Source organism: Oreochromis aureus, linkage group 12 (genome assembly GCF_013358895.1).
Source record: "Oreochromis aureus strain Israel breed Guangdong linkage group 12, ZZ_aureus, whole genome shotgun sequence".
NCBI classification, from domain to species: Eukaryota; Metazoa; Chordata; class Actinopteri; order Cichliformes; family Cichlidae; genus Oreochromis; species Oreochromis aureus.
Genome location: NC_052953.1, coordinates 29312255 through 29455912, shown reverse-complemented (window position 1 = coordinate 29455912; position 143658 = coordinate 29312255). Strand labels below are relative to the sequence as shown.

The 143658-nt window shown below is 39.7% G+C and overlaps 1 protein-coding gene across 1 annotated transcript; it reads left to right on the top strand.

The window, feature by feature from the left end:
• The first annotated feature begins 29721 nt into the window (after nucleotides 1–29721).
• galnt9 (polypeptide N-acetylgalactosaminyltransferase 9) lies at nucleotides 29722–128759 on the top strand. Its single transcript, XM_031743673.2, has 11 exons — nucleotides 29722–30804; nucleotides 43458–43638; nucleotides 56948–57114; nucleotides 69507–69681; nucleotides 79396–79593; nucleotides 89288–89405; nucleotides 114662–114847; nucleotides 116261–116398; nucleotides 120126–120221; nucleotides 127497–127664; nucleotides 127785–128759. The coding sequence occupies exons 1-11, from the start codon at nucleotides 30564–30566 to the stop codon at nucleotides 127929–127931; spliced, it is 1815 nt and encodes a 604-aa protein (XP_031599533.1). The 5' UTR covers nucleotides 29722–30563; the 3' UTR covers nucleotides 127932–128759.
• Nucleotides 128760–143658: the final 14899 nt, after the last annotated feature.

Here is a 143658-nt window from a genome sequence, read left to right as displayed (position 1 = left end):
AAGTACATACAAACCTAATTGAATGCAGAGATTAATAAATCTTCTTTTATGTAATTATCTTGATCAGCAAAACTAAAGAGCCTACACTGTGCTACTCTGCGTTCAGTTCCAAATAGCGGTGTGAAGTTTTTCTAAAATACTAAAATACAGCCGGTAATCGAATCCTTAGATTACAATACTGTTGCATATTAATCTCCAGCCACAGTGTTTTATATGACAAACAACGTGACAGATGAGCAGTTCTGCAAAACAAATATTTCGATCCTTCATATTTTATGGGATCACTTAACAGGTAACAAAGCTGTTTGCTAAAATACATTATAAGATTTACCTACAACTTTTAGGAAGACCCACTGGCTGGAATGTCAGCATCATTTCCCATTTGTTTGCAGAGCAGTGGCCTGGTGGCAAAACATCAGCTCTCACATTGCCAGACTGCTGTGAAGAGTCCATTGTGTTTGTCACCAACTGTCTACACCTGTCAGATATGCTGTCTTTCATTTTCAGGTCCCAGCATGAAGTCTGTGGGTGCATGCGCACTTATGTGCATTAATATGAGAGCATGCTGGTATGTGTTTCAAAGCCTATAAACATGAACAATACATTTTCTACATACTATGTCCTCACATGTGCACAGACAGGTTTCCCCCACAGCAGTGACACATCAATCGGAGATACTATCTTAGAGAATTGTGCCTTGGGTTTAGGCTCCTTTGTCCCTGTGACTTAGCAACCTGTGAGACGAACGTTCACACTCCCACTCTCATCTCTGACTCTGCTGCTAACATTTCCTGACTATTAGGGCCCGCGGGGAATAATCTGTAAAATAGGTGTCATTTTCTATAATGAAAATTTCAATCACAAGAAGTCACAGTAGGAGTATGAAGAATAGAGAGAGGATGTAAAACTTTATTGATATTTGAATTCAATTAAAAAACATCAGCTAGAATTAGTGTTATTATTGATATTTAAAGAGGCTGAGAGCTAAGGCCCCGAAGCCCCTTAGAATTAATCCATTAAAAAACAGTGACCAAGACGGACATCACTGTTCTGTTTAATCAAATTTTATGTTTATGGCTGGAGACCAGCCACAAGTTTAGTACGTCAAAGGTGGAGAGGAAAAGAATCCATAAGGATTTATGGTCAGTGGAGGCAAATTTTTTCAGACACAAGACATGAAGAACTGTACCTCTGTTTTATCATCTGAGAAGAGCTCCTCTTCACCAAAGAAGCAAAAATGTGAACGAAAACATCAATGTTATCCTCTTCCTCCTCACCTCTAGCCTCATCTCCTGAACCAAAGTCAGGGCTCTAACACACTAAACACACATAAGCATGGTTATTTAGTTATTTATTGTCAGCAGGTTAGACATGCAACCATCCCATCGCTAGAGAATTGACAACAAAACAAAAGCTAAACAAACAACAACAACAGCTGGTTATAAGCTATCATTATATCTGTTATACCTCTGATGAACAGTTTGATTCTCACATTGTATGACAGCTTATTTAGTTAGGTCGACTTCAAAGAAAGTCTCACCAACGCTGGCTAACAGACAGAAAAGTAAATAGACATGAACACATATTAACAGCTGCAGTAAACAAAGGACTAACAGCTTACACTCACTACAGATGATCAGTGGCCAGAGTTTGTCCTACAGCAGCCACCGTAGACAGGATAATACAAGTGAACTGGGAACCAGAACTTTTACAGAGGTTTTACGTACTTTACCTTTAAGGTTTTTGGCAAACTTTGTGGCAGTGACTAGGTAACAAAAAAGTCTTAATGAACATATTTAGCATATTAAAAAAAATAATAACTGTGCTCAAGTTAATGTTTGAGCTAGAGAATCAGGAGCCACTGAAAAACTGTACATACACAAGAAGTTACAGGAAAGAAACCTTGGACTAACAGACAATTTATCCATTTACCAAAAAATTAATTAAATAAATAAATAAATTTTACAAAAAAAAAAAATCAAAACTCTGCAAACAGTGAAAGCCACAAACTGATATATGAAAAAACACATCAACAGCATATCTGCTCGATTTTAAAAGTAAATCCAACGAATGGGCAGAAGGTAAACTAACAATTATTACCTCTCACAAGACACATCTCCATTCCCTAATAGTTTCTTTACACATAATATTCAGCCGATTACGTTTGGCAAGAGGTAACAAATGACACATGAAGTGACAGGATCATAAAAAGTTCTTTTTCACCCATCTACACAAAAAATATGGATTCTTTTAAGCTTGACTTGTTTTGTTTGCCATTCACAGCCAGCTCAAAAGAATTCGATCTGAAGTTGTGCTAAAAAAAGAAAATCATAAGGCTGATATCGACAGAAGAGTGGCTGAGCTTATGTAATACAAATAATATGTGATGTCCCTTCCTGTAAATCCTCTGTCTTGTGGTCAAAGCTCAATTTGTCATCAATAAACATGCCCAGGTATTTGTATCTGTCGAGCTGCTCAACAGCTTGGCTCTTGATAACATCAGCATCTGAAATCGATCAACACGCCCGGGGGCGAAGCTACAAAAAAAATGAATTCTTGCACCACTAAACAAGTTTTCAGGCTGTCCATTTGTCCCCTGGGAGTACATCTGTAACAGCAGAGTCTGTGGTCGATCATATGCTGGGGTATAGTGCAGGAATACAAAACAACAAAAAACAACCGAATTCAATTTTCGACTACATCCTTAAAATACAAATGCACAGTGCAAATCATACAGGAATAAAAGATTTAGGACATAAAACAAAGAATACTGAATCAGGTCAAATAAATCTGACCGATTAAACTATCAGCCAGACTTTTTTTTCTGTTGGTTTTGTAAATAAAAAGTGCAAGATTCAAAAAGTGTACTGGAAACTTGAAGAAGGGTAGGGGTATTATAGAAGAAGTTTAGCAGGAAAAGTATTAAGACAGCTGCCCAAAGCCTCACACTCCCTCTGCTGGTCTCCTTCTACCCATAGTTCACCCTGGTGCCAGGTGTTCCCCAGGTGACGCACAGGCCACATTCCATCTATCTTGCTTTAAATGGGTTTAACATGTTGAGCCAAAGCACACAGCCAATAGCAGCAAAATATGGCACGTCTCTTGAATATTAAAAACTCACAGGGGGATGCTCTTTAAGAGTTGAGTACTGAGGGTGACAAATGATTGGAATCAGAATGGATCAGTGAAGGTTTGTTTTAGTTCTTTTCCTCTCTCACCCTCAATGCAAAAGAAGGCTGAGCTCAGGTTGAAGGGGGAAGCGCCTGACATATCTTTAAAAGCAGCGTGCTGTGCTCAGCTACTGCCTGCTGTGCACTGGCTTTGATAGCAGCCTGAGAAAAGTTGTATAAATGATGATGCTCATCATGCGGTAGTAGCAGGAGTTCGACATTCTGCACTGCAGCTCCAGTTCCCAGTAACTCGGTGAAGGTAAAAAATACCATACATTTTTAAGGATCTCCTCGTTGGATATTCCCTACGCGTTGCAGAAACAGATTCTAATATTTGAGTGAAGGCATTACTAACATTTTAAAAAGCTACATGTCATTCTGCAGCAATGAAAAAACAAAGACAAATGTTTTGCTCCTTTGAATTTTGATGTGTTTTTTATGAGCTTGGTAAAAACACATTGGCGTTTGTGAACAATGTTTTATTAAAGCCCCTTTTTTCATTTTGCCCATGAAATGAATGAATGAAGACTTGAGTGTTTAGTTTTTCCCGAGTTCACAACTGGTGATGCAGTTAAAATTGTTTTAAACCTGTGACAAAATAAATTTTATTAATTTAGCCCATGAATACAATTAGGTGTAAAAACACCCAAAACTGTGTCTATATTATCAACACCAATCCACCATGTGCTGTACTACATATAATAAAGATCATTTGTGAGGTGCAAGCTCATTCCTAAATGTATTTGTAGTTTTATTTTCGTGTTTTATTTACTATTTTCCATGTAATTAAAAATGGCTCTACAGTAAAATGGAGTTATTAAACAGTTACAGTTTGACATATTGTGAGTTACACTAGTACAGCGGTCCCCAACCTGTTTTGTGCCACAGACCGGTTTATGACCCACAATATTTTCACGGACCGGCCTTTAAGGTGTCGCTGATAAATACAACAAAATAAAACCAGTACCGGTACCAAAAGAAGATTTATTCATAACACATGGGAAAAGACCCAGGGGGAAACAGAGTTAACGATAAAAATGATAAAAAAATTACGATAAAAACCCTGAAAGCCATAAATTTCACACCTGAGCCTCAACTGTCGCGGCCCGGTACCAAATGGCACCAAACGATTCATGGACCTCTACCGGTCCGTGGCCCAGGGGTTGGGGACCGAAGCACTAGTAGACTTACTACATACATTGAGACACACATTTCTACAACAATAAGATAATTTCTTCAAACCAGGGCCATGTAGAAAGCATCGCAGTAGTGGCTGCAACACTTAGACAACACTTTAAAACTATGTGGTAAAATATTTTGTAGCTATCACTTACAGGACACATTTGAATGGATATAATTTCCTATAGACTGATACTGATGGTGTCATTTTCACCCATCTGTCAGAGATGCTGGTAACACTTTGCTATGCTGAGTGGACACCTGCCATCCACAGCTGAATGTTCACTCTGGAGCTTAAAATCTTTATCTCTGCCTTTCCTTGTAATATTTAGAACCTTGGAGCTATTAGTTTACTACTTCTCACCCAGCTAAACCCATAAAGCAAACCAATCAAAAGCCAAGCGCAACACGGAGGCTTAGAGAAATCTATTGGCTTTACTGGGCTATTGATCTTGCCCTCCAGAGCCAGGGCCTGTGTGTAGCTCAGAGCCTTTACAAGTAAGATAAAGAGATATCTATACCAGTAAAAAATGACAAAGATTTGAAAGAGGGCTGTTTACCTCTTTATTAGGGGTAAATTACTTGATTATTATTATCACATGTGGGGCCATGCAGCTTGGTGTCGGCCTGAAGCCAGTTTTTTTTCCATTTCATTTCTAATGGGAAAATGAAATAAAATGTAACACTTTCACAGGTCATGGATGAGGCAGTCTCAGAAAATCAGCTGGCCCTTTGCATGACACGGATGGTCGATGTTTCTGTGTGATAACAGCAAATTGGACATGTGGGAAGCGTGTAGTGTTCTTATTCACTAGGGCCTCTGTAGCAAATACCCATTTGCACAATATTGTTGGGTGAAGAAAATGGCTGAGCACTCAAGTTAAACTCATTAGCAAGCCCAGCGGGGGCTTTTTTTCCCCCACCAACTACCAAGAAATCCGAGGCTGCTTTCATTATGCAATCTCCCATAATGCTTCCAGTCTCTATTTGGTTGGATAAAGAGCATTTAAGATTTGGAGAGCAGAGACTGAAATGACACTAGCTTCAAGCAACATGCTTTAAGATATTAGTACATATTCTTAAACTGTGCTTCTTGATGACAGATCAGTCTAGATGGAAACATGTAAAGTCAAGCTTGATAGTTGGGAGTTGAATGGATTAAGCCTCCACTAGCCCTCCATCTTCCAAATGTGGTTTTTTAAAAATCATTTATTTTTTGCTATAGACCATCTAACAATTACACATTATAAATTAACTTATAGAATTAGCTTATTAAGGCAAGTATGGTGTGAAGTGACTTGTTAGAGCTGTTGTTTTTTCTTCTGATCATAACGATGATACATGAGCTGCAGCAGAGCTGGTCCTCTGTGTCGTGCTGGTGACTGCAGGTGTATGCCTGGATCAAAGTGTAAATGGATCTTGGAGTCAGTTTGACAAATCCTGGCAGGCAGCGCCCACGCATTCCACACACATCCCTGTAAGAACAATGCGGGTGAGAGAAAAGGCAGAAAAGCACGCCTTTGTAGGCCGTGATGCTCAGGGGATCGATCAAGGTCAACACCGCCTGCATCTGGTTTTGGAAGTACTTGTGTTCACTGATCAATATTTATCTGTTTATGATTCCTTGAGAAAGAGCCTTTCATCCTAGTGGTGTCTGTGGCCATAGAAAAAAAATCACATTACATGTAAGATGGCTCCTAAATATTTTTTCGGTGCTCATTATATATCATGAAGAGGTTTCATTTAGATTGCTCTTTGGTCTAAATGCCAAACTGAAAAAGGTCAGCCTCTGTCATAATGGTTACACTTGGCACTTGCATATTAACACTCAAACAGTATCAACGAGGCTAAAAACAGGTTACAACTGCATTTAAAATACTGAAAACTGTTATTTAAGTGGCTGTAATCAGAAGAGTCACAGTTAAGTCTAGAAAGTCAGGCACAGTGAGTGTGCATATTTTCACCATTATCACCCTAAAGCTTATTTTATGACATAATGTCTAATGTACTACATAAGCCGATTCTCAGCATATTCTCATTGTCTGCAAAGCCACTCTTACGTTTTTAGTTTTTGCTTATTTCATAAACATGGATGTCCAGTTTGGTGTCCTCAAAGTTCTACCTTATCTCTTGGCATTTTGCTTCTTGTATGGGTTTCTGTCCAATAGTAATTGGAAACAGTGTCAGCACTAGGTTTACCGCTTGTATTTTTTGTAGGCAGAGGGGCACACTTGTTATTTTTATGTATGTTTTTTGCTGCACCATACGACAGTGACATAAACCAGAACTCTCCACATGTTTGCAGCCTGGTTATGTTGAAACTTGGAATGCCATGTAACCGTCTGGAACTTGATCACAAGATAAAAATGTAATTGTAACCACCTAACCTTTGACTAAGTCAAGAAACGAGAACCTGTAGTTGTCCACATGAGCTAAACTCAAGGAGGAATGGAGAGAGTAGACATGAAGTGTAGAGGGAAGCACTGAATGACTCATGCAATGCTATTGCTTCAGTAAATACAATCCATAAAGTGCCTTGGCTATGTTCGAGGGAGAATGCTGGATGAAGCGACAGATAAAGTACTAGTTGTTTGTTAATGCAGAGAAAAAGTAATTCAGATGTTCCTGTTAAAGTACAGTCAGTGAAGTTTTAAAGGACCCGCATGGGAAGTGATAAAAGCTATGTCCTTATCTGAACCTGACATCACACAGGAAAAGTGTTTGGAAGCTCTTAAAAGTGCTTTTGGACTGGTAGAGTCAGGAGATAACTTAAATCTTAAGGAGGCTTGAATGTTGCTTATCAAAAAACATGAGGTTGGGGTTAGGGTTAGAGTTATAAATAAAGCATGTGTCAAGGAGCTACTTAAAGGTGCAGGAAATGCAAAGCCACAAACTTCCTTGAGCTACTGCATGAAATTCGCTTAGAACAGGAATGTGAAACTTTCTAAGCTAAATTGAACCTGTCAGTATGCACTGTTCATGTTAAACTCAAGGGGAAGTAAACTCTCTGAGATATACACTTTGAATGTCAAAATCAAAGAAGTAAAATCAATGTTTGCAGGATTTACTTAACAACCTCATTGAAATTCTGAGATCAAGATTGACAAATTAATAAAATGAACTGAAGAAGCTTCTCAGACGAGAAGTGAAACGTCTTCAAAAAACTTCCAACGCCCAATCGCTTTTCTTTCCAAACTCCTTAGAAAACAAGAAAGAACGCCTATCTGGATGAACAAGAGCCCCTTGGGACCAGAATGGATGAATCATGCACTAAACCTTTAAGAAAATAAAACACTGCCTCCCTAATGCTCCAGTTCTGGCTTTCACAGACCCTAAAAAGCCATATGTCTTGGATGTGGCATAAGTGGCCTTGGCGCTGTTTTATATCAGGAACACCCGGAAGGTTTGAGGCATATAGCATTTTCCAACCAGAAACTCAGCGCCTGTGAAAGAAGCTATCCCATTCATCAATCGGAATTCTTGTCCCTCAAAGAGGGCAGTTGTTGAAAAAATTCCATGATTATTGATTTTGGAAGCTTTTCACTGTACGTACTGACACCAATCCTCTAACATCAGCGCTCACTGTAGTGCTACAGAGCGTTACTGGCTCTCAGATCTTTTCAAAAACCTTTCAAAACAGTTTAATATAGTTCATTATTTTCTGAAACCCATTTCAGTGTGGTGTTCTATTATTCTTTTTATTACATAGGCACTAGGTTTAGAGTATATTAGTGATTTAGCATTACATTAGCATTTAAGTATGTGTTACTTTTGCTACTTTTGATACCCAAATTTGATAGTTTTAAGTATGGACACTCATCTAAAGTAAATAAGACATAAAACAGCAATGAACGAATAAATTATTCTCTCATTTATGTATTCACTATTCATATTTATGTGTTTACTCAATACAGTCAGTTTAATATATTTAAATAATAATGTAGGGTCCTTGCCTGTTATATAGGTGCAAATGGGCTACAGATACATGGATGTTACTTGTCAGGGTAAAGAGGGAATGCAAGAGTGCCAACGTATTATTTCACTGTTAAAAAAGAGGGGGTGGGGGGGCTATTGCTGTGGTTGTGCCTGCAGCTTCATGACATAAGTGCTAGATGAAGCTTAGCCGCTACAGCGAATGACTTATTTGACTTTGATTTATTTTATACATTGAATAGTTTATTCCCAAAGGTCATATTCTGTATGTTTTTGGCATTATTTACTTTATACAGTCAGCGGATTAACTGGTCATGGTAGAGGAGGCATAACAGGTTTCAAGAGAATGTTATGTTAATCTCCTTTAACTTTGATGTTGTGACAGTCTGTGCTGTGACATCAAGGTTTGTGGTGTTTAAAAGGGTCTGTGTGAAATTCAGTTGGATGAGATATGTTACGATGATTGATATGGAGAGCTGATGAAATGGATTCATTGTGGCAACTGAAGATAATGAGCTTTACTCAATCAGCTTGAGAGGGTATCCAACTGCCATTTCAATTGAGATCTTGTTGACTGTTCGGGGCCTTTTGGGGACAGACTAGCAGTGCTGCTGTCCAGCTGTGGGCTGTAGACTGTTTAGGAAGGACAGACACTTTTTCTTTTTTTACTTTGCATTGAATTTTTGTGCAGAATTAAAAGAACAGAACAAAGTAAGAACAAACAAACATAAAACAAAATGGGTTTTTCAGAACCTGTTTTGTGTGCAGTGTTAGTTAACCTGGAATGTGTACAAAATTTGATCATTTTATATTAAACTTATATTAAATGATTTACTCAAACCAATATAAGTAAATTTAAAGCACAAATTGGAACACATGAATTTATATAAGTTTACATCACTGCTCATCATGATCCTTCCATATGAGACTGTGGTTTGTTTGACATTAGGGTGTCAGGTTTTCATCTGGTTCCTACCGTAAAACATTTACCGCACATTACTACCATGGTACTCTCAGTTTAATTAAAAATAATCTGTCTCACATCCAAATATTTACATATGGATGCTTGAACCCCATGAACATTTGAGTTTTCTGGATACATCTCAGCATAATTCTTTAACATGAAGTGATTTATGTTGCAAAAACTGGTATTTTAACCCAAATCCAGAGGTGGCAAAAGTACAGACATTCTGGACTTAAGTAGAAGTATAGATACTAGTGTTAAACGCTCCTAAAATACTCCAGTAAAAGTTGAAGTACAGATTCAGAGTCTTTGCTCAAGTAAAAGTGAAAAAGTATAGATTCTGAAATGTATTCAAAGTAAGAAAGTAAAAAGTAGATATTTGAAGGATGTTTCTACCAGCTATTTTTGTGCAAAGCTAACTGAACCGTGTGCTATATTAATGCAAATTTCCCATTAGAATCAAATAATATCAGTAGATGGTAATAGAAACTTTATTTCAGTCTAAATTTTAATTCTAAAAAATGTATTCAGCTTGAATCAGTAATGTAGTGCTAGGATGCCTGGGTGGTTGACCCAGAGGTTTTAGTTTATTATATTATTTATCATTTCTAGTCTTTGGTTTCTTTGTCTGTGTTCTGTCTTATGGTTTACGTCTCTGTTCCCTCTGTTGCAGTGCCTGTGTGTGAGTCTGTGTCTTTAGTTCAGTCTGTGTTATGTTTCCTGTTTTATTTTGAAGGTCCATGTCTTATGTGAATGTATCTGGTTTTGCTTCCCCTGTTTCGTCAGGCCTGATTTGCCCCAGCTGTGTTTCCCTCCTGTTACTCATTCCCCGATTCCTCCGTGTCGCGATCTACCGTTTACTATGCTGTGTTCTGTCTGCTTGCCTGAGTTTATTTGGAGTCTCAGTTTTGTTACCTTTTTTGAGTTCACCTTTTGCCTCCGAGCGTCTGCACTTTGGGTCCACCATTCCTGCCTGCACACAGCCCTCTCATGACATGTAGAACATGAGCAGAGAAAAAGAAGGAACTTTAAAAAAAGCTCTATTTTCTGTTGTCTACATTGTAGATGGTGACCTGCTGCTCTTTGTGCAGTTATACACCTGAATTCAACCAGATGTAACAGACGTTTCATAAATTGTCCTGGCTGATTTCCATTCTTTACACTGACAGTATGCTGTTTATGCTAACTTTTTTCTTCACACCCCTCACAGTACAGCAAACTAACCTGTTTATCCTGAAGTTACCTGCAGAGTGTTTTCATGCAACCTTTAAATAACACAGTCCACTTCAGTTTTGCATCATGTTTCACAATATAAAAAAACACAATGTCACATGTACACAACCAATATCTAATTTAAAACGTGAGGACTTAGATGTAAACTTTAAATTTCCAGTTTATCAAACAACTTTAAATCTAACCAAACCTCTCATCTTCCTCTGCTGTCCCATCTTTCTCATCTTTCTCCATCTCTGAGTGAAGTTAGCTCTCTTCCTTTTCTCTCCCTGTACAGCAGCTGGACCTTTAGCTAGCAAGACACTGTACGACAAACTGCACACAAACAGTTTGTGTGTTTGCAGATGTTTGTTGAGCTCATAGAAACTTAATGCTCGCTAATCTTTTGTAGTGCTAGCTACAGTACTGCAACTCATGAACACCTGTTGTGCCAGGAAAAAAAAAAGCAAACAACCCACTTCAACCCCTGACAAGAGCACATGATCGTGACCCTTCATCTCTTTTTATGCGTCATTCCCTGGTGATTAATGAATGAACAGGATTGCCTTTCATGTGTTACTGTTTAGGCTCAAATTGGTTTGATGTTTGAAGGTTGACGGGAAATAAAAATATCTCTCTTAAATGAGCCAATTCTTAAAATGTAAGGAGTAGAAAGTACAGATATTTGTTTAAAAATCTAGGGAGTAAAAGTAGAAAGTTGTCAGAAAAAAAACCTACTCAAGTGCAGGTACCTGTAAATTTTATTTAAGTAGGGGAGACCGGGGATAGTTGTAACATTTTTGACATTTCTGTCTGTAAATTGGAGCTCTTTTAAGGTAGTGGATTCAAAATGTAATGCAAAGTATTTACATGTCTCTGCTATTAAATAGTGCAGCTATTTTCTCTGCAGCACAATTACCCATTGCATGGTATGGTCTCAAACACAAAGAGTGAATTGTTACAATTAACCCCATAGTCTGGGTTAGTTGTAACATATCCTGGGGTGAAATGTAACACAATGAAATAAGGGTACTGACAAAACATTAACATGTAATCTTTGTTTATTCAACACATGAATGCACTTAGAGCCATTTATGTAGCTATGTGTGTGTGACAGAATGCAGAACTCTAGCTTTTGAACATATTCCAACCCCCCAAAAAAGACAAATTGTGGAATTTTCTGCAACTGAATATTTCATTCATTTTGGTTGGTCTTCCTTGAGTTTGGCCTCATTGGCTCAGTGGGCATTATAACCTACAACTCTTACACCAACTTTTGAACATATGAAGCTGAAAAAATGTAGTTGTGCACCAGCATCGCAATTCCATTACTTTTTTATCATGGCTTACCTTTGTGTGGTTTGCAAAGTGCTTCAGAAAGATGAGGAAATCTGTTTCTTGCACCCATCCTGATTTATTTCCACTACCAATACTTCCTACTGGTCCACCTCTGACACAGTGGTCTGCATAATGTATGTGTGGGAACACAAACAGTGGTTGTGTTGCCAATGGCATTAACCGCATATACAAAGGCGACCAGTGAACCTCTCTCTGCTGATGTCGTTGCCCCAACTTGTTTAATATAAGTTAAAGTAATAGTGTGGTAAGTTGTAACATCTGCATTATTGTTACAACTAACCCAGACTGTTGCTGTTACAACTGACCCAGACTCCTATAGCCATGAACTAGCTAAGATTACAGCCAACGGCTAAAACATTAGCACTAAAGACCTACACAGAATATATCCCCATAGACATACAAATAACATCATTTAAGTTTGATGAGTTTAACTGCAAAGCAGATAATGCTATTAGAAATTGAAATAAAGTAGAAAAACTTACTTTTTGGCATACAAATTACTTTTTTTCGTGTTAAATTGTCTGTGTTTGACAAAATGTGCTGATTTTTCACATGTGATAGAAGAACTGAATTGGGCATGCACAGGATGAGTCACATCATTTGAAACTTAGCCCTGATTGGAGAAATTGGAAGTGTTACAACTGACCCACGTTACAACTATCCCCGGTCTCCCCTACAGAAAGAAAGTATTTGTACTTGGTTACTTCCCAATATTTTTCTTAACCTACCCATGCGGCAAGTGATGGTAAAACAGAAACCTCCAATAAGTATGCAAACCGTTTAGCTCGTTTTAGCTTAAAAATGACTGATATTTAAAAATACATTATAATATGTGCTGTGACAAGTTTCATGCAGTACAGCTACTTTAAGAGGAGTTCAGCAATCAGGTAAGGTTGCTGATTTCTGTCGGCTGCGTCTTATGGCAGGGATCAATGCGCTTCATGTCTTCTAAGGTCTGCAATGTGACGGGAATTTGGAAATAAAAATGTTAACACATCATTTTTTTCCATTAAAAAGGGATTTAAAAGCAGTTTATTCAGCAACATTTTGTTAGTAGTACTTATCCTGATTTGATACACAGCAGAGCTTCGGGGGGATTTGTTTTGGTTTTGCATTCTAAATGTTACAGTCCCAAATTACATTCATGAAAATCGAAATTTTAAACATGCTCCGCTTCATCTCGTTTTAAGTTTAACAAATGGTTAAATGAAATCTATTTATGGCCTCGTGGCAATGTTATTTTAAGCCATTTCATTTAAATAATGTGCAGTTAATACCAACATTTAGGGCACTCGCTTTGGTGTAAAACTCAGTCAGCAGCGATGGTGTGGGTGCACAGGATTAGCAACAAATACAATGCCTATCAAAATGTCCCTGCACCACAGTGTTCTGACACTTTTCTTATAGAAAAGACAGTGCAGAACAGATCTGTCACAAAAGCTGCTCCAAAAAAGAAACTGATGTCCTTGTGTGGGTGGTGCAGTGCCACTCCAAGCCAATACTGTATACAGCGGAACGCTTTAAAATAGCTAGGAGGAGGCAATACATCCGGTTACTTTATTCTGATCCACTGTCTAGTGCAAGAAAGGGTTTAAATATTATTAGCCGATGACCTAGCTAGCTGCAGACCTCAAGCACAGCTTTGCAGGAACAAAAGGAACACCCACCATCCCTGACATTTCAATCCCAACGAAAGCACACACTGCCATTTATCTGTATCTAGTTAGCATGAAAAATGTGGTTGACCTCACACATTTTTTCTGCTTGAGAGGCTTATATTAAATTGTTCATACTGCCTCAGTTGGCAGGAACACAGAAATAGCACAGAACGCAACTGCACCTCACACGTTTGACCTGGACTGTGCAGAAAGTGTCAAACAGCTCAAACCCTGGGGATTCTTCAGACATCCACTGAATTATTTCTGATAGTTTTGCTGTTGCACTTTTTTGTCTGTGTGTGTCACGTGACCTCGGTGTCAAGAGGCGGTGAGAGAGGAACATTTCAGAAGTAAGGAAATATGTGTTTATGTGAATCTCAACAGGAATCGACACAGTAATGAATGGCTTGGAATGTGTTACTATGAGCTAATGTCAATAAAGGTGCAAATACTCATTTTGTGTCTCTTTTGTTGTTTTATTTGTCTTTGTGGTCAGTTTGCATCTGCTACTTAGTATCCCAGAGATACAATAAGACACCATTGATGTATCTTTTGTGAGCTACTATATGATAATTTTTTCAGATATTGAACCTCTGTTTGCAGTTTCTCACAATCATTGCTGTCTCTATTCATTTTGCCTCTATCATATTAACAGTTATTCAGTTACTCATGTCCATACACAGAGAGAAATTCTGATGATTCATCAGCTTCTTTTATTTGTGGGGGACAATGGTGGCGAATCAGTCCTGGCTACCTTTCTTGTACCACCTCTACTTACTTGTGATGTTCTTTTTTTCTGTGAGGTGTTTTTGCAAGAGAAAATATAGTTATTTACAAATAGTGGTTATCTCTCCATGATATGTAAATCTCTTGCCAGAATGCTAAATATCAAAATATATCAAGCCTTAACTCTAGAGAAACATTTTAAGGTAATTTAATTCTAACTAAGCCTTTCATGCTGAGATAAATGGCACATTTGTAAAGGGAAAACTATCACAGATTAAGCTGCCTGTCTTTTATGTTTGAAAGCTGTTTTTTTCCTCCTTTTTCTTACTTCCTCTGCTTTTTAAGTATTTTCTTTCTTCATAGTGGTAACAGGAGACAATACCCTCTAAACATCCTGTGCTCTTCCACAAAGAGGTAGTGGTGCTTTTTTGCAGTTATCTGTTGTGTGGGGAGCGATGTACATGAAAGGACCCAAATGCAGCCCACAGAAGGCAGGCTGCAAAACAAAAGACACATTTTAATTCAAAGCTTGTAGGGGCCCCAAAGTCCAAGTGACAATAACAAGATGCACAAAAAAGGTAGAAAGAAAAAGTACAATAAAAAAACAATTAATGAAAATAAAGTAAATGCGCTTGGTAAACCCAAGGGTAATTAGGATGCATGCAAACAGTCAAAAACACAAGGTCGAGAAGTGCCTGCACCATGCCACATTAAGGACAACGATCTATTCAAAATAAAATAAACTTAAAAAAACAGAATCACATTGTCCTTTCCTCAGACTTCCTCTCACTCGCCAGGATTATGTCAAGCAGTCTCATTAAAAAGTCCACTGCCTTCTCTCCTAGACATTGTCAAATCTCCGCTGCTAGGTCATCTGGATCATCTGCCTTTCCACTCTCCATAACTGCTCCTTACTAACCTCTATACTTCCTGATTTGCTAACTTTCATCCATCTGTTCTCCTCTCTCTCATTTTCTCAATTCATGAGCCCCTCAAAGCACTCCTTCCATTGTCTCAGCAGTACGGCAGGCTCTCTTCAATCTTCAGTACATTTCCATCTCTCTCCTTAATCACTCTAATCTGCCGGACATCCCTTTCAGCTCGATCTCTCTGTTTAGCCAATCAATACAAGTCCATATGTCCTTCTTAAGTGTCCACCCTCACATGCAGCTCACTATAGACCTTTCATTTGCCTCATTCTTTTCTGTACACCTGGCCTACACCTGGTATTTTTTTCTTCCAGACTATCCCACGTTTTCTTTGGTAACGTCTTCCTTTAAATACTTCTGTGTACCTCCTGCGCCTGCCTCAACCCCTCCCTAAACTCTGTGCAACATTCTTCCTTCTTCAACTTCACCATTGAATCCTTGGCTCTACTACAAGCCCCGTGAAGTCTGCTGCAGCAATCACCACTTTCTCCCTTCTAGAGACAATATTTACCACCTTACTCCAGAATTCATCTTTCTCCTCTATGTGACACATAAAACTTGTAGAGCAACGTACAACATTACCCCTTCAACTTCCAGCTTCAAACTTATGATCCTGTCTGGCACTTCCATCATCTCCATCCACCTTCTTTTAAGATTAGACTTATTCCATTTCTCATCTACACCATTGTGGAGCAGTTTGAATCATTTCCAGTGCTCCTGGCCTTGCTTCCCTTCCCCCTGATCTCTTTCATACACAACATATCTGCCTTCCTTCTCTTTGTCATATCAGCTCTCTCTCTCCTTTTACCAGTCATTTAAATTTAAGATGCCCGTACTCTCACCTCCACACTCGCTGCTTCCGAGCTGCTGACTGATCCCCAATGGAAATCGGCAGTCTTTAGCAGATACTGAGTTCCCAAGAATGGGACAAAGGATGAACAATGTGGACCATCACTGGCATGGAGGCATCCACAATTTCTTAGTATGTGTACAGTGTAATAAAACCAGGAAAGAGGATGCAAGTTTCAAAAATATGAGCCCCACTGCTGATGAATCTTCATGTCATGTTTTAGAAAAGCAACACAGTGGCTCACGTTGCTTTATTATGGTTGAGCAAATAAATGTGTTTTTCATGTTCTGCTGTAGGGAACCATCGTTATTATCAGCTCACTATGAAGAAGCATTGACAGGATAACAAATAACGGAAATAAAATGAGTGGAAAGCTATTGATATGACTGGATGATTTTAGCCAAATGGTAAATTAACTCTTATGTCTGTGACAAAATAACTGTTATATCATCCTCTTTGTTAAAGCTTGGTTTAGCCGCTCAAGCTTTGAGTGTCAAAAACAGGCAGTGAGTATGATGGAAAAAAAGCTTATTTGGAGAGATGTTTAGTGAGGACAGTCAAAGCCAATCTGATCTGATCCTCACCCTAGAGGGTAGTTTGAACTTTACTCACTGATCTGCACTTCAGGCAGATGACTTAGCTTGGATTAAAAAAGGTCACTCGATGTGCTGTATTATTATTTTGCAAGCCAAATCAGTACAAACTATGGATTGAAATAAACAGAATTCAGGTCACTCTCTTCAATGTCCATCAAGTCAGTGCAGTCTTCCACATAAATTCTTCCTTAGAGGGCTCATGGACACGTACCTAAACACGCTCTACCAATCAGTGCTGGCCAGCTCTCTGTTTTTTGCAGATGAATGCAGGGGTGTAAACATCAAGGGCAAGGATGCAGACAGGATTAGCAAACTGGTGAAAAAGACAAGGCTCTGTTGGAGAGCTGAGCCAGTACACCCTGAAGGATGTGAACTGAACTGAACTCACTCCTAGACAACGTGGGGTACACACTTGAGCACCAGGCTCTGCTTTAAATCCACAGATTTTCTTTTTTCATTTCTTACGTTTGTGACATTTCAAGTATGTGTGAATTGCATATCTTATCTTTTTTTCACTTCACTGAATTGCTGACACATTCCAAAAATGCCAAAAACAGTGCAGTTACATGGAGATGTAACCATCTAATCTGGTTTGCTGAATTGTGCCAAACATTTCAAGCAGCAGCTTATTCAGTTTTCTTTGTTAGGATGGGTAAGTATGCATCCCTTTGAAAGGTGTTGATGAAAGAACGACAGTGAAACAGCCCCAGAATTAAAGGTTTCTTCCACATGTTGAAGATGTAGCGTGCCTGCAGTGCTGTAACTGGCTATGTCACTAGTTAATGTTATATATTTACATGAATATACAAGCAGTTGTTGTATGGTAATGGTCACACACAGGGTCACTGCAGCTCCACTGATGAATCACTTTGCACATGACAATACAATTTATTGAAATACGTGCAAACACACATGAAAATACAGCATATAAGGCAAAAACAGAGGTCGTTTATTCTTCAACACAGCCTGAACTCTCCTAGGAAAGCTTTCCTGCCATTTTTAAGCGGTCTTCAGGAATAGTTGTCCAGGCTTCTTGAATCTGACTAAAGTTCTCTGTGTTCATATTTCCATCAATTCTGATGAGATCCCCAGCATCAGTGACTGAAATAAGTCCCAAACCAGCCTCAAGCATTTTTTTTTTAGAAATGTCTGTAGACATGCACTATTGTATCTCTCTCCTAACCTCCTCCTTACATAAGGATGACAATTTGAAATAGAAAATTCAAATTTGGATTCATCACTGCCACTGATTTTCAGTCCAGTTCTTGTCCAATCTGGCAAACCTTAGCCTTTTCTCCCCATTTCATTTCCATTGAGGACATTTCTGAACAGGCTTCAGCAAACAGTAGCTGGATCAATTAGTCTTTGTTGGATTTTTCCTATTTTTCAAGAGAATAACTTTCAGGTGCTATTACTTCAGAGACTCTAGATCTGCTACAGACAGACTTTAGAGTAGTGCTTTAATTACAAGTATAAAGAAATGAGAGGTGGCTTAAGACTGTTGCACGGTACTGAAAATAAATAACTTAGTAAGTTAGATCCAATTCCATTGTTACTTATTTAAAAATAATTAATTATAGTATTTCTCAATAATTAAAGATGTGGTTTTTAATGTTTTCAGTCACATTGCTTTGATGTTTTTCCAACCATTATCTTTAAATAAAAAATACCAGCACAGCTAAATGCGACCTCTTGTGTTATCAGCAAATACAAACTTTACATTTTCCTTTTGCTTCTGCTAAATTTATAGCAAGATTTCATTCAACAGAATTATTGGAAAAGTCAGATTTCTCTCATTCACTGTGAGTCATGAAAGACATGGGAACTTCGCAGGGCAGTAAAGAAAATTACATGCTGTCTTTTTCTAGCATTCTTTTACCTTTTTTTAATGATTGTTTGAGTCAGTCTGCTGAAGTGTCCACTCTCCCACGGACTGCTTAGAGTACAGGATATTGAGGCTACTGACGTTTTCTTTTCTTTCTTTGCATTAAAATTCCAGTCTTACCTGCTGTGGATGACGCAACAGCCCAGCATGCCCTGCAGAATCCACTGTGCATGTATTTAAATCTTTCATTACAAAGTTTCCGTCTGTTTTATAATCACGATTGAAATGAAACAAAATAAACCATTACCAGATTACTTACCCTACACCGTATTTGGAGGATGCCTGAAAACAAGACAACCTTTGTCAAATGAGGGGAATGTGCAACAATAACATTTACTCCTGGAGAAAGCAGGGAATAATTACTCGTGTGTGGCTTGAAATAGAACAGTTGAACAGCGCGCAGATTAGAGTGCATCCTCCAGTGCCCATTAATCAAATGCTTTGGAATTAACTTTCAATTGACTTTCTTATCCTTCCGCATAAAATAGATGCCATGGCTGAAAAATGGAGTGAGCAAGCAATCTTTAATTTGAAGACAAAGTTTGTCACGCCAGTCAAAAAAAGGAAAAAGAAATGAAACGATGGAAGAGCTTCAATTTTCATTTGTGTTTCAAAGTAATAAAAGAGGCCCAGAAGTGCTTTTATTTCAATGAGGATTCTCCATAACAATGGAGAGCATAATAATGGGAGATGATTGGTGATCTTTGTAATTTTTGAACATCCATTGTACTCCTTTGTTTCCCCCTTTTAGTCAAGTCAAGTCAAGAAAAAACTTCTATGTGCTGTATAGATCAATCTTAAACTCTTATGTTTTCCCGGTAAAAGGAAGTAAAACCTGCCACTAAAATGCTTTAATGAATGTCGACAGTTGTGTTAATGGGATTGTTGTCACTAATCAACAGCAAAGTGTTCATGTAATGAATCTGTAAGTGGTTTTGGCAGATTTTTTTTTCACATCTGTAAAATGCTACATTTTTCTGCTTTTTTGCCATCATGTTATCCTTGCTGCTAAATGCCCATAGATGAATTTAAAGCAACAGTTGGACATTTTGGGAAAGGTATTTTTTTCTTGCTGAGAGTTAAATAAGAGGATTTATATCAGTCTCATTTATGTATAGGGACTGAGACAGAGTTATCAGTACAGTGTATGGCTACAGCCTGCAGCTTAATAGCTTAGCTTAGCATAAAGCTTTGTGTTAGAATAAAAGAAAAAATGCCTACCTTCTGACTAGCTCAGACTTGACAGTTAGGCACATAACCCCCTGCAATACTGGCCTGGTCACACTATAAAATGGACCAGCTAAATTTATCCAGTAAATCCTTCAGCAAAGAGCAACTTCTTCTCAGCTGTATAACAGCAACCTTTGAAAGGTCAGCAGGGATTGATTAATTAACAGCCTTTTATTGTGCAAGCACACTAAAGTTTCCACACCACTATGTCTTCAAAGTCAGACTGGATAATGACATTTGGCAACCAGTTATAGTCAGCCCAGACTGTGTGTACAACCCTCTTTGGACATTTGGTTGGACAAGATTTCAAATTAACTGAATAATGAATCAAAGACTGAGAGTAAGCATATGTCCAGCTACCATACCCCCAGTGGCCTGGTAGAAACAGAGACACAGAACCCCTAAATATACAGGGACATAGTCTACATTTGTTAAAGAACGACGGCTCCAAGAAAACACAGTGGCACGGTTTTTTATGTAAGCAGGATGGCTAACGTTAAGTCAGAAACAAGAAACAAGAATTCAAATCTAAACTTAGTTATAAGCATAAATTTATTTCAAATGAGAGAAAATGTGACATACTCATTCACCTGCAGAGTGGTGAGGTGATGATGTCATTGCCTCTAGGAGACAGATTTTTTTTCTGTTACTCAGATGTTGCAGAGTCGTGGTTTGTCTGCGTGTGATGACTCACAGGTGTCCATGGTCTGTGTAGTTTTCCAGTCTTATGTTCAGTTATACACAGTTTTAAAGGATATTTTGTTTGTCTGAAATATACACAATCATATTTTAATATATAAAAAACATGTGTCTGAAAGCTAACGAAGGATTTGAAGGAGCGTGTTTGCCACTATGTGGATCTAAAATACGTTGTCTGAGGAATCTGAACACTTGTATAATGGGCACAATACAGTATCAGAGTGAACAAGACTCTCTCTCATATGACATTTAAATATCGTCAGATGAAGCATAGAATTGTTTTTTTTTTTAAATATGGGTCACTTTTGAGAATAAGTACTGCAGGAGTAAGGTGATCTTTGAGGTAATATTTTTAGTAGCAGGGAATTTGTCTCTATATTCTGGGATTTCTTGGAGAGTGTTTCATTTCAATAAATTTACACTGTAAATCTGTGTCTGTACTGCAGTATCTTTGTAATGTGTAATGAGTTGTATCTGATGAATACACTAAGCTTGTATAAACTGGTTTCTGCTCGGGGGTTTGAGATCAAATTGTAGCTACAAGTGCTGTAAGACGCCTAAAAAGTAGGCAAAAGTTTGCCACAGCTGGGCAAAGGAGCAGTAGATCAATGTAATGTAGGTAGACCATAAAACTCAGCATATATGGGAATCCTGTTATTCAACCTCTTTTGAAAGCACAGTCAATATACACAGAAATTTCCTTCTTAAAGTCATTAGTAGGCTTTGACTTTAAAACCTACTGCAGAGACACTAATTATGCTGGAATTGCATTGCTAAAACTCCATAATGTCAATCAAGGGAGCAGCAAATAACTGTCTTTTTCTTTTCTTTTCTTTTCTTTTCTTTTCTTTTCTTTTCTTTTCTAATGAGCAAAACCAACCATGATACCATATAATACATACCAATTCAGTAATGGTTCTTTCTTCTTCTTTTTCCTTCTATTATGAGTAAATGGGTGTTACAAGGAGACAGAAGTCACCACGCTGAAACCATCATTCCAGGTGCTTGTTCCTATTTTGTTGTTGTTATTTATTTATTGCAAAATTTGTATACTCAGCATGTCACCAGGGAAGCACTGTTACGTTTTTCTTAATAAATTAATTTTTATATTTGGTCTGGTACATGTTATCAATACAATAAGTATTGATAACTTGTGATTTGAGCCTTACAGCAGTGCCAGTGCTCAAATCATGGTAACGTTGCAACAATGTTACAATTAAAGGCTTGCTGCTCACTGAAGCAGCAAGCCTTTAATTATAAATTAGAAAAGCACAATATGACAGCCAAGTCAAGACAATATTTTTCTATGCTTCTGAAAAAAGAACACTTAAGTAGACAAGCTGTGTTGTTTGATTAAATGAGTTTTCTTTTACTGATTGAAGAGCCACGAAACATAGCAGTCCTCTACACTTGGAGTCAAAGAAAGGGCACATAGCTTGACAACAGTGTTAAATAATCTCCACTTGAGTAAACAATTCTTAGCTTCAAATGGCAAATAATTAGTACAACAAAAAGGCGCGGCTTGGTTTTACAAAAATGCTGTGCAGGTTTAGAATTTGTTGTTTTTTAAATTTGTAGTATGCAACATGAGAAGGACGAGCTCTAATCTCTCTTTATCCAGGCTGGATGATGCCTGCTTGATGGATCACCATCCTGCTTCACTAGCTCACTGTTGGCCATCATGGATCACTATCTGGATGCACTTTCATTATGGATACTGTCATGGACCACTATCTTGTTATGCTGCAAAAACATCAATGACAAATCAAAGCCACAAGCACATGAAATTAGCTTGAGTGTGTGCTGGGATTTTGTAGTGAGCATGATATTTACCTGGTACGGTGCCAAGAACACTGAACGAATGGTTCTTAGAAAATTAGGCGCGCTGAATTCTCTTTCGCAGCCGCATGATCTGCATCTTCAACTAGTGGACTTCATTTCACCCTCGCCTCCGTTTAACATTACATCCCGATCGGCCTCTGGTGGGAAAGCTGTCTTAAAGGCATCCGTGCATGCACATCCTAACCCCCAACCTCTATTTCTCTCTATCTTTTTTCTCTCGTTCCACCCTCTAATCAGCCATCAGGGATTGTGTGTGTCAGTGTGTGAGCATGTGTACAGGGATTGTGAATGAAGAGCAGTGCAAAAAGGAGCGATGACCCACAGTCCTCTGCACTCGCTTCGACCTCAACCGCTGCAGTCCCCTGTGGCTTTCCCTGCCTCCACGCACACACACACCTCAGCCGCTGCACGGCTTAACATTCATTCACCACCACCACCCCTCCCCTCTTCTCCTCTCTCCACCACCCGCCTGCCCTCTTCACCGGAAGAGCCACATAATTTTTCTCTCTGGGAGACATACTGCTCGCGTTCGCCTCTATCTTTAATTACAATCAAGCAAAAGAGAGCTTTAACAGGAGGGACCAGGCATGCTGCTATGATGTTGTCTGCTGCTGGCCCCTCTGCTTTTTTTCCCAGGCAAATGGCAGAGCGCTTACATGTCAACACCACCCTGCTGAACACCCAGCATCATATTCCGTGACAGCGAGGAGATGTAAAGCATGGTGTCTTTGTGCGAAGCAGATTGTAAAAATTTGGATGCAAATCTGTTTTTTTTTTTTTGTTTTTGTTTTTTTTAAATTTTGTTGTTGTTTTCTGGGGTTGTGATGTTAGTTAAAGGCCAGCATGTTGTTCTCCTATAAACCTAAATTCCAGTTTGGCCATCCGCATGTTTTGATCCCTGCTGCCAGTGAAGACTTTGTTCCTTTGGAGGAAACCCAAGCGGTGGGGATTTGTATGTGTGCAAGGAGAGTGTGGGCATCACTTAGCTTGTACTGTAGGTTATGAAGCATGTCTTCACATAATGCATTCACGCAACACAAAGTTGCATTACAGGAAGATTGCAGGAGAACTATCGAAGCTAAAATATATTTAACTTAAATAGATTTGTGTTTGCTGGACCATACGTGCAGGAACTGGTTTGCACCAGATGCATTTAGGCTTGTTTGTGCGCACGTGTTTGTGACTGATTAGCGGCTAGATCTGTGATTGCTGCTGTGAGCCTGTGATTAGAGTGTTGGCTGAGATGTTGGCTGCTGATTCATTGGCCACAAATGAACAAGAAGCCGGACCGAATCAGCGATTGCAGTCTGCCACCTTCTAGGAGACGGTTTTCTGTCTAACTCTAAGCTCAGTGTAGCCCTGCTCTGTAAATAAAGCATCCGAAATGAAAGCTGATACAATGTCTTTTCTCATCCGTAGCTATTATGTCACTCACTTTGTGAAGAATGGATTCTAATATCCTGCTATTAGACTGTGATACAAGCTATTCTTCTGTGTATTTTTGTTTAGTTATTGGATAGAACAACAAAACTAACGAAAGTCTGTAGAGTAAAGCTGGAAAATATGCTGTTGTTGTTTCAAATATGAGCCTGATCCACATAAATGTTCTTTCACAAGACGATTGATTTGATGCACTTGTCACTCTGTATGCTAAATATATAGCCATCCAAAAGTATTGTATTTTTATCTATCTGTCCACAGCTGTGGTGAAAAGCTTGCATAAACTCATCATGGGCATGGATGTCATGGTAATTTTCAGCTTTTAATGATTTCTTTGAACTGTTTGTTTCCAGAGCGAAATGATTGTACAGTATATATCTTCAATGACTTTAAAAAACAAGAATTGGGGGCACGAGGTTGAATTTATTTTGGATTGTCACTCATCCACACAGGGTCAAAGGTATACATACACCCCCACTAATATTTCATTAAATGTTCCTTAGCAAGTTGCTCCTCAACCAGATGCTTTTGGTAGCCATCAAAAAGGTTTGACTTCTGGCTGAACGTTCGACCGCTCTTCTTGGCAGAATTAATGGGGTTCATTTAAATTGGTTGGTTCACTGTTTTTATACATAGTCTAACAATTTTCAGTAGGGTTGAAGTCAGGGCCAGAACCTCAACCTTAATTCTAAGCAAGAGTCTATCATTTATCTGTCTCTCAGTCTATCCATCTATTTATGTGAATTAGTACATCTGTGTGTGTTTGCACAGAGGAGGCTGATTTGTATTCATTCATTTAGTCGAGTAGAGCAAGTCTATTTTTCTCCGTTTTCACTTTTTGAACTAAGTTAAACTAAACTTCAGCATGAATAAGGACATGATATTATTCTACAAAAGTATTAAACTAAAAACTCGAGGTCCATAAAGCAAATTTATAATTTCATGTTTTAATTCACGATTTTGTCTTTTGGGCAACACGGTGGTTAGCACTGTTGCCTCACAGCTAGAAGGTCCAGGGTTCGATTCCACCACCTGGCTGGGTGTTTCTGTGTGGAGTTTGCATGGGTTCTCTTTGGGTACTCTGACTTCCTCCCACAGTCCAAAGACATGCAGTTATTAGGGTTAGGTTAATTGGTAACTCCAAATTGTCCATAGGTGTGGATGGTTGTCTGTCTCTATGTGTTAGTCCAGTGACAGTTTGCCTCTTGCCCTATGACAGCGGGGATAGGCTACAGCCCCCTGTGGCCCTGAACTTTAGTGTGGTTCTGAATCCTAAATTGCATTTATGTATTGTATTGCTGTGTTCCTTTGCTTACTATGAAACTTTTGTTTGGCTTTTTTGATCTACTTGAAAACACTCAACGTCATTATGAATAAGTTCTAGCCTTGAATGACTTTAAAAAAAATTATCCCTCTGAAGTCATCAAAAGATGGATCTTGTGTGTTTGTCTGTGTCTCTATGTATATGGATCAAATTTCTCATTTCTGCAATGTTTTGTAAATCCATCAACAGTCATTTTTCTCACTAAGAAATTCTCCTGTCCACCGTCTCGCCCAAAAAACTGAAAACATAAACTGGAGGAATGCTCGCAGGCCGTGGAATATCAATCAGTCTCCAAATAAGTCGGAGGTGTCAGCAGAGTAATGGATTTTGTTTGAGAACGAGTCCATAGCTGCTGCACACAGGGATTTAAAACAATAATCTTTCCGGCATAATGACTGGGTAATATGGATAGCCCATTTATCTTTGATTAGTTTTTTTGATGTAGGGATAAATTCCCATGACTCCCTGTTTCATTATTCTTTCTAATTACCTGCACCGATTCGCCCATCAAGCATCGGTACACTGGCGCAATGTAATTGCTTCTGCCATAAATCAAGAAACATTTGGGGGCGTCTCCAGAGTATCTGCTCCATTAATACAAAAACATTGAGAAGCCAGGCTTATGCTCATATTGATAAATCTAATCAGTATTTTTGACATTTTGATATTTGATATGCACAATCTCCAGCTGAGCGTCTTAGCAGTCCTTACACTGATAATTGCTGCTTCTGTTTTACTCAAAAGCATGCATACAGAGGTGACATCTGCTTCTTTCTTTATGTTATTCACAGGGTCAAGATTTGCCGCGTCTCCACTTGGAAAAAAAAGGCACTTTGCATTTGCAATTGGGATGCCGCTGAATGATGCATTATGGTACAGCCATAGCTGGCTGCCAAGGTAAAGGAGCACATTGTGTCTTAATAAGGCCCCAGGCTCTGATAAACATTCGGCTGACAGCCCCCAGTGTTGCCTCATCTCTGTTGTACAAAAAAACATGTAAAAACTTGCCTCAAGCTGAACATCACATATTCCAGTCCGCAGGGTTATCATTCTAATTTAGTTAAGGCATTAGGCAAATCAACAGCTCCCGTAGCACCACAGTAGGGAGAGGTTGCTGGAGGTGGAATGTGAATGAGCTAAGTTAAGGCAGACAGAACTGGGGCTTAGCTGTTAGCCTCGGGGTCAAAGTGATAATGTATGAACTTAGCTCCAGCAGGCCAGGAGACAGCACTACATTAGTGACCAGTGAGTGTCTCAGAGTGGGCGCTTTACTCTGAAAGTGACACGGCAAGTTTGCATGCCAGCCAGTCGGGGACAAATGTGGATTACTTGCCGTGCCATAAAATTACTCATGTTCCTCATGTATCAGATTTGCCACTTGTTACTTTTAATGCCTTTGCACAGTGGTCACGCTGACCTTTATTTGAAATGTTTGTGCCTTTGCCAAAACAGTATGCATATTAACCACCGCGAATAGGAAAGGAAAACAGATTTTCTTTTCTCTTAGGAAAACACATTTGCATTTTTAGGGAGAAAGTTTTGAATTAAATTAGCCTTAATAGTTTACTTTTAAAATGCTGCATATTTTATTTTGTGCTCAGCGCTTGCTAATTCTGACTAGCAATTTTGAGCTTGTATTACACTGAATACAAACTACTTTACTTCTAAAGAAATCCGAAAAAGGTTTCTTGTTCATTGGATTCTGTCAAGAATCCATTTTGCATACTGTTAGAATGGCAGCAACACAGAATTGGCATGTTGTTAGCTTGAATCCGCATCTGACATAAACACATTAGCACCCTGAAAACTGACAAGAAGTAACTGTGATGTTTGCCTCTGCCGTGGACATGTGTGATGTGTTGACTTCCAGCTGTCCTTGCTTTGTAGCATCTTGTCTGAACACATTCTCTTTGCCTGGCCTTGTGAACCAAACACAGAAGAGCAGCTTCAACTGACAAGAATGCCTAATGTACTAAAGTCACTGGAGTGTAGCAAACTAAATGGCCCCCAACAAAGCACTTACTGCCTTGTGTTTTACAGTAGTTGCTATCTTCTTTTCAGCAAAAATATATCTAGGCTTAACCTTGCCTGCGTTCACCACGAGATTTCTATAGTGCAGTGTGTTTTCCTTTTCTTTTTAAAGCTGCTCTGGTTAGTGTTTTTGTATAACCAGCAGATCAAGTGGTTATGCTGAAAGTGAAAGGTGTGAGTCATGATGATAGACACACAGGAAATTATTGCTCTTTAAACTGTTTTAGCATCATTCTTTTCATTACTTAGGTGGCCTTGGTTTTCTCCTACCCGATTTCCAGATGCATGAGGTAACTTTATTTTTTTTAGGAAGACAGCCCAAAATAGTGCACAGCAGGTTCACAAACAAAGTTGCAATTGAAAATGTAGCTGCTGAAATGCCGGGTATTTTCTAAGACCACAATAGACCTGAAAGGACCATAAACATGGTCACCTACAGTGGCTAGATCACCAATACTTATATCTCAACGTGGTACTGCTTGCTGATTAGGTTGTGGCAATTATGATTCAAGCAAAAACAAAAACAAACCCCAAACCACTTTCAAGTTAATACTCTTGTCTTGTTTGTTACCGTTTCCTTACACTTTATCCAGCACCTTTGCTTGTTGTAGCAAATGTCCACTGTGGGCAAAGGTCACTAGTTTTGAAAGGTAGACAAGTAAACTAGTTAGCTAGCATATATTTAAACTGAACATAAAATGTTCTGATGATGTTTTCAGTGCATTGTCATAAATGTCTTATAATAATACAGAAATATTTAATTCCCTTTAAGTAATGAAAAAATATTCTTTAAATTAAATTTCTTAAGTAATTATAGAAGCACGAGTGAAAGGTTTCTTTAAAAGCATGTGTTTATATTACCAGCAGACTGAAAGTATATTGATAAGCAGATTAAGTAGCACGTTTGAAATTGTGTTCATGTGATCTGCATTCACGGGGCTCATGAGGTGGTAACTATCATATAAAAACAGAAACTAAAGCAGTAGATATTTATGGCTTTCTTAACAGCACTACTAGACTCACACTCTTTTGTCTAGCTCATGCTCTCCCTCTGAATATGTTCGAGTGGCTTATGCAGAGACACTGAGTGGGATGACTGTGGTGTAGTTTGCAGTGACCCAGGTTAATATGGTTAAAACACTTGAGTGCCAGTGTCTGCAGTTACAGAGGCATGCAGGGTGCTGAATGCTGAAAACAAGTCTTCAGAGAGTCTTATAGGGGAGCGCGGGGAGCTGATATACAGTACTGTAGCTGCTGTATAAGCAGCTGTGCTTAGGCCTGCACGGTGCCTGAGGTGTCTGTAACAATGATTTCCCCACAGACTCTTTCTGCAAACTATGAATCAAAGCAGCACCTTGTGTGCACCTTATTATACATTCTATACAATGAAAATCCTTTTAAATGTCCTTGTTATGCAGACCTGGGAGCTGTAAGGCAATAGGAAGTATGCATTACCATCATCATCATCATCAGTATCATGACCACACAGGGAACAGTATGAGCCCTGCCTAAGCTTTGTTATTCTACCCTCTTAAAAGAAAAACTATTTTGGATTGCAGGAGCTTTGTGGAACAAATTAACCTCTCAAGGAAGTTTGTGCCTAGACTTATATGACAAGGTCTCGTTCTTTGAAAACACTAAAAATAAAAGCCCTCAAATCTGCTCTCAGAAAATCAGAACCGATTCCCTCTTGAAGACACGCACCATCAAGAAATGTGTATAAGTATAAAATAACTTACAAGCTCACGTTCATACCAAATGTCTTCCGACAAAGAAATGTGCAGACTATAGAGGCTTTACCTACCCTGGCACTATCTCGGTGTAGTGAAGCAGCAAACAAACTGAAGAGCACAGATCTGAGATCCTCTGGTGGGTGTGAAGTGGAATCAAAGTACTTCGGGCAGCCACTACCGTGTCTGGGTTTGCCTAATCAAGTAAAAGTACACAGAGAGCCCGAAGCTCTTTGTACGTGATTTACTGGAGCCATAATTCATTTGGAATTGGAGATGAGGAGCTGGCAATGGCAGGTTACAGTATGGAGTAGGAGTAATTTGAACTGAGTAATGATTAGAATCTGGATGGCTCTATAAAACAGATGTCCTTCAATATCTGTGGGTTTAATGTGGAGTTTCAGTCACCAGTGTGTGGTTTTGCTTGATTTTCTTTTCTTTATCTGGTTGGCAAAACCTCAAATTCTCTCCTGAGAGTGGATTTGTATTATAATAAACAAATGTTACATGCCTTTCTAATTCAAACATATACACATTTATTCTGTTTAGCTTGGCGTTAAAACTGTAGTCAAGCATGGGATTTGTGAAATGATCCCTATAGCCTACTTCTGAAGCAGAGCGTGTATGTATAGGAGTGCATGCATGCAACCTGAAACATTTGTGCGAATTGGTTAACCTATAGGCTCGGCCTTGTGAATAACATAGAGAAACCATTTAACACATCTTCACACAGATTTCCACAGCTCACCTGTACAGGGGGTGGGGTGGGGTGGGGTGGTGTAGATTGCTCTACCAAGTGGAAGTACACGCTGCTTCCTATTTATTTTATTCCGACACAACACTGCTTGTGAATATTCATGATTGTGTGCCTCTAAACGTCAGGACGCAGCGGTGGCTCTTCCTCCCTGACAGAGCGGGGAGGCTGAGAGAGGAGCGACAGCATGCCAGAGCCCGTATGCATCGCTCCCATCGACACCGAGCGTCGTTTGACTGCATTTGAGGGCAAATCTGCTCTCAACTCATCCCACGGTGCAGCGCCAAAGGAGGCAGCGATGGTCTGACGGGACACAAACACAGAAAGAGACTCGAAGGCAGAGAGAGAGAGAGAGAGAGAGAGAGAGAAGAAAAGAGAGAGGGGAGAAAGAGAAACGCCGCTTTGTTTTTGAAACGCGCACATACATACACACGCATATATATATATATATATATTTATTTATTTATTTGTTGGACATTGGATTCATATTTGCAGAGCGGGACGGATCGGGTGACCACAACGCCTTTGAGGAAGGAGATGCCACAGAGGAGCGGTGAGAGCTGTGCGACGCTTCAAAACCAGGGCTTTTCTTGCGCGATGGACGAGACATATTGATGCTAAGGAACTGGCGACTTACCACGTTGCGGACGAGAGATGTTTTGCAACTGCCGGGGGCTGCTCGGGAGGATGAATGCCTCCCCTGGCGTCATTTCTCGCTTGTAATATGTAGGTGAAGCGAGTGCAGCTGTTTGTCGGCTAGTGAAGCTCATAAAGCATCGCTCAGTGGTTGGAGCCGAGCTCCGGGGACGCTACTAACATTTCCCACCTTGTAAGTTCTATGTGACCGTTGCGGTGTCCCACTACGGAGCCTCCCGAGCTGTCCGTGGTGCTGAACGGATCAGCCAGCCCTTCGGGTCTCCACGAGTTGACCTTCTCCCCAGCGAGCACAGAAATCACCCCGCCGCAAGACACACTGTAAGGTGACAAAGGAGGCCACCACTCATGAGCTTTTGCCGGGCTTGACTGAGTCAGCCAGACAATATTCTCCTTTCATGGCTGTGGCACGCAAAATCAAAACTTTGCTGACCGTCAACATCTTAGTGTTTGTGGGGATTATACTGTTCTCGGTGTACTGCAGGATCCAGGACCGATCCGAGGAGCTCATCCAGATAGGGCGTATTTCTGACCAGAGGCTGCGAGCCAGGAATGGCAAAGTTTCCAACTTGGTGGACAGGCAGTCAATTCTCCAGAGGCTGGAGAGGCTGGAGGATGTGGTCTACAACCAGTTAAACGGTAGGAAACTGCTTGAAGTTCTTAGTTGTTAAATCCGTGATCTATGAAAGCAAACATTTTATATTTAGCACACAGGGAGTCCTTGTCAGCCAATTTATCGGGTAATAAGATGCGCTCAGGTGAGTTTGACCTGGACCGTGACTCATGCATTTTGTTTATTTATTTATTTATTTATTGTCAGTCTAGCATAATTTCTTTATTAAAAGCGCTTCGCTGTCACATAAATTAATGGCTATAGTATCAGACTTGCGCATTAAAAGGCTAATTATGCATTGTATACTTTTTGCATGTGCTTAAGCACAATTTATATCCGTGTTAATGTACTTCCCTGTGCTGTCACTGACCTCTTGTAAACTTCACATGAATTTCTAATAATTATCGAGGTCGGTGCAGAATCGCACTTGGAGAAAGTCTGTACGCCAGCAGCATTCCTGCCATTTCACTGGAAGCATCGCTGGTGAAATATGTCAGATTTAACTGGCAGTCTGCGTTTTGAAGGAGAGTCTAATGTTCTACCTCTAACACAATGACAGACTTTTACAGGATTTCATTACACGGGCATTAGTCTGTGGGTCAGATCTGGTCTCTTGACCACAGCAGAAATCTTTTTAAATCAGGTTATGTCTTACTCTGCCTTACTGTTTTATTTAATACATCTACGTGTTTTAAGCAGGAGAAGGTCGTGGTGAGTGAGTGGGCTTCAGAAGATTCTTGAAATGAATGAGGCATGACTACATCAGCCTCAGCCTCTATGTTTATGTGTACTTCATATATACATGCACACTTTCTACCAGTACTTTTTATTCTTATGAGCATCATTTTTCTTAAGGGAATTTCTGCAATTTTGATTCAAATGTTAAGTAGGAGAAGTCAATGGGCTTTTTGGTCAAAGGTTAAGCAACCACACGTCTAACCTATTTAAACGAGTTTAGCTAAAATATCCAGTGTCTTTCGCATTCCTGTAAGTGACTCTGCACCAAAAATATCTTTGAGTACTAAATAATTTTTTGGCAGTTTTTTTTTTTTTTTTTTTGCAATGAAAGAAACAGATTTGTTGAATTAAATGCTTTCTTCCCCAGAGTGCTCACTCACATAATAAGGGATAAGTGGGATCACAACTAATATGTTCTCGCATCCTGTGATTACCACAGGAGTGCTTTTCTACCTTGCGTCATGAACCGTACCAGATGCAGCTGACTTGATGATGACTCAGGGACGGCTAAACTTCAGCCTTTTGAAGAGCGCATCCAGTTTGGAACTCTGTATTCACAGTTATTTGGGCAACCTTTTCTCTCACTAGTACAGGAGGGATCTGTTTTTGATCCAGTGATGCCTCATCTACAAAGGCTCTTGTTTTCAAGCCAAATAATGAGAAGGCTGCATGGTAGACTGTTACACTGAGTTACTGATTTGTTTCTTGACACAATAGCTAAGGCTTAATGATAGAGGGCAGAGATTTCATCATAACCTTTTAATAGTTCAGCCTCCCGAAAGCCGTTTAACCCAGAAACTTTACAATAAAGACATGAACAATTTGAAGAAAGTAAGCATGTCTCTTTTGCCACTGAAGTTGCATTATTTTATCTTAACTCTATGGAGAAAGATTAAGAAGACAAAGTAGGGCAATCCATTGGACTGTTTCCTTTAAGACCCTCACCAATGAATATTATTTTTTTAACAGTGTTTAGTGATTTGGAACAGGTTTTATCCTATATTATCAACATGTGATTAACTGCGTGATAATTACCTGTGTGTACTGATTTTATTTAAGCTAAGTGTGAGTATTGCTGTCATTGGCGGTCCTGCTTCTTTCTCTCTGCTCCACATTCTGTTTTGCTTCTGTGTGCAACTTGAACAGCAAAACAGGGACACAGTTTTGTTTTAGTAAATTTTAATAGGTAGAACCTAGCCATTGCTTCAGGCACTTTGAATTTTCAGACGCACTCATATGATTTAGTTTGTCCTCTCTTAACACCATGCTGTGTTCAGGAACATCCTGATGTACAAGTGAAGCAATGTGCATAAGTGTGTTGTCCTCTCCCTTCCCCACTCCTGCTTAACATGCAAACATTTTAAGTGGTACAGGGCTTTCTAGTGGATGCTGTGGCAGGAGTGTGAGGTGGGAATTAATTTGCATATTCATAAAACTGTGCATACAAAATGAGGTAATGATGTGGAATTACATCAAGACCATTTCAAGGCATAAAGAGGTTATTTTCATGGAAAAAAATCTAAATATATATTTTTAATGATCAGAGATGAGTTTTCAGGTATTTCATGAATGCAGAGGGACTTGTCAGGTTAGGTGGTGAATGAGGACCCCAGATGGAGGTAGGGATCAAAATGAAAACAATCTTTTATTGGAGGCAAAACAGTAGAAAGAAATAAACTCCATGAACCAACATAGGAAGAATTAGGGGTTGCTCTAATAACTAGGAATCTGGCATAACCAGGGATGTTCTTGGTGACTGTGGTCCCAACATCATTGAGCTCCTCCCGTGTAGTTTTGTGCTAATCCAACACCTTGTAGTCTGTTCCAGCCTTGTGCAACTCCACAGTCTTGTCCCTGATGTCCTTTTACAGCTCTTTGGTTTCGGCCATGGTGGTAGAGAGGTTGGAATGAAAGAAATTTGTTCTGTGGACAAGTGTGCTTTATACATATAAGGAGCTGAGATCATGAGAATCTGTAATGGACTGATTCATTGTAATCTCTGTGCCACAGGGACACACAGCCAATCCATAGGATCCAGAATTCAGGATAGTCTGTAAGGGATCAAATACTTATTTTACCCACTGATATGATAAATATGCATTGTGTTGTTTTATGGATTTTCGGTTGATATTCGCTCTCTCTCCATTAAAATGAAACAACAATAAAAATGAGAGACTGTTAAGGTCTCTGTGAAAGTGTGCAAACTTACAAATTCAGCAGGGGATCAAATAATTATTTCCCCCAGTGGAGACAGGATGAAAGCGAGACAGTCAATACAGCGGAGTATCACTGCTACTGGGCTTGAGCACACAGTGTCTGCACAGATCTTGTTGACTGCGGGACTCAAGGTCAAACAACAGGCTTTTATACCAACACAAAATGTATTTTTCAGATTTTAAAGATGAGCTGCTGTCCCAGCTGAAAAAGTACGAGACGTACGTTGTCTTATTCCATAAGTGCGATGCATATTTGAGTCTTTGAATGCCGACTATGTCCTGTAAGGCGTGTTTCCTCTAAAGCTAGGCATGCGCTGTCAAAAGAGTCACATCAATTTCATAAAATATTCTCAGACCTGACTTGTCTTTGCTGCTGCACTGCTGAGTCCAAGTAGCTGGGGCACAATTTGCAGGTTTTTCACAAGTGTGCTGAAGAGGGGAACAAACCACAAAGTGCAGAGCTGGCACAGTTCCCTGCCTGCCAGGTATCATACAAAATATGACAGAACGAAAGCATTTTTTTGACCTTGGAGTGAGATTCTTTGATTAACAATGACACTGAGTGTCAGGCTGTTACACTGAATTTCAAATGGAGCTTCGCATGACAAGTTGCTGAATTCAACTGCAAAAGTACAGCTGTACAGTGTGACAAATGCAGATGTATTATTTGTAAATAATCTCTATGCGGTCCAAATCATAAACATCAATCCGTTTCGGTATAGTCATTTGTCTTAAGCAGAAGCAGGAGCGCACAGTGGATGGATGCTGACCGTCACAGGCCTTGCATGATTTTTCTTACACTCTTTAATGGCATTGTTGATCATATCCTCATATCCCAGGTCACTGGGCTTTTTTTCTAAACAGTGCAGAGACCACAAACTGTATTCTATGGCCACTGGGGATAACTATGGTGAGTGGAATCAACGCGCCAATAACTATTATCATGTCCAGCAGCGATATGAAGTAATCGCCCATTCCTCCTGTTGTTTATTGCCTACCTATGGCATGCCATGGCATATGCAGTACAGTCCAATTAGATTTGAAGGACATAAAAAACTCAGAGAATTCTTATTTCATGGTTGCCTGAAGAACGAGCACTAGACTCCCAACAAGAAAACAACGGTCAAGCTTTTCCAGCAGCCCATTCTGTGCAGAAATGAGTAACATGAGGGTTATCAGCAGCGTTGCTGTGCTGTGGATGCCACCAGCTTTGAGTAATCAGATGAGAGGTTTTAAGCTTGTTAACAAGCTTATGAAGTAGTGTTTTCGACTTAAGTACAACATTAGCACCGGTAAATACTTCCTTGCAGGTACTTAGCTGCTGAAGCCCTCTAAGTCTTACTGACTTAAATGCACAGTACACCCAGATATTGTTGGCCATTTAAAGATTTTCTTTTGACACTGTTAAAATGTTTTGTTTGGGGTGTTTTGGTCAATATTGAGATGGAAATCTTTTACTTTAGAGTTAGACATCCATCGTGAAGTCCTAATTTTCAGTAATTGTAGTGAGAAAAAAACTCCATGATTGCAAGATTAATTCATCCAGTGGAAAACTTGACTGTGACTTTCAAAGTTTATTTGGGAAAGAAACGTCGATTGATTGATATTCTATGTCCGTTTTGGCACAGCTGCAACAACTGCAAAAACAAACTAATTTGAATTATGTACTGTTCCCATTCACATGCTACATCATTTTGGCATTTATGAGATGTAGTGCACAGTATTGTAGGACTGTCAGCATAAGTAGTCTGAAAAAAATGTTCTGAGAAAACTGTGTCAAAAGCTAAATACAGCTCATGATTCAGAAGCTCGTAGAACCGCCTTTTGCAGCAACAACTTCAAGTAATATGTTTTGAGTTTTAAAGTATTAAGTCCACTCTTCTTTACGACATTGCTTCAGTTCATCGAGGTTTGAAGCTCTCTTAAGGTCCCACCACAGCACTTCAATCAGGTTGAGGTCTGGACTTTGACTGGGCCATTGCAGCAGCTTGATTATTTTCTTTTTCAGCCGTTCTGCTGTAGATTTCCTGCTGTGCTTGGGATCACTGTTTACACTAGAATCATTAGAATACTTGGTTATACACGGGAACTCATGGTCGACTCAATCACTGTAAGGTGTCCAGGTTCTGTGACTGCAAAAAAGCCTGAGATCTTATAAAGTTCTAAAAAGATATAGTAAATCTGATCTCATTTGCAGTTGAAGATGTCAACAGTTTTAAAAAATGTCTCTTCCTTTGCTTTTTGAAGGCAGAGGAAGACGCTGGTGAAACATTAGTTTATTTCAACAACTGAATTAATCAGTGAACTTTGGTCTATGGTGTCTTTTGAAATTTTTAATAATAAAAGTAATACATTTTATTTAAAAGCGCCTTTCAAGACACCCAAGGACACTTAACAATAGAGTAAAAACACATAATAGAACAAAGACAGAACGAAGAACAATAAAAACAAGATAAAATAAACAACCAATAAGGTCACAGTGAATATGCAGATTTGAACAGATAGATTTTTAGTTGAGATTTAAACTGGGGGAGAGAACCAATGTTTCTTATATCCGGGGGTAGAGAATTCCACAGCCTGGGAGCAGAGCAACTGAAAGCTCTGCTTCCCATGGTGCCGAGGCGGAAAGAAGTGCAGCAAGTTGAATAGAAGAAGAAGATCAAGTGAGCGGGCAGAAGAGGTAGTGCTAAACAGGTCAGAAAGGTAAGGAGGAGGAAGGTTATAAAGGGCCTTGAAAGTGAAAAGAAGAAGCTTGAATAGTATTCGGAATTTCACAGGGAGCCAGTGAAGTTCCTGAAGGATAGGGATGATGTGCTAGTAGGAGGGGGTTCTGGTAATAATGCAGGCAGCGGAGTTTTGAACCAGTTGAAGCTTGTGAAGGGAGTTTTGTGGAGACCATGTAAGAGAGAATTACAATAGTCAATGTAGGAAGTAATGTGGCTATGAACTAGAATGGAGGCAGACTGGATGGAAAGAGAATGGACGTAACTGGTTAATATTGCGTAGGTGGAAATAGGCAGAACAGGTGAGATCACTGATGTTAGGATTTTTATGGGATAGTGAGTTGTCAAGGATGACACCAAGGCTCTTATTCAGAGGTAAAGGGAAAACCGTGGAGTTCTCAATAGTGAGAGGACTACATAAACAAAACAAAGACAGTGCAACACCAGACAGAACAGAACAGACACAAGACGGTGCAGACACAACAGTGCAATAGAAATGTGCAAAAGACTGAGTGCTGTGCAAAAAGTAACTTGGTGTATGAAGGTGTTCATGTATGTGTGTATGAGATTGTTCAGATAAGTGCTTGGTAGTGACGTGTATGAATGTATGCTTGTGTTTGTCAGTCCAGTGGGAGAAGAAGGTGGGAGGGAGGAATCCGACCTGCAGGAGAGATATAATTGAGTATCATCAGGAAAACAATGAAAGTGAAGATCAAATTTAAGGAAAATGGTACCAAGAGGAAAAATGTTTATTATGAAGGGAAGACTGAACCTTGGGGTGCACCAGAAGTTACAAGGAATAAACAAGAGTGGAAGGAGATATGATTGGAATCAGGCTAGGTGTGTGTCGGAGATGCCAAGAGAGGAAAGTCTGTTTCGAAGGATGGAGTGAGAGATAGTGTCAAAGGCTCAGATCCAAAAGGACGAGAATGTTGAGCAGACCAAAGCCAACTCTGAGTAGAAGATCATTAGTGACTTTAAGTAAAACGTTTCTGTACTGTGACATCAGCGACTTTTGGTCATATTTGGTATCAAGAAAAGCAAACAAAAGGAGCTTATATTTTGCAAAACAAACACACAGCTTCAGCTGTTACATTCAAACATACTTGTGTTTTCACATAAACCCGTACAGAGCGGTTCAGTGTGGGGAGATTTCCAGAGCTTGACAATTGCTAAGCTGCTTGGATAACTATTGTTCCCAGAGGGGTTATAGTCAGTCAGCAATTGCAAGATTAAGGTATTTAAAAATAGGCTTATACAATACATCAATAAATCATATTTGGTTATTTTCATTCTGATTGTCTTACATTTGAACTGACTTGGACTGGACACCAATGAAAGTACCTGAAAGCCATTTGATTCGCTGCCTCTCTTCTTTTATCACCTTAGAGCAGAACTGCTCTAAAAATAAACTTCTTAAAAAAACAGAGGTGTTAGAGAGCCCATGTACTGCTATTGTGTCTACTGCTTTCCTCTGACCGCCACTGCAAGCATCATTGTTTAAGCTCAGCTGTTGTCCCAAAACTTACAGGCACACTGAGGCGCTTGTCATCAGCCATGCATGTCACTTCCTGCCTTTCCCCACTGCATAGGAGCTGATGGGATGGCAGCCTCACGGGTCCAGCTGTAGCACCAGATATGCTTCTTATCTATATGCCCAATTATAGGGAAAAATCTAACGCTGTTTATAGGCCAAGCCAGCTCAAACAAAGACTTGATGAGGATGGAGAAACAGCCCTCTCGCTCCCCTCCACGCTGGCATGCGCTTGGCGCTCAAACTCAATTTTAATGATACGTATCATGGTGCGCGTATACGTTTTGCAGCGTGTAATGGCGGTGGCTGCAGGGACATCACATCTCTGCGTGATGAATCCTGATGAAATGAATTATATTATAATAATGATATGTAGATGAGGCGCTGGTTGACAACACAGTTTCAGAAACAGATAACAATCAATTCTGCTCAGCCTTGAGGAATCACGATAACAAATTCAGCGGCTCACCTGACAATCAGCAGGCAGCCACAGACAATAATGTCAATTTCAAATGGAGCGAGCATCCCTCTTATTTATACTGCTGGCTTAGAGTCATGCAGTGATTACATTACCAACATTTAATGATGATATCCAGTGACTGAAGGGCATAGGCCAGTTTGCCAGGCTGGATAACTGATCATGTAAATTTTCTTCATGATTTCTTGATGCAGAACAGCTCCTACATCCTACGGAAAGGAGCTCCTCATGACTGGGTCCCATCTCAGTGTTGTAACATTCTGACACACTTCAAAGACTTTTTGCTATTTTTCCATCGACGACCTTATTCTTGCCTCATTTCATTGCACACTTTTAACCCGACCAACGCGGCAGTAAACATTTCAATGATTTATTTTATGCTTTATATCTGGAGTACATGAGCTATCGTCAGTGCTTTTGCATGTTTAGAGATAACTTAGTGGTCTAATTGGTATCAATTTCCAAATCGGAGTTCTCATCCTCTTAAGATGCCTGGCTCCCAGATTTAAACCAGTGCTTCTCCCAGCTCTCAGTGTTTCATAGATTTGTTTTGGCCTTTGAAGACTTTAAATCTCTTTAGAATGAGTTATTTTCCTCCTCTTCAAGAGATCACTGAAATCCTCCACCTCCCCTCAGCATCAATATTTAGAACTCTGCTGCATCACTTTGGACACGCTTAAAACCACTCATGCTCTTAAATCATTTATTAAAAATGGGGTCATCTTTGAATTTGAGACTCTTTCTTGTGAAGGCCACATTGGAGTCATTCTGAAGGTTGTTAGATAATTTATAACTGTTGTGGCTCTTACTGTGTCATGTCAGATGGTTTTGGACAAACGGGTTGCGAGGAAAGAGCGCAGAGACGGGTACAAGCTGGGACACAATGAGACTGAAACCGGCGCATGTCGTCGCAGATGAGCCACATTGCGCTGATCCTTTGGATGGGAGTGAGGCCTGAGTGGGAGAAGCAGATGCTGGGCTGTAATTGCCTCAAAGTGAAGTGGTGAGAGTGCAACGGCGCTGCTTGAAGGGCTACTACCGCTTCAGAAACAGTGAATGGGAGAGAAGCTCGCGGAAAATGTGAAATTTAATTTTTTATGCTGGAATATTAGTTTTCATTCACAAGAGTTTCACATTGTGTTGTGAGCTTTTAGTCATTGTCATTTTTTCCTTTTTTTTGACCAGAATACAAGAGCCTACTAGCTGGATGCTTTTATACAAAGTACCCTGCAGGATCATGTGTACATACATTTTTAACTTGTGTAGACGCTGTGGATGGAGAGCTTTTAGTCCTCACAATGTTGGTACCGTGCTCTACCCACAGACAAACAGTCTAGGTATTTCTTTCAGATAAGCTTTCTATCTGAAAGCAGTGCATTTTTGGAAAGAAAATTTGCTGTGCAACAGAAGCATGTGGCTTTTGCCCTTGATAAATGTATGCATATTCAAGTAATTTCTTCCAAACCAATTTTACACGAAAAGACACCAAACTCTAGAAAACTTGATGAATGAATCACTGCCAATGAAAGCTATTTTACTATATGAAGTGATCTCTGGAGCAACATCAGCAGCTACATTTAAAAAGAAAATCTAAAGATCATTAAAGCTTGTTGCTGTACAGTTTACATGTCAGCAATCCAACCTTTTGCTGAAACGCTAACAGACAGACAACAGCGGATCAGACTTTAAGGTCTCATCCCATAAAGGAACCTTCAATCAGACCGAGGCAGCTGTAGACAGGTGGGAAGCAAAAAATAACGCAGTGACCAGAAAACAAAGCTGGCAGGAGTTGTCCTGCTTCCAAGACACACGCAGAGACAGAGAGGCCCTCCAGACTTGAGACTCTGGCTCTGGAGGCGATCTGTGTTATTGTGTGACACGGGCAGCTATGACAGATGGCTTGTCCGTGACGTGAACCCCACCCATACTTGTCAAAATGCCACCACATTGGCTGGTGTCGGGCATGCTAAATCCCTCTCGTGGGAGAAGTCGGTTTGCAACCATTCAGCTCCAATTACAAATCTTCAGTCGCACCCGAGGATTTGAGGCCATCCAAATATGGTGATTACTCCTCAGTTCCTGGAGGGGGTGAAGCTGAGAGCTGAGCTCTTCATCGGTATGCGCTGTTTGCTTACTGTCTGTGTGTCCATCTGTTGATATGGAGAACAGACGCAGCTCGATTATTCTGTGGAGGCCACAGTGGAAGCTTGGCTCGCATAACAATTATCTGACATTATCCCACAGTTTCATGGAATTTTAAATAGTCAAACAATAGTGAAGGCTGGCACGGACGCATGACAACATGTCCTTATAACAGTTTCTTTGTAGTTTAGACACTGCACAAAAATTATTTTTGGAGGGTGGGCGCTGTTAATGGGAGTTTTGCAATGCGGGCTTTTTAATCTTCCCATGGCAAAGATTTATATTGTATTTCTCCCGAGAAAAACACTGAATATAACAATCGCTATTTTACAAACATGGAGATTGCTTGCACCATAAAAATTGCAGTGTTTGTAAGCCTATAAATGAGGACAACAATCATGTCCTCATATTAAGATTTTTTTTCCTGTGATGCCATCAAAGCATTACTATGTGCAATTAAACGTACAGTGCAGAGTTCTCCAACCTGATGACAGATTTTCAGCAGAGCCAAAATGCTTCTAGTAATGGCTGAAGTGGAAATATAGCTGGCTCAGGGCAGCTGCTTGTGACCCAGGAGGGTTTGGATTTTCAAAAGTCAGAAACTCGGTCCCACCTCAGTATTTTACAGTACTGTGGAGGTCTGAACATGCACTTTTTCCCCCCCTCAGCCGAGATTTCACTTTTGACACCGCACCGCATTTTTCTCCATCGCTTTCTGAAAATGTCAGTGTCACAGCACCAAAGCGACGGCTCGTTAAACACAGTCATGAGTCATTTTAATAAGAGCAGAAGGGTGGTTTGAGTCCGGTGCTGAATTTAGCTGTGTTAGACCGAAGGAGCATACTGTAACACGACTGAGGCTGAGCGAGAACGGGCTCCCATTCACTGCTAAGCACGCAGCCAGGCAATCTGGCCACTCTTCGGGCTCTTTGTGAGATAAAAGGACCTGCATGGAACAAGCGCTGTTTGAATAACCACTCCACGGTCGTGGTACTGCTGCACACATGCTCCCAGAATGCTTCTATAATTAGCTGAATAGAGCCATTAGGTGTTCAGTGCAACATCTGGTGTGGCCTTGTTGAATCAAAGGTTTCTGAAAGAATCAGTCATTTTAAATCTACAAGAACAAACTAAGACTTCAAGACAGTAAAGTTGTGCATGATCATATCAGAATATTTTTTATACAAATTGATGGATTTTTTTAAGGAGAAAAAAAAACTACGAATGTGTTTCTAAAATAGCATCATTAATGCATTTTTTACATCTATGCTACCACCAGCTGTTCAGCTGATTCACAGTGAAGACCCATATATAAAATCATGCATACAATCATTTGACACATGCTTGCAAAGCCGTGAGCTACCACGTGTGTTCTCTAAGCAAATTAAAAATAGTACAATCAGAACAAATGCTTCTGTGATGTGTTCACAGCAGTCCACACACATGTCCACAATGGAGATTAACTCCAGCTTTAGACCGGATGGAATGTCAGGCTGAAGATGGAAACCGAGTGTAACGGCTTGACATCGACTCCACGGTGATCATGCCAGATTTGAATTTGTCCCAAATTGTCTTTTGCCGATATTTCAGTAGGATTGCAAGATTTTTTTTCTTCCTGTGAAGGTTTTGCTTCTGTTATTTCTCGTATCATTTCAGATAACTGGTATCAACCTCAGACAGAGTTGTTAATTAGTCTGCCATCTTTGTGATCTTAATTAAAAGGAAACCCTCTTAGAGTTCTCATGCAATATGGGGAGGAAAGGGAATGCTTCTGAAGTCTGAAAACCACAGACTAGTGCAATGGTTTGCAAGAAGCGTGAAAATCATTGATAGTTTATAATAACTGAAAAGAAATCCCGGAACTCTAAGATGTGAGGGATTTAAAGACACGAATTTGGTCAAATTAACACTATTAAAAGTCCTGCTGTTTTTAAAAAGCTAAGAAACAAGTATCTGAAAGTGACTTGCGGACTGCGTTCCTCACTGGAGTCTCAAGGAGGTCCCAACATCTTTGTTGTCATGATTTTTTTTAAAGTTGTTTATGATGTGGTGCCGATGTTTTTAAAGTGCATCCTGCATATTTATCTGGAGCATATTGTGTTTTGGATGTTGTTAAAAAGGCATCCACACAATATTTTGATCCAGTGAAAGTTATTCACAAAATTCTAAACTCTGTTGTCTCTGCAGTAGTAATTTTAGGTTTTTATTTATTTATTTTGTTGTCTGTCAAACACTGAATCGAGAGCTTTTTAACAATAAAAGGAGGAACATTTTAATCTGAATGTACAAACAAAAAGACAATGCATATCTAGCTTTATAATACGGAGCTTTGATTTGATGACATCAAAGTGATATGCATTAATAAAATGGTAACCCGTACAAAACGCATCGGTAACCCAGGTAAAACTATAATCATTATCCTTCTCAGTGTGGGTTTCAGAGAGTTTTTCCTTTCACAGTTGATTAACCACTGACAGTTTCATGCCTGCTGTTCCATATGTGACCTAAGGTTGTGCACTATAAATTCTGTCTGGTGTCTGTTGTAGAGTTGGCCCTTCTGCCACTGTGTCTCTCACTGTGTCGCTCTTCTTTGCTCTTCCCTGTGACGTCTGTTTCGGTGTGGGTGTTTTGCAGCTTCTTCATTGACAGACACTATAATGGTACCCTATAGATGAGCCCCGCTGGGTCTCAGAGCTGCCATGCACCAGTTTCTTCACACTGCTAGGCAATGTCAATCACCTGCCCCCTCTTCTCACCTGTCTATGTCTGCTCTGTGTCTGTATGTGTGTGTTGGAATTCATGGCTACATCTGTATAATTGTCTGTCGCGTGTGTTATTTTCTTGGCAGGTTTAGCGAAGCCCATGGGGCTGGTGGAAGGGCCCGGAGGCCTCGGCCAGGGGGGAGCTGCTGCCACTCTGGGAGAAGATAGCCGCGATGCCGAAAGGAAGTATGAGGAGTATGGCTACAATGCTCAGCTCAGTGATCGTATCTCCCTGGACAGGAGCATCCCAGACTACAGGCCTAAGAAGTATGTCTGCCTGTGTTTCTGCTCATTTTATGTCATGTACATTCTTCTTCCAGCTACAGCTCAACACCTGTTTTTTTCCCCCTGTGGATGGTTCTGTAGCCTTCAAAAAAGACTCGTTTTAGGTTTGGTCGGCTTTATTTTTTTATTGCATGCAATGTAAGGCAGAACTTACATTATCATTGAGTGTATTGTGCATTTTTCCTTGTCCTCTTCTTTTATTTATATATATATATATATATATATATATATATATATATATATATATATATATGTATGTATATATATATATATATACACATATATATATATATTTTTTTAAACCAGTGTTTTGGTTATCCTCTGCAACATTTACTGTGCAAAGTTGAAACAGATTGCAATACAAGTAGTGTTAGAATTGATAAACTGTATAAATATAGCCTGGGGCTAAGGATTAGTGGACTTTGCAAGAGCTTCTTGCAGGTTCAGGTGAGGTCAAAAGTGCTGGGAACAGTCATGTTTTTGTAATACTTTCTTAAAGTCAGAAAGTCACATGTGGATGTGTTCTGACTCAGCTTCTGGGTGCAGGCCTCCACTGTTTTAGATGTTTTTGAATAGACAGCTTTGTGTCAGCAGTATTTCTGTGTAGCATGTCTTTAAGCTAAGGGTTTAAAAGCTCACAGTGTGCACTACAGCCTCCAGGCTCACTCTGTCCTGAACATCAAAAATTTAAACACCTCAGAAAGAAACAGTCTTAGGCTAAGTTGTAGCATTTCCACATGTTAAATACTGACCCCTGGATCTTTACCTTATGCTGGGCTCACACTGTGCGATTTTTGGCCCATTTTGAGCCGATTTTTGAGTCGTGCGACCGTTTTGGTGATCGGCCCGAGTTTGTCCTTCATCGTGCGTCGTGCATCGTGTAGTATACGTGGGGTAACGAGAAGCGATTAACACCTCATGACCAGCTCCCGATCATCAATCGCTTGGTCAGGAGGATTTCAAATCCTCGCGACCGTTGTGAGGGTGTCACCGCAGCTTCTCACACTGCGCACGCGCAAACACAAATGTCAGCGAAAAAGACGGCGCAGCACGGCAGTGCAGCGTGTGATCTGGACACAAGCGATGGAGGCACAACTTGTAGAACTTTGGAAAGCTCACCCGAGCCTTTTCGATGTGGCCTCACAAAATTATCACGACCACAACAACCGTGAAAATAGTTGGATCTACACTGCTGCTCAATCACAGCTGCCTGATCAATGTTTTTCATAAAGTTGACGGTGGTGGTGTGCGTGTCTGTGTGAGTGAAAGACAGAGGCAGAGCGAGCGACAGAATTTCTGTTATAACCTTCATTTTATGAACGCACAGTTTGAGCACTCAGGTCGCATCAGAGCATCGGGCCGTATAGTGTGAGACCCTGCATCGTGACCTATGAACTTCTAACCCTGCGAGTCAATCGTACAGTTTGAGCAGGAGCTGAATCGCGCGACTGAAAAAATCGCACAGTGTGAGCCCGGCATTAGTCTTAGCTGACCTTAGCTGATGTTTTTCCTGTTTTGTGTCTTTTTTTCCTGCCATAAAATGGTATTGGTCTGTGCTGTGCAGGCACCCAGGTGGAGCGACCTTCAGCTTTTGAGAGCAATTTAACTGTAAATGTATATTAGCCATATAATAGCTCTGTAGATTACACAGATTTTATATGTAGTCATGCAACAGACTGGCAAACTGTCCAGGGTGTACCATACCTCTCACCCAATGAGTGCTGGGATAGGCTCAGCCCAGTTGTGACCCTGAAGCAGAAGAAAATGGATGGATGCATAGAGTCTGTGGAAGCTAGCAATGAGGTAACAGATCATTATATATTAACTAGCCAAACTTAACTAAGCCTCTATAGCATGCTGTTACATAGTTTTAGCTCATATTTTCTTTAGATCGATAGATGTAGCAGTGCTGTACATTTTTCTTTTTTTGTTTTGCTATGTGACGTTATATCATCTTTGATGTCAACTAGCTAGCTGATGTAACATCTAGCTAACTCAAACTACTAAATCGTCTTTTTTGTGCATGCCTGGACATTATGCTTTGTTGTTTCACCCGGAAAAAATGGCACATTGATCATTTCACTGGAGTCAAAAGAATTTGGACCATTTTTAACCCTCGGTAGTTTCTCTTGCTTAATATTAGGAATTGAAGGAGGTTTTGGAAAGAAACTAACTAATCACGTTAAGATAAAAAGCCAATTCCACTGCCAGCATGCATGTATAAGCTTAAAGTGAGACACAGCATGTTCCCTCAAAGTGTACTTTTATGTATTTTCAGAAATTCTTCCACAAAACACTGGACCCACTGTACTCAGTACCTGCTGTAGGCTAGTTGATGAGATGTCATGTAGGCCAAAAATGGTCTCATGCCAGTTTTCATATTAAATAGAAAACTGCTAATGTCACTCTTGTAAATTTAATGGCAACCAGCGGGAGAAATTCCTGTGGTTTATATCATTAATTTTGCACTGGCTGCACTGAATGTCCTATTAGCACATGGCATGTAGTAAACTTGCCCCAAATTTAAATGAGGAGCCTCATAATCCAGCTATTTTTGTTTCCTAATAATATATAATATAATTTTGCAAAAAGTACATTTCTACTGTATTTATGGGGCGTGACATGAAAGCACATTGCTAGACATGCCTAACATGACAGGAAGTGCATAAGATGAAAGCAACGTTTGAGCAGTTTTAATGTTAAAATGTAGATTTTATTTTCTTTGCAAAAGAAACCCAGCAGACACCCAACAATGAGCCTTAATTTTCCTTTTTTGATGTTAAATTTTATATTTAGAAAGTGAATTATAATTATGAAACAATAGGAGGTGGAGGAGATGGCTCGGGTTTTGGGGGATAATCGGGGCTGTCAGTGGCGCTGATATCACACAATGTCAAAGAACAATGGTGACAGGCAGAAACACAGAGAAGAAATTTGACAGCCCAGAGAGGGTTTTAGTGTGGATAGCTAATCATTTCATCCATGCTACTTTGTTTTAAGTTCTTTTTCACGCCCAGAAAAATTAGACAAGGGTGGAACTGGAAGGAGGAGATTGGGTTAAAAAGAGCTTATTAATTAATAAAGTTAGCTAGGACAGCCTCTGGAATAGAGAGGTTTTATTTTAGTAGAGAAATTAAAAGGGTTGGCTGGTTGTTGGAGGGCTGCAAGATTTTAAAAAAAAGTGTGTGTGTGGATGGTTTGGTTTCCAGTTTAAAATGATGCTGCCTTTATTAGTGTTAGTATTCAGATGCTTATTGGTGTTTGGATTTTGTGCTACTTCCATCACTGATCAGATGCTGCCAGCTTTTCTTCATCCGCTTTCCTCCTTCTCTACCTGTGTTTATGTGTCCATATATTAATGCATGTATTTTCACAATTCTTCACCCTCATATACCCATATCCACAAAGACATTCTCAGACTCCAAAAATAAATAAACAATGTCAAACTAGATAAAGCTTTTGTCATTATTTTTTTTTTTTAGAAACTGCATGAAAATCAATACAGTGGAAAGTGAATGTAGTTTTTTTTTTTCCTTTTCTGTTTATGTCACTGAAGTCGCACTTTGAAGAACAATAGAAACATCGAAGTGGCGCTCTGAGCATGTGAAAGAATTGTTTGGAGGAATAAAATATTGCGTGTGCAATCAACACAGCAATGCAACAGCCAGCATTGTTGTGGCACTAGTGGTTGTGGATTTCTTTGTTGCCTTCACACGTTGTCTTTCTAGTGTTTTTGTCCAGAAGTTTTCAGTTTTTTTTAAGGCTCTTAAGGCTTTGAGAAGATTTCTGCCTCAGACTACACAGCTGCACTGCTTTAGAGCAGGGACCTTGTTCTAGCCTCCTTTTAAAGTGGTGTGACACCAAAGCTAATCTAGAACTGAATGTATGACTAAGACTTCAGTTGCTGTAATGTACACTAAATCTAATGAACTCTTAAGATTTATATAAGCAGTGACCTGGAAAACATGTTTACATCAATCCGCAAATCAGAAAGTAGTACGTGCTTTTGTTCTACTTATTGTTTCTCAGCAGCGTCTGATTACAGTTAATGAAAAAATATTAACACCTAGAAACTATCCAATGTTAATATTATGATAAAAGACTTTTTGCCTCATGTTTCTACCTGGTAATTGTTATTCGTTGTTGAAGGGTGAGTTGCAGTTTAATAATGCAATAATTATGATAATGAATAATGCTGAATCTTTTTTTTCACTGCATTTGCAGCTCTTGAGCTTGTAGGATTAGAGGACAGAGCCTATGAAGCAGTAAAGTTTAGCATGCTTAGGGGGTTTTTTATGACAGAAATGACATTTTCAGCAAAACTGTCTAAACACTGACACACATATCACTTCTTTTGACTATATTAGTAACGTGACATATGGTTAGCCATACAGTGTGTCAGTCACCTGTCACAATAGAAGCATGCCTTGAATCATACCAGTGGTAGACTATATTGCTCAAATGTTAGGAAATACTGTATGGGAATAATATTCATGTATCTGTTTAATTTCTGTTTGGTTACAGACTCAAAAACAATATACATTAGGTTGATTAAAATACAGTGAAAATACAGGACTTTCATTTTTATAGATGCAGTCAATAAGTTTCAAGGGTCTCCTGTGTTAAAGTACAACACATTGTAACCTCATCCTTGTATCCTCCCTACATGGACTCTGTGGTTGTGTAACCACTTCACCTTCTTTTCGCTGACCATATTTATAATGGTTGCTTTTGTGTACTGTCTCAATGAATATAATTATGTGCTATAATAACATGATTGAATAAATGACCTGTTAGGTTGTTTTTTAAAGGGAGAACACTCTCAACTATCCATGTAGCACCCACTGGCTCTGTTCCACTTGTGAAGACGTATTGCTTCAATCACCAGTTTTCTCAAACTTGATCATGAACAAAATGTATAAATGCATGAAGGTCTCCATCTTAGTTAACTTGTAGTCTGTGTATCTTATTGAGAAACAGTTGCCGTATTATTATAATGATGATCTGCAGTTTATTGGAAGAGATAAACATAGAGGCCGCTTCCTCGAGGTCTTTCTAGTTCCAACCTCTCCTACACCCATCGTCTGATCTATTATCTCTGTGATTCTCAAATCCCCTTTCAAATTATCTATTGTTATGGAAAGTTATACATTTTTACACTCAGAATTTATTAAATTAAAATGTAAAATTAAATCCACATTGGACCACAGCTTGTACTGTAGTGTGTGCAGTGCAGCTTTGCTGACACATTTTCTCCCCCAACATAATATTGCTGAAGGAACTGCTTGCTTCTTGTCTTTTTCCCTCCCAGGTCCACTTGGTGGAATATTTTGTTTCACTCGTTCTGTCTCGATGAAACTTGCTCACAAACAAAGCACAATTCTTATACAGCAATTGAGAGGTGTTGATTAAGCCTAGGAAGCTGAACAGATTTGTTTGTCAGAGTGAGAAAGTTTGTAAGTTTGTCTGTTTCAGAGAGTTTAGTGATTGCTGCATCAGGAAAGCTCACAGAAATATATTGGAAGGTTCGGGTATAAAAACCTATTAAAGAAAGGACCACTGGCTTCCTGCTTTAGGTGGCTGCACCAGCCGTGTGCAAGAGAGTTACATATTTCTGATTTCTAATTCAGATTCAGTAATTATATCCTGCCGGCAAAAGGTGACTGCCGCAGTACCGACGTGAGGTTAAATGCAGGAACCAGGCACCTCCTGTCTAATGGGCTTTTAATTGAGCAGAAGCCATTGAGCAGAGAGGACTTTGATGACTACAGGGAAGCAAAGTCCACCACCATAACCAAAAGAATCTACACATTTCCAAGCCCTCTCTTTTTAAACCTGCCTGTCGACAGCAAAACCAATTCATAATAATACAGCAGCGTTTGTGTCTCTCCCAAAAACCTGTAATCCCCGCTCGCCACCTGCTTGTCTGTATTTCTTCTTTCTGCCCTTCTTTCTGCAAGTGACATTCTTAACTGAAATACCAAAGGACTTAAGTAGGATCTATTTTATGTGACTTTGTACCTGCCATTCGCTGTCCTTGGGAGGCTTAAGTATAACAGCTCATTGGGCTGTGGAGAACAAAGCGATAAAGGCAGACAAGCCAGAGAGATTACTGATGCCCAGAAAACAAACAAATATATATATATATATATACATATATATATATATATATATATATATATATATATATATATATATATATATATATATATATATATATATATATATATTTTATGTAACTCGTGTCACTGACAAATCGGAAAATACAATTCCAAGCATCCAATCTGCTTTTCACCCTCCGGTTATACGTGAGGATTTTTATTCACTTACTCCGAATCTCACCTCTATCTTTATTGTCACTTTGCTGATTTGATTTCTGTTTTGTCAAAATAGCTGTTAAAGCTAAAACCGTATCGAAGCGTAACGCGTGCCCTTCTTCCCTGAGGACCCCACGTCTTGCGTTTGCCTGCCTGTGGGAGGGTGATAACCAGCAAGGGAGGCTGAAGAAACAGGCTTACCTCATCTCCTAAGCGTCTGATACTGCAGAATGGGATCATAAGGTCTCCGCGGTGCAGAAGCTCCTGCTGCAAATTGATGCTCTTTCCAGTGCTACAGTTTATCGCCCGGATGGCGGCTGGGGGTCGGCGTGAGTGGAGTGTTGGTGGGGGGCAGAAAAATGACAAAGCAAACTATTATCTTTCAGGGAGGAGTGTTCGCAGATTGGAAAGTTGCTTTGGTGTTGCCTGCAATGCGCGGGTTATGGGAGGTTAATGTGAAATTACACAGCAAATAAGAGCGGCCAGCGGGGAAAAAGTCAGATGGAGTGGCTGGGGCTGCAGGCTGCTGGAGAAGGAGAAAAGGGGGAGGTGTGATAGGAATACATCTTAATCTGGCACTCTGTTTCTGTCAAAGCTTGTTCCGGGTCAAATTATGAGAGCTGGCCAGTGAGCTCAGTCCCATTACTAACAGATGAGTCGATCGCTCATCCTGTTACGGCTTTACAAGGGTTCCCCGCTACTCTAGACAGGTACAAATTTAAGGTTGAGCGATGCCCTAAATTGGATCCAGTAACTAGGGCAATGGAACTACAATATCACTTTACGATGTCGACACTGAAATCCACTCTCGCACCACGTCTCAACTAGAAGCAGCCATGCTGCCCGTGACATTTTCAAGATTACTCTGGTAATGTTCATTAAACACAATCTCTGCACTGCATATATGACTGGCAGGGGAAATATACATTACTTTGTTTTGCAAATTTGTCATGCTGTAATTGTGTCTCTGCAAAGGAGAGCTGTGGCGCAAAAGATCCCTCCTCAAACTCACTGCCAGATTTGTCATTGTATTTATAGACCTGGCAGGGAAGACTGAGAGAGGCAATAGAGAAAGCTGCGAGAGGGAACAAAGGAGTTTCTGAGGGAGAGCACAAATGCACACGGAAGGGCTGCAATGATACACTGGAGGGGTTATCAATCAAAACGCTCGTGCATTTACTCGTACGCAAAACAAGAATCTAGCTTAAAGCATAAAAATACACAGGGTGCTTCATCATAAACACTCTCTGTGGCTTGGTTGTCCTTTTATGAGCTCTGCTGTCAAATACATGTAGGCTGTGGAAATGGGTGTGGTTGATAACAGAGCGTGACGTCAAGCTTTACAAGTCAAGAGAAGCAAACATGAACAGCTAAAAGCTACAGCTGGTTATAATTCCTGTGAATAAAAAGAAATCAGTATTGAAAAACATCTCATAAAGACTACAGTTGCTTCTCAAATAGTTACTTAATAAACCCAGATTAAAAAAAAATAATCCAACATCATGCCGGCGAATTAATTTTGTTTTTTTTCTTCATTTTCACTGGCTGTTTGGTTTAGTTTTCATCACTAAAAACCACTCTGTTATGTTTAGGAAAAGTAGTTTCTAAATGCTTCTTCCCAACATTAATCCTGCACAAATTGCACTCAACAGTATCCTGTACATTTATATGTCATGCCCAGCAGCATCCACATGTGACAAGCTGGGAGTGAGTTACCCATCTTTATCCATATCTCTGTTTTTGACATAAAGCTAGTCTTAGTCTATGTTTGTCCCTTATTTCTTTCTTATTTCTACACCAATCAGCCACAATATTAGAACCTGATATTGTGTAGGTCTCTTTTGTGCAGCCAAAACAGCCGTGACACATGAGGGAATTGACTGGGACCTCATGGGGTATCCTGTTGTGTCTGTCACTGGGAAATTGGCAGTGAACAGGGCTTGTTCCAACGCATCCAGTGAAAGCATGATTGGACTGGGATCTGGGGAGTTTGGGGAGGCTGGGTCAAAACCCTTGAGGGTTGTATTCAAGGAACAGAGCTAAAACGCGGTGATGGTGCTGCTGTCCAGGAGTACCATCACTGTGGATGGTACCTGCTGAAATGTTTAGGTGGGTGTTGTGTGTGAGCAGTTAAAGGAGTTTTTACACAGCAATGCCATTTTATCTGAATATCAGTCAGGCTTTAGGAAAAATCACAGTACTATCACAGCTGCAATGAGAGTAGTAAATGATATTACTGTTGCACTTGATAAAAACCAACACTGTGCTTCCCTTTTTATTGATTTGTCAAAAGCATTTGGCACTGTTGATCATTGTATTTTAAAACTTTAACTCCTCCAGTCAGGACTCTCTGAGAGAGCAGTGGCATGGTTCTCAAACTACCTCAGTAACAGGTCTCAGTGCATAAAATCCGACAGTCTATGTTCTGAATTTGTTACAGTGCACAATGGAGTGCCACAGGGTTCTGTATTAGGCCCCCTTCTATTAATCATTTACATAAACAATCTTGATCTAAATGTGCCAGATGCAAACATGCACTTCTATGCTGATGACACAGTTATTTACAGCTGTGGTTCAACTCTTGTGAAAGCCACTGACTCCTTGCAGAAAGCCTTTTTTGCTGTCCAGCACTCATTACCTCCGCTTAAACTTGTTCTCAATGCAGACAAAACAAAGTTCGTTGTTTTCTAAATCAAGGAAATGGGCCCAAACAATCCCATCAGTAACCACTCTTGAAGGCGATAAGATAGAGTTGGTTCACATGTATAAATTTCTGGGTATCTTGATTGATGACTCACTCACTCACCTTCAAACCACATGTAGAGAATATTATAAAAAATCTAAAGTTAGAACTGAGATTTTATTTTCAAAATAAGTTGTGTCTCTCTTTTAATACAAAGAAGCGGCTTGTTGCTGCAACATTTTTGCCTGTGCTGGATTATGGAGATATTCTATATATGAATGCTTCTGCTCCATGTCTTTGAATGGTTGATACTGTGTACCATGCTTCTCTGAGGTTCATCACTAACCGTAAATCTCAGACTTACCACTGTGCGTTATACTCTCAGGTAGGATGGCCTGCTTTGGAAAGTCGGAGGAACTCTCATTTATACAGTTTTATATATAAGGCATTACTTGGGTTGCTGCCTTCTTATATATGTTCCCTGCTTGCAATGAAGCATGCTGGTCGGTATTCTCTTCGTCCGCATGGTTACTTGTTGCTTTCTGTTCCATTTGCCCGAACTGAATTTGGTAAAAGAGCTTTTGCCCATTTAGCACCGTTGGCTTGGAACAAACTGCAGAGCGACTGGAAAATGACTGAATTCATTTCATTAAGTGCTTTTAAATCGAAACTAAGAATCCTTGAGGCCAAGTCCAAAACATGCAACTGTTTCAATTAGATAAAATTTTTTATTTGAATTTTATTGAATTTTGTTCAACTTTATTGAATTTTATTGAATTTTACTTACTTTATTTTTTTAATTTAATTAACGTTAATTGTTTGTTTGTTTTTTTCATTTATTTTTGCATGTGTGTTGTTGCTGTCTTAATTGAGTAATTTCTGTAACTGTGAGACAACCGCTGCTGCCTATCTTGGCCAGGTCTCCCTTGAAAAAGAGGTTTTTAATCTCAATGGGATCTTCCTGGTTAAATAAAGGTTAAATAAAAAAAATAAAAAGGTAGGTGTCACATGAATAATGAGTTTGCCAGCTGGACATTCTAGCAAGATAGTTAACATTCATAAAACATGTCTGTTTTTTAATGCCGTGGCTTAACAGTTTATGTGTCCAGTGATAGCACATGCGATATTTTGCATGTAGACCTTAGACTTCAGTTGAAAAGGGAGTTCAAACTTGCAGTTTAAAGCTGAGAGGCATTAAAAAGTTTAATTTTGTCTAAAATTCATATTCGCTATACTAAGATGTGATACGGAGAGCATGCAACAGATATGCAAAGTAAAAATGCAAAGTGGATGAAGGTAAATAGAAGACAACCTTTCAGAAATGCTTTTCTATATTTTTATTTATTTATTTATTTTAGAGAGATATGGAAAGCATTTACTATATAACTTCACAAGTAAATAAGATGCCATCTGCTGTGCCATCCCACATATTTGCTACTTCTTCCTTTGCCAGTTCTCATTGTTAAAAGGTGAGAAATTTCTTCACTCTCGTGCACACACGCACACAAACACCTGCTCACACACAGACACTCAGTGGCTGTGCAGTGAGCACCAGGAGCCTTCCACTGGGTGGAACAAGGATGTAACTATAGCACCATGCCGGGCTCCATCTGCTATGTGGCCATCCCTCTGTGGCCTGACCCCACGGATGCTGCTGAGTCAAAGTGACATTCTGGTTCAGAGGGGTATTAGAAAACCGAGCACCAGCAGAGAGGTAGCTCACAGGAAGAGTGAACGAGCAGCAAACATACCTTTTTTTTCTTTTCTTTTCTTTTTAGAGTTTACACACCAGAGTGTTGATTTTCATATCAATGCTACAACACTTCAGTCAGGACAACTACAGCCAATAGAAAATTGTTATTTCCATTTCAGTAAGTTATATTTGGATCTAGTGGGAAGAGCAGGGCGTAACCAGCTTACAGATAAGACAGGTAAACAACTTAAATAGTGCACCCTAGATGAGGTCTGCTAATTGGATGCATCAGCTGAGCCATCGGCTAATGTGAGCTGGCACTAAGATCGGCTGATCTGGGAGATCCCAGCATTTGTGGCCTGTCGTAATATGTCTGACTACATGAGTATAGTGATAACTGAAAATATCACCACTGCCATTACTGTTTTTACGAGTAAGGATGATGTCAGCAGTGTTGGCGCCACTCCGTCTTCGTATTTAGCAAAACACTTTAAAGGCTGAGAAGGATTTACTGAAGCTAAATGGGAATCCTAGTTTTGTTTACCCTGTAGTTCATTTCTATCAATATTCAGACGCAGAACAGTACTACAAGTGTTTCCTGCTCTTGTAAATAATTCAGCCACAGCAGTTATAATAGCCACCTCATTATCCCCGCATAATGAATTAGGGACGTGAAAACATGGGGAAATAAAAGCAGATGTGAGTGAAATGTGTTTGTCAGGCATTGAATTCTGAGCCTAATTGGGGCCGTGTGGCGGGGGTGGGGGGGTGGCAATCGCAAGATGCTGACTGCGTGTATTCACACTTGCCATAGGAATCAGTTAAGTGCTTCTGTCCGGTTAACACTGTTATTTCTTACTGCAAACTCGCAGTGCGTCTTTCAGAGAATACTGTATTTTTCCAGAAATGACAGGGAAGTTTGCCAGACTTGAAAACAACTATTATTAGCCGAGGAGAGTCTCAGCATCGTGACAGAATGTGTGAACTTAGAACAAGTGACGCTAGCGCACAGATCATTTTAATAATTGGGTCAGTCTCGGTAGCGGCACGATGTAGGACTCTAATCACAGATGTACAAAAGGGGTTACTGTGGAGTCTGTGTGAGGAGGAGGCAGAAAGTTGAAAATGGATAGGGAGGCCTCCGCGGTTATGAAGGATGAAAGGAGGCTGAATGGGAGAGGGAGGAGGACACCGAACATATCAGCAGCCTTTCTACTGCAGGAACCATGAGCAGACACCCTGATTGGCCCTGTAAGCCTTTTCTGTGCAGTATAAGATCCGTCTGACTCACACAGTGATGTAATCATTTTGTGACAGATGCAACCCTGGCATTCATTTTATGTTATTTCTTTTTCTCCACCTCTGTGGCAGATGGTATTATGTTTGAATGAGCAGCAGTCTGTTTTTCTTTATCTTAATTCCAGTAGGTAGCTTTTTTTTTCTTTTTCTTTTTTCCACAATGGCACATGTTCCAAGTCAAAGCAATCAACATTGAGTTTTTCAGGGACTCTCAGAAGTACCCACTCCAGAGTAGGTCCTTTTACTTTCCCTGAAAATGGCCGTCAAAGAGTTTGTTAAATTGTCTAATAGTTGTTTCGCTCAGTATTTCTAGCATTTATATCTCAGTTTTGTGTATGTTGTTTTTTAATCTGATTTGGCCTTACATTTGAGAAGAACACAGAATAGCAATCTTTATTATTGAGTCTTTATTATTCATGTATTTGGCTTCTTCACATTCAGCACACACTCTCCCATTGCTCACAACAAAGATAAAACGCTGCCTGCTTCTACTAGGATATGTTGTCTTCATCGTACCATTAGCGCTGAAAGGAAACTATAACAACAAACTTTACCCTCCATGTTACCAAAGTCATACTTACAGTTTCTGGTAGGCTGGCTGTGCTGTGTGTTTTTCCATGTGGTCTCTTTGTTATCATTATTTTTTTGAGTTTCTTTTCTTTTGCAGATGAAAACTGGGTCATTTGTAAATTATAATATGTATTATTCTTCTGCCTCTGAAAAACAGCTGTGCATCGGAGAGAAATATAAGTGTTTGCACTATGAAAATTCCTCTTTTACAGAGCATTTTACTCACTCAAGGGAAAAACATCTTTTTTAAATCCAACCAGCAGAAGCAAACAATGAGCCCGATGTTAACACATTCAACTCACGAACATCTCTGATATGAACATTTTAGCCTTTGATATGGTTGTAAGTGATGACATTGTCTCTATGCTACTTTGTCCTTGCTTACCTGAACACCTAAATGGACCAGAGCCATTATTAATACCATGAGTTACTCCTGTGATTTCCCTGCTACAACATTTCAAAGTGTCAGCTTCAGCCTTCCTGAAGGTCACACCAAGGTCCCTGAGATGGCTCCACAATTTTCAAACTTAGCAAACTTTTCCTTGCTGTAGACTCACATTAACATACATGTATAAAACTCACAATCTATCTTGCAGCAAGCAACTGCTTCTTGGATATACTCTTTGTCTTCTCAAATATATTCATATTAATCCTTTGAAGGAAAAATGCAATTAATAAAGTCAGCGTAGGTTTAATATCGGTGAATAATTTTTGCATTTCTCTTATCAGGTGTAAGCAGCTGACGTACCCAGAGGACCTTCCTCAGATCTCAGTAGTCTTCATCTTTGTGAATGAGGCTCTGTCAGTGATCCTGCGCTCCGTCCACAGTGTGGTCAATCACACACCGGCACACCTGCTGAAGGAGATCATCTTGGTAGATGACAACAGTGACAGTGGTAAGACCTTTCACGGTTTTATTAATATAATATCTTAAATTAGTTTTAATTCTCTTAAAAAATACCAGTATAGTTGTTTTTCTGTTGAGGTCAGTCTTTTTTCTTTAACATTAACTGACAGCTTTAATTGAAATCTAGCCAGTTACTAATGTTGGATATTTGCCGTATTTCCTTATTACAACATGTTTTTCTTTTTTGTATCGGGTCCTATCTCTAAGTTTATTCTCGAACAGGGAATTAAAAAAAAAATCTTATGGTTTGCTTATTCAGTTGCGACAGCCACTTTATTTCTCTCTGGCTGTCTTCTCTCATGGAACAGCATGATGTTTTTAAATTCATGTCTGAATTGTTGGTCTGTTTATGCTACGGTATATTTTAGTATCTTCTTATGTGTTCCTGTACCACACTTTTCTGAGTTTTTTATGTCTGTTTGGGTTTGTGAGTAATGGTTGAGGTGATGGCGAACCCCTGAGGGTAAACACTTGAGCATCAGGTTTTAAAATAGCATAAAAAAAGTGGGGGGAGCAGGGATGGATTTGTCTCGTCTACACTGCCGTGTACTACTGTCTCCATGGCGATGTGGGCAAATCCTTCAGTGGTCTCCACTCCTCGGTGCCCACAGCAGCTGATGATGCTTAGCTTCATCTCCCCAAAGCTTTCCTGTTTGGAGAGCGAGTCACAATGAACTAGATTCCAGACCACGCTTGGCCCTTCTTCACTTGGCACTGAGTAGCAAGCCTGCCTCCCTCAGGCTGGCAGAAGAAAAGGACGCATAAATAACATACTAAAAGAAGGCAAACCAGGAGTCACCACTGGCACGTTTCCATTCCCCACTAAGCCTCTAACTGCCGACCATTAAAAAGGGAGGCTTTAAAAGTCAGCGAACAGAGAGAATGGACTCTGACCTCATGTCTCATTATATCGGCCTGACTGTAGTAGTAAACAAAACCTCTCCAGTGACTTCGTCAGTGGATTATTTTAAAACGAAGAACAATTGTTTTTATTTAGTAGTACGAAAGCTCGGGCTAATTGGGTTGGCATGTGTTCTGCAGTCATTTCCCTTTGAAATATACTTGGCTTCCTGTCTTTTTTATTCTTTCCTGCTTCATAGCGTTCACCTATGTCTTGTTTCCTACTAACTGCTCAGTCACACTACACTAAAGATAGGACAGCAACCTCCATGCAGCTAGAAGCGATCAGTGGTTACCCCGTGATTCAATTAAATATTTTTGCATTTAGCAAGTGATTGCAAGTAATTACGATAACCAACTGGGTGCCCAGTGGTTGCACATGCAACGCCCTCAACCTCTGAGCGACCACTAGGGGTGGATTTAAAAAATTGATTTCTCGATTCGAATTGATTTTAGTTTGAACAAAGCCTTTTCGATTCATTAAATCCTGAATCGATTTTTAAATCTAAATGTATTTTGCCAGAAATGCCAGAATCTCAGCTTCAAGCTCACAAAACTATTTTAACAACTGCCAAACAGCTCAAACAGCAATCGATTAAAGAGCAGGTAAACAGATGCCGCAAAAAGATGTAAACACAAAGCGCGACCCGACGACACGCACACGTATAAGCTGTCGGTGCTGAAAGACAGGGAGGCCTGACTGACTTGGACTGCAAATAATTGCAGTCCAATTTATAGAGGAAGAGATATTGCCAGAAAATTTCAATAAATCCAAGTCAGCTGTGCCAAGATTCTATGTGTTTCTTTGCAGTAGGGGACTCAGCTCTGCTGGCTGTAATCTGGTCATTTTCTCATGCATTTTAGGTTATCCAGCACAGATCTTTTCCTGATTTATTATAGCTAATTACTACATTATTATAAACAGCTGCAAGTAGTTGCCAACTTGACTACATTCAATTGCAAACTGATGGCCCTGGTAGCAGGCTGACTACGTTTTTGTCACCATCTTGAAGTACCAAAGTTGCTTTGAACACTGCAAATGTTGGTGAATGGTCACAGACCTGGTCAACATCTTCAAAGTAACCATTTCAAAGGCATCGATAATGCAAGTTCTGGTCATGTCACAGTCTCCACTTGCTGTTTTGTCTAGTGTGATTGTTTCTGGTCCAGCACCTGCCTGTGTTAGCTGTCTCTTCTTTAAGGTTCTCATTTAAAGACGGTAGGACACATTAATGCAGCCAGTCAGTCAGCAGCATTTGCAAAACAAATACATAATTAGGTTGCATTTCGAAGTACATGGCTACGTGTAGAACTCCTTCAAAAAATCTAATTTTGAAGCAATTACCTTAATGGGAATAAGGACAAAAGAGGAAATCAATTATGTATTTGTGAAGTAATAAAATATGAGTTTACAATGTTTTTATCCATTCATAATCATTCATTTTGACTGATAAAGCATTGCATGGATTCAACATTACATTTCCCCTCAGTCCTGGAGTTTTACTTGTATTCAACTCACTCTTTTGATTTTATCTTCACCTTTATTGTTTTTTGGCCCATTCGCACGGTTCAGCAAAAAAGTAATGAATGCTGGCTCAAACATAACGTAGCAAAACATAAAGCCGGCATCCCATTCCAAGTTGTTTCACCCCAGAATTGTGGCCACTGCAGGAATGGAAGCTTGTCAAAACTGTCACGATAAAGTTGTGTCTACGCAGGAAAACGGAGAAATTAAAACTGCTGTAAAAGAGGTGAATGTTAGTCTACAGACATCACACTACATGACTAACAGCATGTGACTGCACTGTGCTTTAATTGACCACTTGCCTCATTCATCTGTGATGAAAGGTCAGTTTCAGGTCATTATCGCATCCATCAGCTCCTCTTAGTGTATGTTTACCAACACTGATGATAATTTGTGCAGATGTGTGAGCGGTGTCTTGGGAGTTGCGGTGCTGTGACATTAGAAAATTAACATGCGGACTGGACTGTTTGACCTTTAGTGGCTGCCTCTTACTGTCCCTGCTCATTTAAGTAAAACTCAGTGAAATGAACTGAGGCACAGCCACTCCTGGAGTAATGAATCACACACAGGAAACATGTTTGCAATGCCTCGGCGACACATTTTCTTCACTGTGACATTTGTTTGATGACAGGTAGCACTGCTTCTAGTGTGCTGTACTAAATTTACCCTTCCCCATTGATGAGCTGTGGCTGTGTGTGTCAGTCAGGATGACTCCAGTTCATAGCTGTTCATAATACCAGTAGCAAGGAAAGACTCAATGAGGCCTACAGTATTAAATTCCAGCAGATACCACCATAAATTGATAACTTAATGATTCATATAATGAAAACACGATATAAACTGAAAGCCATGTTGATTACAGCTTGTAATATAAATTTCAAGTCAATATTGAATTGCTTAAAACGTTGCATACATTAAATCAGATTTAAGCTTTAGAACAGACGGCGTGCTCATTAGCAAAGAGCAAGAAATTCCTCTCACAGACAATTAATTACGGAAAGAAAATGCACATTCAATTGAATATACAATTCATTTATTCCTTCTTGTATATTTCTTTTTGTTTGAATGGAACCGAGTCCTCATTTGCAAGAAATAATTAAGGAACAAGAGTTTTCTTTGGTTAAATTTGCAGCAGGAAGCAGAAATCTAGAAAAATAGAAAGATAAACAGCCTTCCTCCTGCAGCTCTTCTTTTTCTGCTCTAAGCTCCTCCCACCAGCAAAGGATTGAAACTGCCTTATACAGGCAAATATACGAATAAGAAAAATAGTTCGCACAATGCACAACTCCAATTTCTTTATTAACTGCATCTAGTAGTATCAGAAAAAGGGGTGGGCGATATATCGAATATACGCGATGCATCGCAAGTTTTTCCACGTATGGTGGTTCAAATGGTTTTATTGTAACCGTCAAGTATAAATTGCCATGCATGTTATATTCTATTGAAACTATTGCTGCAAAAGGTAGCAAATTTCTTCCACCAGCTGAAAAGTTATCACTGTTTTAAACTCTGCATATCAACGTTTCCCCACACATCACAGAAAATGTTAAATAAACCAGCTGTGACGCCTGTGATTGTTCTTGGTCAGTCGTTTTTATAGTCACCATCTAGACTTTCTTTCTGTAATTTGAGGTCACCACATTTTTTTGTTTTATAATTCTTATATGTTACAAGCAAAAATATTATTTTGTTTCATGAATTATTGCTTGATGTCCTTTTCTGTTGCTATTTGTTTGTTAAAACCACAGATAGAGACTTATTGTGACAATACTGCCATTTGTGAAAACATCTGTGTGCAGCTGATGGTTAAAAAATGTTTCAATTCATTCTGATTTTTTGTATTCAGAGTAGAAAACAAATATGGAATGGTCAATTTGAATGAGTATAGCAGTGTAATTTTAAACACTATATGCTTCAAAATAACATTTGTTTGTGAATGTTATTTAAACACATCATGATATATATCGTGTATCGTGGCTGTATCGTGATATAGCCAAGTCGCTCTAACGTAGTTATCTTAAATAAGCACCACCAAGTTTCCAAAAGATTTTTAAGTTCTGGGAACCTAAAAAAATTAATGAAACTGTCCTAAATAATACATGGTGGTGAAGGTGTGAATGGATTTTTTTTTTTCCTGTTTAAAATAAGTCATACGCCTGACTTTAGTCTTACCCAAGTGTAAGACGTGATCTTTTGTGAGTCTTTGAGACCTCTGCGTCATCAGCTTAATTTTTGTTTTCGTGACAAAAACATGAAGAAATTGCTCAATAAATTTTTAAGCAATACATGCAAAAATGATTCCAACTAAAACTCACATATGCAAATTGATGCTTAAATATTTATTTTTTAATAGAAGGTTCAAGAAACAATTCAGTTTCAAAAAATTGAATTGTTCTTTGTTTCATGGTTCAGGTGTTACTGGGTTAACCTGGGATTGGAATCGTGCTCTCTCAGGGGAAACTCTGGCCCATCGCACCACGTCTTACTTCTTGTGTTAACCTTTTTACCCTTTTAGTCTGGGCTGATAAAACTGGCTAGGCTTTCTAAATCCAGATTTCAGAGCCTAGAGTAGCTACAGGACTCTAGTTCCCTCTAATTTCACTTCCAATATATTGAAAGATTAGCGCAGACTTTTTTCCCCTAACGACGTCAAAAAGCATTTTGCCTTCTACAACTTTTACAGCTTTCAGTCATTGCTTGCAGCAAACAAGCTCTACGGTATCTCTAGCAATTTATCTGTCAGTTATTCAGAGAAAATCAAGCAAGATGTTGAGCAATAAGAATTTTAAATGAAGCAGATGCACAGACATTAAGATCAGGTATGTTAGAGGAGGAAAAGATCAAACACCAACCAGTTTACTGTCATGCTGTTCCCAATAAATGCACGAGAGGTGGGTGACCTCAATATTGCTGACATGCCGCGGCACAAATCATTTCTGCAACTCTGAAGTGTGTGACGAAAACGTTTTCCACTTACAGTGAAGAACTGTACTGTACTCTGACGCAGCGTTTCAGCTGGAAGCTTTCGTGTCAGGATGACAAGCACATGATTCCTTTTTTAATATTTAATCCATCATCACATTACCTGTGGTGAGCCAGTTTACCCATTAGGTACCTTTACTATTCTGCTCATGATTGATGAGAGAGATCAATATCTGGCCTGTTCAGGGATCAGTGTCTGAGACAAGTCAATAAATCCAGAGTTAAAAGAATGTGGCCTGTGGTTTGTGTTGCACAAGTAAATCTCGTTCCTCTGAAGGTGATCATTTTACTTCGCCAGACAAAAACATAATTAAGAGGTGTTCTGAGGCTGGTCTTACTGGAGGAGAAAATCCTGGGGGTTAATTTTAATAGACTGCCAGTTAGACATCTCTTTGGACAGCAGGAAGGAGTGAATGTTCAGGTTTAAAAGGAATGTTCAGTAACACTTCATCATCCACCCTTAACACAGCACTCTATAATCTCCCATGACTTCCAGGGATTCATGGTGTTCCTTGCACAGTAGAGTATGTATTCATTTAAATTCGAGTATGATGGATAGTTATCCTCTGCCATGTTGCATTGCCAGTACTTTAAAATGTATTCCCAGCTCCATTACTCTCTTCCGATGGATGCATTCCAGCGTTTTATTTGCAAGGATCAGAGAGACTCCCATAACTTTTCTTCTTTCCAGCAAAGCCTAGTAATTATTACACCCTAATAGCTTTTATTGTATTGTAGCTGCAGGGTAGACTGATGATGAAGGAGCCTCACTGCACAGGTCCGAAACCTGCTATGGGTGCAATCAGAACTAAGCTGCTGAGGTGCTTTACAATGCAGCTTCTAACAGTGACTGATTTAAATGCAATAAGATGAACCCTACAAACCTTATAGTTCATAAATTATTTTACGTGATGTTATTATTAAATTCCCACAACGTTTTCATCTGTATCCATCCCTTTGTGATCCTTTAAAGAGCTGGATAAAAAGTAGATGAAAGAGAAAAAGTCAAACTTTACTAAGTCCAGCTTTTGCAGGATGCAATGCTTCTTACCATTTGGGACACATTAAAAGGGTATCAACACAGAAAGTGACTAGCAGTGGCCAGAGACCACAGAAAGTCAATGTCAGCATTCAACCTTCAACAGATGACAGGCACAGTAACTGCTGGCTACATGGAGTGGGTGTATCGCAAGTAAACCTTTCAATACACTGAAGACAGCACCTATCTAGGCAGTGGTTAGGGACCAACTACTGCAAAGTGATGCACAGCAAACACATTTCCTCTTCTGTCGATGCTCCTTAATCGTTAACTTTTCCATCCATCCATTTTGTTATCTTATTCAGAGTTCAGCTTCCATAAGGTGAGAGACAAGTACACTGTGGACAGGTCGCCAGCGTGTCGCAGTGCTGGAACAGAGAGACAGACAGCCATTTGCACTCACATTGCCAGTATAGAATCATCAATTAACCTAACCTCACTAACCTCTTTGGACTGAGGGAGGAAGCCGGAGTACCTGGAAAAAACCCACACGTGACATGCAAACTGCACCCAGAAAGGCCCTGATGTTGGGTAGAACGAGCTAACCACTACACCACCATGGTGCCCATCATTACCGATTTATAAAGGGGAAAAATAAGAGTCAAAAAATCGTTGACTTTTCTCTCAACTTTTAATTTGAGTGATTTGAAAATGTCAAACAGTAGAAGCTGATTTTGACTAAAATTAATCAACATCATCTTAACCTGTCAGGATGAATGTTCTAAACGACCACTTCATATATGTCATCAGCAGAGGAGGTACTCAAGCAGTTTACTACTGTAAATGACCCACTGCAGACACGATGACAGTTCAATGATTTCAGCATATTTGCTTTATTAAGTCGGCTGCTGTATACACACCAGCTGCAACTTTCCAGATTAGCCGCACACATCACCAACAACAACAACCACAGACAGACAGCACAGGTTTTTATGCCGGCGAGGCATGATTGCAGATGCTGTCCAGGTGTGTCTACCTCCCTTGCAGCGGCACCGCAGACCACGCCCCGCCGCAACTTCAAAAACAGAAAAGATGTCATCACAGTCACAAATATTAAAAAGTAATTATTTTACAGAAAATGCTTCAGATGACTTCTCTGTAGTAGCTGTAGTAGTGGCAAAAGTACTCATAATAGTACCAATGGTGTCAAAATAAGAGCAGGGGCAAAGCCTCAATAGTATAAACTACTAGTATTTTTATATGCCTTCAAAGTTTGTTACCATGGCACCCTTGTTAAATACATTTATAGTAATAAATGGTCATTCAAATTCTGGTTAATTGCTTACTTACCTGATGTAGTGTTCACATGGACTACAACACCATTAATCTAGCTTAGACAATTTCGCAAATTGCCTATTAGGAAAGTTGTATCTAATGCATCTGTATCTGTCTACAAAATGAAAGAATACCCGTGCTCCTTCTGAGTGTGATTTCTTTCTTCTTTTTCTTTTGTAGCTAGGACCCGTGGCAAATATGAGGGGCATCTATTAAATCTCCAAAATTGGATACTTTTGACTGGGGTCCCCTAGGACCTCAGTACACCGGTACTTTTAAAAAGCAATATGTAAAATAGAACTAGAAACGAATGATTTGAAGTCATTAGGAACTAAATGACAAAATCTTGGAAATTAAAATGATGGAAAAAAGCCTCAGGGGTCTGCAGGTACTGCAGTCAGTGGGATTACAGGTTAATTTAGTGTTAAATGCTCATGCCTTTTTTTCTGTCTCTTCGAGGGCCAGTAGGATACCAGCAAATTCACCCTCTCTCCCTGCAGCAGTCACCACTGTATGTTAAGACCTTCAGCTAGAAAAAGACTCCTGACAATCCTTCACTATGTCTCCTCAATGACACACGGGGGATTAGACTTCCATTTTTTTTTATACTTTCACCGGCTGATTTATGTTGCGAGCTGAAGTCAGAAGCTAGGTGTGGATGCTGTTCAGAGCCGATGTGCCACACGCTTCCTTATTAATCTCTCCCTCAGAAAGTGGAGCGCTCAGCAGTAACCCAGAGGAGAAGCTCAAACAGCCATCTATCCTCCGACGAAACACAGACAGCAATTTGCACAACTGGCTGTTTACCCATCAAACTTTGTTTCCAGTGATGACAGTCAGCCTCATCCGTGAGAGGAAAGCAGAGCAGAGACAATATTATAATCCAGTTGGAATAAAGACTTGCGATGAGGAATGCCTTAGGACTACAGTAACTTGTATAGAAATCGTTAAGTTGGTCTCATGTGACTAGAATAGAAATACACAACATTAACATAGTGAATGTACTTATAAATCTATACAGAATATTAAAGGAAAAGCTCATGTTTTCCAGCAGTTTCTAATTAAATGAAAAAATTACTGGAAAATTTAACATGAATTTCTAAGTATTCTTGTGTTTGATATGCTCCCCTTTTGTTTGAATGGAAGCATGCTTTTAGTATGCTTAGAATCAGTGTTCTGCTTCATTATAAATCCTTATTCACAAAGATGCAAAGCAGAGGGTTTTTACTGTTCTTATTTGGAATCTGAAGCAGATCTTTTTTGTGTTTCGTCCTCTCAGACCACTATCAGACATTTTTCTTTTGACAGAACTTTGACTTTCTGGATTCTTCCTGTATTTGGTTTGCAAATTCTGTATCAATGATCAAAGCTTGATGTATTGATCTTCTAATGGCGTACCCACTTTTGGTCTGTCTTATTACGCTTTGGATTCCACTGATCAAGTTTCTATCAGACTAAATGTTTTAGATTGCTGTGCCCTGTCTGCTTTGAAACCTTTAGTGTATCCATGGTTTGATGCTGAGAAAGCCTACAATGCTTTTAAGTAAGCAATATTCTGCTGGTATCCCGACACAGCCATTTTTATTGCAGGTCAGCAATGGCTGCAAGTTGATTTTCTTGAATAAGCCTCTAACGAGTACATCAAATCCACCATTGTCCTCTAAAAGATGCTTTAATGGAAGCAATACAACTGAAGAAAACTGAGCTTTTTTTTCAAAAGCGTTAAGTTGGGTGAAGCTTTAAACTTTATTTCAAGTTCTGAATGATTCACCTCAGTTTAGTTTTATTCATATAAATATCATTTATCAGATAACATAAAGAGACATTCACAAAATAGCTGTAGTTATAGCAGATGTTATCATAGGAAAGTGCCGAGACTCACAAACCCACAATAGAACACAGAACACACATTAAATGTTTAAACTGACAAATTTTACTATTTCATGAAAAAATAATTATTGGCTTGTTTTGAATTTGATCGCAGAAACACATCTCAAAGAGTTGGGACAGGAGCAGCAAAAGGCTGGAGAAGTAAATGCTCCTAGAGAGGAGAGTTTCTAAGGAGAAAATACAAAATAATATTCTTCAAAATAAAAATTGTAAAAATTTTGAGTATCTCATCATCCACATAATATCATCAAAAGATTACGATCATCTGGAGTAATCTCTGTGTGCAAGAGACATTATAAACAGGCATGATTTTGTTGAGGAAATCAGCGCTGGCTCAGGAACACTTCCAGAAATTCAAAAAAGCTGGTTAAAGCCCTGCATGCAAAGAAGAAGTCGTGTGTTTCTGGAAAACATGCACACATCATCTAGACCAGGGGTGCCCAATCCCAGTCCCAGTCCGCAGCTTTTAGATGCATCCCTACTCCAACACAGCTGAATCAAATAGTTGGATTACCAATTCGGCATGCCATTAAGTCTGGCAAAGGCCTGATAACGAGCCATTCATTTGATTCAGGTGTGCTGGAACAAGGACGCATCTAAAAGCTGCAGGGCAGTAGCTCTCGAGGACTGGGATTGGGCACCCCTGATCTAGACTAAAGAGCAGAGAGGCCATCCAGCTTAATATCAGCAGTCATTTCGGAAGCGTCCTTCATCGGTCATATGGAGGTGCATTAATGCCTATGCAATTGGCAGCTTGCACATCTAGAAAAGCATCTAGATGTGCTGTACGGCATTTTTTAAGAAAAGGACTTGCATATTTCAGTAAGACAATGGTGCACGACCACATACTGCTGCATAGTGCAGATTTTGCAAACACATGGCTTCGTACTAAAAGAATCTGAGTGCTGAACTTTCCCACCTGCAGTCAGATCCTTTCACCAGCTTAAAATATTCCTCGTCTAAAAGTCCAGCAGCTGGTCCCTTCAGTTCCCAGACACTTGCAGACTGTTGCTGAAAGATGAGAGCGGTAAACACAGTAAACATAGTTCAGTCGGAACTTTCGTGCTGCCATCAAATTCAAAATGAATTTATATTTTTTCTTAAAATTGTACCTTTGCTCGGTTTAAAGACTTGATCTGTTTTCTGAGTTATATTTTGAATAAAATATGTGTTGATGAAATTTGCAGTTCATTGCATTTTGGTTTTATTTCCCTTTTACACAGAGTCCCAGCAGTTTCAGAATCGGACATTATGGAGTTAGCTGTAAGAAAGCTAATGTATTTCACAGCCTTTTGAATTTATCCAAATTTCACTCCAGTACACACTGATGTGAAAATGCTTCAGTTTAACTTGGAGAGTACAGGAAACTAAAACTGACAGCTGGATATTTGACTTGGTGACAAACTGCTTGCTGCACAAGTAGACATTTAGTGTCAGGATCCCAGATGTTTCCCTCTTCTTCTTGTTGATGCCTCGGGTCGTATTTCTCGTTTGCACTTATGCTCAGTTTTTCAGCTCATACAGACTTTGTTCTGGGTACCTTAGTCCCATTTGTAGTACATCATACCACACTGGAGCTATGAAGGAGGTATATAATCATGTTTTCCTGATATTTTTGGTCTCCTAGCAGAAGTAACTGACAGGTTTACATTGTGGATTGTCATTTATGCTTAGAAATATTTACTTATATACGCTTAGTTTTATAATCGATTGCATAATGATAGGATGTCTGATCCTTAGCAGTCTGCAAAGACTCTGTGTGCATCCCAGAGCACTCTGGCATACACACACATCCTGGGGTCATTAGAGAGGTCGTACCTTCTTTTATTGTTTTATGGTATGATAAGCACATGTATGTCTGTTTTAGTATAAGCGCCTCTTGTGTAGATGAACTGCTGGACTTCCAGGCCAGCAGGTTTAGGAAGTTGTTCATGGGGTCACATCTTGACCCCACACACACACACACACATACCTATACGTACACACAGACTCTTTGTAGTAGGTACAGGTACTCTCTGTTCACATGTATATCTATGTAAGATGTCATATGTTGATGAACCTATGCATATTCATGTAACCACAATAAAAGGAGCGCTACAGGGAACCTGGCTGAGAGTCCGACAGAGGTCAAGTGAGCGGAACGACACTCGGCTCCAGTCGGGTCTCCCTCGTGCACGAGTAACACAAAGAACTTTGATGACTTGCGTCTTGCTTTTGCTGTTATAGTAGAATTGTCTCGTTCCAGCGAGGGGTTGTGCTAGACAGACCCATCATTAATCGACCAGGAGGCACCATGACCACATGTAAAGTCACTAGAGGGTGATCAGTTGTCTTTACCGGTGGTATGGGCAGGACTCTGTTAGGCTCTGTGTCTCTCTGTTTGACTGAGCTGGCAAACCTCAGTCACTGATAAGCACACATTCATGAATCACTGGATAAAGCTTCAAATTCAGAGATGATGAGGTGTGTGTTTGATGAGAGCTGGGTTGGCTAAGAAAGTAATGCTGCTGATTGCTCTTGCTGATGAGTACTTAGTAAAGAAAAGTAATGGCTTTTTTAGTGAGTAATATGGATAACTGATTGCATTTTCATGTACCTTTGTTGATCACTATTTCTCTTTAGGTGTAATCTAAAAGTTAAACACTCTAAAAGGGAAAAGAAGGGATTTTTTAAGCAAAAAATCACTGACTACAGCTACCTTGTTAATGCTTTCCTGTTGTCATGTGGGTGTCTTTTAAAGGAGGGCTCTCTCTAATCTGCTGTCTTCCAGTGGAGCTGAAATTCAACTTGGATCAGTATGTGAACAAACGCTACCCGGGCCTCGTAAAGATTGTGAGAAACAGCAAGAGGGAGGGTCTGATCCGGGCCCGTATACACGGCTGGAACGCGGCCACGGCTCCCGTCGTCGGCTTCTTTGACGCTCACGTTGAGTTCAACACCGGCTGGTAAGGTCATGTTTAACTTGAAAAGGTCTAAGCCGTTTCTCTGTCCTCTCTCACCTTTACCTTTGTGCTTTGCTTTTTATGTTTTTTAGAACAGAGGGATGTCATGTAAATTTATTATCACTCAATTATGCAGTCTGGTCTGATCTAAGCGTTCTGATAAAACACCAGGCGAGGTTCTAACCGAGACAGTGTTTTCAGGACAATGGTGCTTATTATGCAGAAGGGTTTCTAGCTGGTAATCCTTTGCCTTTTTGCATTTCCTTTTTTTAAATTGTAAGAATCACTTTTGGTTAGAGCTGGATAAAAAGACAGCCCGGCTAATATGGCTTTACCTGTCGAGCAAATACACACTTACGACAAGTGAGAGTGAGTCAAACACTGTGAAATGTGAGAGTGAGTGTAATTAAAGAGGTAGCTCAAATGTTGTGCATTTCAAAATTATTTTACTTGCGGGCTCTGGGCTCATTTTGCGATATGAAATTACTTCTGGGGGTCTCAATCCAATGTCTGCCTGCTGCTTAAGTTTAACAGCAAACAAGTAACTCAAAAAGATGTAATTGGCACCTAATTTGAGCCTGTCATGCCGTCAGTGTCGGAAGATGAAGCTTTGTTCCCTGGAAGCTGCCTGAGAGTCAAGAAAGGGACAAGGAAGAAGATGAGGAGGATGGCAGAAGACTGAGTCTACAGCATCTCTGAATGCTTTTCGATCTTTATGGCTAAATAGATGCAAGAAATGTAAACACATCCGAAAGTGCTATTCAGATTTGTGACAGTTGTCACACCAGTTCTTCTTAGTCATAAACTGGTCGAAAGAAAAACACAAAGAAATTATGCACATGTCTCTACAATCAACAGAACTGTTGATCAAACCTCCCAAAATTTGCCAAATAAGTCAAATCTTGCTTATAATTATGACATTCAGATATTTCCAGTGTATTCAAGAAACTGTAATGCTTCCAGAATTAGGACAATAAATGTAAGCAATATATAATCAAGTAAATACTCCTTCACTTCTTCTCTCCAGACGTCACTGTTCGCTTTAAAATAAGATGAAAACTGACATAATAATAGACATAACTGATGAAAACAGGACTCTAACAAGCCTGACAGTCAGTATTTAGTATGACCAGCTTATTCTTTAACACAGCCTGAACTCTTGTAGACCATCTTTCTTGTAGTTTCTTTAAGCAGGCTTCTCGAAGGATATTCAAAGTTCTTCCTTGGATGCTGGCTGCCTTCTGTTTCATTCTCTGTCAAGATGATCCAAAACTGCTTCAGTAATGTTGTGGTTCGGGCTCTGGGGAGGTCAATCCATGGCTGATAGTGTTGTGCGTTTTTCCAGTTATACATGCTTTTACTGCATTGGCACTGTGTTTGGGATCATAGTCACACTGACAAATGAAGCTGTTTCCAGTCAGATCTTTTCCAGATGGTACTGCATGATGGATCAAAATCTACATTCACGATTCAGTTTGGAAAAGTGATGTGTGTTTGTGACAGGCTGCTGTAACAAAGTGCCCAAAGTTACAATTGAATTTGTTTCTTTTTGGGGTTTTTGCTATTGTTATGGCCCATTTGTCTCACTTGCCACAGATGCTGCAGATCATCTTTGCGTTTATCCAATCGACTATGCAGCACATTGTTTCTATGTCATTCTGGTTTAAACGGCATTTTAAAACTCGTCTTTCTTTATGTGATGATTTTGATGATCATTTAAAAATCATTATTTATTTCTTGGGCTCATTTACTACTACAGTATGTGATTCTGTGTTAAGCTTTACTTATGAATTTGCTTTTAAGGATTTTTAAGGAAGTATGATGATTATTTTAGAACAAATATAAACTCCAATATTAACTTTCTATTATACTACCAGTAAATTTTCTCTGCTCACAAGTAAAACTTTTATAATAAAAGACATGGGAACTTTGTGTGCTTATTCTGTAAACTGGCATAATGTAATCAGAATGTTCTGTTTTGCTTCATTAAGATGAAATTAAAGCACTAAAGGTCAGAGTGGGCCTGACCTATAAACATCCCACCACAACATTAGTCAGCAATCAAAGGGACCTTTACCAAGAGATGACTTGATAAGCCGTGGTTATTGAAGCTTGACGGGCCATTTATAGCCCAAATGGGAACTATGTGCCCAGAAGTGGCACGGCGCAGGTGACCCGGGCAGCAAACAGCACTCACAAAGGAAGTTGCATCAATGCCTAGGTGCATTTCTGATTATAACTGACACCCCAGTGGTTCCCTCATCTGCTTCCCCATCTGTTCTTGCTCAGAAGTAGACTTGCCTGTCATTGATGCAACATACCCCACTCACCTCCGCGTAGGCTTCCTCCTCTCCATCCGTCCCTCTTCCACATGCCAAAGCCACCTCAGCATATTTTGTTCATGTTGGCCAATCTGCTGCCACCGTGCGACGTTCTCTTCTTTCTGCTCCACACACCTTCACCGATGTATCACCTCCGTCTTCCTTTGACAACCTGCAGCTGTAGTTTTGTTAGTTTTGTTTTATTTTGCAGCCCCGGTTTTTGCTTTTTGCATGAAGTGTTATTTACAGAAGTCGGTGGAAAGTAGAGCAGAATGCCTGTGATTTTTTTTTTTTTAGTAGTAGTTGCAGGATAAAGGAATATAGCAACTGAAGAGATGACAGCCAACTTCAACAAGCTTGCTCACGCCGCTTAGATTTCTTTGTGTATGAGAGAGTGTGTGCATTTATTATCTACTGTATGCCTGCAAACATCATGCACTCTCTTACTCAGATTCACTCGCGGTATCTACACTTTCTGTTTGTTCAAACGGAAGAGAAGCCGTTTATCATAATGTGATTATTCACTATGGCACATACAGTGATAAGTGAGATGGATGTTTCCTCTAGATGTTGTGGTGAATATCCCTCAATGACCTTGTACACAGTGCCTATGCATACAGAGCCAGAGACAATGCTGCCAGCTCTTAGTTGCATCGCTGTGATTCATTGGCGTGGTATTCCCTGGAGGTGCTGTACATTCGCAGCTGAAATGTATTGCTACTTCGCATAACTTATTATTGGGTTTAAGCAAACATAATTGTATCATGCTGTATCACGCACTTAGTCATTTCCCATTCCCTCACAGCATGTTGGTTTATGACTGTGGTTCTCAAACACGGGGGGCATTAAGCAGCTGCAGGGGTGGGAGTGGGGGGGTGACCAGGAGAAAAATATGAGGTGAATAAACATGATTTATGGGGATTAAAAACAAACTAGAGTTTTCTAAAATTCACATTCAAGGCTTTTTTATTACTTACTTCCACCGTGAGTGCTCACGACTGATAGAAATGATGTGGTGTCAGGTCTTTTTTTCAGCTTTGTAAAAGGAAGATTGTAAAAAAAAAAAGTTGGTGAAGCACTTGTTTTTCAGGAGTTAATAAGCAAACGTTTTGCACCACAAGAGCGATGGAGTCTGATTTCTGTGGCTTTGCGCCGCTTTAATATGAGGATATGAAATCGTTGTTGTGGTTAATGCGGTTTTGCACCGGCTTAATGCTCGCAGTCTATCTTCTCCTGTAGTTTCTAACCATCCATCCTTTGGGCAGCCGTTGTCCATTGGGTTCCAAAAAGGACCAATTTCCTTCCCCGTGCTATGTAAATAAACAGGATTGATAGCAGAAAAGGGGAACATGTTGTAATTAGAACCTACTGTATGCCATACTTCAACCAAACGGTTGCGGAGGGCAGGAAATTGATATTTATTTGGTTTTGAAGTCCCTTGCACAGTTGCAATCTCAGATTATTAACGATTAATGATTAACAGCGTAGCAGCAGCTCCCCGTAAGTGTGCGCTGGAGATAAGGTTGTCGATGCAGGGAGGTTGTAATGAAATACATGCTTCAGAAAGCAACTCTTTGATGAATGTTGAATGTTCTGCTGCACTGTGACCTGGTGAGTGTTTGTAAGAAAGAGACAAACTGGCAGAATTCAGAACGCTAAGGAATGGATTAAACAATCCTCTTGTAATTTTTAATTATGTAATATTTGCCACATGTTTATTTGATATTGGCTCCTTTGGTAATCTCACAGAACTCCTTCTGCTTATTATTATGCCATGCAGGTGCAGTGGTATTATATTAAATTCAATGGTACATAAATTCCAGAGGTCTTGAAGGCTGGGGAAATATTTTTTTAGATAAAGTAAATCATGTTTTTCCTCTCGCTCACAGCGTCTGGCAGTGGCTCAGTGTTTATATCTGTCTGGAGATGAGAAAGGAGGCTGCAGCCTTACTGAGTGCTTCACAGAGCACAGGCCAGGCAAACCTCCAAAAAGCACTGAAAAGACAGGGCTTTATGCTGCCTTTACATTTGTATCATATCAACCACGTCCTCGGCAAATGCATTTAGAAGTGGTGTGGAATCTAACATTGCGCCTTGATCCTTTTCCAGTTCATGCCTCTGCATCCCGCTATCTACTTCAAAAAAGCCTCGACCCTGTAATGAATTTAAATTCTGCATGGCTACCTTTCCCTTCTTTGAATCCTGCATCTTTTTTTATTGGAGGCAGGAGACTGGCCCAATATTAATATCTACTCTACATATGCATGTCTGAGCTGCTCTGTAAAACAGCCAGGCGAAAGGACTGTGGACGGCTGCACATTTAAAGATTAATGCGCTTAAAGATGGCTAGAGGCACTGCAGGCTTAGATTCTTTATCCTATATAACACAGCAAACACAAATTAGCACTGTCAGATCTAAATTGTACCATACTGCAATGTCAGTTTAACTGGTTTTAAAGTGTTGTGATGAAATACACATTTTTTAAAATTCCTATAATATATAAGAAAACACAGCTGGCATTTGCAATGGCAATAGTGAGAAACCTGATCGTAAAAGCACAGTTATAAAAAAAACAACAATTCAAAATAAAGATAAATATGTTTTAAGAACTTTGACAGATTTCACTCAAAGCAGATTTAAAGACCTCAGTGCTAATAGATCATTTTTTTCTGCTAGGGGTCTGTTAGGCTCATTTCTTTTTAAGTTACTGAATTTAAAAAAAAAAGCTACTCCTATAGGGCAGCTCACACGGTCTGCAGCACTGAGTTTAATGCAGAATTAAAGAAGATCTTATTTTAGGCACTTAGGACCCTGCTGCTCTTAGGGTGTAGTTAGATCCCATTATCTGATAACTCTCTGCCTGAGTATCGTTCCCTATTTGAGATCCATTAATCTGAAATTTTTTAATAAAAAATGCAGCTTTGAAAGGGGGACTGCGGGGCTTTTACGTCAATTCTGGACAAAGGTAGGACAGATAATGAGACATCCTGTGACGCTGCTGTTGTTAAATCAAGTAGATATGAATAGATTGTGTTTCCTTGATTTTTTTTAAATATCTGAAATGCATGCACAGCCTGGTGTGAAGCTCCACAAAAGTGTAGACTGCACTGAAAGACAAGTAGTCAAAGAGTTCATTAATCAAGAGGACTTCTGTTTTGAATATAAGAAATGGCATTGTGGAGCCAGCGGTGATGGATGTTGTCAGCATGTATTTGCTGTACTGGATGAGTCATTACTGGTAGAAGGGAAAATCTCATTGCTATTTGCAACTGAGCATGATTAGGACCGATGTGGATGAATAACGGTCTCAATGTAAGGAACACGAGATAGCAGATAAAGAAAGGAGGATGACACAGCCTCGTCTGTCAAAAGCAGATGTGTCCTCATTTCCACACTGTCTCTTATCTTATCACTCTCGTGTATTCCAGCAGTAAAGAAGGTGCGGGCTGGGTTAGGGTGTTGTGGGAGCTCAAGGACAGAAGGAGATGAATGGAAAAGGTTGGAATGACAGGGAGATCTGCCCAAGGTAAGGAAGTGCTCAGAGCAACACTTTTGCTGAACATGTCAAGCAAAGCACGTCACGCGTTCTGCTACTGTAAAAATGTCTTCAAAGTAAAAGCAAAGCCTTTGTTTCACTACATAGTCAAACACTGTACGGCACATCTGAGCCTTCAAAAAGATTGTTCTTACTCACGCAGGTTAAATGTGTGAGTTGGAGACTGAATCATCAGATTGAACACATAACCCTTTAAATGGCTTGGAAATATCAAATGATTTAAATGGAAAAAAAAAATCAATGCAAATTTCACTGAACATAAGAGTTATTGTTACCTGTCAGATATGTTTTATTCTTGTAATACTTTAAAGAAGAAGAGGTAGAAACATATGTACGTCATCAAAATGAAGATGTAGCTCTGCATGAATGCATTGTCTGTTATTATATGATTTGTATATGTTATGTCTACTACAGTATCTTATGCAATATTAACAAGCTTTTATCATTGTGCCTACAAGGCACCACACATAATTAGTGAAATTAGTGATTGTCATTTTTCATATAGACATTTGCCCAGCTGTGCATATATATATATATATATATATATGCAGGAGCATAAATTGTTGGCAATTTAAACATATTTGATGTTCCATTACAGTAGCTTCCCTCATATCAAGCTTTTTCAGCACATCATCTGCAGCAATTTGCCCCACTTTGACCCACATCTGCAAATCTCCATATAGGCAAAGAGACATTGCTCCGTTTCCTGAGATCAGCAGCAGACTTTCAGAGTTTGCGAGTCAATAAATATATGAAAATGACCGAGCTCTGTAAAGTGTTCTCCAGCATCATGGACCCCAACTTCTAACATCTGAATGATCCAGTGCATGACAGTCAGGTTATGGTTTATATTTTTACACAGGAGTATGGTTGCTCCTCTGTATCAGCCCATGACAGGGACCGCACGGTCATCCAAAGCCAACAAACACTGTGTGCAGTTTTGTCAGAGACAGCCTTCACAAAGAGTTTCTAACCGTAGTATGTTGCAGACAGTGGCCCTGAAGCATAACTGATATTTAGTTGAAAATGTTTTGTTTTGTTTATTTTTTGTTTTTTAAACTGTCTACTGTAGTTTAGTGTACTCAGAATTTTTTATTTAATTAATGGTACTTTTCACTTTGAACTACTGAGCACCTTATTTTTTGTGTGTTAATGAAAAATTACAGCGCAAATGACCTAGATCATCTCCCCTATGCAGTGTTATCGCTAGGAGACTGATCAGACTGAAAATAAAACTGAAAGGCGTCACACTGGAACAAAGGCTGGGGAAGCTTAAGTTTGAAATCTATAGGGTTAATTTTGTGAAGAGACAAACATTTGACTCAAACTACCATTATTTTCCCATAACCAAGTAGCCTTGGTGCCTAAGTGAGTGAAAACAAACTTGACTGACTGTGCTCCCACCGATTCAAGCCTTAAATAGAAACTTTTGACTTTCATATCTGAGACAATAAAACAACACAACCAAGCTGTGCAAAGGTGCTAGCATGTGCCTCCACCACCACCTAATGCATTCTCAAGAGATCTGATCATAATTCTTTGAAAACTGTTGTTGCAAATGTGATGGTGAGGCAAGAGGAGTAAGAAATTATGGGATATAAGGGATCACTGGGGTCTTTTCTCTAATGCTGTTGTGTATTTAATGTAATATAAAGCACTCTGAAATGACTGTCATTGTGGCATTACATTAAATACAACTGAATTAAAACACTGACACCAGTGTCATGTCTGTTGATATGAAGTTTCCTTAGGTTTATATTATCATAAAATATATTTGTATAAAATAAAATGAAGACAAAAAATAAATGAAAGAGCTTTTTTTGTCTGTACCACCATTTCTAAAGCTAAATAATACGTTATCATTTTGTTAGACTTACCCACATCCATCAGTAAAGTCACAAATTAAATGAGGGAACTCGTGTTTCTCTAACACTTAATATAATTTGGGAGTAAATACAGATAAGACTGTATGTTCCAGACCATCCATTTTCTTAAGCACTTGTCCCATTCAGCATCGCGGGGGTGTGGAGATTATTCCTGCTGTCATAGGGCAAAAGGTGGGCTAGACTTCAGACAGGTGGCCAGTCAATCACAAGGCTTTCAAGTTATTAAAGGATTATTTTGTCACCCAAAACAGTTCAATTCGTATCACTCCCCTCTGTAGTTTCTGTCCTTTACCTTCATGTGATAAGAAGTCATTTTGCTTTTGGAAGATGAATGAGTTCCACTTTTTGAAGAGGGCGAGAGAGGAAGTAGGACATGAGTCAGGGCCAAGAAACTGACAGTCAGAAGACTGGAGAGGGGAGTGTTTTGGGTTTTTTTTTTTTAAAGACATGCATTTATCAAATAATGATTGCAGCCAGGTTTTGTTTTCTTTCTTTCTTTCTTTTTAATTTGGAAAAGTGTTCCCATAACCAAGTAGCATATGAAGCATATGAAGTGCTCCTTTGAAAATATGGAGGACATCGTCTGTCAGCATAGGAAGATTATACAAATGTAACTAGGGCCAGAAGCACATGACTGTCATTGTGTTCTGCCCATGGCCAAGCTAAGGAGAGCTTATTGCATGGTATGCAGTGCTATGTTTTATAGACCAAGTGAGTCAAATCATTCTAAATGTCTTAATTTCCTTTAGAAGAAAAGTGTTTCCTTTGAAGATAATAACAGAACTATTAACTATTACTACATTTACTATTACCAGAACTGCCTTTTGGTGACTCTAAACTGACTGTAGGTGTGAATGTGAGCATGAATGTTTGCGTCTCTGTGTGTTAGCTCTGCAGCATGTCAAGTGTGGTGGGGTACCCACCACTCACCCTATGACAGCTTGGACAGGCTCCAGCCCCCCGCAACCCTGAATCAGATATGCGGAAGAAAAATCAATGAATGGATGGATGGATGGATGGACATACTGGAGTCTTAGCTTCATCATGTAACTTCTCTTATATGCTGTAACTAAGATAGTTGTGAATTGGTTTTATCTCACTTATTAATATCCCGATGTTGCCTTAAGATTTTTAAAGTCTGTGAAAGCGTGTAGTCCATTTAATATGTTCCAGCCAAAACTGCCTGGGAGAAAAAAAGTCATGAGATGAAGATCACAGCAGGGCTGTTTCAGACTCTACCTTGCAACCGTCCGCACAGGGTAAGAAAGTAAAGAAGAAGAGTGGATGCTTCTCCCAGGAGCTGACTGAGAGTCTCTGTTCAGCTGCTGTGGTTGGTTTTATCAGGCTCCTATCAAGAGTCTCTCTGTAATGCGTGTCACTATTTGACATTGGATTTTCGTGAGTGAGCGATATCAAATATGATACGATATCATTTGTCGTTACGCAGAAAATTCATTTTGCAAGAACTTCATATCATCAACAGGAGAGGGAAGCAGATGCTGGAAATTGGTTTTAAAGTTGAATAAATGCTGGTTTACCAACTGCATTGACACTGAAAAAGCATGTCAGTGTGGTAATGGTTTAAAAGTCGAGACAGCGTCTGCAGCTATCTGTAGCTGCTCCTGGCATTTTTTTGTAACTGTTGACGAAAGAACTTTTTGTTTAACATTTAAATGCATTGGTTTCCTGCACATACACATCCACAGCTTTTCACATTACATTCATATTCAGTTAAGTCATCCATTCAGTCAGTTTTGACCAGTATTTTTGCAATATTAATCCTTCAAACCTCTGCAGAACAGAATGAATATATGCACACATCTGTTAGTTGCCCTGTAGCAGACTCTACACCTCTCACTCTTTTCATTCACCTCCTGCAACTATGCAATGAATCTTCGGCATACCTAATCCAGAAAGCCAGCTCTTAACTCCTGTCTCTTTTCTTATCCATAGGTCTGAACCTATTCTGACCCGGATGAAGGAGGATCATACCCGCATTATCTTGCCCGCCATAGACAACATCAAGTACAACACGTTCGAGGTGCAGCAGTACGCTAATGCCGCCCACGGCTACAACTGGGGTCTATGGTGTATGTACATCATCCCTCCACAAGAGTGGCTGGACAGGGGCGATGAGACAGCCCCTATCAGGTGAGGGCCTCAGCCGGTGCAAAGTGTCCATTATAGATGAGGATGTTTGATGAAATATGAACAGCCTTGGGATATGACTTATTCATATGTAGAGGCATCAAACTCAGGCATACTATACAGGGAGTGCAGAATTATTAGGCAAGTTGTATTTTTGAGGAATAATTTTATTATTGAACAACAACCATGTTCTCAATGAACCCAAAAAACTCATTAATATCAAAGCTGAATGTTTTTGGAAGTAGTTTTTAGTTTGTTTTTAGTTTTAGCTATTTTAGGGGGATATCTGTGTGTGCAGGTGACTATTACTGTGCATAATTATTAGGCAACTTAACAAAAACAAATATATACCCATTTCAATTATTTATTTTACCAGTGAAACCAATATAACATCTCCACATTCACAAATATACATTTCTGACATTCAAAAACAAAACAAAAACAAATCAGCGACCAATATAGCCACCTTTCTTTGCAAGGACACTCAAAAGCCTGCCATCCATGGATTCTGTCAGTGTTTTGATCTGTTCACCATCAACATTACGTGCAGCAGCAACCACAGCCTCCCAGACACTGTTCAGAGAGGTGTACTGTTTTCCCTCCTTGTAAATCTCACATTTGATGATGGACCACAGGTTCTCAATGGGGTTCAGATCAGGTGAACAAGGAGGCCATGTCATTAGTTTTTCTTCTTTTATACCCTTTCTTGCCAGCCACGCTGTGGAGTACTTGGACGCGTGTGATGGAGCATTGTCCTGCATGAAACTCATGTTTTTCTTGAAGGATGCAGACTTCTTCCTGTACCACTGCTTGAAGAAGGTGTCTTCCAGAAACTGGCAGTAGGACTGGGAGTTGAGCTTGACTCCATCCTCAACCCGAAAAGGCCCCACAAGCTCATCTTTGATGATACCAGCCCAAACCAGTACTCCACCTCCACCTTGCTGGCGTCTGAGTCGGACTGGAGCTCTCTGCCCTTTACCAATCCAGCCACGGGCCCATCCATCTGGCCCATCAAGACTCACTCTCATTTCATCAGTCCATAAAACCTTAGAAAAATCAGTCTTGAGATATTTCTTGGCCCAGTCTTGAAGTTTCAGCTTGTGTGTCTTGTTCAGTGGTGGTCGTCTTTCAGCCTTTCTTACCTTGGCCATGTCTCTGAGTATTGCACACCTTGTGCTTTTGGGCACTCCAGTGATGTTGCAGCTCTGAAATATGGCCAAACTGGTGGCAAGTGGCATCTTGGCAGCTGCACGCTTGACTTTTCTCAGTTCATGGGCAGTTATTTTGCGCCTTGGTTTTTGCGACCCTGTTGACTATTTTGAATGAAACGCTTGATTGTTCGATGATCACGCTTCAGAAGCTTTGCAATTTTAAGACTGCTGCATCCCTCTGCAAGATATCTCACTATTTTTGACTTTTCTGAGCCTGTCAAGTCCTTCTTTTGACCCATTTTGCCAAAGGAAAGGAAGTTGCCTAATAATTATGCACACCTGATATAGGGTGTTGATGTCATTAGACCACACCCCTTCTCATTACAGAGATGCACATCACCTAATATGCTTAATTGGTAGTAGGCTTTCGAGCCTATACAGCTTGGAGTAAGACAACATGCATGAAGAGGATGATGTGGACAAAATACTCATTTGCCTAATAATTCTGCACTGCCTGTAGTTTACTATGCCACACGAACACATGAATAAATGCTGCCTTTAGAAAACTTTCCAATTACAATGAAAAATATCATTTTTAAAGCACAGGGCCTCAGCGGTGTGGTGTCATTAGTGTAACTTTGTGTTGAGTATGAGCAGGGTATTATAATATACCACCTTAGATTAAAGGAGAGCATATGCTTCTGTCAGGTTTTTATATAGCTCTAGAAATGGTTACGTGTATCCCTGGCAAAACTCTACTGGAATGCAATACACTGAAAGAAAAGAGTGTAGTACATCAGCATCTCTAAAACTTTTGTTGCTCTTGCAGATGTTTTGGCTGTTTGGATAGGATGGGGACAGGAGCTGAACTTGTTGATGAATTTGAATTTGTCCCCTATGACTGTAGAAAATTTGTGGTTGATGATTGTTAGTAGCTGTGATGATGTTTAGAAGTCTGCTTAAATTTAGTTTATTAGAATAATAAAAACAAGTGAATTTCACCTCTGATACCTTTACTATATCAGTGAACTTGCTAATAGTCTTGTGTTATATAGAACTCTTTAAAAATGCACTGAACTTTTCTTATGTTGCTTTATAATACATATCTGTAATCATGTAGCGGTTTTGTTTTAGTGTTGTACGGCCAACGGCAGTGCAAGCACCAAGCACACAGGTCAAGGCCACCTGACTCAGCTTAGCTCTTGGTTTCCATCTTCCATAATTATGGGGCTGCTGGACTGCTTAATGTTGCTGCATCCCTGGTGCATTGCCACTGCAATTTTACAACTAGTGCTACAGTAGAGCATCAAACTTGAACTGAAGATGGCACATCCTGACACATAAACATAAATATAATCACAAGGAGGTGCGGGTCAGCGGTAGCAAGAGATCGGCAGCTTTGAGCTGCATTTTTTTTTATCCCATTCAAGGATGCTTCAGTAAAATGGATCCAGCTGAAGTGTTCTCTGAACACAGTTCATGTGGTTAAAGAAAAAGTATTTCCTCTTTTCTCAGACTGCATAGACTCAGTAATACATCTGTTGACAAAGACAAGCATTTACAGGAGGAAAAGGGTGTTGTTTTTAAAGATCTGAGATGTGGAATGCGCCAACAGGCCTTCATCTCTGTATGAACATGAACTTGGAGTAACCCATTTAATCAGACATTTAAACAGACTTAGATTTGTAAATGAAAAGGCACCATGTTTTCAGATTCCTATACTCACGAGCACAAAACAAATACTGAAAGATCAATGACAGGAGTAGAGGGCAAAAACATTCAGCAAAATCAAAAGTAGAACTGATCACATACTGTAAGTAAAGTAGCTAAATTTGGCTCAACAAAGGCCTGATCAATGAGGATCTGTGGCTGCATGTTCACCCTGCTGGAATCTGGCAACCGATACAAGATCTGCTGCTGTAGCACCAGACTTTGGAGCCGTTTCTTTCTTCAGGCTGTGAGACTACTGAGCTCTTCCTCCTCACTTCACCACAAATATTAGCTTAATTTACTTATTTATTTTAGCAGCATAACAGAAAAAACATCTGGAACGTCAATATACAACCCTGTGCTCCACAATGATGAATAAATGCCTGCAGAATGTCAGTGCTGATTTTGTAAAGCGCTAAAAGGAATCAACAATTCTTGTCTGCTGGTGTAAACCTATGTGCAGACGGCATTGCTGCTATAAACAGAACAGGTAAATGTGTTCATTTGTATCACTTAATGTCCTGGCCCCTGCATTTTAACCAAGCCATAAGCATGAAACCTACTGATGTGTACTGCCACGATGTCTTCCGTTATCCCAGACACCAAGACATTCACACAGACTGTTCTGTTCTGACCACAGGCAACAGAAACATGAATTGGATGCCAGAGTTTCATTACCTACCACAGACCAGTGCTGGAAAAGCAATAACAATTTCATTTGGTACAGGGTGTTCTCATACAAACAAACAACTAGTGTGGACCTAAATATTGGATGTCTTATCAAAACTCCACGAGAATCATGTATTACCAAATATCAATTGCTAGAGTTGAGATAAAAAGAAATGATAAGAGTAGACATTCACGCATTGCAAAGCTGGTTCGTCTTCCCTATTGACAGTTTGCTGAAAATGAACAGATCGCCTCAAGGGCCAGCTGAAGTGTGTCAGCTGGGTGGATTCCTATTGGAAATCATTTTCCTGCTTGCTTCCTCAAGGTTTCTACCCATCAAAAACAGAAGCTCCCTCACAACGTCTCTGGTTGTTTGGACACATTCAACGACAAAGAGAGTAAAAGGGTAGAGACGGCACAAACATGTTGTGAGAACAGAAGATTGCAAGCATTTTGGCGATATTGTGAAACAGAGTTACGGGCAGAAGTATGTATTTTGATGATGTGGCTCCATCAGTTAAAAGCACTGATTCAAAAAGAAACCTTTTTTTTTTTTTCAAAAACCTGTTTAACAGCTGTTTGAATCAAGCCAGATCTAATGTAGAATTTTAACTCCATTTCATCATCTGGAAGAAACGGAGTCTTTATCTTGCCATACATTGCATACATCTATCAGACATTTACACTGCAAGCAGGAGACAAGGACAAGAGTTGCAAGGGGCGGATGAGTCCTGCAGGCTGACCATCTGCACACTAAAAATAACTAAACCTCGTGACGTTAAATGAGAAATCCACTGGATGATTACACCATCAATCTGTGGTGTCTGATGGACTCCAGAAGTTGTTTTGTGACTTATGATTTCCTGTTTTTTGAAGGGCATACTTTATTTGAAGTCTCTGTTTGACAAACCTCGGAGAAAGGAGATCTCTGTTGTGTGTACCTTCAGGTACAAAATACAGACACAACAACAGCGTTGGCTGAAAGGAAGCAATAGAAGTGTGCGTCATTCGCCCATGCAAAATATTAGCAAAAATCAATGCCAGACTCTTTGTGTTTTATATTCACCCCCTTGCATAAGAGTTTATTGAATGTTCTTGTAATGGAGAAAACTAGTATGTTTTTTTTTCTTGTCTATAACTTTTTCACTGCATAAAGACCTTGCAATACTATGTAGAGTAACCCGTGAACCAGGCTATCTGCCTTAACTAGTTGGGTGAAGTAAAGAGAGAAAAGAAGAGCATAGGGAGACCACAACTAAAAAATGTTCCCAAATATCCCCAGAAAGTAACAAACAGACAGAGGACAAAGTACAAACTACAGCAGAAACAAGACACAAGGTTAATAGCATGCAATAGTGGCATATAAATGCCTGCAGAGTAAAAGAGAGTAGAGGAAAGGTGCTCAGTGTATTATGGGAGTTCCTCCAGCAGCGTGTGCTTGCACCCATATAATTATGAAACCTTGCAGGGTCACCTAATCCGTCCCGAAAGATAAGCTTGATCAAAAAGGAAAGTTTTAAGCCTCACCTGAAAAGCACCCAAACAAGGTGCTGCTTTCAAAGAAAAGGGACCTAATAGTTAAAGGCTGTCCTTTACGTTCTGCTTTTTAAAACTTGGGGAACCACAAGAAAGCCTGCACTGTGAAAGCAAAGTGCTCTGTTGAGATGATATAGTGAGGTCTTTGCGATATAGTGTAGCATCATTAAGGGTTTGTATGTGAGAAGGGTTTTGAATGCAGTGAGGAGAAGCTAACAGGGTAGAAAAATGATCTGTCCTGCTAGTCATTGTTAGTTCTCTCACTTTTGCATCTGGTAGAGGCTTTTAAGAGAACTATTAGTGCATCCCTCTGATAAGTAATTACAGTAGTTCAACCTGGAATTAACAGATGGGTGGTCTATTTTCTCAGCATCACTCTGAGACAGGATGTTCCTAATTTTCACCATAGTCTATTATACAGATGAAAGGAGTCCTTGAGATAAGTTTACTGTATGAATTACAAAAAATCCTGATTGTATGGTTTCTAATAGGGGTACTGGAATATTTGGTATGAGTCAGATTTACTAAAGAGGAGCAAATTAGCATGATGATGCAACTGCAAAAATTTCCCAGGGGGAGGTTAAAGTTCTGGGGGGATCATCTACTCACTTCATTGTAATTTATAAATACAGCAAAGCCAGTTCCCATTAATGATCACCAGTATTGTATGAAGAGCAGAATAAATTGGTTGGTTGAAAACAACCAGGCCTGATGTGGAAGTAAATACTGTACTAACAAAGATAATGCAGTGTAAGTCCAGGTCTCATTACAATTCAAACACACATAAAACACATGTTTAAATCCCATTAACAGGCATTCCAGTATGGAATTTAATACATTCAGTACTATTGGAGTTCAGTTCTTTTCTTTTTTATCAAAATAACAGTATCAATAAGGACCGGAGACGTGTGGAGCTTAGTTCTAAAGATTCGGGTTGAATCCAAATAAGACATGGATGCAAAATAAAATGTGACCTTTTTTCAGCATAAATTCAGCAGAATTTCCTATGGCACACTTTAATAACTTGTGTTCGCACAGTTCATTTAAATACTGTCCGCCCCAAGTCTTGCTCTGTGAAAGGGAAACTCTGAAAAAGGCCAGCCATAGAAATGCCTGTGTCCGCTTACCAACAGCAGCTTTTTAGTGCCAAATGTTTTAGTCCAGCAGACACCATTAGTAAATCTGGGCAAATATAAATGATAATCATTCTCCAATAGCATGAGCATGAGCATTTAATAAGGACCAGAAATAGTTAGGAGAACAAAAGAGGAATGTGTGTTACTGGGTTGAAGGGATTGGATAATTTAGAATTGAGGGGCAGAACAGATGACTGAACCAGGCTGTTAGCTGATATATTCCAAGGTTTCAGAGATAATATAAAATAATTGCTTGGTCATCTATCAAACCATTTCCCAACTTTTTCATAAGTGAGATCTAATGCTCTTTTATTTAATTTTATTTGGTTTGTGTTTTTGGTTCTGTTGTAGAAGTCATTAATTTTTATTAGGTCCATATGAATCTGTTGATTTTGCTTTTCGTTTCTTTAATTTAGGGGGTCAGGGAGCAGACACGGTCTCTATGGTGTTTTGGAGGCTTGACAGCTGAAGGGAAATTTCAGAGAACCAACTCTACTTTGTGGTCTCATTACTTTATTTTTACATTTTAAGATGAATACATTAATCATTATATTTATATGACAGGTGCACCACCCAAAGTGGGATGGATGCTGTCCCTTTTCATCAGACCAGGTTTCCCTTGCTTGGGTTCTAATTACCAGTTTAGCCCACATCCTTTGACTATTTTAAGCACTTTACCATAATCAGTGCCATAGTCAGTGTCATTCCAGTGGATATAAATGATTTTCTTTCCTTCTTCACATATTATTCTTTGCCAGTTAAGGCTCTGGTCTTAAGAATATGTTGGAATATATTGGCCTAATTAGCCTAATTTGATTGGATAGTTAATGCAATTAAATACCATAAAATGCCTGGTTGATAATGTTGCCACCAAACTTGGCAACAATTTACTCTTTTCTTTTTTCTTAACTTAAAAATGCAAATATGCAAGCCACAAAAATTCTCATATCAATTTGTGGATGTTTGTTTCACAATATAAATTACACATTGTGGAAAAATGCTAAACGATCAATCGTGCAAGGATTTTATTTCATTGTCAGATGCGTCCAGCTTAATAAGGTGCTGAGAGTGTTCTGAGGGAGAGAGACAGCGTTTACCTTGCCAGGAAGCTTAATCTAAAGGGAGCACTCAAAGAGATTTGCACAAAGTTTGCAGTACAGACAGGAAGGCCACTTGTCAAGGGAAGTGAAAGGATGGGATGAATCAGGCCGAGAGTGTGCAGGTCTGTCTTTTTCATCTACACAGCCAGTAAAAAATGATGGCACTTGAAAGCCTGTCTGTCACCCCCTTATAATTTAAACAAGACTGTGTGTCAGGAAATAAAAGTATAGAACTCAGCAAGCATGATTCATAAAAAAGATAGACTTTTAATTGTTACTGCGAGAGTGTTTAACTAGAACTGCCAATCTGTGATCGCAAGTAAGTTTCACTTTTAAATTGGGTTTTCTTTATTATGTTTGATTTTCAGCTATTTTAAATTAAAGTGACACAGCTCATGAGACTTATATTCTGTGAATGTCAAGCTCGAAAGACATTTCTGAAAAAAAAATGGTGAAAGTGCTTCCTTGGCGATATATTGGTTCAGGGGGTTCGGAGCCCTGCGTCAAATTTTTATTTATCTACTGGTGCAGGATTTTCAAAGTAACAGCCCATGGTTATATTTCAGTCAGCGTTTTATATGGGGGTTTAAACCTAAAAGCACCTTTCTTTTTGGCTTGCACTCCATACAGCTTAATGCTCTCTTTTAATACAGTCCGTGAATCAAAACGCAGCTCTTGAAGCACTTTACAGTACTTCCTATGTCTGTCAGACTGAAGTGGCTGACATTCATGTGTGTGTAACTGGCCGCCTGTTTGTGTGTGCATGTTTGTATAATACATGGTGAACTTACCTCAGGCATCATTTCAGATAGAAAATTCATGCTTTTCATTGGTCACTTTAAAGGATAATGCTGTTCAAGACCCTGTATGACTGTAATGCTCTTAATGGGGCTTTGTTCTGAGCACTTTAGATGGGACCGATAATAGTGCTGAAAGTAGCCCAGCTGCCGAAGTGGGACCATTTCTTCTAGTGAAGATGGAAAATCTTGCTTTTGTTAAAAAAACATGCATCCTCTAAATGTTTTATATCAGCTAACTTTTGGTAGATTTTAAGTAAAAAGTGTTTTTAGGGTGGAATTAAAATCATTCTATGTATTTTTGCTGTTTTATTTTCTTCTTTATGTTGTATAATGTGTTTCATTTTGTTTTAATTATTACAGCAACCATTGATAGTTTTGTCTTACAACGCATGAAATTTATTTGCCAGAATGATCGACTGTAAAGTCAGACTTGGCTGTTCACTTTTTTCTTCAAATAATTAGATAAACAAAATATACCATGAAACTGTCACCTGGCTCTTATTTGGATCGCTGGTGCCCAGAATTTTGGGCAGAAGTGGAGATTTCATGGCTGATAAAACAACTTACTCACCCCTGTTGGCATGTACTTCAGAGTGGCTGCTGTGGTGAGCTAGTAACTGCTTGTGCTCAATAACACTGGACCTGTTGTATCTGAACTTTCAAGTCCTCTCATTAGTGATGAATCAAAGAGTCATGTCAGAGGCAAATCAGGTATCTTCAACTCATTTAGTTCTCCTGCACCTCTACCACTCTCCTCAGTAATACTGAGCAGTTTAGTGTCTTTAAGCTTATAATTTTGGTCTTATGGCTTGAAAAAATTCTGTTTTATTGCAAGGTATATATAAGCCGTTCTTTTTCAGCACCTTTAGCAAAGGTGGTTACTCAACAGAGGCGCAGTCTTTGTGCTTAAAATTAAACTGAACTAGTGTCTGTTTGTTTTTTCATCTTTCTGGCCTTTACATACCATCCCTCAGTCAATCCAGCCTCAGTGTTCTCTTTATTTAAAAAAGCAATGTACAAAAATGTTTGATCTTTGGTCATAATCTGACTTTCTTTAAAGTTTTACTTAAAGTTCAGAGAACAGCAACTTGTCTATGTCTTTGTCGAACATTACCAGGCACTGCTGTAGAATAGAAACCCTCTAAAAACTAACCTGCATGATGATCTGCTGGAGAAACGAGAACATCTTATATATTGCAAAAAACCTTACACATTGCTCTTAAAAAAAAGCCACACCAGAAAATAGAGAACAATGAAAGGTTCACTGTTGTAGGACGCTGTTTCTTTCTCATCTCTTGGCAATATCTGCTGTAAGATTGGGCCTTAATGGAAACAGTCTTTCTATGCTATACAAAGACATGTGCATGGAATATCTGCAACACACATTTATTTGCAGTAGTTGAGGTTTAAAGTTTCACTTTAAAACCCCACTTAAACCTGTCTGGGCGTTTAATGTACATTAAGAAACCTTAAATTAAGTTTTTTTGTTCTTCTTTGATCTTTTTTTTTTTTTAGTTGACTTAAAAAAAAAGGTGGGTTTCATGCGGTTCAATTCCATTGATGCATGCTGTGTCTCTCACTCTCTCACTCACTAGAACTCCAGCCATGATCGGCTGCTCTTTCGTGGTAGATCGGGAATACTTTGGTGAGATCGGTCTGCTGGACCCTGGCATGGAGGTCTACGGAGGTGAGAACATCGAGCTGGGCATGCGGGTAAGGACCACATTTTATTACCCAAGCTGCTGCTACAATGCAGACTTTTATAAACAGCCTTAAAGGTAGACTTTTTTTTTGTGTTTCTTTAAACTAAATGAGAAGCCACTGTGTTAAGAGAGAGATGAAACTTCTCAGAGAAAAGCTGCGAGAAAAGTTACGTTGTTAATGAGGCTTTCCTTCAAAGCTGCAGAGTTTTGTGTCTGAAGTTCTACACCAGGAAGGCCACACAAAGAGCCATAATTACAGAGCCAATATTTGAGGGGGTAATGCTTAGATGAACAGTCCTTGTTAGAATGATTTGTGAAATCTGTATTCAGACTTTGGAACAGCTTATGATCAAGTTTTCTTGTGTTTCACAGCCAGAGGGATGCAGCTTAAGAAACAAAACCCAGGGGCATCAACAGAAACCATGATTAAACTTTCCAAAGTTTCGTAGATGGGAGTGGAGGAGGGAAATAAAAAAATCCCCTTAATGCAAATCTTTAGCCAACCCAAAGGCTCTAAAGCTTGTATACAGAAAATGTAAATCTCTTTGGCTGCTGCTTTGAGTTGAATTTAACGCTTCATGTGAGCGAAGGGCTTGCTGAAGAATTGGTTAGCGTTTAAATTCAGAAAATGTTTCTCTCCAGCCAAGTGGAACCTTTCTGAATCTAGACGCTCTCCTTGGACTTATTGCAATGAGAAATGCTTGAAAGATCCCACTCTTCATTTAACATCATGCCCACATACATTTCAAAATCTCGAGATTCCATCAACGACACCTCTGAAGTGTCGGCTGCCTTTGAAAGAGCACTTAAACAGAGGCTGGAGAATGTTTTCGTGTTTGTGCAGTGCTTTATTGAAGACATTTATAGTTGCTGATGATTATTTCAGAGCCTTCTATTATTCCATGTAGATTGGCTTTTCCTGTTTATATAAATGGCATGATTCATTGCCGTCTGCATAACGATACAATGATCTGGCCTCTTCTGTCTTTAGCTCATAGTTTTGCCATTATCATGTAGTAATAACTCAGTATTTTCTATTATGTGCCAACCACTGACAGCCTCCCCCAAGGTTACAGAGTTTTCACATTCAGCAGCGCTGCTTATATGCACCTAACAAACCATGCAGCTGTGTTAGACGATGTTCGTGGGGGAGATCAATTCAGCTACAGCAGCTAAATAAACCTAGAACAACTCTATTGAACTGTGTGATATAGTTTAACAGTGAGCACTGGCTCTGATATGCACCAGCTCCCCATTGTCTCTTTTCTCACTGAATATTTACTATCGCTTTTTTCATTCATAAACTGAGAAGGATAACCGTCTGTCTGCAAACAGAGTGCCATCACAAAGGCAATTACCTATCCTCCTGTTTGGCCTGTCTGTGTGTGGAAATGAAACACATGCCACGGAAAAACAGGCCATTCAGCTCACACACAAGCCTGATTGGGTTGACAGTCAACAACTATCTTCGTCCATTCATAATGTACAGCCTTTAATGGAATGGAGTCGGGATCCCGGCAAGTGAGCTGCAATTACTCCTCTTTGGCTACTGCGGCTCAGGCAGCTCATTGTAGTGCCGGTTGAAGAGCTGCCACTGGGATAGGTTTGATTGACAAGAACATGTTTAACAATTAGCCAGGGCATCTCACAGGAGCCCAGGATCATCTGACTGCAGGATCCTGATGAGAGGCAGGGTTCACATTCAAAGGTTATGGTATATTTATCATCTACCGTGAGTTGTTCCTTTGTGTCTAAGAGGGATGCAAAGAATCTTTCGTAAGCAGAAAGGATGTGCAGGGGCTGATTAGGCTGCACATAGCATTGTGGTGCGCTGTCATTTCTGACAGGAAAACAACAGAATAAAACCGGGGAGGAGGGGTTTCTCACCGATGTGTTTGCTCAGGAGTGAAATCATTTATAAGTTAGGACCTGTAAATGAAGAGAGACAGCAGAGGCAAATCACACTGATGAAAGATCACGTAGAGTTCGTCTGCAGCCTCGTGATGTCACTCTCTCGCTTACATAATCACAACAAATAAAGGAATGCATTAAATGCGTTTGCACTGAATGATTTTTTTTTTTAAATCTCCCAGAGAATCTTTCATTGCCCTTGTAAATAATTGCAGATGGCATGTTTGAACTTACCACAAGGCCCCTTTTGCAAACAGAGAAAAATGGTTTGGGACAGTAACGGTGAATTCTGCCAGAAGTGTCAATATGAATTTATCTTGCAATGTGTCTCCCACACCTGCTTCACTGAGTCTTTGCTGATATAGAGCCCCAGTAGACCTGGACACTGCCTTTCATTTTTCAAATTCCTGTGTGATACTGTGATACTCACTTCCCAAATATAATACTACACAAAATCTACCAGGGGTCACTCCTCCAGCTGCTTGTTCTGCTATTTCCACCGAAACAGGGGAAAAAAGAAACCTTTTGAAATGTGGTAATTATGCTTATGCTAATTCTTTCACCACATTAAAGCAAGAGGAAAATAGAAAACCGAGTCCACAAATGCTAACAGCTCAGGTTTCATTACTTCTCTTTGTAAATAATAAATATAAATAAGAAAGGTCTGTGCAGATTCTTAGTCATGCAGGTGAGAATATTCTCAAGCACTTGAAATGAAGTCAGCTGGGCTTCTTTTTGGTTTTAGGCTATATAAGTGTTGGACTTCCATCAATTTCTGTTTCCAGTGAGTAAATAAATGTCTGGTACTTCTGGGAATGAAAGGATTAGGATGTTAATTTGACATAATTCAAGCATTGGGAGTAATATATAAAAATGTTGTGCCCTATAAGTTTATGAAGCAGGGAAACTCATCAAATTCAGCAAACTCTGCAGGCAGATCTATAGTTTCTGTTAGCTTCATGCAGCTGCTCACAGCTCATTTTTGCTGCCTAAATGCACTGTGTACTCTGTGTTCACACAGTGCTAAATGCATTTAGTAAAAGACTTGTGCCATGCTAAACTAAAACTGCTACATTCAGTCATGCCCTTCCCCTCACATCCTAATCTAACAAAGTCAGTCTGGCATACCATTTTATGACTTGTAGAAATTTAATTCGTAAACATTTTTGCCCGCCAACCTATGATGGCAACCATGTTTCTGCCAGAAAAAGTCTAGAGTCTAGATGGGTTTACTCACACAATATGCCCATGAGCTTACATTGCCATCAGGAAGCCATCCAAGCTGCTTCATGAAATCTGTCTCATTTTCATAACAGTCTAATCAATCAGTCCAAGAACCTTGTGAAGTGTGATCTCATGGGGTGGCCTGCTTGTCTTGATGACATTTATTAAACTCACCAGGAACTCCTTTCAGGAGTAATGAACCAAAAAATAATCTTTTTTTTTTCTTCTTTGAAGCCTCATCTCCGTACCCACCTGGGCTGGGCCTCAAGGCATCTGCTCATAATCTCTCTGTAGTGAGGAGAATTGAGCTAATTAAAGTGTAGCAGTACCAGCAGCTAGACAGGAATGGGACATAATTACACTTCACTTGGTTCTTTCTGTATCCCAAGCAGAGTTATTATGGTGGGATCAAAGTATAGCATGTAACAGTCCAGTATATGTATTATATTGGTTTTAGATCAGTGCATTTTTTAATCCCATGCATTTAAAATGTGACACTACATAACAGGTTAGACCTGTTGCCCCGGTTTGTTGTAATAACTGTCAAATTTAGATAAGCACTTGATGGAAGTTTGAACATGAAGTGTGATGTCATCAAGGTTAGTTTGTTAGCTCTGGGCTGCAATATGTGAAAGGCGTCTGAGTTTAGGACTCACTTAATCTTCAGTCTTCTGCAAAGGTCTTGAGTCACACCTCCCTGCTTTTATTTTGTCAGACTTTCTTGCTATTTAAAAAAAAAAAGTTCTTCAGCTATAGCTGTAGTATTTTGAAGGTAGCCATACCAAATACTGATTTCTAGCTCATTAGAGTTGTAGGATTATGCCTCAAACACTATATTTTCATACATTTTTGCACATTTCAATAAATCTCTGTTTACCATTTTCCCAACAAAATATATATATATAAAAAGGAGTTGCTCAATACTGAAGATTGAGTCCTAAATTCAGATGCCTTTCACATATTGGGCTAACAAACTAGCCTTGATGACATCACACCTCATGCCCAGACAGGTTTCCACCATCTGTGTGGAGTTTGCGTGTTCTCCCCGTGTTTGCGTCTGTTCTGTCCGGGTACTCTGGTTTCCTTCCACAGTCCAAAGACAAGCAGTTAGTGGGGTTAGGCTAACTGGTCAACTGGTGCAACTGGTTGCCTGTCTCTTTGTGTTAGACTGGCAACTTATGGATGGATAGCTTCTAACTTTTGAAAACCTAGAAGTGACAGGTGACACAGTAACTGTGTAACCATACAGTATTTTAAAATAGTTAGCTAGCTAGCTAGCTTGCATTTAGATGAAGCAGCGCTAGTTTCAGTGCAAGAAACAGCGTTGGTGTCAGCTGCAAGTTGCTTATTAACACCTGCTCATGTTCTGAGGCTGTCAAACAAGCTGAGCTCAGAAAAGTAGATAGATGGATAGAATTTTATTTCGAACATGCAAATATAACTGAAATAACAAGAGAAAAAACAAAAAACAAAACCAAAACTTAAAAAACATCAAGTTTTTATGTATATATGTCTGTCTACAGAATGTGTGTGCTCAAAAAGGAGTAGGATGAAATTTACACTTTCCCTTTTCCTAACCATCTATCCCATCCATTCGCTTCCGCTTGTCCTTTTCAGGGTCGCGGGGGGCGCTGGAGCCTATCCCAGCTGTCATAGGGCGAGAGGTGGGGTACACCCTGGACAGGTCGCCAGTCTGTCACAGGGCTAACACACAGGGACAGACAACCATTTGCACTCACGTTCACACCTATGGGCAATTTAGATTAATCAATTAACCTATCCCCACTAAGTGCATGTCTTTGGATGGTGGGAGGAAGCCGGAGTACCCGGAGAGAACCCACGCAAACACGGGGAGAACATGCAAACTCCACACAGAACGACCCCGGCCTGATGGTGGAATTGAATTCAGGACCTTCTTGCTGTGCGGCAACAGTGCTAACCACCTTGCCACGGTGCTGCCATGTTCCTAACCCCTTATTTCAAATTTCATTACTTACAAATCCATATTTAGAATTCACTATTCACAAGTGTCACTAAAAGTCACTTTCAGCATTATGACCCTGCATAGCTGCACATTTTAAGCACAGTGCATTATTACAAACTCAAATGTCTGAAACACAATTTTTCTCAAGTAAAACCTTTAGACAGATAATGTACTTTTGTCTTTCGCTATTTTGCTAACAATTTAATTCTTTAACACAACGCACTGTTTTAAAATCTGTTACTCATTACAAGGTGACAGCGGCATCCACCTCTAAGTTGTAGCTGGTTAATAAATCTACAGATTGATCCTTTAGGCTTATCCCTTCGTTTTGTTTCTACAGAAGCATATTAAACAGAATGTGCATGTCTAATACATTCCTATTCTGAGCAACAACTCTGATTATCAGACGATAAACCCAGCAGCTCAGCTAGTGCTTTGCATCTTATGCCACCCACCGCTTTTTTCCAGATGGTGGCTTTGTTTAATGAAAACAAACAGTGCTCCCACCCACCCCAAAAAACTAAAACAAAAACAAAGAAAATATAAATTCAAGATGAACCAGTAAGCATTACTTCAGGTGGTACTATAACAGGTGCAGCCTCGTAGCAGTTGGTGGATGCAGTCAGATGTTGCTTTCAGTTTGTTGTGAGAACATCTGCCCCACTGATACAAATATGAAGCCCGGACAATTTAACACAGTTGATTAACCTCACAAGCCATCTGGATTTGAAGATACAAATGGATTCAAAGGAAGAAGAAAGCCTCCGGATGTGTTCGTTTGTAAAGGATATGATGACTGTACACATGGATTCTCATCAGTTGATTTTTCCATCTAACAATACATTGTGTTTCACATGTGAGAGAATATTTGTATTAAATAGTTTCTTTCCTTTCGAGGGCAGAAATTCTAATGCTACAGTTTGTTTCCTGCCCTGAAAGTTATCATCATACTGTCTATCTAATTATTATTAATGAATACAGAGCTGTTAGAGTCATCCGGTTGCTGTGTGCTGTCGACTTTCTCACAGAATCTAATAATGTGATGGTAATAAAGAGCTTCATCCGGCATCTGTACCAGGATTACAATAGTAAATGTTAATCACATTTGTGGTTTCGGTGACCTATCATGGGCAGCTCTGAGAAACCCACAGCAAGCTACCTTTTACATAAAGCCACCCTCCCTGGCTTTTAACACATGTCACACTAGGAATTATCTTTATTTAGTATTCAGGGATATTCAGATCACACACAGAATATATCTTCACTATTCCCCGTGACAAACTCAGACTCCTCCTCCAGGCTGCAGCCCTCCGCAGCGGAAAGCAGTCACCTTGAGAAAGGACAGAAATGTCGTTATGAGCCGTAGCCATCTGTGGACACCAGCCATTCTGGTAGGTTCCAAATCAACATCGTGCTCATGTCCATCAAACGGCAAATGACAGTGGGCGCTCACCATATGTGAGCCCTTTCCAACAAAGTGAGTCATTCCAAAGATGAGAACAAATCTAATGCCTCCGAGGGATTCTCATGTTACACTTTTGCAAATAGAAAGAGATAAATGTGGGGAATTACTGGACAAATGCCATAATGAGGAATGCTTTATTGGACAAAGCATCACATAGGGTCCAATATGGTTGTCCCATATGGTGGTGCTTTTTCACACCAAAATAAACACAATTTGCGGCGATGTTTATGTTGAATTCTTTTTTAACAGTTTAAGAACTTGTTTTCTTCCACTGTCTCTTGTCTCTTCAGTGACCAGTGTTGACTAAGGTATCCTTTACTATAACCTTGCGTTGTTTCATCACCCCGTCCTTGTCAAAGGCGTGACTCATTCTCTCGCCACAACATGTGAGAAACTATCTGCTCTCCATTGATAAAACCGACGTGAAAGCAACAGTACTATTGGATATTGATCAAGCATTTGTCTTTTTCAATGCCTGCATTATTCAGGGGCTGAATCAATCTGTTGGGGCTTAATGGACTCAGGTTTACTTACTTCATGGTTCATTACTGTATGTTCCAGCCCGAGTCTGTCTATGGGAGAAAAGACAAATGAGAATAGATGCAGCAGTAAAAGTTACAAGACCCAGATCGAGTATTGTTTCAGAGGAACTGCCGCAGCTATTGAAGGACTTATTGCCACCATATGGCAAAGCAGAGAGCTTCTGCGTATGCTTTTTTGTGCTGACATTATAAAAGATGATTTGGATTTATGCATCGACATGTTTGGTGCATGCATAATTTAAGATTGATATGGTCTTCTTGTCTCCTGGTGTCTTATAGATCCAGACTGTGTCCATAATTTACACCACAATAGAGTGTATGTTTGAGAAACATATGTTATGTTTGGCATTTAACGATGACATCGAGCATACTCCTCTGCTTCAAGTGGCTTTGGAAAAATTACTTGGCTTCCTGGGCGTGAGCATACCTCAGAGAGTTGCCACTTTGGCGTTCAGAGCCAGAGGGATAAGTAATTAGACAGGCCCTGTCAGCTTACTTATTATCCCTGTGAATCATAAACTTCATTAAAAACCTCCTTCAGTAGTGACTGGAGATACCCCCACCCTAATTTGAACACATTCTGACAAGGTAATTAAGATTATTTCACAAGATTTGTGCATTTTGCATCCTCCCACCATTGAAGACAATCGAATTATATAGAGAGGTATCCAAATGCTCTCTCCGTGGACAGCATCATCACCAGAAAACAACAACAGCAACACTTGACAGGCAGATTGGCTCATCCCATTCATTATCTCAGCATTAGTTAATCTGTTCACGTAATTGCTTGTGTTAGATGTCTGAGACTCTTGCTGAAAACTTGAAATGATCTGACAAGGCCAAAGTATTTGACGAGCACTTGCGCACACTGATTTGGCCGCACCAGCAAATCAGCCGGCATATCAAAGAGGAAGGGCAGCAACTGGGTGGAATTAGCTTTTGACAGGCGTAGTTAAAAGGGTCTACGCGTCTGTCTGTCTCTCCATCAACAGCCTCCATTTTATAGATGTGCAGGCACGATGCCAGCGATGGCACTGTGGACTCTGCATGTATTTTGTCTGGGTCCCTCAGTTTCTCCTGACAGTCAAATGACATGCATGTTAGACTGATTGGTGATTAAAAACTGGGAGTTGCTTGGTGACAAGCTGCTCATCCATCCTCTGTGACCCTAGTTGGGCAGTTTATCACACTAACATAGATTTTAAAAAAGAACAGCAAATACTTATTAATGTAGAGGTTCCTGTGAGTACCTGAAAATGAATCAAAGTATAAAGTTGGCATGTATGTGCTACACTACTTTGTGACTGTGAGCTTCTTGAACGACCAAACTATACTGTGATAAATATACTTCATGTTAAGTGGATTTTTCTGACCTCTGGGGAGCTACAGTATTTCCAGTTGTTTCGTGCTAAATGACGCTAAGAGCTGCTGTGGATACTTCATAAATATGATACTAGTCATATGGCCAGTGACAGATCTAAAAAATGTTACATGGGAGAGCAAAGTGGGAGCAAGAAGTCTAGGCAGGGTGGCACATACCTCTTCAGTGAAGTATGTGAAAATCCCCTATATGTAAATGGAGTCAACAAAATATCAACAAAAACACTTTCAAACTATTTACTGTATCATTATCTCTTCTAAGAAAACAAAGACAATTTTTAGCTATAAAGTTCCCAGCTCTACAGCAGGGGGGCAGTTGCCCCCCCTTGCCCCCCTGTAGATCTGCCCCTGCGTATGGCTTAAATGAGGTATTGATTTTCTCATGTAATTCTCTGCAAGAAATTAAGTGAAAGTTTCTGTGAGTCTCCTATTAATTAACCTGAATTACCTTTAACAAACAAATACAGATGAAAGTTCACTCAAGGTGCAACACATCAGTAAAATTTGAAGAACATCCAATTATGGCTCGAGGGCGCGGCTTAGGTAAGGCAGAGGGAATGAATCTGGGTGTGCTTTGCTTGGTGCTCAGATTTCAGTCTTTCAAAAGTATCCGCTGCTCAAGGAAAAAACTTATTACACGTTGTTCACTGCTATTTTGAATACTTGTCAACCTTTTAAATAAATGTAATTTTGTGAAAATGGGAATTTATCATTTATGCTAATTAGCCACCGCTGTAGTCGGTGCCAGAGTGTCAAAGTTACACATGCTGCTCTGCTGACGGGGTTTGATATGTTATGAATAACTTAACACACGTTTAACTCTTCAAATGTGGATGTGAAATTGAAGCATGCTGCTTTATCCAGTGAGATCATTTTAAGTTACAATTCATGAGAGAAATATTGGACTAGTGTGAAGAGAGCAAAGCGTGTGGTGCTGTTGTGAGTACTATGTTCCCTGCTAGACTTCTGTTATCTGAGGATAACAGGGTGTTGGTACTTGAAACTGCTTTCAGGCCTGGAAATTAGCATTGGTTTGAATAAACACCAGAGCTATAGACGAATGAGTGACAAATTAAAAGAAAATCCACCCATTGTGTTCTATGCTTCCAATCTTGGCTCTCCCTCAGTAGAGCTCTACTGGATGTAACAACAACAGTCTTCCAAACATATTCCCCCATTCTTGTTTTGATGATGGTAGCAGAGAGCACTGTGTAACATGTTGGTCCAAAATCTCCCACAGTTGTTCAGTTGGGTTGAGATGTGCTGACTGTGAAGACTTGAGCATGTTTTAATACTCACCAAACCGCTCAGTAAACCCTCATGCCCTATTGATCAGGGAATTGACCTCCTGAAAGAGACTACTCCCAAACAGATAGAAATGTTTCTTCATAGAATGAAAGTGATCACTCAGAACAACGTTGTATTGATTTGCAGTGACCCCTTACCCTTAGAGGATAAGTGAACCCAAACAGAGCCAGCAGTTCTGCAGGGGTCAAAGGTTTAGATTTTTTTCTATAATTTGCAACCTGTTTAAATAAGGGAAATGGTTAGCTGCAAGTTTGAGCTAATATAAGCTTCATTTTCTGTTTAAAAGCTGTTTTGCCTTCATATGACAGAAAACTACATCTTAGAAAATCCCTTGATATTTTAAAATCTTAATGTCAATCATTAGAAAAGTTGTAAATACACCGTCTGGTCTGCCAGCACCCTCAATCAGCATTTCTTTGAAATAGGGTGGACTTTTGCAATAATATACTACAAAAAGACATCCCTTGGGTTGAGGCTGAAAGCTTTTCTGTTGAGAATATAGACATGTAAAATTCCCCAGATGCTACTGAGTGCTTGAGTGCTTGCAACTTACTTCCCCAAGAGGTTACAGAATGCAATTTCACAGCTTTCTTCTGAGGTATTTGTAAAAAAAATTCCACGTGAAGTTCAAAGAATTTCCATGACAAAGGTCGGCAAAAGAATCCATCCCACATTTCTGAGGATGAATACAATTCTTTGTCTAAAATGTGCTGGCACCGGAGCCTGTTGTGCAGACTGCAGGGATTAAAGGCCTGTATACTTTTTTAACCATGCCACTGGTTTTATCAGTTTATCCTTCCCTGCCCTCTAAGAAAGAGGCAATTAACACTTAAATGTCAAAGTAGAATCGTCAATTAACCTATTAAGTGACCTCTAAAGGAGGTTTTTTCCTCTAAGCTTAAAATAAAAGTGTATACCTCTGGGTCATTTATTAGATAGATAGATAGATAGATAGATAGATAGATAGATAGATAGATAGATAGATAGATAGATAGATAGATAGATAGATAGATAGATAGATAGATAGATAGATAGATAGATAGATAGATAGATGTGCTATATCTATAAGTCTGGATGACCTCAGCACATCCTTTCATCATCTAATACCGCACTGTAGCTTGCAGAGTTGTAATGGGCAGACAGATATAATGCCTGCCAAAGTGGTACTCTCCCGCTACAGTCCAGGAGCAGATTGGTCTCATCACACCCATCTTCAAGATCTTGATCTCAACTACACATCTGTAATAGCCTATGTTTGTAGTGTGCAGAGTTGTGATACAATTTCACTGACAAAATCTCTGCACATACAGGACATTGCAAAACTTTTGAACGCCTCATTTCTTTTCCCATCATTTTGCTTCCAAGGAGCCAGACGTTCTTATAATCTTTAAAGCAGTTTTGCCAATAATTCTCTCCAAGCTTTCTGAATCCCTTTCAGTGTTTTTATTTCAACACTGGCTGCTTTTTAACTCATTTAACTGATTTTCTGTCCGGTCCTTGTACCTGACCATTTTCAGAAGATTATTTTGTTTTGTTTGTTAAGCCACTGAACACTGATCTATACATAGAAAGGCAGCTAACTCGAGGGACGAACCAGTGCTGTGTCTACGCATAGACAGTTTAGAAAAGAACCGAGTTTAGATTGTGTTTTCAACCACTTTGCTACTAATTCTCATGGCAGATAAACGAGGAGAAATGAGTTATGAGTTATGTGAAATTACACAAGAACTGAACTGAAAATCAGTGGCAACAAGTTTTATGAAGTGATAAATCAGAAATTTATGGAAATACAAACACATAGAAAAACACAATGAAAGACTATCAGTCATTCATGGATTGGCCTCCCCAGAGCCCAGATCTTAACATTAGTGAAGCAGTGCGGGATCATCTTGACAGTGATCTGAATAAAAGGCACCCAACATCCAAATAAGAGCTTTGAATGTCCTTCAGGAAGCCTGGAGAACTATCTCTGAAGACTTACATTACATTACATGACAAGGAAGAGAGATTTCAGGCTGTGTTGAAGAATTAAGGTGGTCCGAGCAAATATTCTTTTCAAGCTTGTTCGAAGTGTACAAACTTAGTTTTTGCATTACATACTGTTTTTCCATATATGTTTTAATCAATTGCTGCACGTGTTTGCCATGTTCCTAGCAAGATACAAATAAACAGTACTGTGTAAAAACCTTCAAGACTGATGTCACACACACGCACACACAAACAGGTAACCTCAGGATAAAAAAAAACCCACCAAAAAAACCCACCAAAGCCATTTTGTCACAGATGGTTAAATTAAAAAACATATAATTAGAGTTGCTTTTGAAAAAATGGACGTTATATGAAAAATATACATGTTAAGTTGGTTGTTGTTGTTGTTATGTTATACTGCATGATGCATCCTAATCCAGAAGAATCACAGACCTTCTGGTGTTGTGATTTTGTGAGAGACTAACAACTGGGATTTTAGATAAATGTTAAATGCTGATGAGAGAGCAAACTCAGCTTGGATGTGTGCTCAAGTACAGATGATAAATTCATGTGTGTGCAAAATCTGAACGCAGCTGTCACTGCAGGATGTCAATAGGTTCATTTTTTTGAATTGTTGCTTTCCCACAAACCAAGCTTTTTATAGTGGAAATATTTCACATACACTGAGCATCAGTGTATCACAACCTTTATCACAAGTCACCACACTATAGCTGAGAGGAATATTACATAAACGCAGCCACCTGAACGTAAAGGGACAAGCTCTTATAAAAGTTTATTCCCAATTCTCAGCTGCCAGTGTAGCAACGACACAGTAGTGATTATCTTCAGCTCCGTATGGAGGAGGAAAAAAAAATCACAAATTTGGTCAAGAAGTAGGCAGGTAGACTTGTCAGTTAGAGGCTGGATTATATCACTTTGCAATTTCACACTTTAAGCAAGAGCCCGTTATTCTTTTCTTAACTTGTGAATTGGTCTTAAAGTTCCTGTTCAATACCGCCTCTAGCAACGTGCCTCCAAAGTGTCAATAATCTGATGGATGTGACTTTCCAAAGAAAGAAACCATTAACTAAAGCATTGATTTTTTTCGGGTACTACACCAAGTACGTGAGCATGTACATATGTCGAGTGTATAGGACGAAACGGTAAATGTGATACATTTGTAAACTAGTGAAAAGGAACAAAAATGTACACATAGAAAAAGATCAGGCTCCAAGCACATTGCGAGCATTTGAGCTATCAGCATGTCTTGTCCTTAATGAGCATTTTTAAAAAGTACCTCATGCAGGATTTTGGCCTCCAAGTGAGTTCCGAGTACTGGGGAGGGCATCTCCGTCCGTTTTGCTGCCTAGAATCCTAACTGCATCTAAATGTAGGACACGAAAATCCATATGCATAATTTCATCGTATGTATATCAAGGAGAAACTCTGTGAAAAATGTCACAGTAGAAGAAGAATTTGTGTGTTTGTGTGGCTAAAAAGGACATGATGGTATATCTTGTTTTTCAAATCAATGCAAAACTGTCAGAGCTCATGAGCGCCATCTAAATATCGCATTTAAAAACTGATATTCCCTCAAATCTGCCGGGAAATGTTTTTGTCATGCACCGAGAATAGCTGAGAAACACGGAGATGAACCCCTACGGACCCCCGAGCTAGTGCTACACTCATTTGGGCAATCCCGAGGCTTCTGTTTGCTACTGCAGGATAATTCTCCTCCCTGTCTGTGTTAGCTGTCATGCTAGATGTGACATAATATAAAGTCTGCACAAGTCTGCACATAATATAAAGACCCCGGCACATTCTTTCATCATCTTAGGCTGAATTCTCAGCCGCACACTTGCTCTCTCTCCCTGCACTGCTCTCCATTTTGACCAGTGATGGAGAAAAAGTCTGATGGCTAATGTCATTTTTGCAGTTTCTGAAAAGCTTGCACTGGTGGGACTGAAAAGTCAGCGGCTATTTTCAAACGGCTTAGAGGCAGTAGCGTATTCCAGAAGAAGTACTTGTTGGATGGGTCACATGGTGATCGTCCAGGTGTGAGGAGCCGAGAAATGAAGCAAGGTTTTTAACTTTCTCTCTCTTGCTCACTTTATTCCTTTTTTCTTTCCACACAGTGACACAATTCTTATTATGTTCGAGTGTCCAAACAACCATGAATGCCTTCCTAGAGACTCTGAGAGTTATCCCCGTTTTTAAAGAACTCAGCATGAATATCTACACTCTTTTTAGAAGCTCAGCTTTATCTAGGTTATCTCAGATGTGTAAACTTAGAGACAAGAAAAGCTTTTTGAGGGGAGTGCTTTTAAAATCGAACTCACTTTAAAAGAGTGCTACAAAAGTACGGAAGTTCTACGGAATTTGGAGCAAGCCCCCAATTCACGTGCCTGTTTGGTAGACTCGAGAGGGACTGATATGGCTGATCAAAAGACCTGTTTTATTTCCAGCATCCACAACTTGTCAATTTAGTTTTTTTATGTGGTTTGCATATTGCTACCTACACTGTTTAAGTCACATGTCTATTACCTGGTCTGGTTGAGCAGCCAAGCAGAACACGCATGATATGTTAGCCCTCAAAACAACCTCGGGGAATCAGCTGAGCCTGGTACTCTGAAGCCAAATCACTTGGGCACAGGTGGTTTGGGTATATGCCAATGAGCAGCACTGGAACTTACTCTGAATTTGAATTGGCCGCAATGTTTAGTTTCCGTTCTGACTAGTACAAATGTTGATCAGGTCCCTTACAAAGAAACACCAACCTAGCCACACCGATGATGCCGCATTTTGTAATGAAAATATATGAAATGATTTATTACAGCAGCAGAATTTGGCATCAGACTACAGGTTCATCACTCCCCCTCTGAATGTGATGCATATAAGCATTTACTGTGGAAACTGGGGATGAGTAGCTATCCTCTACTGGGTGATGCTGTAGTCAGCGAGGGTGTGAAACAGCAGTCAGCTATGCAGGCCACGTAAGGGGTAAGAAATGGGAAGTGTTACAGCTTAAACAGCCAAATTTTCAGGGTGTGTTCGGCATATTATGTGAAGAGAGTAAGGCATGTTATTTGTGTATGACTCAGCACCGCTTGAGCTCTCTGATTGAAGTAGCTCGGAGGCTCCATTTAAAGCAAGTGCTCATTTCCAAACTCTGTCTACATGTCCACCATCAGCCTCCATGCACTGCATTTTCCTTGTGTATTGACTGTATTGTTTAATGGCACTGATATAAGCCTGTTTATGGCTGTTAATAGCTGTTATGCTCTTTATGGCTGATGTTTTCGGCAGCCTCGTAGAGCTTTTCACGCAAATGGTCCAGCTGCAATTAACTAACAGCATGTACAGAGACAATTAAATTAAATTAGCAATTACATCACCACAACATCAAAGTACTCTGTGTTAAGTGCTCTCACTTAATGATGCAGAATGCAGTTTTATGAAGGGTCACCTCCAAATGGACTTCACAAAAATCTAGTCCTGAGAACCTGTGGGTGGGATGTCATAGATTAAAACAGTCTTATTAAGTATTTAGATTTTATTATGTTTCCACAGTTATGAATATTTAAAGGTGTAACCTGTAACTGCAGCATACTGCTGCCCTTTTGGAGCTCTGTTTTCACCGTATACTACATGAAACCAAACATCCGTGTCTGTGTGGAGAATATTACTGTATGCTAATTTATTTAAATTATTAGGTATTGCGATTCCATTAGTAAGAAGAGCAGCGCATTAAAAAAAAAAGATGCTTAATACGGCACAACAATAATGAAATGAGTACAGCAACACAAAATGAGACCCTGTCATGAGCAGAGGCACTCTCTGGATGGTGTTAATGCTTTCCTGTGTGAGCAGGAGTGCACAGGCATCCTTATTATGTCTTTATACTTCGGAGGAAAATATCTGCCATTTGGTCTGATTTGCTTTGTGAATGCTTTTACTAAAGCCTTGTTTATGAGCCTACAGGCAGCAGGATGGAGTCATAAGCAGTCCTGGAATGTAACACGTACTGTTTTAGCCAGCAATCTGTTGAGCACCACCTGTTTTTCCTCCAAATCACCGTTTTCCTCATGCGTTGAAAAAGGTCACATCAGCATTGATGATCCTCACAAGCAGAGCTGACTCCCTGCAGCTGCCTTAGATCAGGTTGTTCGTTGTTAAATCAAGAAAGAAATGTACCCTTGCCCCCCTCCCCATCTTCACCACCAGCTTTGTGGTTAGTGGCTTGTGATTAGCTCTTTCACATCAACACATAGTGTCTTAACTATAGAGAATAAAAGTGGCATTGGAAGCGGATGTTCTCTTTTGTAGTGAAATTGACTTTCAACAGTGGTACACATTTTACATGTAGGGAGAATTGTAAAACCATTGTAGAGGCTGATTCAGTCCAGCGAAGTGAGAACAGAGCGGAAGCCCCAAACTACGAACTGCTATATAGACTGTTTGCACAACCAGCAGCCAATAGATCTGGTTATTAGGGATGCAAACAGGGACAGCAAAAGTAAGACAAGACCAAGAGTTTGTGTGTATTGCTTGGAATAAGGGGTAGTGGCTTTTTTTTTTTAAAAAAACATTTACTTCTGGGAGTTTCAGCCTTTATCTGACAGGCTGGTACAGACAGCAAACAGGAGAGCAGGGAGAGAGTGGGGGCAATGAGACAAAGGAAATGAAAGATCCAGGGCAGACTCGAATCCAGGCCCCTTCAGTAGCCTTTGGCATATTGGCTGCCTTCTAAACCAGGTGAGCTCCCAGACAGTGTACTTTATTTGAATGAGACCCAACAAGCAGCCTATAGGGGAAGGGAAAAAGCTTTAGCACTGCATGGACCAGAACCTAGTCTAAGCTTTGCTACAGTGTAAATACATCATCATCCAAACGTTAAATCATCCAGTCAGATTCCAGGTAGATTAACATTATTCAGCTTGGAATCATGAAAAAAGACATGGCCCCAAAAGCTTTCCAGAATCATAAGATCCTGGGCCTAGCCCTGTAAATAACACAATTATTGTTTTAGCTTCAGACAAATTATATTTCATTGTCTTATTGGCATTTGAAGTATCACCTTGTGAAAAAGCTGTTGGACCTTTATCTGTTGAAATGTTATCACCATTAAATCTCAGAAGCAGGAAACTTTATTAGCATGCAGTTAACAAGCAGATATCATCACTGACAAATGCAGTAAATAATTGATAGAGGATCAAAATGACTTTGAGAAGATTGTAGTCCAGATAGAAATGAATTGTGCAGAAAACAAATCGAGGCAGCCGTTGTCCACTTGGATCAAATGAAGTTCACTGTATTAGAAACCTGTGCTTGAAAGGTCCCTTCAAACTAGGGCACCGATATTACTCCCTTTCCATTCACTTGTATTGTCATGATAATGTGATTTGATATGATTAAATAAATTGTAATTATAATGTTAAACAATAATGAATATAATAATTAAGGTTAAATGATATTACCAATAAAGGTAAACCACATTAGATAAAATGCATGCAGAAAACATCCAGAGCCAGTCAGGTTTCACCATAGAGGAAGCACAGGAAATGTTATGCTTAAAACACCATAAAGCAGGTCCATTTGATCAGGACTCTTTTTGTTGCTCTTGTTGAAATGTGTCTTTTTCAGTCCTATAAATTAGAAACACCTGCAATAATTAAAGAAAAATGTGCACAAGTTAAACAGAATCTTTTTATATACATACTTTCTAATAGTTTGTGGGAGTTTAGATGGCTTTTTAATTTGCAACAAATCCTGCTGTGAAATATACAGTAATATAATTAAAATGAGAGCTACTTATAGAGATAAGATGAAAGGTCTGGCTGTTACAAGGGAAATAATGAGCAGTGGAGTATATTACTGTTGCCATGCTTAAGCAAAGAAGAGAAACAGCTGGTACTCAGTGTATTTTATTTATTTATGTATTTATTTGTAATATGGAAATTAAAAAATTAAAAATAATTTGTCTTCCGCTCCTTATAGACAAACAAATGCATTTATTTTGGACAAGAAACTCTACTTGATTCAATTCAATTCAATTCAATTCAATTCAATTTCTTTATTGTCCCACAAGGGGAAATTAGTTTAGCAGCAGGATAAAAATGAACAGAACAATACTATAAATAATAATAACAATAATAATGATAGAAGGTTCAAGGACAGTTATTTGCCATTAAGGAGACAAGATGCAGTAGGGATAAAAGAGACCTGGAGTCTTTTTGTCCTCCTCGGAGGTACCCTAAAGCGGCGGCCGGAAGGCAACAACTCAAACTCGCTGTGAAGTGGATGGTTCACACAATTAATAATAGAATGAGCCTTTCTAAGCACATTTCTATTGTAGCTGGCCAAAAGTCCATCTAGCCAGCGCCCTGAAATTTTGCTAGCGGTTTTACCAGAAGTCCCAACCGATTCTTATTCTTCACTGTCAGGTTACCAAACCAGGCAGCGATACAAAAAGACATCACAGATTCAATAAAACTTCTATAAAACAAAGACAACATCTCAGATGAGACATTAAAAGATCCCATTTTCCTTAAAAAGAACAGTCTTTGTTGAACTTTTTAGTAGTGGCATCAGCATGAGATTCAAAACACAGTTTATGGTCAAGTACCACACCCAGATATTTATAACTCTCAACTATCCCAATATCGGCAGTTTTAATGATAGTGGGTGATGAGCTATAAGAGGACTTCCTAAAATCAATAATCATGTCTTTAGTTTTTGACACATTAAGTGAAAGGAAGGACTCATCACACCAATTCACAAAATCATCTACAACCTGTCCATGGCCTGACTCATCCCCACTAGAAGACTGACGATTACTGTGTCGTCAGCAAACTTCAGGATATGTCTGTTCGAGAAATTGCTGCGACACTCATTTGTGTACAGAATGAACAGAAGGGAGAGAGGCAACAACCCTGGGGTGATCCAGTAGAGGAGGAGAGCACATCAGAAAATACATGATTCACCCTCACGCATTGTGACCTATTAGTCAGAAAGTCTGTCACCCAGCCGACCAGACTAGTGTCAAGTTTGAAATGATTGTAAAGCCTGTCAGCAAGTAAGAAGGGTTGAATTGTATTAAATGCAGATGAAAAGTCAGCAAATAATAATCTTGCATGGGTGTGGGGGCCTCAAGATGCTTATACAAGAGATGCAGGAGTGTGACAACAGCATCCTCCACACCTCTCCCTGCTCTATAGGCAAACTGGAAGGGGTCAAGATGGTGTTCAACATGCATTAAAATCTCCTTCTTAATTATCTTCTCAAATGACTTCATCACTAAAGAAGTCAGAGCCACGGGCCTAAAATCATTCAGTACCTTAGGAGAACTGCCCTTAGCAACTGGAACAATGACGGCATGTTTCCAAATCTTAGGTACTGTCTGTAGCTCTAAAGAAAGTGAGAAGATATGGTGAAAAATCCCACTCAGCTGATCAGCACAAGTTCTCAGTACCTGTCCACAGATGTTGTCAGGTCCAGGACACTTGCTTTTAGTGTGTCTAAAAAGATTAGCTACCCCCCTCTCATCAATACAAATTGATGGGGGAGTGATAGTCTTTTCCCTCAGTGTGCTGGTCTGCCTAGAACAGTCATAGTTCTCAAAACGAAGGTAAAAACTGTTAAGACTGTCAGCCAGATGTTTGTCAGAGGTAAACCCCCCTAGGGTAATACTACTTTTACCTTTCGTATGTAGCCCTGCCATTGTTTTCATACCAAGCCAAGCTCTTTTGAGGTTGTTACTGCTGAGTTCTGCCTCAATCTTATTTCTGTACCTCATCTTGGCAATCTTTATTGCAGCCCTCACCTCCTTCCTCAATATTCTCTCAGTGGGCATGTCTCCCTCGTTAAAAGCAATTTTCCTTTTAAGAATCAGATCCTTAATATCTTTAGAGAGCCACGGTTTGTTATTAGGGAAAGTCTTAAATTCTCTGACTGGAATCACAGAGTCTTTGCAAAAAGAGATGTAGCTACACACCACATCAGTGAGTTCATCCAAATCAGAGGTGCTCTCTTGAAACAAGGACCAGTCAGTGCAATCAAAACACCCCTGAAGGGCAACACAACTGTCTTTTGTCCAGACATTAGTCCGCTTCACACAGGCCTTCTCCCTCCTAATCACAGATCTGTAAGCAGGGAGGAGGTGAATAACATTGTGATCCGAAGAACCTAGAGAAGGTCCAGCTACAGACTTATATGCCCCCTTAATTGGTCCATAACACAAATCCAGCGTTTTGTTATGCCTTGTAGGACAAGTGACATATTGAAAGAAATTGTTCAGTGATTTCTTAAGATTACAGTTGTTAAAATCACCAAGAATAAAATTAGGAGCATCCGGAGAGAGAGTCTGCAGATTGTGTACCACTTTAAAAATGGCGTCAGCAGCAACTTTAACGTCAGCTTTAGGATGAATGTAAACAACAGTGACAAAAATTTGAGGGAACTCCCTCGGTAAGTAAAAAGGCCTGACAGATACTGAAAGGAGCTCGATGTCAGGAAGACACAACCGCTCCCGCACAGTAAAGTTATTACACCAGCCCTGGTTGATGTACAAACATACCCCTCCTCCGTGAGATTTGCGTGTTACTCCACAGTTCCGATCCAATCTGACAGGGGTCCCAAAGCCGCTGATTCGCAATGAAGTGTCACTGTCCATATCGGTCAGCCACGTCTCGGTAAGCGCCATCAGACAGGCCTCCCTGTATTCCCGTAGATGAAGCACATTTCCTTGTAATTCATCCGTTTTGTTCCTAAGAGATTGGACATTGGCCAGAATCATAGAAGGCAGAGGAACACGATTCTTCCTCCGAAGTTTTCTTACACGCTGACGCACGCCGCCTTTCTTTCCGCGTTTTCTCAAGCGGCGGGGCTTTCCAAAATTAGTCTTTGACTGGGCAAATAAATCCTCACCAAGAATCACATCTGTCCGAGCATTAGAAGAGTCGTGCATAGACAAACAGGACCACCGTAATCCAAGTAGTTCCTCGCGTGTATAAGTGATTGTCAGTGAGAGTGAATGACTCCAGGTGAATATCGCCAACAACAATAAAACTAAGGTGTAAAAGATCTCCATCTCGGCAAAAAGTTAAAACCACAGTTAGAAACAGAGTTAAAACAAAGTTAAAAACAAAAACAAAAAGAGAAAGAAAAGGAAAAAGGAGAAAGAAAAAAAAACGCCAATAAACACCCGCTGCAGGTCGCCACAAGAGCAGCGCCCGATCCTCTGAACTGTGACAGACCTGAGAGAGAGAGACTCAGCTGAATACGAGTTCAGAAGTTCAGAAGCTTAAAGATTAAAGTTTAAAGTAATGCAATAAAGCTTTAGTCTGTTTAGCCAACTGGTTAGCACACAGCTTTCTGACCCTTGCAAGTGGTTGAGGGAATATTGATCAGCAGTTTGCTTTCAGTGCCAGGAAAGCTGCTAACCGCAATCTCACTTGTACACATTTTCAATTATCCACGAGTGCTTCATAAGTGGTTAAAACACTGATAGTTTTACTCACACACAATCGATTTGGAGCAGGAAACCAAAGAAAGACAGCATTACACAGAGCTTACTATGTTTCCATAGGCAAGGGGCGGGATCTGCAGGGACTAAAGGCTTCCCATTAAATCGGTATTGCACTCACACCCACACAAAGTCGCCAACCGTGAAGACTGTTGCAGAAAAACAGCATTTGTCATGAGCAGCAGCAAACCAGGTAAACCCTGCTCCAAAGCACTAATGGATTTTTTAGGCCAAGGTCATTGTGGATCATCAGGAGTGAAGAAGAGGGGTCAGTCAGTCAATAGAGGTTTTTAAGCTCAGGTCAGCCCCAGCGAACTACTTCACCACTGATACAGATGAAGCAACTGAGGTTTTCAGCGTGAGAGGACAGATGCTGTGATTGCCCTTACTAACATACAATTAAGCACAACCTCACAGACTTCCTTTAGCACTACGGAAACGTGTAAACTCGGGGTGTCTGTAGTTTTAATGTGAACTGACATATCCATTCTTTCATAAAATGAGAATTTTCCATATATTTCCTATTCTGAAATTTACACAAGCCACTAATGAATTTAGCCCACTAAAAAGAATGCACATACCCAAAACATCTTTTTTTGCCTGTGCCATTAAGCTCTGTTGTTGTAAACAATTAAAGAACAACTGAGTCATGCAGTTTCCCTGGGTGACATGTTTCTTCATTACAGTGAACACTGTACAGTAGTTTATTTTGAGTCAAGCCCACGTATTCCGCCTTGCTGCCAGAATATCAAAGGAACAATGTGGATTAAACTAGTCCCAAAATGATGCACTATACACCACAGCTTGAATAATATTTTATAAGAAAAAAGCTGTTTAGACACATCTCTTTGGTTTATTCAAACAACATTTCATTAGATTTATTGAGAATAACAAAAACGTAACTTACATTATATTGTACAGCCAGTTTTTTTCCCTTAATGAACAAATCCAGGGATTGGTAAAAATGCTGATGGGGTCAAAAGGAACCAGTTCAGGTGCTTTGGCCATCTGTGTAGGATGCCTCCTAGGCAAGGGGTTTTGAGCATGTCCTCGACGCTGGAGAGGTTGTATCTCTCACAATTCTGCATCCCCCCGGATGAGCTGGAAGAGGTTGCCAGTTGAGTAAAGACTGGGCTATGCTATTTAGACTGTTGGCCCTGCGGCCCAAACCCAGATAAGCGGGAATGGATGGAAGGATGGATGGTTGGAAGAATGGATCGATGGATGGATGGTTGGAAGAATGGATGGAAGGATGGATGGTTGGAAGAATGGATGGAAGGATGGATGGTTGGAAGAATGCATGGAAGGATGGATGGTTGGAAGAATGGATGGAAGGATGGATGGTTGGAAGAATGCATGGAAGAATGGATGGTTGGAAGAATGGATGGAAGGATGGATGGTTGGAAGAATGCATGGTTGGTTGGATGGATGGTTGGAAGAATGGATGGCAGGATGGATGGATTGATGGATGGATGGAAGAATGCATGGAAGGATGGATGGTTGGAAGAATGGATGGAAGGTTGGATGGTTGGAAGAATGGATGGAAGGATGGATGGTTGGAAGAATGGATGGAAGGATGGATGGTTGGAAGAATGCATGGAAGGATGGATGGTTGGAAGAATGGATGGAAGGATGGATCGTTGGAAGAATGCATGGTTGGATGGATGGTTGGAAGAATGGATGGCAGGATGGATGGATTGATGGATGGATGGAAGAATGGATGGATGAATGGATGGATGGATTAAAATATGTGGGGACAATCTCGGGAGAGACGCTACCATCCCATAGAGCAGGGGTAGGCAACCCCAGGCCTCAAGTGCCGCTGTCCTGCAGGTTTTAGATGTGTCCTTGATCCAACAGATGATTCAAATTGCTAAATTACTTCCTCAACATGTCTTGAAGTTCTCCAGAGGCCTCATAACGAACTAATTATTTGATTCAGGTGTGTTGACCAAGGGTGATATCTAAAGCCTGCAGGACACCGGCACTCGAAGCCTGGAGTTGCGTATCCTGCCATAGAGGTTAGGGGTTGATAGATAGTTTACAAATGGAGACATATTTTAAGAACTTCATATAAAAAAATCCATACTTGTCCTTGACCTAACTATCCTGTCATATCTCCCCAATACTTGGCACTACTCACTGATGATCTGGCCTACATATAAACATCCAGCTACACACGTCAAACATTTCTTGATTGCATCTGGTCACAGGTTGTTAATAATAAATCACTGGGAGCAGGAATCTCTGAATATATTTAAATTACCATACTAATATACTCTTTTCATTGGGGGAAGGGCCTTTGCCTAGCACTTTGAGGTTTCCAAATGGCATCATGAAGTGCCTTCAGAGTTCAGTAGTACTCTTTTAGTCTTACAATAAGAATCATGGAAGGAAAGACAGATCAAGAGTTTGAATCATATATCATTATTTGGAACATGACCAAAAAACAGACGCTGAATTTATTCACATCTTTTCACATGACATTCAATAAGCATGATGTGCAGAAAACAGGCATCATCCCAGATCTGCACTTAATTGAGAAAATAGTTTTGCAGCAGCATTTTCCTTAAACGCCAAGCAGGGGGGTATCGTTTTGGGGTCATAGAGAAGTTAATGAATGAGAACATCTGTTACGCTTTGTGGCAATTGTCATTATGAGACTGTGGGTGGTGGAGGCGGTGATATTTTGTACGGCTGGAAGGACATACCATATGCTGTGGCCTTCCAGTGATACGGCATGAGAAACTGCTTAGGCACTTTGTAACACCATGGCAGAGATGTGTTTTTACAGGGTTTTAAAATTCAAATCTTTTCTGGCACTGAAAGAAATGGGTGCATTACTCCCATGTGACTGCCTGCCACTGTAGCTTTCCATTGAGTATGTCAGTCGAGGGTCACAACATCACACAGTCTGCGATCAATCAGTATTCTGAGCTGTGATTGATGCTTTTAAAGATAGCATTTTTCACTGCCTGGCTTCAAGCAGTATATCCCTCTTTTTCAGTGTCATATGCACAGCTCTCCGTGGCATCAGAGTTCTCCAGTTGTCATAGGTACCTCTATGAAGACTGTATCTACAATATGAGCCGTAGGCTTACAAATCCATTTATCACTCATTTTGTCGCTCACTTCAGCAAATAATATAAATAAATAATGGACATAATGTAACAACTAAATGCATCTTTGGGAACACGTGTGCTATGTTAGAAACAAGAAGATGAGGACATAACATAGCTGTAAACTGATTGCAAGTATGTCTGTCCTCTTTAACAATGATAACCTATGCTGCACTCTGTCACTTTGAATAGTGGATTAAGATTGTGACCTTAAATGTGTAGCAGATTTCTATGTGTCGATGCATGTATCTTATGCATGTTCACTGATGGAGATAAATTGCAGCAAGCTCAAGTATGACCATGATACCATGGACAAATTAATGAAGATGCCTGTTTGACCTTGTTCACTCCACTATGAGAAGTCATTAAAAAAAATCTAATGCATTTATTTTAGTCCTCATTTGTGCTTCTACCAAGGCTGTTTGCATGTGGCTTTTCAACATTTATCTTCATATTTTAATGAATATTTTTGCTCTGAAGTGGAATTCATTTCTGTCCAATATTGTAGCCTTTGATCGACACAGTTTCCTTTTTCATTTTTCATACTATATACAAAATATACCTTTCTGTAGTAGAATCTGAGTTTTATAGCCAGTGAGGGATGATTTCTGTATTTCCAAAAAGACATCAGATTATATAGACATCTATTATGAGCAAGGGAATAAGGAATAATAGCCAGCTCTACATAAGTCAAAACTAAGTTGTAATAACCAGCAAACCAGTATTTTTTGTATCAATTAAATTAATTATCCTTGAACCTCAATGCCTGTAGTTGAAATGGCCTCTATATTAGGCGGGAGCTGAGTAGCTGTTGATCTGAACTCTTTCTTTCTGCTGTGTAGGTGTGGCAGTGTGGTGGGAGCATGGAAGTCCTCCCGTGCGCCAGAGTGGCCCACATCGAGCGCACCAAAAAACCCTACAACAATGACATAGATTACTACGCCAAGCGCAATGCCCTGCGAGCCGCTGAGGTGTGGATGGATGAATACAAATCCCACGTCTACATGGCCTGGAACATTCCCATGAATGTAAGTTTTTCTCTGTCTTAGATTACACCCTCATTCAAATCCACAAGCTCTCTTTTGCCCCGTCTCCTCCCGTCACACTTGCTCATTCAGACATGCAACCCGGGGCTCTGGAGACACTAGTCAATAGAAATTCAAAATTCAGATTTCATCACTTTTGACCTTCACACTGGCAGCAGAGCACAGGCAGAAAGCAGTAGATGCTCTTTCCAAACAGATGAGAGAGGTACATCAAATGAAGTAGATGAGCCTCGTTTCCAATCAGTCTAGTTTCATACGGATCAGTTTCATTTAATTGCTTTCAAGAGTCTACGGAGATGACCTGCAAAATAATAAACAGCTACTTTCATTAATAAAGAGTTTAATATTGAATCCTAATTGCCTCTTCAGCCATGCAGAATGAGATGAGAGTCAGTGAAGGACATCAGTGAAGGCCTCAAAAAAGCCGTCCAACACAGCTCACTGATGTGCCTAACAAAATAATTACAGGATGTGGGCTAGTCACACACTGGTGTGGCACGCTGCTGATGCCTGCATGCTGCCTGGAAACGTTGAGTTGAAATGCAGGAGCTGGGGGTGGCAGCACCTTTGACAAAGTAGTCAATCAGACCACATCCCTTCTTGAGTGTAATTACAAGCACAGTGGCATGGCATGTTATTACCTCAGCTGTCCTGTGGCGCAGAGTTATTTTGTGTACAGTAGAAAGGCCTAACTACGATTATTCCATCTGCCCCCCTCTCTCTCCTCCCAGCCTCCCCTGATACACAATCACTGATTTTCGTTATTGTCTAAGGTACCTGCTGAGAGCACAATTACCTTGGTGGGGGAAGGCTTTATGATTCACCAGAGCGGCCAGCGCCAAGTCCAAACACCAAACAACATCTCACTGAAATTGAATGCATTTTTTAGTGTCGCTTTATGGTGGCTACAAAAAGCGAATATTTCCATCTAGAATTCATTATTAACAGATGTTGGAAGCACGTTCAGCAGCTGACTGTGGATTCCAACACAGATGGGGGCGGACTGACTGAAAAGTAGATGGCTGCATGTGTGTGTGCATGTGTGTGTGCATGCGTCTGAATCAAGCCTCAGTGCCAGGTAGTGCGGCTGTTAGGCATTCCCCCAATCAATCTGAGAAGCCACCTCCGTAATGCCGGCATGGCCGTGAGGGCTCATAATTAAGCAGCTGATTAGAGTTTGCTCGGCACAGATCACGTGTAATGAAAGAACAATGAAGGTCCTTCATGACAGGTGCATCTATCCATCTCTTAACTAAAAGGTTGGTCTTTTCAGCACCTCGACACTCTCGCATATTCCACTTCTCAAGCAGCTTTCATTCTGATAATTAAAATGCCTGCTGGCTAAGAGGCTTTTTTCGTTTTTGTTTGTCTTTTTTTTGTACCATTTGTTGACAGAACCCTGGGGTTGATTTCGGGGATGTCTCGGAGCGCTTGGCCTTAAGGAAAAGGCTGCAATGTCGGAGTTTCCGCTGGTACCTTGAACACGTCTACCCAGAGATGCGAATCTATAACAACACCATCACATATGGCGAGGTGAGGAAGACATTTATTAAGGAAATGATTGAAAGTAAACACTGATTTTGCCATATCATCAGGGGACAAACACCTTCCAGTTCAACTTTCCAGATACGATATTCCCAGATGTCTTGGGGATCATCGTGATGTTTTTTGGCAAATGTGAGACGTGCCTTTGTGTTATTTACACTGGGGTTAATCACAAATAATTCATGATTTAACAAGAGGGGCACTTATTTTTTCACATAGGACCAGGTAGGTTTGAACTTTTCTCCCTTAATCAATGAAATCAACATTTAAACACAGAATTTTGCATGTACTCAGGTTTTCTTTGTCTAATAATAAAATTTGTTTGATGATCTGAAACATGTAAGTGTGACAAATGTTCAAAACTCTTGGAAATCAGGAAGGGGGCAAAGACTTTTTCACACCACTGGAGTTTGCAGAGGATGTGAAAGCTGAGGCAGGAAGGCTGATCCTACAAATAAATCAGAGAAATAAAGGAGTGAATTATTAGGATGTTTTGTGACATGTGATGATGACCGATAGCTTTAATGTGATGGAGTGGTACATCTTAGAAAAAAACAAATGATTTGAGTGTAGCTAGTCTAAGGTAAGTGTATGATATTGCTACGGAATTGCAACATCACCACACAGGATTTGTACCAGTTCCTCATAATGAGTTTTAATCAAATACTTTATTAGTTTTCCATTTTAATTTGATTGGGCTTGGCTATGCACGCAGCACAGTGGGGGGAAGACAACAGGATTATAACAGGTTGAAGAATTGAACACGCTCCTGACTCCGACACTATTTGGAGGTTCGCTGAGACGCATTGTTTACCTCATATCAATTTCAGCAATGGACGCCTGGAAAACTAGAAGGGCATTGGGAAAAAGAGCAGATCACTGCCAAGGCTAATAGTCTGATCAAATATCATAATCATTTATTAGTCAACCATAAATAATGCAATATTCATCTATGTATGGGTTTAAATTACAAAGTAGTAACTGCAAACCTCACATCACAATAATGCTTATTAAAGCAATGCGACACACTCTCCCATTCTGGAACTGATGGGATTTTTCGTCTGCCCTTGGGGAGGTTTCCTACTGAGGACAACTGTTGGGGGCCCCCTTAACAGCCTAGGGTGTTGTCTGGCGTGCCTCTTCACAAGCTGCTGGTCTGACTGAATTATTAAAACCTTTTTTTCTTTTCTCTTTTTTTACCACATCTGGCCTGGTTTTTACAAAATCCCACTCACAGACAGATGGACAGGCAAATAGGTGGGAACAAAAGAACAGCCTAATCAATATGCTGCATATCAGAATTCACAATTCATCAAAGCCCTATGAATTTACTCCCCCTTTTGTTCCCTCTACTGCCTGTTTTGGCTCTGGCACCCAGATGGATTCCTCAGAGTGGCATTAACTTAAGTGGCACTATTTCAGATCTGTCGACAAGCTGGGTAACATTTACCTTGTCTAGCCACACAGCCGGCAGAGCAGAAGTGAGCCTCATCTGTCACCGAGCATCAGCACCGCGCTCGGCCGTGCTGACCAGACCAGCCGAGTGGAACCCTCCCTGACAAAACTACATGATAGACATGTCGCAACCTGGAATTGAAGCCTTACTCATTCAAATCACACCGAACATGGAGCTCATGCTCAATGCATCATCTGCAGGTCTGGGGGACAGGGGGGGAGACTGAACTGGGACTGGTCGCGTCCCGATAATATCTATCAAAGCTCAGTCATCGCTTTGAGAAAATACAGCCTCTGTGAAGACTGCTGTGTGAACAAACCACAGTGGATCTAGTATCACAGAGGTATTGTGACATGCACAGAGGAATTAAATGGTGGCTCACATTCAAGAGACTATTATCTACCTTCATAGATAATAAATAATAATAGGTTTTGAAAGGCTGCTCTGATACTATTATTTTGGTTTGAACCAAATGTGAAACCAGTAATTTATTAAATTATATAATGTTGGGCCATTTTCATGGGGTAACATTTTGTACAAAATCTTCATATTTCCCCAGTTTTCTCAGCTCACAGGGATCGTCTTTAGGCTGTTTTCTCATTAAAATCAATGCTAAAGAAGTATTTTCCCTGGTTTAGTCACTTTCTTCTAGACTTTTTTCTAGATTGACACTAAAAAATGTGAAGAGTAAGATTAGTTGTTCAACAATAACCATCCAACAGACAAATTAAAATGTGTCCCAGAGAGCTGCCATTACTATTGTCTTGTTGAGCATTTGCTACTGTACTATCTGCAGTGCTCGCACCCCTTTCTCTCTCTTCTTCACTGCATAGACTGTGCCTAAAGGAGAATTAAATCCCACCTACACTAATCTGTAAATAAAATGGAAAAGAAAGACAGGAGCCGACCGAAAAGGCTGAGAAGAGAGGCAGTAAGAAAACTGCTCGATAATACTCAGCGAGCTTGTCTCTATCAGCTTCTCCTTTCACATACACCAGTGGTTCACAAACTGTGAGGTGCACCCCACTGGTGGGTGGAGGTGGAGTATGGAGTTAAGCTATTAATCTATTTTTTAGGGGGAAATATCTTCTCAAATATGTTCTTAAATTCCTGATTTTAAAAAATATACCTTGTGGTACTTAACACCTTATGTACCTGATACGTATGCACTTTCTCCCATCACTCCAGTTCCTTCCTGAGCTTGGTTCTTTCTTCCTATTAAAGGGGAGTTTTTCCTTCCCACTGTCGCCAAGCGCTTGCTCATAGGGGGTCATCTTATTTTTTGGGATTATTTTTATTATTGTAGGGTCTTTACCTTAAAATGTAAAGCACCTTGAGTTGACTGTTGTTGTTATTTGGTTATATACATATACAATTGAATTGAAATGTCATGGATAATCCCACAAATATAGGAGCATAGGCATTTAGATCAAGTTCAGAGCTTTGACATATGACAAAATGACATATTTTAAACAAACTGCACACTTTTTCATAACTTAAACAATTAGTTTTGTTCCTTAAAGCTAGTCAAACTGCAGCAAACTCAAAAACTAGAAAAGCAAAGATTGCATTCAACCAGAAAGACCTGTAGGCAGACTTTCTCCACTAGCCACACCGATGTGAATTAATCAGAGAGAGAGAGAAAAAAAAAAAAACATTTTCCCTTCCAGACATAACTCAAACTAATAATTTTACATCTAAATACAGCCAAAATCATGGCAAACCTTAACTTATGTATATGGTAATTTTGTCAAAAGACATTTCCAAGAATTATATCTGGACTTTCCGTGCAATGGAAAAGTGTTGCAAGCTTAATTTCAGTCACTGTTTCATACTTTTCCAATTTTCAGACAACAGACATCCAACATACAGTAAAATGTGTAAATGAGAATAGTTTCATTGAGACTTCTGCTGCATTTAAATACAGAGGGCCCAGAGTGTAGGAGATGGTAAAATCTGGCACCATGCTAACCGTATACATATAACACATTCCTGTTGTTGAGGGTACACTACCATTAGAATCAAATAGACTCAAATAGAATATAGAATAGAGTAAACTTGTGTGGTTCTACGGTTCCTCAGATGCTTATGTACTTGAACAATTTTGTGTTTGCTCCTGTACCCAATACTCAAATGTTCAAATGAAGAATATTTCAAAACAAGCTGTTTGTTTGTTTGTTTTTAAGAATATTGGATATGTAAAATACTGCAGCTCTCAGCAGCTTGATAGAAACAACATCTTTTTTGTTTGTCTTGCAGGTGAGAAACAGCAAGGCCAGCGGCTACTGCCTGGACCAGGGTTCTGAGGACGATGATAAAGCCATCCTGTACCCCTGCCACGGCATGTCCTCCCAGGTCAGCCCAGATATTTCCCTATTTCCTGTTTATTTTGACTGCTGTCTTCAATACAGATATTCAACAGTCAGTAATGCCATTAATTAAACTGTTTGTCAGTGCGTTGTACTGATTCTTACTCATTTAAGTCTGTAAATTGGGTGTCTTTGCAAAAGGTTAACATACAGAAACCTACAGAAAATTCTGTAGCAGATTTTTTTAAATCAAAACATTTTGCATTTTAACACTAAACATAAAGAGCATGTAGTGTAATTAGTCTCCCCTTTAGGCAATGTAGCATCCAAGTCAAGTTTTACATAGTAAGTGTGAGGCACAGACATGCTATAAATAGAAATGTGTTCTTCCCATTGGTTCTTGCTGATTAATATAGACCACCACACACATCTCTTCTAGGGGTTTTTAAGCAATGCGGGATGCATATACTACAAATATTCTCATGGTTAAATTAAATAGAGGTCTACCTCAGAATACACATAGAGGGAGAACTAGCATCCTGTGAACTTAATGCTAGTTTGAAAAACCAATACTCACTACACGGTGTTCTCACTTTTTAAAGATTAAGTTATGTTTGGACACTGCAAATATTTCAAGTATTCTCTCAAAACCTGTTTTGACCTATCATTTGCTCCTGCAGCAACAATAAATCTTCAGAAATCTTCTGCCCCTACCATGTAACATGACTTGAAGGTGTCTCGGCTTCAAATTCTGCACCCACGTGAACTACAGCTTCTCAATCTCTGTGACTCGACCTGAAAATATTTCTTGACTTTATCTGCATAGGAGTGCTTTTCCTACTGGCGTCAGTGTTAATGCAATGACCTGCTCGGTCCAAAAGTGTCTGGATTCAGTAGATACACCAGAAAGGCTTAGCACAGCCCTCTGTAGCAAACTGTAATCACTATACTGTCTGAAGTTTGCCAACATCGTCAGTTAACAGCATGCTTACTAATAATAACAGCCTAACAACCAATCAATGTGACTAGCTTGTTGCTGTCATAAGTGGCACTCTGTTCATCTTATTAAGCAACAATTAAACAATCATTGTCAGTTTCTGCAGTCGGGCAGTTAGCGTGCCAAATGCTAAACATCCTGTTATCTAAAACAATGAAAGTTTAAAAGTAACAGAGGTGAAGTTATATAATCAAGATTGGCCTTAATATGTGATAATTAACCTGTGTGGGTGTGACTATATGCTACAGATATATATATAGCATTCCACCCCTCTGTCTATCTGACACTGTCATTATTTAAAAGCAAAGAAAAAAAGCCCTAAAACAAATAATTACAAACTCTACATACCATCGAATGGCCAGCAGCGGTGGCTCTTCTTGTTGAAAAGGAAGACAGATTGGATTGTCAGTGAGAAAATGACCGTGCTCCTTACTTTATTTATTACACCAAAAGAAAGTAAGAAGTAAAAGTAAAGTAAGAAAGTTTTTCCTAATGAGGTTATCAAAATAACCTACTACTTTCAAGTCCCTCACCCCTTAGATACAGCCCAGTGCTCATTGTGTGAATTATGGTCCCATTTACAGCAAAATAGGCAATAAAGTAGGGTATGCTTTAGGGCATGGCTACCCTGTATTTGATAAGTTGCTACTGTATGAGCAAGTCCTTCAGTTTCTCATCCCTCTTCTTGCTCCGTTTGTCAGATTTTTTTCTTTTTGCTAATTTGATGACAAAAGCCAAAATGCTCAGTTCAAGGCTCCACGTGGTGAATTTTAGAGCAGCAACATCCATCTTTTAGGGTTTTGTATATATGAAAGGAATGTGCAGCAGTTAGGCTACTAAAAATATATACGCTGAAGAGAAACCTGTGAGGAGATGGATGCACTTGAACATCTTGAAATGAAAGCAGCATCGCAGTGTCATACGCTTTATTGATGGCTTTGGATTTTATATCTATCTATACATATATTAGTGCTGGACGACGCTGGACAGCATCAACGCGTTAACGAGCTAAACGCGCTAACGCGTTGACACCATGCAGCCCCATGCACGGGGTGATCCGTGGTAACTCGTTAACGGAGATTTGCCGCATTAATGCAGTTATGGCGTTAACGTCATTTTAATGAGATTAATGCTGATAGCACTAATACATATATATATATATATATATATATATATATATATATATATATATATATATATGTATTTGCACTAATATATGTATTTGCACTAATATCTGTATTTGCTTGTTGTTTGTTTATTTGTTGCATATTTTTTTATATTTTTCCTTAAGTGTTGCTCATCTCAGTTTAATTCATATGTACTGTGAGCATCACTTGCCTTTATTGTCGCTGATAAACATGCATGCACTTTGTCAAGGTACTCAAAGTCCTCTGGTTTTGCAGCTGGGTTGGAGAATTTGCAGCAGTTCTTTTGGATACTGAGACAACTTCAGTTGCTTAGGTCTCTTCATCCCAGACAGACTCCATGATGTTGAGATCAGGGCTCTGTGGGGTCCGTGCCATCTGTTGCGGGACTGTTTCTCTTCTTGTTGCTGAACAGATCTTTCTGATTCTGCTGTATTTTGGCGGTGGTTGTTATGCTGCACAATGAATTCAGGAATGAACAGCTGCCTCCCCAACAGACTGAAACTTTTTTGCTATAATGTACACTGTATACGTATACATGATATAAGCAGTGATCCATGTGCAGCAGTCATTTAAAATGAATGAAACATAACAAGGCAGCATGTTGCCTCCTGTCCTCTTAATCAGCTCTTGAACCCCATGCAGGTTCCAAACAGAGTCAGAGTATTGAAGCTGGGGAGTATGAGATGACATGAACATGCAAACAGATAATATGCAAGCTTTAATTTAAAAATGTGAAAAGATCAGTCAACATAATCACTTATAGTGCTGACATATAGTATGTCTGCGGTTAGATTTAAACACACAAAAAGTGAAGAAGTTTTCAGAATGTGATTAAATATGCTGCGTTTTATTTTTCTTTAACGGTAAGAGAGGAGAACATGCAGCTCTTGGGAGTTTGGTATTAAATTAAATCCGAAACTCATTTTAAATGTGGTCAGGATTTGAAGGAAACACTGGAAAACTGGGGCACTCCCAGGAAACAATTATATGAATATGCAGGAGGATGCTGTTGGGAAAAAAAGAGAAAGCATCTTCTCAGCACAACCTTTACTTGAATAGATACCAGAACACATGATGCTGTGGGTGGGAGGCCCTTGTCCTGTTTTTGTGCTTATTTTTCTTTTGCACAGTGAAACCAAATCCACTTCTCAAGATATGCATGCAAAAGCTACCCATGCATCATTTTTCAAACATTTCCCAGCTTTCCTGCAAACTGCTCTCGTTTTTGGTGATGCAAACCACCTCACTGGCCTCCCCTGCAAAGAGCTCCATGGGGTCAGTAATGCAAAGCTCAATCAACTCTTAATCCTGCTCCCCAGGGGGAAATAAACAAATGGAAATGAATTTGATTTCTTTGCATCATTAGATTACACTGATGACTGACATTATTTTGAGCCAGCTGTGTTCAGTGTTGTCATTTATAGAATTTCTCCTTTTAAGATATAAAAAATTTTCGAATTGATCAGAATAACTTCTTGCTGTGCTTCAGAGATGTGAGTGTCTGCACGCTCTCCCTGTGGAAATCTAAATCATGGATAATGTCTCACTTTTGTTCAGCAGTGCAAGGATGGTGGTGGAGCCACAGAGCCGGCCCCATTACACTACTAGCGTGTGCGCGCATCTAGCTTCATAAAGCAAATGATGCAATATTTTATTGTCCACTGATAAAATTTTAGTATTGCTTTCTTTGCTGTATCACGATCCTCTGGTAATCTGGCTTCTCTCACAAACACAGGCAGAGTATGAAGCTGTCAGCAGGCTTGTGTGCGTAGTGATGTGCGTGTTTCATTCAATAGTCGGCCAGTATTATTTGCATGTGATTTAATAAAAAGAAACAGAGTGGACAGCTGTGTGTAATAATGATACACTTCTCTGATAAGAGGCTGCAGATTTATCAACATATCTGTCCTGCTGTCTTCAGATGGCTAAAGGCAGTTAATGAACTTAAAGAGAAGCTTTTCATGCAGTATAAAAAACAACAGATAGAGTTGGCGTGACCCTTTTTTTTAAAAATTAACAGATCTATTTTAAAGGCTTTCGCAGTGTTTCGCCAGCACATTTTAATAGGGTTTTGGTGTATGTTAACAAAATCACACGCTCTGTTTCGAGGCTTGGCCACAAGACAAACTGTGGTATGACTTTGTGGTGCAGCAAGGAAGTTGCTCCACAGTTGCACTATCACCGTGACAAAGAAGACTTGCTATTAGCTTGACCTCCAAAAAATGTCTGCAAAACTCTGATGATTGCAGAAACGCAATGGAGTGTGTAATGTTGCTGCATGAGCCACAGGTTAATTGGCTTGGCAGAATCATTTCCTCGCGTTAATTATTTGTTATGGACTCATTTTAAATGTATTAGCATATAAAACGCTGCCAGACTAAGCTGTAAACAGGTATTAGTGGGGATTATATGGAGTTTTTCTTGTGCCGAGTCATAGTTTACACCTTTATTAAATCTGTTTAGAGCATTAAAACCTTGAAAGACCCAAGAGGTCTACAGAAAATTCTTAATAAGACCATCTGCAATAATGACCTCTGCCTAAAGGTCATTAAACTGTGTCTCCCATTGTGAGTTTCAAATAGATAAATAATAATGAGTTTCAAATGTGCATGTGAATGTCATCGCTTGTGCAATGAGAGTTCCATACACATATTTGGATGCATATTTTACTAGGATGCTGATGAAATATGTATCGCAGTGATCAGCTCAGCCAGCTCCAGTAGACCTCAAGTGAACCAAGATATGGTGCTTTATTGTTTTCCTGTTTGTTCTGAGTGCTTCTTTATGACAGAAAATTGGATTAAAATCCACATGGATCTCCCCTCTCACATGAACAATCACCCACAGACACAGCATGTGCATTTCTAGTTTCTCCATCCATGCTCTATAAAATCCTCCACTCAGACAAACATGCAAAAATTTCAGTGCTAAAATTAAGTAAAGTAAAGCACCTTAATACAAAGCAAAATGCTACAAAAACATTACCAGGTTTAGAATTTTAGTCTTTATGGGATTCATTTTACAGGTAAGCACCTCATCTACTAATCAGAAGGTTGGTGGTTTGATTCCTGGCTGTTCCAGTCTGAATGCCAAATTTTCTTGGGCAAGATACTAATCCCAAACTGCTCTCTGATTCATCCATCAGCGTATGAATGTGTATTGACATATGAGTTATAAATTTAATGCACTTATGTTGAAAAAGCATAGAAAAAAAGAAGTGCTTGTAAGAATGGGTGAATGAGGCAAATTGTATGAAACCCTTAGAGTGCTTAGAGTAGAAAAGTGTTATATAAGAACCAGTCCATTTACCTTAACAGTTTTATAGCAATACTTATGTTTTAGGTTTTGTATCATGGACATCATCAAGCCCGACCATTAGAGCAGCTGCTCTTAAAGAAAATAATGAATAATTGAAATCACATTGGTAGAGCAGTTGTGGGTTATTTTCACATGAATAAAGTAAAATAAAGAAATAAGTTTTTCAGAAATCTTGATTCCTGTTATTACACCGATTCTTCCAGTAAGTTACATAAATACAGTAAGTTATATAAAGTAAGTAACATGTTACTACCTACTCTGTACATGACAGTTCGTGCATGTTGACGATTTAGGGTAGTCAAAGCGGCTTGGCTGTCATAGTGAAGACCTCCCTAGCTTTGAGGTCTCATTTTTCAGAGAGGATCATTCCCATAAATTATAAATGTTATCTCTACTGTATCCTTGCGTAATAGATACGTATCACGACAGAGGCTTTCATGCACCGGATTACACAGTGAGGGATCAAATTTTGGTTGTTAAGAGAAACTGTACCATAAATAAGCTGCACTGTGGCTTCAATGCAAAGTAACTAGAGCCTATTTTAGTATATGAAATACAAAGCTTATTAGCAATTAACAGCCGGAACAGTGCTAAAATCTAAATTCTAGAAACTGCAGCAGCTTCCATACGTCAAATCAATCACTATAATGTATCGTCATAGTGAGAGAGCTTTAAATGCTTTAAGATGGCTATTTAATTAGTTTGTGGTTGATTACAATTCATTTAAAGTAACTATTAAACTATCTGTGTTGATATTATGACTTGAATTTAGTTCTGTTCATGCCAAGGGTTGCAGGAATAGTGCCTAAATACAGACTCAGAGACAGACAGAACTGCCTTTTATTTCAGCTGGTCTACAATTTACAGAATCCTAAAATCCACAGCGGACACAGGAGGGTGACAAGACACAGCTGAAATTAAGTAAAACAACAAGGAGAGGAAGTAAAACAAGGCATGTGACTATCAAAATAAAACAGGAAGAAACTAAACACTGACAGAAATGAAGACTTGACAAGACTCAAACAGATACTGGGGAAGCTTGGAGTAAACTAAAACATGAAGATTCAAAAATAACAGAAACAAGAATAAAAAACTATAAGCTAAGAATTCTAAATATCAAAAGATTATAATCAAAACTGAAAGAAAAAAAATACGCCGGAGTTCAGAGTCCCAAAAATGACCATGGCAGTTCATTTGACTTCTATTAATTTCCCATTATTATTGTTATTATTTTCCAATATTACTATTGTGTCATCATGCCTACCCAGCATGCTCTCTGTCAAGATATCGATGTGGGAATTAGTTTTTAATTTGTACATTAATTAAACACAAGACAGGCTGTAAATTACTTACAAAGAAAGCTGAGAGGCAGTACGTATCACCTTTCAATTAAAAAAAAAATTATCCTAAAGTTGATATATATATATATAATCTAGGGCATTTTGTAATTAATTGGGAGTACAGCTGGATGATAAAGTGGGAAAGATGCACTCATGTAGGCATGTGGTATTACGTGCCCCAAACATTAGGCTAAGGGTTTCAAATATATGCTCCAGACAGGACCGGTGCAGATGACACAGATAACAGTGAAGGAAAAACACCGTCTGCCAATCAAACTTTAAACCCATTTTCTCCTTTCTGCTTCTGTAATTTCTGCCTGTCTGCTTTTGTAGAGCAGAGTAGGTAAAGCACATTACTGCAAATCACATTCAATCACATTCAATGAAGCACATTTCCATCTTGCGCTTTCCACAGATGCCCTCTAAAAAGTCAAGTGTTTGCTTTTTATAAAGCTGTGTTTTCTACTGCGCTCTTTAATTTAGGTATTGTAACATATTTGATTCCCTTTGGCTTGCAGCTGGCTCGGTACTCTACGGAGGGGCTTCTCCAGCTTGGTCCCCTGGGGTCCACCACCTTCCTGCCTGATACAAAATGCCTCATTGATGATGGCAGAGGACGTACTCCCAGTCTGAAAAAATGTGATGCTGTGTCGAGGATTTCCCAGAGGCTTTGGGACTTTACACAGGTAAGAAGAAAACGTGTAAACGGATTTAAAAGTGATGATTGCACGTGTACATGCAGTCTGTTTTTTCCTTAAAGGCACTTTAAAAATTTGCTGTTATTTTTGTCCGTGTTTTCATTGCAGAACGGGCCGATCATCAGCAGGGACACTGGCCGATGCTTAGAGGTAGAAATGTCCAAAGACGCCAACTTTGGCCTTCGCCTTGTGGTCCAGAGATGCTCTGGTCAGAAGTGGATGATACGAAACTGGATTAAGCATCCCAGGCACTGAAACCAGAGAAAGACCTCTGAGACAGTTTGGGCAGCGTTTCAAGTCACAGTTAGATCTTAAACTGTGGACAGTTCAGAGAGAGCAGAGCGCCGGTGGTGCTGGTGTGTGGTATTTCACACCACAGACTACACAGTACACTGGGTCTCCCTCAGGCCACAGAGCTTTCCAATACTGAGTTTTAAAGAAGAATATGATCAATCCGTGTGTTCCACTGAGCTGCACATTCATACCAGACCTTATGGCAGGCTGCACCGTTTGAAATGGCCCACATCTCTGATATTCAGCTACAGTTGTACATGTATAGAGCAAGTCATCTGAGTGCAGCCCCTGAAGGTGGTTCAACGTTCTAGTAATTATATTGTTCTACTGTAAAAGTATCAGCTCTTTGGAGATGAGAAAGCGTGGGTGGGTGGGTGATTTTTTTTTTTTCCCTGAGTGAATCAGAGCAAATCAGAAGATATAATTGCTGTCAGTTGCCACATGAAAGTGATTATTTTGGGCTGTGATATGGAAAATTGCTTTGGACTTAATGTGCTGCCCTGGCAAGACATGTAATAGGCTTCAAAGGGGCTGCCCATCATTAGATCGGGGGACATTTCAACTGCACTCACATAAACCACGACGGTTCTTTGTTTCTTTGGACTGTATTGCTCACTGTGGATACGAGCAATCACGTGCCTTTTTGTCTCATTTTTCTGCTTCATCTGACCAGGGAATGTCAGTCCCAAAAGCATGTACAAAATTATTTGAAAGTTATTAATATATAAAACAATGTATAAAACAGTCTAATGATAGTAATATATTGTAAAGGGAAAAAACAGTGGAAAATCCGATAACAATTAGGATAATAAAATCATTTTTATGACAAATCACCTCTTTGATGTTTTTTTTGCTTTATGAAACTGGTGTCAACTTTGGCTTCCTGTTGATACTTTCTTGTTTGTTACTACTATATATTGGAAGGCCAGAAGCAATCAACGGCTGCAAAATCACGTCTTCTGTTGTGCCCGCTCTTACAACCACCTCAAGCCACCATCGGGTCTCTAGCCTTGTGAATGCAATTGCTTCAAATGACCCACAGGATAGTTGATTGTGATTGTGCCCAGAAGGTAACCTCTTTACCATTTTTCTCCAATGTAAGCAAAAAGGTGACAGCCGTCTGGGAATGACTTAGGTGCTGGTCTCTTTTCAAATGGTTTTACTGTGTCTCTATTAGAACATGCTATAATACCTTGACTACACCAGCACTAGAAAGGTCTGCACTGCTCTCGTACAGCTTCCAGTTATATGAGGTTGGCTTTTATATGGCCTCGGCATCAGAAAAGTAGCTTGTAACAAATACATGGTGTTTTACAGGGTTCTCTGTAAAACACGTATACAGGAAATTTATTGAACATGTTTTTTTGTTTGAAAACCTTCCATCATCAACAGTTTGCTGCTAAAATCTAAAGTATACTTGAAGGAGACAAAATAAATAACTTTATACTGTTATTTCAGTAAATTTGACTTCATAAGTTAATGTGGCAAATGATGCAACATAACGCTATATCGATACTATAAACATCACAATTTTGAGATATCAAAAATTTTTGCTGCTCTGAGCATGTGTATGACAAAAGAATTTCCCTCGGGATAAATAAAGTACTTCTTATCTTATCTTATCCTATTTATGTTATTGTCACAAGATTAAAATGCTACATGCTTTTTTAAGGCATTACAGGTGCACGAATAAAATAGGTTACTTTAGCTAATTGGTAGGTGTTGCTAGGCAACATAATGATGAAAATAGTAAATGCACTGGTCCTTATAAAGAGTTTTCCTTCTTTGAGTAGAGTTGGGTTGAGCACTCAAACAGCTTTACACATGTCTTGTTCACCCAAGCAGCCCACCTTTTTACTACGTCTAAGTGCTTTCTAGCTAACAGTCAGAAACATTCACACTCAGTGATTCGGTATCTTGCCCAAGGATAGACCCAGGGATCAAACCAGCAACCTTCAGTTTTTATTACAGTTTTTATTACTACAGTGTTTATTATTTACAGTTAAATCAGGTTATAGCCCCCAGTCTATTACATGTTATTTTCAGCACAATAGATTTCAGTCATGTCTATCATCATAATAACTCATACGGATATGAATATTCATGGACTCAAGAAGTACTTGAGTGCCAGTTTTGGATGTTCAACCCCTGACTGTGTCTAAATTGGAGTTTGAGGGCAAGCAGACAGATTTTGTGTCTTCTAGTAAGATTAAAACTGTGTTTGACTTGCTATAGTACAGCAAACTGCCCGTGTCTACTATAAATTTCATTTTATCCACTTAGCTAAAGCAGCAGGAGCATGACTACTCAATTTGAAAAAGCTGAGTTTTTTTCTTACACAAAAAACTGACTGTTTTCTTGTTTAAAGAAAGTATCAACATATTCTCATAAGGCTGCCTTTTTGAGTATTAAAGCCATTTTGCTGTATGTAAGTGTACAAAGAACTGACAGTGTAAAGAGACACTATCACTAAAGGACAGAATATTTTAGTTCTACATTGAGGTCAGTATCTCCTGACAGCGTGTTTCCCACTGTGGTCTGTGTGTCAGTGTATTTCCTGCATGTATATCTTTTAACATGAATGTATAGAGAAAAATCCACTGTTGGTAGAAATAATAAGCAGGTAATGAGCATAACATTTGCAGAAAAGAGACATCCTGCTGTAAAATGTTGCTGTTTACTTTTGTGCCCTCCACTTTCATATTTCAGATTCTATTCTTTTTCATTGCTGTATGGATACATTTAAGAAATTACAGTTCATTTTCATGACTTTGAAGAGGAAGAGCTTAGTGGCATTGGGTTAGTCAGACCAAGTCAGAGTCAGTTAGGAAGTTTAAGGTAGGACAGTCTTAAAGAAAAAGGAGCTGAAATGGCCAACATTTTATTTTTTTTTAGAGTTGTGACTTATAGAAAGCTGCTATAGTGGGTGTCTGTTGGATCCATCCATATTCCAAATAGCTATTTTAAGTTTTTTCTTCCAGCTGGTTTACCCTGAGAGATTATCTGCACTTGCCACCATGTCATGCTTCTTTGCCTCTAATCGTTTCATATAAGCAATGCATCATCTCTATGTCCTCTGCACAAAGACCATTCCTGCCCTTCTAAGGTCATATCTTATTCTGGTCACTGACACGGGTTACAAATACATTGTCACTGGAATGTCTCACTGCCCCTATGTCAGGAAATAGCCTGAACCAGGAAGTTATAACTCTAGCAATATGGATTTCCCCTGACTTAACACCTGCAAAATAATGTTACCACACCTGATAGAAGGAATGGATTCAGTGGGTTACAGCTCTGTGCCTGTCGGGTCGATTTACAGCAGGCTCCAAGGAACAGCACGAATTGAGAGCTACAGTACTGCATGTTGCTTAGCTGTATTTGAATTAGTATAGTTTATATATGCATATAAAAAGAGACTGGTATTGGTATTTTTATCACACCTAAAATAACTTTTAGACATAGCAGTTTAGATTTTTATAGTGCGAAGTGACCGTGATCATCTCACCTCAGTGACTCTCTGAATTCAAGCCTCAGCTCTGCATGAGCAGGCAAGGTATGAGTGACACCTCAAACAACACATTTTGGGTGGATTATCATTTAAAGTAACATATGTGAATTAAAGTTTGAGATTAAGCTCGGTGTACATAACCAAGAAAAGCCTCTGATTGTCTTACAGGTGAGTGTGCCTGGTGAGCGTTTGAGCACTGTATGCTCGAGCGTCAGACCACAGCTCCTGAATATGCTGCAGCAGGTGAAAAGAAAGGTTACCTTGCATTCAAATTTTCATTTTCTCTCACAGCGAATGACAGCGTGACAGTGAGTGATGGGCTGGAGAGCAGGAGGGTATAGGACCATGTGTGTGACTGAGTGGGGGCTGGAGGCGGAGAGCAACGATGGGGCCTGGTGGGTGCTGGATGGACAAGGACATCACATCAGTCACCTGAGCCTGGGACCCTCGTTCGTTCTCATTGTGATGCTGACAGTAGTTTTTTTTATTCCTGGACTGCAGCCAAGAGGGATAGGTGACTTCATTATTCAGACAGCAATGGGCTGTGGGTGCAGGGGGCTCTGGGGATTCTCTTTCAACAGCATCTGATACAAGTGTGGCAAAATGCAGCAATTCCAAACTGATGCTAATTCCCAGGACCAATATACAGTTACTGGATACAGTCTGCACATATATTCATAACTATGAGCGAGCCAAGAGTGTAATCAGTTTATTTATCTGCAGAGAACCTGACAGCAATTACTGGTGTGTTAGGAACGCACAGAGATCTGGACAGATACCCAACTCAATAAGTAAGAAAGTTTTAATGAGCAAAGTTAGGGGGGCGAGCTCAAACCTGTATAATTATCTAGTAAATATATCTAAAGATACATTCTGAGCATCGGTGCATTGCAGATGTTATCTTCAGACATGCATATTTAAACATATTCATCAAAGCCATTCACCTCTTTAGGAGATTTTTATTTATTTATTTTGCCCACAGCCAAAATGACCTTTTTGTTCTCTTAACTCAAATTCATCCCCAGGGTTTTTTTGGTTTTTTTTGAAAGTCATTGTTTCCTGCAGTCTGCTTAACAGCCAGTCTTTATGGTCACTGTCAGGGTCACTCTGATACTGATTAATGCCGTGTAGTTTATGAGCCTTTCTGAGGATAAAAAGATCATTTTTCTTTACAGTATGTCACCACTTTATTAGCTCTTTCTCGGGGCCAGCCAAAGCTCACTCTATTCTGCGTTCCCTTGTCGTATTAAAGTCCTTGTTAAGACCGACCCACTTACGTGCAAGTCGAGAATAAAAGAACACTCAAATAAACTTGACATATATACGATGTGCTTTCATTTTGAGGTCCTGTTCTGTAATTGTATCCACTATACCCAAAAAAATCCTCTGATATGGAAAAGATATATAATGGGTAAAGGTCATTAATTCTTAATTCTAACTGTAAACCAACTCTCCTTACTTTGGTCCTGATTTTATTAAAGGTTCAGCTATATACCTTCAAAAACCTCTACAATAAACCAAGGCCAATTTCAAACACTATATGTAGCTCCATCTTTGTAAAGATACATAGAAAATTACATTAATTAGAACATATAAAACTCTGATTACGTTTTGCATTTGAATTAAATGAGCTGCAATGGCTATAGTCACAAAAAGTACCAAAAAAAGCTGAGTGTGAAAAATTAAGAACACCATTACTGCATCCATAGAAATTGAGAGGCTCTAAAAATCGAATGCACTTGATTAACTGACCAGCAGCACATGTGAGCACCCCTGTAAAAGTATACGTTTTGAAAGTTTGCTGGTTTGGATCGCTCATGAGTGTGTTAACACAAAGCCAAGGAGGAAATACATAAGCAATGATGTTAGAGGGGCCGATGGCGCGATATGGCAGCCTCGCTTCTGTCAGTCTGCCCCAGGGCAGCTGTGGCTACAACCGTAGCTTGCCTCCACCAGTGTGTGAATGTGAGCGTGAATGAATAATGTCATTGTAAAGCGCTTTGGGTGCCTTGAAAAGCGCTATATAAAAATCCAATGCATTATTATTATTATTAAGCAATGATGTTAGAGAAGAAAAAGAAGAAATTGTTGCTGCCCATCAATCTGGCAAGGGTTATGAGGGCATTTGTAAACAATTTGAAGTCCATTATTCTACAGTGAGAAAGACTGTTCACAAGCAGAAACATTTAAGACAGTTACCAATTTTCCCAGGAGTGAATGTTCCAGCAAATTCACCCCAAGGTCAGACTATGAAATGCTCAAAGGAAACTTTAAAAAAAAAAAACCCAAGTACATCTTAGACTCCACAAGCCTCAATTAGCAAGTTAAACACTGAAAGCTGATGACAGCATAATTAGAAAAGGACTGAACAAGCATGGATTGTTTGGAAGGGTTTCCAGGAGGAAGCCTCTTCTCTCTAAAAGAACTTGGTAGCCAAGCTTGAGTTTGCAGACAAGACCAAAGTGAAGATGTTTGGCCGTAATGCACAGCACCACATTTGAAGAAAACCAAACACAGCAAATCAGCACAAATATTTCACACCAACTGTCAAGCATGGTGGTGGAGTGGTAATGATTTGGGTTTGCTTTGCAGCTAGAGGGCCTGGGCACCTCGCAGTCATTGAGGCCATCTAGTCTATCCCAAAGAATCGAAGCAACATTGTAAAGCGCCAAGTGGGCCAAAATTCCTCCACAACAATGTGAACGACTGAAAACCATTTCTTCAAAGGTGCTTGGTTTTTCACACGCTGCTTCTGTAGTAAAATGACAGTTTGATAAGATGTGTGTTGCTTTTTATCTGAGGTTGTGTTTAATCTGAAGATCTGCTTAAGTTGAGATGATTTTAAATATGTCCTGATATGCAAAACCAAACTGAAAGAGGATGTACTTTATTTTTCACATGACTGTATTTCCCCACAGTTCCCTCCATATAAATAGAGTTCAATTAACTGCATTAAGAGTGTAAGAGTGTCATTTTTCGGGCTTACATTGTAAAGATGTGTGATGTGTATTTTGTTGCTCAGAGCATTTAAACAATGTGTTCGTTGTGTACTGTTTCCAGTATATCATAAATCATTCTAATTAAAATGGTTAACTCCATTAAATTGTTTACCAAATCTTTTGGTACTACAGAGTGCAGATCTGCTGAGTGCTTTAGTCTTAGTGGAGAAGTGATTATGTGAATTTTCCCAGTTCCCAAACTTTTAGTCAGTCTTTGGCTACATGAATCTCTAACACAGGCAGTGTGGACACAGGCTGAACTTGTTCTATGCACATTACTCTATTTAGACAACTTTTGACTGTTCACTGTTGTCACAGTGACCCCCCTCTCAGCTCAAGACACTCTGCTGTCAGCACCGATCCTCCCTCCACACACCTCCGTCCCAGCGCACTACTGCGTAAATAAGGAGATGGCTGCTAGCCATGCCAGCTGGCTTCCCCTGGCACGGCCCCCTGAACCCACTGTGCCACTCCTCCCCTGCAGTTGAGCCGCAAACCCCACCCCACCACCACAGAACTATTTGTTCTTGTTTATTCTTGCACCACATTCCACTGGGTTTTGCTGAAAGCTTTAAAGAACTGTTCATAGTGCTTCATTGTAATAGGAACAAACAACTAATTGCAGGAATATTCAGTAACAAATAGACGGCGAGGCTTCCAGGATTTCCCATCTTCAAAGTGATTTATGCACGCTGAAGCATTTACCATTAAAATTGAAGTAATGTGTTTTGCTTTTATAGAAGCGAAGATCAATAACATAAAAGCTATGTTGTTGATTTTCATCATAAAATGAGCACTGGAGTCCTGAAACATCTGAACCTTTGAGGCAGCCTTTGTATACTGATTTCCATGTACAATACAAACATCCTTCCAGCTCCAGGACTGTTCTTGAAGATGATGCAGTATTTTGTTCACGTCACCATCAGCAAAGACGCAAGTAATTGCATCTCTCAAAACTACTCCATTACATCTGGTATGCATACACATGCCTGCAAGTATGTGTTCCCAATATGTGTTCCTTCTAGTAGTTGCTTGCACTATTTTATATATGAATGCAATAATGCATGTATAGAATGAATTATTCAGACGAAGATCAGATAAAGCCGCAGAAGAGAAAAATTATAAAGGGGTGAGAAGAAAAGAGTCTAATGGCATAGCATCCAGAAAGTATCATGGAGAAAAAAAAGTGATAGTTTGGGCACTTCAACCATATCAGCTGTCAATTGGCCAAAACTTTTTGAAGACTTCTGAGGACACACTGTTCTCATTGCTCATATCAGAGATACGAACAAGACAGCCGGCAGCAAGATCAAAAACCTCGCCAAACAGTTTGTTTCTTTGTCTCTATGCATCTTTCTTTAGGTGCAAGGTGCAATTTCCTAATCAACAATAATTACTTTATTCTGTCGATACTGCAAGGGGGCGATGGAGATTTCAGACAGTTATGCTGTACAAGCTGATGGGATGAGAGAGTGAAGAGAGTGCGTACGTGCTTGAACAGCTTGTGGATCTTATAATGAGATCTCCAGAGATGAGCAGCACAGTAGCTCCAAGACACAATTAGGCCCAGCGTTCCTCTGCCTCCGAGATAGAACTGTATAGGCAGCACTGAGGTGGTATGTGAGCATGTGGAGCTGCGTGTGTGTAGGAGTGTGTGAACATACTGGCATGATAGTTTAGCAATGCTGTAAATAATGCACCTTTTTTGGGAGCTTATTACAGCATTTCCCACACAATGCCCGGTTCAAACTGAAGGCTGAATTGACTGTATCACTGGTCTTTTCCACTTATTATGTTTCATTTCAAACTTGCGTTAGTGTTCAATATTCATTTAGTGATACAACACGGCGCTATTTACTTATATAGAACTTGGACGCTCTCAGCTGAGAGAAAATTCTGGCTGGGTTGTAAAACTAGTGAAAACTGGATGCTAAAAGCAGCAGTCCCCGATGCTCCAACAAACCCAACTGTGTGAAATGCAAACTGCTCGAGGGTTCAACATCTCTCCTGCAAGATGTAGGCTTTGATGTATTTAGTGGGATTTCACTGATAAGACAATAAAAAGTTGTTTGTAACAACACCCATCAAGCACGGTGGTTGAATCTATGACATAATGTTGCTCTCGAGCTAATAATAGAATCATAAAAAGGGCATAAGCTGCATTCAGCGGCAACACATCGCACTAAATAATCTATGAACTTTACAAGACCAGTAGAAGTTGCATCAACACAATAAAACTTATTTTTTCCTACACAGGTCTCTGGTACCAAAGTCTGATCTGTGGAGAGCTCCAGAGTTAAAGCTGGAAACTGAGAAGCTTCTGGTCAAATAAATTATATGGTATTGATCAGCAGCTCTTCCCTGATTCTAAAGTCAACACAAACTCATGGCCTCACACATTTACATACCAGACAGCCCAAACTTATTGCTGGTTACAGTTTTTACTAGGAATAAAGACACAACACCAACCAGGAGAGACTTGCATGTCAAAGAGAATGGCAACTTTTCTTGCAATTTTTAATTTGTAAATCATATGCATCTGCCCGGTTTCCATTAGCAAGGAATTAATGAGGTATTATTCGCTTTACTGAGACGATGTAGTCATATTTTTTTTAAATGTGTGGAAAAAACAAACAGAAAAGAACAACATCTCAGTGAAATACAAATTGAGCACTTGGAACTGGTGTATGTCAGCTGTGAGGAGCTTCACTTCAAATTTGGAGAAGCACCTGCTAGCTAAAAACAGCTCTACAACACTGGTGGCCAAGCTGAATGATACCATTGCTATGTCTCAAAAACAGCAGCAGATGCAATTAGCCAAGCTAGAACTGCCACATCGAGGAAAATAACAAGCTTATTGTGTTTTACGCAGCAGAGGAGTTGCTGCCAATATGTAACTCCCTATGCAATGTGCAAGAATCAATACACTCAAAGGAAGACGTACGGTAGACTACACGCCAATAACAACAATAACAACATAACCAGCATGTGCAAGGAACGGCACTCAAATGGCACTAATATTGTTGTGTAAGTCACACATCAACCTTACCCAGCACTTTATGGCAGTAACGGTACACAACCGGCTAAAACAAGTGCTTTATAAAAGTTTTCTATCCGCAACAAATTAATCAGAAATGTAACCAATGTGGGAAAAGGGTGGGTCATTATGTTGCTGTTTTTATTTACAATTCACATTTCAACAAAAAAATGAATGAATCAAGTGATTATTTTTTGTAGCTGATGGCTACAAAAAATAATCATTTATTTACACTTTGAATTTCTTTCTTTTATGCATCCTATTTTCTAAAAGTCATAACTTTTCAATACAAAACACGGAATAATCACCATGACTGTGATATTATCTTTCTTTTTTTTCTCTCTAACACAGGTTTATGTGAAACAACTTGCAGAGCTAACTACATGTGCATGCGCACACCAAACACCAAACTCCACCCAGTATGTGAGGTCAAAAGGCTCCTTTATGCTAGTAAGCCCCATCAAGGTCAGCCAATCTTTTTTCGCTGGTCCCATATCCCTGTGTTCTCTGCACACTGTAGACAATGATGACTTTAATGACAATATTTCCCAAAACAGCACAGTGACTTGAGGGGGAATGCATTACCCACGGCAACATTTGAGTTTATTTGCTACAATATGGTTCCCTTAGCTACTGACGTTTTTCTTCTACAGCTTCATTCCACCAGACATATCATAGACTATTGTACCAAATAACATACTGCAAAAAAAAAAGCTCACTGCATTACAATCGGTCCGCCTTAACGAAGCAGTTCATGAAGTAAAGCCACATTAGGTCTATCTTAAAATCACAAAGTGAGCTTGACCTCTTCAAAACCATGGCTTCCCTCAGCCACAAAGTGACGAAAGTTGAAATAGTGCGCAATCTCAGGATGATTTTAGGTCACATACTGGGTGATAAATTCCTGTCAAGTAGTGCTTTTTGTTATGAACTGCACTCTGACCTAGCAAGAGAAGCGCAGTAAAGATGAGGAAACAGAATCTAATTTCGGGGTTGTGGATTATTGGGATTGATGTTTGTGTCACTTGCATAAAAATGTTAGCAAAAGCACCTGGTGTGAGCCAGGGTGGTGTTCAGTGACGCTTCTGTGGTTTCCCCAAGTAATGCACACATGAATAGATTGAGTTCAAAGGCTTTGCAAAAAGCTTCCTGAGTGCCTCCCAATGTGACTTTGATATAATTCCCTAAAGCAGAACAGAGTGAATGCCACCATGTCCTTTTAACTATAGTAGTCTTTGTCATTCAGTGTAGAAGCATGATAGACATTATGCAGGCAGCCGTGTCCCCTATAAATATTAGAGACCTGCTGGTTGATAAATTCCTGCTGTTCCCTGCTGCTGCTTTATGTGGCTCGTTGCCAAATATCACAAAACTAACTTCTAATTTGGTCCAGTGGATCTCCTCCCGAGCTAATTTTATGCTACCTGTGTTATTTCTACACCTCAAGGACACTAACTTCCACATGGATAAGACTTCAAATCAGCAGGACTTTTCTCTCTGCATGGAGGATCTGTTGATCCGCTGTACTGAGAAGGACAAGAGGGGATATGACATCGTATTCCTCTAAGTCAAAACACGTCACAGTGGCCAGTGAGGCAGCACACAGCAAGAAAATACAAACAGCTTGAGCGTCTTTTTGGCTTCATGCAGTTTTAGAGCCAGCAAAGCTGTGTTACAATGTTGGATTTTAATAAATTAGGAAAAGGAAGACTGCAGAGACAATTTTAACCCCAGTACAGGTTAAAGTAATAACTCATTTAACAATAAACTAGATTTTTCATGTATTGTACAATAAAAAATTCTAGTGTTCAGAAACCTTTCGTATTTAGTAAGACAGAGGTTATTATGATTGATTAAGCCTTGTTCAGTTTGCTGATAATTTACATCTAGAAATCCACTAATTTACACTAATTTGCACCTTTTGGAAGCTGATTACAATATTAACTAAATGGTTAAACCTTCTGCTAGGTTTTGAGTTGCATTTAAACAAATCAAGCAGATTGAATCACACTAATCAGCAACGTAGTTGATTTTTATGAAACGGATGGCTTCTCTTGTTTTAACACACAAGATTTCTGTTTGCTGGATTATTTCGCATATTTTTGTTTGTCTCTATTTGAGAAGCAATATGAGTAGCAGCATGGATCAGTCAGTAATAAAAAGGTCCTTTGGGGAAATCGAAGCAGCTGGCAAACAATCATTTTTACATACTCAGCAGCATTAGAGAAATAAAAACCTTTCAACATCCCATGGCTTAATTTGATTTTCCATAAATATGGTAAGTGACACAGTAAATGTAGGTTACTGCATTTGCATAGACAAGTCAAGGTCAATCAGCAAACCTGAAAAAAGCACACAGTAAGCTGGTTTACATTATTCAGCAGATATGAGATGCTTGCCAGTCCTGCAGAGCACAAATCCAGAAATAAAATTGCAGGTTGTACATGAAGTGCAGCTGGGACATGAATGAATATTCATTGATGGCACAGTAGTCTTTTTCTGAGAGAGTAGTGGAGAGAGTTGTAATTTGAATGGATTTTTAGAAATATACTTTTGCTAACTCTCTCCAGCTCTACAGTTCTCCATATACTTATGTCTGCAATCTTGAGTGGATATTGAGGTTTCTCAGCTGATGTCATGAGCACATGCTCAAGAGTTTGCCACCATATTGGATGTCATACAACAATTAGTTGTGGGGAAAAACTTTTATTCTCCAACTGGTCGGGAGTGATTTCTTAAGTTTGCTGGTTCTTGCTGGGTAAAATTGGACGCAAAGACACGCCTGCACTCCTAGTGATTGTTTTGGTTGCTGGCAGATTACCACAGTGGCCAACCAGTTGGCAAAAGCATCTTTTTCCCAGCAAAAAGTGGATGCCAGGAGAACATTAACCACTCTGTAGGCCTGTTTGACTGGCAATCATTTTTCCTTCAGCAATCAGTCACAACAACTCAGGCAATATAAAGTTTTCCCTCTTGACCAGCGGTTGCCTACATTTTGATTGTCACACAGTCAAAATAGTGTGATAGTGTGACATGTCATATTGTTAGTGGTCCCATTTCTGCAAAACCGGAAAGCGGGGCCTCCTCAACACACACACCCAAGTTCACCTCGTCCATCCACTCCATTAACCTGGAATCCTTTCAGCTAGTCTACATGTTGGTTTTGTTTGAAGCACAACCCAAGGATGCCATCACTTTACAATAGGCTGGTCGTCAGCAAAACCTACTGATGCAGGTCATGTGGAGGTGGAGGCAGCTAATTGAATTGTCAGTAGTGCTCTGCTGGGCCATACTGTACTGCCCCTTCATTGGCTGCCCTCCAGGCCTCTAATAACACGGATGAATAGAATCAATTTCACCATACGCTGAAGATGTAATAAGACACTCAGACATCTATGCATGTGGGTGGTGTTAGTCTGAGAGGAGTTAAAAAGCTTCCCAAAGGGGTGCATGTACCTGACTTGGTGGTTCTTCTGATCACGTATTACCTCCTGAAAAAAGAAACTTCTTTTTTCTTTGAAACCTCACACATGTAAATACATTTACTTTCTCTGTAGATCCCCGGTCTGCTAAGTTCTCTAGAGATCATCATATCAGCCCACACAACTAAAGACGGAGTGATCAAAAACTCTAATCTATCCATCCACAGGGTTTCTATTCATCTGGAGAGGCATGGAAACATGGTAGAAAATCATATCCCATGACTTCTCCAGTGCTTTTCAAAGTTTCAAAGCCCATATCTGTAGAAGGCTCAAAGCAATGTTCTCTACCTGATTCACCTCTGGGTCATACCACCTCCAGAGCTCTGTGATGACTCTCCCATTGTGCCGTGCACCTGCAAGTACAAAGAGAAGGAGGCCAGGAGTTCGATGTGCAAGTTTGGTAGTGCAGTTCTGACATTTCAGCCCCAAAAAAACTTCTCTGTCAAAGATGGCTTTTGCTGAGCATGCATGCATATATTTCAGCATGGTCTCTCTTCAGATATATAACATGATTATTCAGTTATTCGGGCCACATACTGTTGTGGTTTCTAAAAATGTTCTTGCTGATGGAAAAAAAAAAATGGCTGTCATTATTTTTTCTGCATTTTTTCAGCAAGCCTGAGGCATATTGCTTCTGCTTGTGTTTTGGGGTATTGGTCAAGAAACAATATGCTGGTATAACTTTTGAATTTTGAGCTTGATTTAAATTTAATATTAGTAATTATCCTATCCATAATGAAAAAAATAGTATTTACAACATGAAAGAGTTTTCTAAAACCTGATCTTCTATGAAATTCTGTCTTCACCCATCACCACCCTGCCTGCTCCCACCCACTGTCTCTGCTGCTGAGATCTGTCACAGTTACATGAAGTTCAGAGAACACAATAATTTTCCCGAGGAACCTGTTTTGAACTCTGCACAAGGCAAACAATTTTCTTGTCCTAAATGTAATGAGTACTTTTGGCACCTCAATCTAAATCTGAAGGGAAAAGTGATAATAGCTTTCCGCAAGCCAGTCAAAAACTGGTGGGTAACTGTGTCTACAAGACAAAAATGCCTGTAAAGGTTATATTTGCTAAAGGGAGTAATACACATTTCTGAGAACAAGTGTGTGTTTACTTTTCCTGTAACAGAATATTATGTCTATTGATATTGCAAACTGTAACATAAATAATTGAAAATCAAAAATTCATTACAGTATTGTCAAGTTTACGCAAGTTTACACCTTTAAGCTGCTTAAACTATGTTTAAAAGGACTAAATGTTTGCTGTGTTAGTGTTTCACATAACTCAATACTAAACTGTCTATCAACTGAAAAAACAGCTAATCTAGTTGTCATAAACTGGCCGTGTGAAGCAGGTGGGAATGGACGCAAATGCAGACTCACAGAGATAAACTGAACTCCAAAGGCAGCTTTATTGCTGAACACCAGGGATACAAAACTAACTAAACAGGGAATACACATGAAAAGAGGAAAACAGAGGGCTTAAATGCACAAGGAAAGATGAGCGAACAGGAAACACATGGGGAACAAAGCAGAGACAAATTAGACACAATGAGACAGAGGTAGCAAAACTAAACACACTGAACATGGAATGCAAGACTTTCACAATAAAACAGGAAACGATGGAACGCAAGACTGATACAAGCTTGACACAGAGTGAGGAAAGGCAGACGAGAGAGAGCGAGGGAACATTAGAGGGGTAGGGGACAAGAGAGGGCGAGAGAGCAGAAAAGAGAGACATGACGGTCTGGGGAACATGGATTAACATGATAGGCGGGGGAAACATGGAATGAAACACAAGGAAAGGAATATGGGAGCAGAAAAGGGAGACAGGACACAAAGACAAACACAACCCACATAAACACAGACACATGTAGAGGGACACAGAAGGTGGCGCTGTCACTTGGTGTTCGCTCGCTTTGTGGTAGAGTATCACTTCCTGTTCCTGCTCAAACACAGTGGTGTAGTGATGGTAAATTTGATTCTTTTTACTGAATCGAGTTTTAATGAGTCACTCACCAAAGTGAATCGGGTTTTTTGAGTCATTTGAGTCACTGAGTCAGTTGACCAGAGAGTGCAAAAAATGTACATTTTCACTCAAACTTAATTTGTTTCTCTTTTAATGTAAATCCTACTGCTAAGATGAGTGATTCTTAAAGAAAACAACTATTTTATATACAGTGTTGGGAAGGTTACTTTTAAAATGTATTCCATTACAGAATACTGAATACATGCCCCAAAATGTATTCTGTAACGTATTCCGTTACGTTACTCAATGAGAGTAACGTATTCTGAATACTTTGGATTACTTAATATATTATCATGCTGTTTACAACTACGTGAATGTACTATTGCTGTGATTTATTACTGTTACTGAAGGTCCGCGGCTCCGAACCGTAGTAAAGGGACCTCTGGCTAATACGTCGGGTTCCGTGTCGGGCTGGTAGGCGAAAACTAGCTTTACTTTGTTGTCTGGGTCAACTTTGCTTATGGAGACAGAGAGAGGCGTTGAAAGGCTGCTCCAACGGAACTTATTTTTTCCGGAGGAAAACACGAACACAGCGTACAGTTGAGTCTTAATAGCTTACTTACAAATGGGCACGTCAGGCACTCTTCTTGGCTGCTGTGGTTATTATTATATTTACATGCTTCCA

Coding starts and splice junctions, on each gene's coding strand:
- galnt9 (XM_031743673.2), top strand. CDS start 30,564: ATGGCTGTGGCACGCAAAATCAAAACTTTGCTGACCGTCAACATCTTA. Junction 43,639..56,947: donor CCAGACTACAGGCCTAAGAA/GTATGTCTGCCT, acceptor TTCTCTTATCAG/GTGTAAGCAGCTGACGTACC. Junction 114,848..116,260: donor CCTGGAACATTCCCATGAAT/GTAAGTTTTTCT, acceptor ATTTGTTGACAG/AACCCTGGGGTTGATTTCGG.